Source organism: Athene noctua, chromosome 2 (genome assembly GCF_965140245.1).
Source record: "Athene noctua chromosome 2, bAthNoc1.hap1.1, whole genome shotgun sequence".
Taxonomy (NCBI): domain Eukaryota; kingdom Metazoa; phylum Chordata; class Aves; order Strigiformes; family Strigidae; genus Athene; species Athene noctua.
This window is the reverse complement of record NC_134038.1, coordinates 41,185,974-41,330,152: the sequence shown is the minus strand read 5'-3', so window position 1 is coordinate 41,330,152 and position 144,179 is coordinate 41,185,974. Positions and strand designations below refer to the sequence as shown.

Genomic DNA, 144,179 nt, shown 5'->3' with positions numbered 1-144,179 from the left:
GCTGGAATAAAGTAAATGTTGAGCTGAGAAACCTGTGGTGAGCCAGGTCATTTTCCTTTCACTTTTAAGTACAGAATGTGTGTTTTGTATTTTCCAATCATAGAAAGTATGATATAAAACGATAAAGAATGTAGTAAAAAAATTAGGTTTTTTTTTACTTTTGGAATTAATTTTGTAGAGACTGATTTGATCGTTGTCTCACAAGTATAAGTGAAATTTCACTTCAGTGGAAGGAAGCAATTTTAATAGCTACTCATACACTCCAGTGAGAAAACAAGTAGTACTTAAATGACGTGTAGGCTTTCCCCCATTAATAGTATGACTAATTTTTTTTTTTTTTTTTTTGCTACTGAAATATTAGAAATTCAGCATGAAGAGTAACAGATCTCCCCTAAACCTGTTTACTCAAAGTATGGAGGCATCATTTTTTTTCTTATATTGCTACCCTTTTCTCTTTTAATTTCATTATTATTTAGATGTTCAATTGCACTTCATGATTACATGTATTCTCCATTACTATTAAATATTTCTTCATCAATTTTTTAAAAGTACGGTACATTGTTTCAACCCAGTAATAACAAAATTCACTTTCCCACCAAGAGTTACAACAAATCTGGCAAGCCAACAGACATGAGGCGGCCACAGCTCCATGCCCCCAGGTCTAATGAGCAGCAAGGCTGAGCATGTGTTCCCAGTAGGCACGTGAGCACATATCACACATATATACTACATCTATCCATACCTACACGACTGCCACACAGATCAGCACTGACAGACACACAACGCAGTCACTCAAACACAGACAGCGCCAGTGGCCTCATCCTGTATCCCCCTCTGGCTGAGCGGGATGGACATCTACTAGTGGCAAATATGTGTGTCTGTCTGTGTATGTGTGTACAGACACAGACACACACACACACACACGTATATCATAGCAATCATGCCCTGACCTACATCTGCTCATGCCCTCCAGTCACCGGCACCATGGACACACAGCCTCCCCAGCCCACGGTTCTGACTCTGCTGCCAGCCACACCCACACACACATGCAAACTGAGCAGGGAGTCCCTCACCCAGGAAAATACTTAGACCTGGAGTTTAATGAGAAGACAGGGCAGACAGTGCTGATCAAGTGCAGGGCACTGCCAGGCAAGCATACTGACCAGGAATCTGTTCACACCCAACCAGACCACATTTATCTCCTTATGTCTCTGGTTTCTCATGCTTGTTTCTCCCCAAACCACCTAGATCCCTCCCCTTTGCCTGCCTTTAGTTCCTCCCCTAAACAACCCACAATCTTGTGCAATCCCAAAGTGCTCTTTTCTTGTGTCCCCCAGTGAGTCCCATACGCCCATAGGCAGTGATCCCCTCAGTCAGCAAGGTGCTCCAGAGAGCTATTCCCCTTGACTCACCATGATGGGTGCCATCCCTGGCCCATGGGATGACTGCTCTCCATGACAGTCCTGTTAAATGTTGCCCCCCCCAACAGAGTTGAATTTTCACCTGAGATTATGCAGCAATATTAATCTTTGCCCTTGCAGACATAGTGTTAGGAATAAAAAAACATCATTTCAAAGGCTCTTTGGTAGTTTTAGGAGTAGTCAAAGGTTTGTGTAAGGGACTGTGTCAGCCATTTTGTCTCAACACCGTTGTTACGCCATTACGCCATAAGGCTGTTCAGACGATGTCAGCTGTCTGTTTCAGTACCACGGCATTTCATAGGCCGGGCCTCCATGTCCAGTTGCCATGAGGACAAAATCTGCCCGGAGCTAGAACACCCATCAAGCTGCGCATGTGTGCAGGGCTGGGGGACAAGAGGGACTTGCAGAAGCTGAAGGCATCAATGTCCAGCCACCCCCTAGTACAACCACTGTGGACATTTGGGCATGCGCACATGGGGGAACACGGGGCAGCGAATATGTAAATGAGCTCTGTAGCAACGTGCGAACTGGTGGTAGGAACTGTATAAAAGGACTGCGTGTGCCTCTCTGGGCAGCTTGCTTTCTCCCCATTGCCTGCACCGGGACCAGACCAACGGAACGCTGCTAGAATTGCAGTGGTGACGTTCCCCATTGCCTGCAGGAACGCCCCCCTCCCATCACCTGCGCCCAAACCAGATCAACAGAACAGTGCTAGGCTTTTGGTGGTGGTAATTAGTATTGCTGCATCTCTTTTGTTTGCTTACTTAGGTATTCTGACTTTTTCTTTCCTCTTCCTTCTGTCCTATTGCTATTATCTGTCATTTTGTGAAATAAAGCTTACAAGGTTTGTGTAGCACCTGACCTCGTTTGCGTCTTAATCTCATTTAAGAAGCCTCCCTGATATTGGATCAGGACAGTTTCACCTTACCTCTTCACATTCAGAGCATGACTATAGTCATAAGTGACTGATCCCCAGGTCTGTAAAAGATCAACCCAAACTGGAAATGTCACAGTAAATGAGAAACCCGTCTGAGGGTTTCCTCTGTTCCAGGAATGAAGAGCTCCGATAAACTATTTGATAACCTGTGCCCTTGCTTGCTGTGTCCTGCTTCAGTAGTCTTCCTTTGCCAGCCTACTCCATGTCTTCTCTTTCAGAAGACATGTTACTTCCATTATGAAGATCAGGAAAAGCAGATCTAACTTACTGGCTTAAAGAAAGAAATACTGTCCCCTGAACTGACCATAGCTGTAGCTTCAAGCAGCGTCTCAGTAGTAGTTCAATATCTAGGACAAAGCCATGTGAGTTCAATTTACATATTAACTTTCAGAATTTCCAGCTGTGCCTGTTCCATGATAAGTCTGCATATGGAGCTACATGCAGATGGTCCCGCGCACTCTTGCAGAGACTGAGTTGAATTATTACTTATGGTAGGACCAGGGCTGAGTAAAAGGATGAACAACGGGTGAATAGATCAGGAGGGAGTGAGAGGGATTCAAAAGACTTTGAAAAAGCTCAGGAAATCTGACAAGAAGAGAAAGATATCAGCCATTTTTTTTAACCTACTTTTACATTTTATTTCAATCCATTTTAACTAGGAATTCTATTTCTTGGCAGAACAATTGGACAAAAGTAGGTCTTGTGTAAGTCTCCAGTGGTGTTATAGTGAGTTATTGCACATCTGATTCTAACTTGGATAAAACCCAGTGAAGTGCTAAATAAATCAATGGTTTCTACTTCTTCCTAATAATATTGTCATGGAATCATACGGCTTCAACAGTGCCTGTCAATGATCAAATGGCAATTTCTCTGAGTAATGCAGCCAGCCATCAACGTTTAGTCTAATCCACAGCAATATACAAAGAGGAGCAAGAACATCTTAAGCAAATCTCACCTTGTAAGGTTTTACCATCTGCATGAAGTACCTTTAAGGCTTAGTTTCTGAACTCAGAAAAGGAAAACAAGGATCAGAAAGGTGGAGATTTTGCCAAAAAAAAATTCTGATGAGATTTCCAGGGATGAGATTTGTTAGGTGAAAGATAGTATACTTCTGACATTTACTTTTATCAAACATCACAATGTAGATTGTACATAAACACTTCTTTCCACTACTTCCACCATCACCACATAGTCAAAAACGCACTGAAACTCCTGTGCAATTCTGAAGCCAGAAGGTACCATGTCTGCAATGAGAGAGAAGAGGATAAGGGATGTCTCATTAAGGTGTTTCACAGTTTCACCTTGACTGTCATCTCTAATGTGAAGGCTATGTAACTGCAGGCACATGGTGAGTGAGAATTCACATGAGATACTGAGCTCGAAATTCATAATTAATATCCACAATGACCTTTAGCATTTATCTAAGAATGATCATCCATAACCTCAAATAATCCAATAATTTAGGTAGATCAGACAGCTCCTGAAAAATTCTTTAACACCACTGAGAAGAGTTTTTAAATAAAGTAAAAGCCATACAAGCCATGACATATAAAAAAATCAGGACCATGTAAAGCTTTCTCAAATATTAAATTAACTTAAAATGTAAGTATTCCCACAGGTGGGGGTTTTGGGTTTTTTTTTTCCATTTATAAGAAACTCTGTGGTTAAATGCAGCTACTATACAATTGTTCATGTGCTACAGGAAAATAGCAAGTTTCCTAAAGAGCCACAACTATTTGATATGAGCAAACCAGAAGTTTCATGCATAGAGCATGACTACAGTCTTAACAGAGTGCTAGTAGAGATAAGGAATGCAATTACTATATTTAGTTCAGTTTGCCCTTAGATGAAAAGCCTAAAATAACAAATATCTGCAGGAAGATTGTCAGATCGTACTGAGAAAAACAGAATCAAAATCAGTTTTGTCAGCTGACACTTACTATACTTGAATTGCCTGCTCTTATAAAATATTGTCTTCTTTCCTGTCCTTGGTGTGACTTCTGGATGTTTGCTGTAAGTCTGAGACATCTCTTCAGATCACCAAACCTCTTTTTCACCAGTAAAAAATTAAGATCACTTGGTAAATAAACTAAACATAGGAGTCCTAGCCGTTGCCTTTAAACATAAAAGCCAAATTGTGCCTTGTGATTCTGAAAGACTCCATTGACTGAAGACATACCATAGATTGCAAGGAAAAAGTATAGATACACAGAATTATTCAAAAAAAGAAAGAAAATACACTGGCTATGGTGTGAATTTGAGTATTTGTATGTAGTATAGCAAAGTCCAGATCTAAAGCTTTGATCTTTGCAAAGCTGAAACTATTGAATACAAAATATTCAAGGTGTATTGAAGATGTTCTGGGTGTGAGGGCCAGGCACAGTTCTCATGCACATTCACAGTGCTCCTTTCCTGGTCCAATTTGTCCCTGTTAAACCTTGTCCTGTCATAACTGCATCAGCAGCTCTGCATCCCAGTTCAAAGACAGAATTACAAGAAAATATTTTCATAACCCAGTAAGCAAAATTATTAGGTGCGATATATTTGACTTATATATGGAATACCTTTATAATTAAGGTTGCATTTCTAACCTATTTAGTTGGAACTGTCTTTGGTCAAGAATAATCTTTTTTAAAACTTCCATGTCAAAATTTTGCATGGCAGTATGATAACCAGCCACAACCACCCATTCCTTAAGCACCTGAACAGAAGTCATATTTTCCTGGTGACCAGTCCTTCAGATTTGACTATGACTTCAGTGTTAGTGTACTTGTGCACATTTTTACATATTTTGCTAGATTTGGTTCTTTGGATGTAATCTCATCATCTCTGTGAATTTGGATTTTGACATAAAATGAGATTAAGAGTGATTTTCCATCTCTCAAGAGGCTTGCAAGAATAGTGACTCAACATATTAAAAAGCTAAATAGTATTAATATCAGTTAAAATGGTTAAAATGAAACACTGACATAAGAGAAAATGAAGGTAAAGCTTCCCTTCTGTACTTATCTAATGCTGTTTTGCTGAATATGGAATATATTATTGAAGTTAAAGTAAATAACATCAGAAAGTTGAGAAAGAGACTGCACCATGAATTAAGATTATAAATTTTCCAGTGATATTTTTAGCTTTTCCCCTGTGACCACAAAATACTTATGATTTCTAGTTAAAACACACCTCATACTTTTCTGCTGCTGTCACAAAAATAAAATTATTCTAAGTTCCAGTTCAGATGAGGTTAAAAAGAACAGAATTAGGTAAAGAATTTTTTGTTTTGTGGAACACAAAATAGAAGGCACACCATGTCAATAAAAATGTCCTCGTAGTCTATACAGCTATACAAATTACAATCCTGTCCATTTAAACTCTACTGAATCACTGTTGTCGATTACTTTGCATATATCAATCTTGACAAAACATGGTACACATTAACATTTTATTCCTTAAGTGCTATTTGTATTTTGAGTTTTAATTGTTGCTGCACTAGCTAACATTTCTTCATGTATTTGAGTTAAGGCATAAATATTTCAAATCGTGAAATGACAGGACTCTGTTTCTGTCTTTTATAATTGGTACAATGTTATTCCCAAACAGTGCCTTTTATATGAAGCACTGTTTCATACAAACTGACAACTTGATCACTGTGATGCTACAATATTAACTTATATTTTGGCAGGATGACATTTCTTGTAACATGCATACATTGTATTTATTTTGTTTTTATTCCTAATACACAAAAAGCGCAGTGCTGTTCTCTTACCAGAGGAACAAATAATGCATTTTATTGGTAGTGTTCTTCCTAAAGATGCTATTTGAGAAATAATATGCTAAAATTGCTCATTACCCCAAAGCATAAGCATTGGGCTTAGGAAGATAATTTATAAAATGGCTAGAATTTGCCTTTTAAAACAAATAATTATTACAATAATTAGTTTAATAGCATTATTCAAATGCAAACAAGGTAATATTTACTGCTATCTATAATCACAGAGAATATTGGTTCCTTTAGCTAAAGCTCACTAGAGGTAAGGTGATCATGCTGCTCAATATTGATGCTATTTTCTTTGCTGCAGCTGAATAGGTTTCTTAGCTGTTACTTGTATGAAATTCTGCTATGCTGTTAATTCTGACAATCATATCTGGAGGTCTGATTGTCCTTATTTGTAGATACATCAAAAACTCCACAGCGTAATTATGACTATCACAGTCCACCTTGCCAAAATCAGTGCAGATCATCTCCTTGAGTCCTTCTGTTGAGTACCTTCTGAGTATTATTAACAGAGAACTCTAAAGTATGGCAAAACAACCATAGATTTCAACTTTCCAGAGAAATTTCCTTTTTCTTAAAATGAAGTCTATAATAAAAGTTTCACATGGACCTTACACATAACTACATAGGATGTTGATGTTATGTTGTCTTGAGGGTCTCAGTAGCAATCACAAGATTAGTTTGACCAAGATAGATGTGACTCCATAGTAATTTTGTAGGCTAACAGGCTACAATCCCGACAGCACACAACTTCCATTGGTGCCATCCAAACCAGGACAGACTTGGAAATCAGGCTGCTCAATGGGATGGATAGAACTATATAAGAAAAAGCAGTCTCTGCCCTTTTAGCTTACAATTTAGGTAGTAACATTCACCATTAATCATGAAGCTCTCTTTAACTACTTGGGCTGACTGAAAAAATTGAGCTATACTTCATTCATTCTTTCATTCATATACATTCATTATTCCCAGCTCTTAGCACCAAATCCTTATGAACTGTGGCTCTGAAAATGAGAAAAATCTCCACTTTCTTCTGATGTTTTGACAATTCACGAGTAGAGAACAGGTTTTAATTACTGAGATGAACTCTGAGACTCTCTCAATATTTTCTACTAACTATTTTGTAAATCTTGTATGATTCCACTATCATTATTTTCCCTTGTTTTTAAATGAGTAGAGAAATAATTTGCTGAGATCTTATTTAACTTCAAAAAATCTGTCTGAAACTCGGTGAATGCTTAGTTCCTCCAAACAGTGAGTGGCTTGTCTGTATCTGCTCAGAGAGAAAGCGAGGTCCCCCTTGTGCTACAATTTGCTTCTAGCTACCTACAACTGCAAATTCCTTAAAAAGAGACGCAAACACTCTAGTCCCACCGAGTGTTACACTCCCTAATAGCAGGTGCTGACAAAAGAGGCTCTACTTAAACACTGCAGTGGATAACACCACCCTTCTCTTCATGAAAAACTGTTGGAAAATATGCCTCAGACCCTAATAATTGTTCATTAAGCTGTCAGCTACTCCTTCTATGTAGCTATCAATTTTGTCTCTCTGCAGAAGAATTGAGAATGGAAAAAAGGAGGCAATGTTAAAGGTAACAACAACAGGAAAAAGGGAAGCTGTGTTATTGCTGAGCAAATAATTCACAATGAATTATTTACGTAACCTGCTTAACCTCAAATTCTGTTTGTGCAGTATCTGTAAGCAAACAAGGTTTTTTTCACAATCAGCTACAGTTGTTGCTCAAAATTAACCAACCACATTTTTGACTACATTTTATTTAAGTGCAGATCAAACACGGGAATTCTTCTGCAATTATTCTGTTTAATAACCTCTATTGGGTCAATGTTAGCTAGTCATATCTTATTAAATAAATCACATATGATGGTTTGTTTTTTCATTACACACAACCATATTTGGTGCAAATATTTGCATGCAGAAATTTCATTTTTTTTAAAAAAAATTACATTTGTGTCAGTGTTTTCTCATTATCAAGGGAGGTAATGGAAAAACAGTGCAGATTCAATCATTCAAGCATGAAGAAGCAAATCCCATTTAAAATGTTAAGGAAAACATGTGAAGCAAAGGTAGAAGTCTACTTCCATCTTCTATATTAGCCTGGCTGAATTTTTAAAAATATTACAGCAAAACAGTCAGCAAGTACCTGTAATCTGATGCACAATATATTTTAGACACACAGCAGCAAATGCTAGTCCATACTATGTTCATGAGCCTTACTGAAGAAATTGAAAATAATGAACTTCTGTCATCCATGAAGGGATACCAAGGAAGTTAAGAAATGTGAGTATGATGGGAATAACTCTTGAGAGAGGACTCTCTAATGAACATGATACAACCAGACTCCATTTACACTACAAGAACTCAGCCTTAAGAAACTTTTTCTGGTTTGGAGTACAACGTGTTTTGTGTAGTTCAAACCTGTGAAACCAGTATGCTAAGAGAACTGGACTACAGGCTGGAAGCCATGGCTACATACAGTAAGAGCTAAAGTTCTTCCACCAGTAGCAAGCAGAAACCAGGAATATTTTAAGAGAAATTAGAAGGCATGTGAAATCAAGGCACAACATGGCAACAATGGAAAAGTTTGTAAGACAGACAGATGGAAGAACACCACAAAACCTTGTAAAAATAAGCACTGACAGACAGATGAGCTGGTGGGGTATCACATGCAGGAACAAGGAGAGAGCCTTTTGGCCTCTCACCAGAGAAATGGTGACCCCACATGGATTTCTAATTCTGGTTGCTTTGGAAGAGGAAGATACCTGATTTTGCACATAACATGTACACTCAAAATTATTGCCATCCTGTTAGGGGACTGTCTATGGCATAGTATACATTATTTATTAGGAATGATTTGTCTCTCTTTAGTAATTATTAAAAACCTAACATTTGCTACCAGAGGCTATACATTTGTCATATTTGTATTTATTCATGCTTTACAGGGAAAATGTAATACCTTGCATAGCATTTTAGTCTCTGCTGGCAATGGTTATCACACAATTATTGACATTTTCAAAACATCTAAAAAGGCAAAGTCAAATATTTTACCTGTGTCATCCTTTAAAAAACAAAACCAAACGGAGCTACAAAAAAAATCCCAACTCCACCACAGTTAGAATATATCATAGATGAATTTTTGTGGAGTACCAAAAGCAAAATGTGTATAAGTCTGTCTTACAAGAGACAGAATATTCCTAGAAATCAAACTGTTGGCATGAATACGCCTGTGTGAAGAGGAGCAACTTGTCTTGTTTTTTTGCAGTATTGCACACAGATCTGAGCCATCCGACTTGAAAGGTTTGCAAAATTTATTACCTAAAGATACTCTAATGGTTGGAGATACTTGAGGTGCTGAATCCCAGCGTAAGAAAATACTTTTATGGAAAAATCATTCTGGGTGACACAGAGTGACCTCATCTCACACAGACACTGGATTTTCCATTCGTCTGAGAACTGATCATCAAGCCAGGCTAACTGAAATAGTCAAAATATTAACAGAGCTCAATAGCATACCAGTCCTCCTGATGCGTTCCACACAAAGGCTCCAAACAAAGGCAAGTCATGCAACCACAAGCATTTATTCTAAAGGTTCAGCCAAGCCACATATGATTTTCCATGGAAGATCCTGTGAAATACCCTTTTTTATTTCCTTAGAACTTCATTATGCTTGACACATTCTAGCTGATTGTCTTGCATAGAGCATAAATTGACCTTTCTACAACACAAGAAGAAAAGTCAAGGAAAAGGTAAGTATGTGGAAACGTAGTGTAATTCACCCAGCAAAGCATCTGGAATAGCTGGAAGTTATATTTTGTGCTGAAGAACAGGTATAACGTAGACAGGTTGGATGCTGTCATCCATTCCTTTCACTGAAGTTCTGCTGCCTCTATTTGTCGCCCTCTTCTATGTCTCCCATGCAGGGTTTATGCAATGGTTACTCAGCATTACAACTCAACCTGTCCAATGGTTAGTGGGAATATTCATACTGTGTGAGTGCTGTGAAGCTTAGATTTACAGAGCTTGGTGAGTCAGCTGGCCCTCAGCTGGAGTCGCTGTTGGTTTAACATTATTTAGATGTATGCTTAGCGGCTTCTCCTAATGTTTCTCATAATGTATGTTTTAGCAGTTTCTCATCTGTTTCTCATAATGTGAACTAATGTGTCTGACTAAACTAACAAGGGAATGTGGAGGATGCTGAACACAATCTGCCAGCCCTGCTCTCCTCCCACACATCACCATCCTTCCATTCAGCTTCTTTTTAAGTGGGGAGAAAAAAAGAATTATGAGAATATTAAAAAAGCAATTAAGGAAATAAATAAATAAAAACACTAGAACGAATAAATGTGGTCCTTGTCTGATACCTGGTTATACATACACTTAGACTCACCATCTTATGAAATTGCTACATTTAGTGACATCCATCCAGTACATCTTCCATTTACAGTATGTCTTCTCTGTCTCATATGCTGAAATCAAATGTCTGTGCTCTGTAGGGACCACAGCTGGCACCAGGAGACTGCATGGCTATAGAGATTTTCTCAAACAGCTCTAATCACACAAGTGGTCTGCAGATTGCAAAACTTTTAGTTCGTGTAATTTCTTCCCTGTCTGCCTGTCAAACACCATGCACATCTACTTTCCCACATCAGTAAGTCACTACATGGAAAGAAAAAACTAAACACTGGATTATGATACCTTCCTTTTGATTCTATATTTTCTACTCAGATGTGTACCAGTGATGAAGATTTGTCAATAGCACTTGATTTTTTTTCTGAAAGAGATAAGGTCTGAGAACAACAATTTTTACAACACTGTGCTTAAGCATTCTAGTTTGCTTGTGTTGCCTGTTCTTTCAACTTGTAAGGTGGTCAAATGCTATGTGATAAGGGATTGTTCAGTTGTGCAATTTTACCTAGTCTCCAGAGACTTCTTCCACTGGCTGACCAACAGCAGGAGACTGCCAAACCAACAGATGGGCTGAGCAAGATGGCCTAAGTCCAATGTGGTTGAACACAGTGAGTTTGAAACAACCTCACGCCTTGTAGAGTTCACATTCTACTTAAGACTGAAAAAAACCCCCCCAGAAAGTCAAAATGAGAGAAAAGAAAAAATGGAACAGAAATAACTGGGAATGGGATAAAATAAAATTTGGATGCTTTAAGGAGGAAAAGAATGAAGAAAACTTCTACCAAGAATAACCATAATGAACCTTAATGATACCTGCCCTCAGATAAGCTAAGACTTTTGGTGGGTGACCCATACCTAACACATAAAAGAAACAACCTTTAGCAAAAAAAAAAAGAAAGAAAAAAAAAAGAAAGAAAAAGTGTTAATGTTTTCGTTTTAGAAATTGAATTACCTCAGGGTTACAATTAAAAGGGAAAAAACATTAGTGAACACGCACCGCACAGAAACCTGCCTCAAGCAGCAGCATGACAGAACTGGCTCTGTATACAGAGCTCTTCCAGCAGCAATGCTGGATGTCTCTAGAAAGGCTCCCACTGGCTTCAGAGGACTTTGGATCAAGACCTTCTGAAATTTCCAGAAAGACTAAGTGCTTTTTTTATGCAAACTGTATCAAATGGCCAAGTGTACACACGCTTCACTCTACCTACCGTATGACAGCTAACAGCTTATTTATGTGATTAAGACTCATTTAATGTCACAAAGTAGTGTAGGAGAGCTTTGTCTAGAGGTTGATGCTGTAGCCACAGGAACATCAACATACTGAGTACTTGCTCAGAGCCCCATGGTCTGGGCAAGCGGTGACGTGAATGCATCTCAGTGACATGATATCTGTACCCAGGCTAGTTTAGAGTTACTCAGCCATGGGCAAAAGCTGCAGTCATCTCTCTGGTCAAGGCAAAGCCTCAGGCGACCTGGAAATCAGGGGTATGACTAGGTGGAGGGATGATTAGGGATGAAGTTCCTGACTCTCAAACTGCTGCTCTAAACACCAAGACAGTCTTCCCTGAGTGGGTGAGGGTTTTAGGATTTTCTGTAGTCACATTTTTTGTTCACAGTTGGGTTAATAAAAGACTATGAAGTTTTCTCACATTTATCAGTAAACATAAAATTTCTATCAGATTTTTTTTTTGTGAGTATTACTTGGTCTCTACATTGGTTTTCATCATCTGTGAGCTTTATTACTCTGGATCTACTGATTAATTTCTATCAGATTCACAGGACATATGGTTTGTTTCCTGATGGATTCATAGTAGATGTTTGGATAGTTAAAATTAGTCACTCATGCACTGTTCTGAAATATTTCCTTTGTTCTAAACGGAATAAAAGTGTAGAAATTCAGTGCAAGAGGCTGCATTTGCAGTAATTTCAGTTTGAGACAGAAGTACCTTAAATCTCATCAGAAAACATGCTCTTGTATTATTTTCAGCTCAGTTTTGCAGTCTTGAGGATTGAATAAGCTTTGGATAAGCTTATCTGAATCAAACCAGAACTCTGAACCTTTTGAAGACTGCCCATCCCTAATTCAGGACAGATTTGTTTTTCAATGACCACAACTTCAAGCAATGCCAACAATTATTTGACCAGGCAAAGGTAGTGATATAAACTAGTACTGACTTTTTTTTTTTCCACCTGTCAGAGGAGATGCCAGGGATATGATTGTAAGCATTCATATTAAAGTCACATCTTCCTTGTAGTAGCATGATGATAGTGCAGCAGTCTTACAGGATTACCTCTATATTCCTTGGGCCTTTTGTACATCTTGTATAGAATTTTCCACAGAGGTTTTAAAGACATTTTGGTAAGGAAGAACCCTAATTCTGGTATGTACCTAAAATTGTGCAAAAATGCCTGAACTGTGGTGTAATATGTGATCTGACAAGTTTAAAACCCAGTGGGAACCAATGTTCCCTCTCTAAAGAAAAGTGTTAACACTCAAGATGGTATGCAAGCTAAGGCGCCAGCCAACTGGAATGTCAGTCACAGTCACCACTGCCATCATCATTACCAAATCCAAGTACATTTGAAGTTCCTGAAGTCTGAAAGATGGTGTGTAAAACTAAATTCTGTTCTATTTCTATATCATCAGTACTACCATTAAGAATAGTTTTTGAAATGACCTGCTGGGGAAATGCCATGCATTTGCTGTAAGGTTAAAAATTATTTTCTAGCAGATAAAATATGATACAAGGTTAGAATCTGGCAATACAAATACGAAAATTAGTATCATCCATTGAAGTAAAGAAGTAATAAATATCTATAAAAACTAACAGACTTAATAACATAATGAACACAAACTACAAATACTAGATCAAAATAACAGAAGTCGTAGGAAAAAACAGCTTTTCTCTTCCTGCACTGGTTCACTCCTACCATTAGCAGGAAAGTTGCCTTTATTTCTGGAGCACAGGAAATACACAGCCAATGATGTATGATGGCAAAGGTGAGTAGTACATCTTTGAATGAGTACGCTATAGCCTTCATAGTATCATAGAAGAATTTGTACCTCTATTCCTGCAGAAGTGTCCTTACCTCAGTACTTGTAGGGCAAAACTGGAGCTCACAAAGATTATTGGGTCTGCAAGACAGGAAAAGTACAGAGAAGAAAGTCAATACAATCATTCTTTGGCATGTGTGTGCTAGAAAGATATCTCTCTGGATTACATACAGCCAACAACCGAATTCTTGTTGGGTAGGATAAGAAAAGATGCTAGGGTTTGTGTTGGATTTTTTTCACTTGTAAAGGGTTTGCTTTTTCATTGCAAAAGCACTGAAAATTTTCTCTTGGGAAGGGTAAGAATGACTTCCTCACTTTATATAACATAGATTTTATAGCTAAGTAGTCATCTGATGTTACTCTGTAGTGGTAGTAATATACTGTGGGCCTACAAAATATTATAATATTGTGGCAATATCAAAACAAATTTCTACCTTGTTAAAGGAAACATTTTGACTTTTCAAAACAGAATTTCTGTTTTCAGAATTACTTTCTACTGAGACGTTTTAAATTTCCACAGTCCATCACAATTTGAATTAAAACCTAGTTCTGAAATTATGATCTTCTGGTGAAAGGAAATTCTTCTTTTCTGTGAAAGGGAAAATCCTTAATCACCACAAACCACCAAGCAGCTGCTGTTTCTGTGCTTAGCTTATCTTAGTCCAACAGCTCAAAGAAAAAAGCTGCAGTCCCACTTCTTTCTTACACCAAAGAGTGAGCTGTGAATGATCATCATAATGGTGAATTTCCTGACCTGATACTTATCCTGCCTCTGGCACTGACCCCCATGTGGTACCCGAACACTTCACCTTGCACCTAAAAGGTCTGCAGTCCTACAAGAAGTCTGTCAAGCACTGTAGTAAGTTACAATTTGGTGCATATTTTGTATTAGCTACCCTTGTAGTCAAATAGACCTTGTGTGTGCAATTATGTTTGCAGTCTTGCATAATATAGTTTTCCTTGTAATTGTCAGGTTATTAGCACAGTGTTTTAATTTTGCTTTCTCCCAATTATTTGCATGTTTCTTAATTGGAAGTCATTAGCATATGTAAATACTCCATTTCCATGGCGTTTTGCAGCATGAGCTCATTGTGTTGAATTAATTTGTTAGCTAAATAACCCTAAATGTTAAAACAAAATCAGTGTGTACACAGTGTATAAATATATATCTAAATATACAGGAAAATTGTATACAATATTTTTTGTGCATTGTTTAAAGTTAGTTAAATGAAGCCTGTCTACCTTCAATAGTTTTTAAATATATTTACTTTATTACAGAATTGATTAAAGGACTCCTGTTCACACATTCAAAGAATAATATCAAAATTGATTGCTTTCAACAGAATTAAATTACTTTTATATCGTAACATAAATTATTGTTTGGCAGCTGAAGAAGATACTTAGCAAGTCAACATCTGCCAAAGGTTAACACAGTTATGACAGATGCCTCCCATTCAGAACTGAGTGGAAAGCTATTGTAAAAATATTAATATTTAATGGAAATCTAAGTTTTTAAAGGAAACCACAACTGAGGGGTCTAGCTAATGCCTCTTAGAGCTGATAGGCTAGTTTTATATCCTTTTCAAAGAATGTATGACTCACTTTAATAATTTAAAGTAGAGAAAACCCAGCTATAATAGCCAGTTTTTTTAGTTAGACTTGTTGCTCATCATTAGCACTACATGCAGTAAACTTTTCTGCTTGCAGGGCACTTTACATTGACAAGCTTTTTTTTAGCGGTCCGGAGAAGTTAGGACTCAGAGTGCTCTGCTGATGTGTGACCTTGACACGTGACACCAGAATGCAGCACTGAACTGATTTGCAGAATGGACATGCAAATATTAACTGAGATGCTTGAGAAATTCATTGGTTGATCTTTGCATAAGGAAGTGCTTTGAGATTTGTAGATGAAAAGCGTTCCGTAAATGCAAAGAATTAAGACTGTTACCAGCAAAGCATGGCTCCTGGACTTTTGCATATACAAATACTCCAGCAGATCAAGGGGCATTTGATAGCATTCTTACTGAAGTATAAAAGTTTTTCATGAGATTCAACAACAAGAAAATAAAATCTAATTCATTCTATTATTGTTTATCAAACTGATTTTGTGAAAAATACTGCTGTCTGATGGGGCTTTCCTGTAATCCTACCCTCTGAGATTGCTTAGCTGTTAACAATATCAGTGATCTAGAGGCAGTCTCCCTGTAATTTGTATACTCTGATGAAAGTTAACTGCTCTCGGTTGAAGTTTTCATCCATATAAATTTGTTTAGCTAGAATAGAACCTGACCACATATTTTATTTTTTTTTTCCTTGTAAAACAGTGGTGGTATGCTTGCATTTACAACTCATCCAGCTTTCCACATATTTTTTGAGGAGAGCAAGACAAGATTTGGGTCTTGACACACATGGCTTTAACATGCTGGGGAATGCTACCCAGTGGTTTAATACATGATTATTTTTTTTCATTATATGCTTGCTGTAGGAAGTATTCCTATGCCATAACTGTTTGAAGAGCAATGGTATTTAAAAGGTCTAGCTCATAAAACTTCTGCATATATTTTGTATTAACCTTTAAAGAGTTCCCCTATCCACCTCAGTTATTCATCCTTGCTGTATCTGCCATGCAGCCCAGCTGTGTGTCAGATCTAGTCAGACAAAAGCATGGCACAGTCCTCCTAATAGATTCTAAGAAAAATAATGAAACTCAAAAGGGAAAGAAAAAGATCTTTTTGGATTATTTCCTAACAAAACTACCCAGCATCAGGATGGTGCTAGTATGGGCCAGAAAATTCACACATTTTTTTTTGTAATAAATAGCATAGGAAATTTGCCATACCATGATATTTCAAGGTGCCAGAACCATCTACTCCTTATTTGCCAACTTTCCAGCTATAAGTCATGGGGAAAAATGTTTACTCATTTATTCATTTAAATAGCACAGGTAAATAGCACTCTGTTGTAGTTCTTCTTGAGAAAGGGAATTAATCATTTCCACATTTTGTTCCATTTGCTACTTCACCAGGTTACTTCTTAGTTTTTATGCTTATTAACTTATGAATTTCCATCTCATATATTCAACTATATTAATTTAGAGAAGATCAGGTTTTCAAAGCTTCTTCAAAGCTTTTTAATCTTGATCTTCTCTCCTCTGTAGTGCCCCTTTCTAACATGTTGAGTAACAAGACTTGTCTGCCAGTTCTGTAGACCTCTGTTGATGAATTACTGTTTTATTTCTCTGTGCCAATTCATGTCTCTAGCCATTCACTTGACCCTCTTTGGCTATCTCCCCAGGCTTTCAACCTGAATATCCCAACACTGTCTCAAACAGACCATATTAAAATTAAATTCCTTGCCTTGACTCACCAAAACCTATCCTGCCCTTTCCTTTTTCTCCTATTTTAAATACTTTTATCATCTTGCTGCTCATCCCTCCATAGTTTTAAGTTTAATACTACTTCTTTCGTGCTTAGTGTCAAGGCTCACTTCTATCCAGTATCTCAAAAATCATTCTTCCTCCTTTTTCCTGGATGTAGAGTTGGAACAGTTGTCCAGAATTTCATTAATCAAGACAGGAAACCACTGATGTCTTTTCCTCTGTCTTGTACTCTAAATTTTGCATAAGGCTTCTTAAGGCATCCTCACCACAGGACAGCTTCTCCCTCTTCCCTCTGCTGGAAGTCTGAGCCCTGCAACCACCCCTCTATCTTATCAGCCTTTATCCTTTTCATTTGCCCAGTGAAACCCATTCCATCACTCCTTCACATTAACTTCTTGTCTTTCCATTTTCACGATGTCCTGATGGCATCCATTCCTGCACAAGTTGAGTAGTCTCACTTCTCTCTTTTCACACCTGTTCTAAAAGTTATCCAAAGTAGGGACACACATATTCTTATCTCAGCTTTCAGGATAGGCCTGATTTGTGCTTTTCAGTTTATATTGAAAGTATTTGGGAAAAGTTGATATACTGTATGTCTTTAAAACATTTAAGACATTGCTATTGCTTGACAAGCAATTAATTATTGTTTCTCTTTTGTTTTGGAATCATATAAACAGCATAATATAAACCGAGGTACATAGTATTGCATATACAGTAACAATGTTTTAAAATTAGAAGACAAATAAGGCTCTTCGTTATTATCTAGTCAAACCACAAAACAGTAATCACACTGTGACATAGTTTTCCTATAGGAAAGAAAAATCTTAATTTTTAGTTGTTAGCAACATCAGCTTTCACTTAAACAATGCACTTTCAAATCTATAGAACTACCTTCATTTCTAAGTGGAGTTTTCTCTTTATTCCTGGATATAGTTGCATTTTGAAGATGATTTCTCTTGCATCTGATAGTCGTCTTTCTTTTGATCATTGCAAAAGCGTGACCTTGATCAAAATGTGGAGATTGGGCAATTGTTCCAGGAATGTCTATTTGAACAGTTAATATTATATTCATCCCTGTAAAAAATCCCAAATCTTTCACACAAGTGAGGTTGCCTAAGCCAAGAAATATATATCCTACTACTTTCACTTTTATGATTTTGGAAACCATTAAATAGCAAAAAAAGAAAAAAAAGAAAAAAAAAGAACATTTGAAATGCAGCCAAATAGTCGAGAAAAGAGGACTCTGTGTCTTTAAGCTGGGGAGAAAAATAAAACCCAATCATTCCAAATGTATTGCTTTAGTCATCTGGTTTCATTCTATTAATGACCTTTAACATCTGCAAAAATATTGTGAGAAGCTAATTTTGTTTGTACTGAGGTGGTGCAGAACTGTTTCTGGCTGTCAGTCTAGGATGTGCTATAAAATAAAATTGTCTTTCTGGGACTTTGACAAAAACCTACTGTACAGATTCAGTTTATTTACAACAGCATGAAATGAAAAGAAAACAGAATTTTACAACACACCAACATTCAAAAAATGAATAGCACTTACACATTTATATATATTTTAGTAATAAGTTTTCAAGATAGTCACCGAGATTAAGGGATCTATTTTGTACTTTGTGGTATTCCACAAAAATTTTAACCAGGGCAAAATATTTCTGCAAATATTCTTCTCTAGAATTGTAATAAGCCATTACCCTGATTTTAAACAGACCCCCCCTTAAAAAACAGAGAGTTAGTTCAGGCACAATAGGCTTTTAATTAAACAGAAAGTCTTGCAAATAAAAAAAATGTCTGTCTCTTGTCTTTGTATCACAGTCATAAAAATGTGCAGCCTGGTAGGAGGGGAGTGGTGAGAAGCTATTACGGCAGATGGAGAGAGTTTACCTCCTCTACCTCCTTCCAGTCCAGATAAGACTCAGGGAGGAGGCAGAGGATGGGTTGAAGAAAAATCAAAAATATTTTCATATTGCACTCTACCCAAAGAGGACAAATTGCAACAGGCAGCTCTGCAGACGGAGGGCTGTAGCTTTGTTGGTGCCTATCCCTGCCATAAGCAAGCTGCACTACCCAGTCCGTGATGCTGCCTTGTCCCTCAGGGCAGTGAGGGCTGGGGGCTCCCAGGCACGCTCTGCTCCTGACCCCACAGGGTCTGATGAAAGACAAGTGTGAACACTTTGCTGAGTGCAAAAAACTGCACGTTATCTGGTCTAGAAGTGAAACACAAACTCACTTCAGAGGGAAACTCCTGTCCATTGGAAAAAAGTTAAAACTTGGGCTGTGACTTCAAGGTGAACAGCATTGTATCTCATTAGCAGTCTCTAGGTCTATCTCACATCAAGCATTTTATCTGAGCTAATATGATAAAAACACTATTTCTATTTGTTAGGGGAAGGAAGTTCAGTTCATTTAAAAAAAAAAAAAAAAAAACCAAAAACAAACAAACAAACAAACCACCACATTTAGATGACTGTAGAAATCTTTTTTCTTATAGTTTAAAGGTGACCATAAAGTGACATCTTGATCCATTATTTTCTGTAGGTTTAACTACGGTCCGAGGACATCAATAAATAATATATAGCCCCTTTGTCTGTAAACTGATCCAGTTCTATTCATATTTCCTTAACTTATCCAGAATAATAAATTTTCTTCTGGTTTCAGAGATTGACCAGAATATTAAATACTGATAAATGCAAACAGGCACAGTAAATTGCATTGCTTGGTAAATTGCTATAACTTAGAGTGTGGTACAACTAGAAACAGCACTATGCAATGTCTCTATTTATCATCTGAATTATATTCATCATCTGAATTCCATGCAAAATATGAAGGAAAGAACAAGTTATGTGTTTCTCAGTGCATAATTTGGGGAATCATGCCTAGGACAGTGGAGATGCTTCCTCTAGACATGACTAGTGATACTTATATTGGAATCCTAAGTAGAGTGATCCATAAGTTTTAAAGGACACTAAAAAACTTGGTGAGAAAGCAGAAAATAACTATAAAAATTTTTGATGCCTAGGGAAATTTTCTTGTCATCAATGTTTTAAAAAGTCTGGTTTAAAAAAAATAATAATGTTGCAGTGGCCTAATTATGGCATGTTATGTGTTTTCTGGGGAAGAAAGCTGTAAACATGAACTTCTTAATGCAGAGATAAAGGATTAGCAAGGGCCAACGGCTAAAATTTCCTGACAAAGAAATTCATATTGGAAATTTTGTCAAAACATGCTGTATATAGATGCCTGGAACAAGAGAAATGGTAGCTTCTCTGTTTTTTATGTCATCTACTCATTATCACAGAACTCTGTATTCCTGTAAATAATTTCACCAAAACCATTCATATATGGATTATCTCTTTATGACTATATTCTGAAGCTTCATATAGCCTGCATGTGATATTATTATGGCAGGGGCGTGGAATAAGTATGGCGTCTTGTTTACTCTGTAAGATATAAAGGGCAGCTTCTATGCAGTACTAGTTGAGACATCTTATTTTTGACCTTCCTAGATCAAAATGTCACTACTCTTTGGTCTAGCAAAATACTCTGACACATTAACACTTTGAATAAAAATGGAAGATAAGCCTCTTGTCTACTAATTAGAGAAGCAGATGCTTTCAATATCCTTGTGTTAGCCTGGCATCATTTTTCTAGGATATTGAAAATAGCGGCTCCTCTAATTAGTACACAGAGCTGATTATGTAAATTGCATGCATCCCATCTTGTTCAAAACAAGTTGTATGGACACATATAATCAACAACTTTAGGGAAAATCATGCTGATCCAAAAGGATAGAAGGCTAGCACGTAGAATCTAACAGGTACTTTTGCTATCAAAAGCAACAAAAGCACAAAACACTGTCACATAAAAATGTTTACAGAAATCATCAGAAGTTAAAGACAGAAACATGGAGTTAAACAAAGCAAACAGAAATGTTCCTGATGCAGTCCAAGGACTGTACTGAAATGATATATGGTAAACAAAAAAGCCTAAGATTGGAAATTTATGGACCAAAATTATTATATTAAAAATTAAGCATAATTAGTGGGCAAAGTAAAGACAGAGTAGCATATTCTATTCATTGCCTTTTTTGGGAGTCCTTGATTTGTCAGTAATCCCTGGGGAACAGGTGAAGTAAGAAGTGAAGTCTAACTTCTTTCTCATAGATTTTAAACTCCACTATGACATCTTCAGGCTGCCATTATACTGTTTCACACAGTAAGTCTGTCCATGATGAGCTACAGAAAACAGATCAGATAACATCAGCATCTCACTTTGTATCTTCAGTCCTGAAGAACCTCTACAACTTGTAACTGGGTACTCAGTTTTTTTCTTTTGAGTACTTTAGCACAAGTCTGGTTTAGCCAGCTATTACATGTTGGCAGCATGCATAAATCTGTGAATAAAAGACATGGTATTAACGAAGCCTTTAAAGAGCCTTGCAGTGGTATGGATTTTGCCAGGTATAACAGCAGTTAGCAAGAACCTATGTTATTCTGATTATGTTTTCAGGAGGTAAGACTGAAAAGTTAAACTGTGAACCATAAGTAGATGTTCTCTTTACATTATTGGTTATTTTTTTCTACCCATTTTTCATTAGTTGTTCTCACTTCTCCTTCAGGATTCTAACATCAGTAAAGCAGACAAACCTTGAATGTAATTTTTTTTTTCCATAAACCATCTGAAATCCTGTCAATCAAACAGATTTTCCTTCAAAAATTCTCTATTGTTGAAAGGAATGGGAATAAGGAATGTTATTAAAATAAAAGCCTAAATTACTACGCTGTATTACAAATGCTTTGTCTCTTGTTCCCTCTTTCACCTATTATTTAACTTTGCCTAAAATACTTGTAATGGTAATTGTATGTCACAGGACTAAACAGGTCAAGTCCTCTGTAATTAAAATTTGAACCTTATTTGATTGTTTAGTGTTGCTTCTGCTAACATCTTTGAAGCCTATTTATTCCATCAAAATCAGTACAACAAAACATTGTAAGTACAATACAAAAATCTCTTCTTCTTCCTGTATGTTTCAAAGCTTGGTCTACGCTCTTTCCATCTTGCTTTAGCATGGTAGATGTTCTTTTGTTTATGAAACTTTTATGGCTGCCAAAATTAATTATTTTAAAGAAATTATTTTCTAGTTGAAAAGCATGCTTTTTATTTTATCGCATTCTAGTCCAGCATTGTTTCTTGACTTGCATTATGTTATCTGAGCAATTAGGAAGAAACTGGTCTATAGTTTCTGCCAGTCTGAAAAATATGTACTTGCTTTGCACATTTTCTCAGTGATTATCTCCAGTAGTTTCCTTTCTGAAGATTCCTTCACATACTTCTTGATAGAGCTCCCAGAACTTCAAAAAACATGTTAATGAGTCAGTGTGTAGGCTGAGGAAGACAGTACAACTATCCGTTCTTCATGTAACCATGCTGGTGGTTTTGGCAGCTCAGATCCATCCAGTTTCAGACAATCATATTGAAACACTGTATGACGGGAGAGAACTGGCTACAAAAAATAACCCAGAGACAAAGGTTGGTGGGGTTGTCTTTTTAGTCATTTCCTTTGCTTTGGAAGCAACGCACCAACAGCAGCCTGTTTAATGCACAGATGCTGGTTGCATGCCTACCAAAAAGCAAAGCTGATGACTGCCTTGAACTTTTTTGCTTCTCTAAGCGCTAAATGAAGACCATTCTTTACATAAATTATGCATCACCTGCTTCAGTAATATTAGATATTAGGACAAAGATAAACATATTAAAAAAAGATCAAGAAAATCACTCTAAATAAAAGCAAAAGCCCAGATGGGGACAAATATCCCATCATCTGAATTCTCAAGGAAGAAAATCTTTTGAAAATACAGTTATTCTGTCCTCAAAATAGTGTTCTAAACCCATGTTCATAGCCATTAATGTAACTTCATTGGCTTAGCCAACTATTCATTGCATTTCAAGTATTTCACATGCTAGCATTGAATGTGATCACATTTTTAATAAAGAGGTAGGCTGAATGGGGAAGCTGAATTCTGAACTGCTATTCCTTTGGGACCTGTTATCTCAACCTCTAGGCAGATCTCTAGAGAGGCAGCATGAAATGTATGAACATCAAAAATACTTGCCATATGACCCTTAATGTTCCTGTCCTTAACACTGTCACTTAGTATGAAGCCAAGATTTGTGGCTGTTCAATCAGTCTGCTCTGTAGCTCTGTAGGCAGAGATGATTCTGCCCTAGTACCAGTTGTCTCCACCCATCTCCTCTGGGAAGACTGACAGTGGCAGAGGTCATGGAACTGGTGGTTGCCATCCTGGTTCACTGTGTGATCCCTCCACAGGACTTCCCTCTCTCTTGGGTCTTGGTTGTGGAGAACATGCCCATCCCTCTCACTTTGTCTGAGAAGGTGCTGTCACCATGAACCAGCCCAGAATGCACTCATCCATTATATAGGGACACACACAACATAAAGAGGAAATCCTCCAGAATAGCCAGATCTTCTGTCCCAGATTTCATTTCACTTGCACCGAGGAAACAGGAGAAATTCTCCCTTGCTATCAGCAAAAATGGGGGATAGTTCAAGGGACTGACCAGGAAAAGTAGATCAATTTTTCAAAAATAAATAAATAAATAAGAAAGCTTACTAACTTCTTGTGTGAAAAAGAAAAAATAAGATTTTTCAGAAGGCTGAAAAAAGCAAAAGAACATATATCAGGGCTAAATGAGCTCACCTGAGATCTGCGTTGGCACTTTAGCTCCCTTGTTTAGAGACATCTTTTTATTAAAGGTGCAGTCTGTAGCATGGGTAAAGCCATAGCACCTAGTGTATATGGAAAATGGTAGAACCTTATCCAGCTTTAATGGAGATTAAAAAGAGATTTAGTCATCTTTTGAGTATATATTTTATTAGTCCAGGAATTACAGTTTTATACATGCTCCTGAAAACAAAACAAAGCAAAACAAAACAACACAACTTTTTTTCCACCTTTTGTTGTATAATCTGCTCCATTAGTGGGGTTTATACCCTCCTCAGTGCCACTGGGAGGGGATCCCTGACAGAGACGGAATACAGGATGGAGGGTACTTGTAAACCTATCTAGTCAGGTTTTGCAAAAACTCACTGGAGCAAGTCTCTCACCCTCCCATGGCTAAAGTTGACAGCTTTAAGAAGAGGCAGTAATTTTCCCACAGATTCAGATGGAACCATAGGGTTATCCTTGCTTTCCTCTATAGGGGATGCTCCTAGGATACTTGGGGAAAAATTACTAAAGAAAACTGTCTTTGTGGGGGCACTTAGCCCTTATTCTCTTCTGCTTTCTTCCTGAGAAAGAGTAATAGTTCTACCTTTAGGGTTTAGGTTTCAGTCTTAAAGTTGTTATAGAGTGGTTGAAAAACAGTTTGTAACTGTTCCTATGGATATTTTTTGAGTATGTAGTTACTTATCATTCACATGATACAGAATCTACATCCAACATCTCTCACAATTTCTCTAAAGCTAACAGATCAAACAATCCTGAGTTCTTGAGAAATCACAGAAGTGCTATCGGTGTGGTATAAACCTTTTTTTGGGGAAAAGTAGCACTTTGATGTGGAGTTATGCAGCATATATCAGTAGCAACTTTTTAGATATATTACTGGTTTTATAAGGAAAGATTTTGCTTTCAATCTGGGCCAGAAACTAACAATTTGAGGAAGATCCAGTAAGATGGTTCATTCTTTTTCTTTTTGGACAGTCACACAATTATTCAGGCTAAAAGAAAAGAACTTGCTACACTTACAGGTAAACCTCTCTGGGAAACCTGATGTTTAGATGTCAGTTGCAAAGTGTTTTCCACCTTCCTCCAGAGTAACTTATATAGAATGGAGACATTCAAGATAAGTGAAAAAATGAAATGGACCAACTTCACAATGCCGGTGATTTTTATACTAAAATCCAGGAGTTAAGTGGAAAAAAAACCCTATTAAAACCTGACACAGAACTTGAATTTTATGCCCTTTATCAACTGCCAAAGGGGAGAGATGGGAAAGAGATGAAAATTTTCCTCAACAGTCTGAAAACAGCTGAGCCTGCCTACATGACCTCTGTAGCCATTTGTAACCTTTCACAGATGAGCTCTTTCTTCCAATTCCACCTCCACCCTGTAGAGAATATCACTATAAATCCACTTAGCTCAGTACAAGGCTCATACATTTTCAGCTACAATTCCTTTAAAACTCCAAAGAAGCGCATGGAGAGATTTCACTTGTAGCTATGTGATCTCATGTGACTTGTTGTGATCTTTCATAGGAACAGGATGCTAGAGGTGGTGGACCATGATGCAGGATGATTATTCTGCCCATCTAGGCTAAGAAATTGTGAACATTGTTACACCAAAATAACCCACTGTCATAATTTATTTACTATTGAAAAAGAACTAGAAACTCACAAGGGCAAATTTATAAGAAATGTTGAGATTTATCAAAGAATTCATTGATCCCCTTCACTCAAGTTATCCAAAAGGTATGAAAAAAAATAGCTGGGTCCTGTAATTAGTCAGAGCATCCGTCATGGCAGCTGGAGCAGCACACAAAATGGATGAGTAAAAGCATCCTCCTGCTGAATTGTATTGCAAAAGGCCAAACTAGTGGGTTTTAACAGAAGGAACATGTGAAGAGCAGGGCAGGATGGACAGTGAGATCATTCATGTCCTATTGATAATGTATACCATAGTAAGGATTTGTATGCAGATTAATTTAAATCTATATCTACTTTGCCTATCAATAAGGTTCCAAAAGGTCCAATCCAAAATGTTTATAAATCAGTGGAAGAACTGCCACAGACTTCCTAGATATGAGGTCCAACCTTGAGGGTCATAAAGCAATCCATAGCAACATTCATATGATAAAAAAGAGGAGATGCTTGGGTACACAGGTAATTGCTGGTACTTAGCTGAGAAAGAAAAGTAGAGGCTGATCTGAGCAATACTTTGATCAGTGATTCTAAAGATCAGACTCTTGTGAGGTTAGCCACTGCTGTTTTCCAGGAGCTGAGCTCTCTCCTGTTTGAATAGAGTGTAACATTATGATCATCTTTTCATAAAGCCTCTTCCCAGTCTTCCTACCCATATTTTTAAAAAGAAAGTTTCTTCTATCTTTCCCACACCAAAAGAAAAAAGAAGTTACTTACTGTAATTTTCATTTTATCATGAGTGCATTGTTGTGATAGTTTCTGACTTTTTAATTGCCTATGATGTTATTTTTAATTATAATTTAATTTTAATTTAATTTTAAATCTTTGATGATGAATGTTTATTATATACAAAGTCATGCTGCGTCATTAGGGAGAAGAAAGAAAGAGCCATCTTATAAAAATCTAGTTGTTAAAACACTTTTGCAGAAGCTTCATTCAATTCCCAGTAGCAAATCAGTGAAAGGATGGATTTGAGGGATGTGTATTGGATGTTTCCTCCTTCTGTGTGTTTTAAAAGGTAAAGACACCTTTTCTGTCATCAGCATGATGAACATAGCTCTGAGTGACAGAAATGTAGTGGATTTTATAGCCAGGAATATTGGTGCCTATGGACTTGAGATAGATTCTCAAAGCTTCTGAGGATCTAAGTTTAGACTTACTGGTAGATACGTGTCTAAGCACTTTGATGGATTTAGCCCTTAATCATGGAGATAATGTTTGCCTGGCACAATGCAGCATCATACAGGATGTCCAAATGAACTCCAAGGCAGACTAGGAACCAGAACCAGAACAGCACCCTTAGCATGGCACTCCTGCATGGCTTCCAGGTATGTGTCTACACATAGTAATGCTAGTCTAGTAACTCTAGTAAGCTGTCCAAAGAGATCCTAAATCTACAGCAGTTTCAGCCTTGAAGCTGTGAAATTTGAAGCATATGGAAAAAGCACAAGTGGTTCAGAATCAATTATCTGTGAATCAGAATCAATTCTGTGCCACTGTAGGCAAATGCACCCCTAGGGCATGTATGTGGGAAATGCCCTTTTGTACTATGAAGAAACATTTTTATGTCCATGTAGTTTTATTGTTGTAAATGGCAGCTGTTTATTTGGTGGGTTGCAATGTTAAAAAAAAAAAAAAAAAAAAAGCTGGGCATATAAGTCACTGGGTAGGGAGCAAGGGAGGTACTGAAATAATCATAGCACTGTTTAAATGTCTTAAAAATCCAACTTCACACTAACTGCGGAATAGAGTAGATGTAAATATGTGGCCCTAATTTATTAAAATCTTGTGCCTGTAAAGTGGAAGCTGCTTCCATGTCCAGCAGAGTTCTGGGACTGTACCCAGGGTGGCCTCTAGCAGGACATGGTCTCAGACTTCAAGACAGATTCTAGTACTTCCCAGCACCCCCTTCTTTGCACCATATTGCCTTTCTCAAGGGTTGTTATATCTTGGTTTGGTTATGTTCTTCTTCAGTGTATGTGAGAGTAAAGCCAAGGGTGGTTTTGCATATGCTGAAATCAGTGGATTTCTTCCTTTATTCAGGACTATATATTTCCACAGCCCTAGTTCCATTGTCCAGTATGTCATTCATACGGTCTTTTCAACCACAGAATTTTTCCAGGTAAGTACTAGATGAAGGTGGAGATCCTGTAAATTTTAGTTATGCTACAGTTCTTTCCTATGTTCTCTAATTTTTCATATTCTGAAAAGAGTTTGATAGTTGAGGGCTAAAGAAATTAATAACTTGCACTTCAATTATGCTACCTCTGAGGCTATCTCAGAATCAATTTCAAATCAACACATACAACTTAGAAATAAAATGCTGCTATTCTATGAGTTTGGAAATTCATCAGTGAAAAAGAGGGTAGGCAAGTTTGCTTCAAATTTTGGTGTTACAAATATGCAAAACATACTGTTTAAGTAGTTAATCAAGTTTGTGTACCTCAGAACTCATGGTGAAACTCTTACATAAAAAAGAATCAAGTAACTTGCTGTTGAAGACCTATGTCAGGACATGGAATAAATGCCAGTCCACTCAACTGTTAATTCTGTAGTTTAAATTAGGACACATTTCCCTCAGATACAGACCAGCAGTGGTCACAAATAGACTTGGGTATTTTGATGTTCAGGACTATAGTTAAAACTGTATTTGAGTTTCCAGTAAATGTAACAGGCCAAAACACTTCATATCCAGCACTCCATATGACCTATCTTTGATGGGAGCCAGAAGTGATGGTTATAAAGGGACCTGCATGACAGAAATTCACAGTGCTATTCAAATTTCCCGTGGACAAATATCTTCTTCACAGTTATGACAGGTGGTGTCGGTAGTCTTGACAGATGCATCAAAGATTTAATGATATGGAAGTTACACCATTGTGGTGTTCTGATGTGCTGGCTAGTTAGAAATCTCTGTTGGAGCTTGAAACTAAGTGAGTCTTTAACAGGCAAAGCAACAAACAGAGAGCTTGAAAGTCAGAGTGAAAGAAACACATCTGCTCTCCTTTTTTGCTAATAAAAGCTCTGACTCACTACAAAACTGTTCTAAACTAAAGCACTGCATGGGAGTGTCACATCTAAACAGAAAGCCCTGATAACTGGATCTCCTTAGAGTTAATCTCTTCCCTAGAGTGGTGGGATGGTAAATTTTGGGTAGTCCTTGGATATTTTGTACTGTGGAGAAGCTCACTCCAGATGATTTCAAATGCCCATTTGGATCATCCTAGTGGAACTGCTTTGTTACCTGATGATGTGACTATGAAAATGAAGCCTTCTTCCTATGTGAAAATGGAAAAGGAATATTTGAGGATTCATTATTAGTTCAAATATTAGTTCAAATATTAGTTCTTTTAAAAATAATTTATATTTGTCTTTATAAGCAATTTGGAAGCTTTATGATGGAAGCAAAAATGCTTTATGTTTTACTTTTTTTCTTGAAAAATTAACTCCAGCATAGTATTAAACAAATAAATCATATCAACTAATGATCAAGCTTCTAACAAGCTAAGCATACAATCCTGAATTTCGTGTGTGTGTGTTTATATTGTAAGTATTGTGTTTTGGATAACACCAGAAAAAGAGGTTCCCAGAAACAAAGCTGAAGCACTCTATCCCATATACACAGAAAGATGAACTGGTGACTTAAAATCTTCGGTCTCTGTTCATATCAAGAAGAAACTCTTAAACTTAGGAGGCACAAAGTTATGTCTGACCACAGTTACCCAAATGATTTCTCTAGAACTTACACTTGCACATCAGGTGAAAGTATAAGGGCAAAACACAAGTAGCTGAGGTTTTCTATATAAAATGGCAAAGAGTACTGTTTCAGATTTTTCTATCTATTTGTTACGGGCAAGTGTATTGGGGAACAAAACAATATTCTCAACGTCAGATATACTTTTAATGCTTTCATCTTTTTTCCTTTCCTTTCCTTTCCTTTCCTTTCCTTTCCTTTCCTTTCCTTTCCTTTCCTTTCCTTTCCTTTCCTTTCCTTTCCTTTCCTTTCCTTTCCTTTCCTTTCCTTTCCTTTCCTTTCCTTTCCTTTCCTTTCCTTTCCTTTCCTTTCCTTTCCTTTCCTTTCCTTTCCTTTCCTTTCCTTTCCTTTCCTTTTTTTATGACTTTATGCAAACACGCATAGCATGGGGAATAAACAAGAGCTAGAGATGTCCGTACCCCTTCAGCTTTATGATCTTACTGATATCATGGAGATGTGATGGGATGGCTCCTATGACTGGATTGTTGGAATGGAAAGATACAGGCTCTTTAGGGAGGACAGGCAAGGGAGACGAGGAGGGGGGGTCACCCTCTATCTCTCTGACTGGCTGGAGTGCATGGAGCTCTGCCTGGGGATGGATGAGGAGCCGACCAAGAGTTTATGGGTCAGGATTAAAGAGAAGGCAAGGACAGGATATGTTATAGTGGGGGTCTACTGCAGGCCACAGCCAGGAAGACTGAGTAGTTGAGGCTCTCTATAGACAGATAGAGCAGCTTCATGTTCACAAGTCCTGATCTTCATGGGGGACTTCAGCCACCCCCATTATCTGTTGGAGGGACAACAGAGCAGGGTACAAGCAATCCAGGAAGTTCCTGGAACACATTGATGATAACTTCCTTCTCCAAGTGATAGAGAACACAATGAGGAGAGGTGCTGTGCTGGTCCTTGTTCTCACCAACAAGGAGGGGCTGTTGAGGAGTGTGAAGTCCAAGGGCAGCCTTGGCTGCAGTGACCATGACATGGTGGATTTCAAGATCCTTAAGGTGGCAAGGAGGATGTAAAACAAGCTCACTACCCTGGACTTCAGGAGAACAGATTTTGGCCTCTTCAGGGACCTGCTTGGCAAAGTAGCGTGGGATAAAGCCCTGGAGGGAAGAGGGGCCCAAGAAAGCTGGTTGATATTCAAGGATCACCTCCTCCAAGCTCAGGAGTGATGCATCCTGATAAAGAGGAAGTCAGGTAAGATTGCCAGGAGGTCTGCACGGATGAACGACATCCTGGACAAGCTCAAACATGAAAAGGAATCCTGCAGAGAGTGGAAGCAGGGACAGGTAGCCTAGGAAGAATACAGAGAAACTGTCCAAGCAGCCAGGGATCAGGTTAGGAAGGCCAAAGGCCTGATAGAATTAAATCTGACCAGGACGTCCAGGGCAACTTTTACAGGTATGTCAGTGATAAAAGGAAAATTAGGGAAAATGTGGGCCCTTCTGGAAGGAAAATGGGAGATCTGATTACCTGGGATATGGAGAAGGCTGGGGTGCTCAACAACTTTTTTGCCTCAGCCTCCACCAACAGTGGCTTCAGTCACACCATCCAAGATGCAAGAGGCAAAGTCAGAGACTGGAAGAATGAAGAATCGCCTACTGTAGGAGAAGATCAGGTTCAAGACCATCTAAGGAACCTGAAGGTGCACAAGTCCATGGGACTTGACAAGATGCATCGGTGGGTCCTGAGGGACCTGGTGGATGAATTGGCTAAGTCATATTTGAGAAGTTCTGGAAGTCCAGTGAAGTTTCCACTGACTGGAAACGAGGAAATATAACATCCATTTTTTAAAAAAATTAAAAGGAAGATCCAGGGAACTAGAGCAAATCAGTCTCACCTCTGTGCCCAGCAAGATCACGGAGAGGATCTTCTTGGAAATTATACTAGCTCACGTGGAAAATAATGAGGTGATTGGTGACAGCCAACATGGCTTCACTAAGGGCAAATCATGCCTGACAAATTTGGTGGCCTTCTACAATGAGGTTACAGTGCTGGTGGATAAGGGAAGAACAACTGACATCATCTACCTGGACTTGTGCAAAGCTTTTGACACAGTGCTACGTGACATCCTTGTCTCTAAACTGGAGAGACATGGATCTGAGGGATGAACCACATGGTGAATAAGGAATTGCCTCAATATTCACACTCAAGTAGTTGTGGTCAATGGATCAATGTCCAAGTGGAGAGCATTGATGAGTGGCGATCCTCTGGGGTTGGTGTTGGGGCCAGTTCTTTTTAAAATCTTTATCAGTGACGTGAACAGTGTAATGGAGTGCACCCCCAGCAAGTTTGCCGATGACACCAACCTGAGTGATCAATATGCTGGAGGGAAGGATGCCATCCAGAGAGATGTTGATAGGCTTGAGATATGGGCCCATGTGAATATCATGAAATTCAGCAAGGCCAAATGCAAGGTCCTGCACATGGGTCAAAGCAATGCCAAGCACAAATACAGGCTGAGCAATGAGTGGATTGAGTCCAGTCCTGCAGAGAAGGACTTGGGAGTACTAGTGGATGGAAAACTGACTGTGATCCAGCCATGTGCACTCACAGCCCAGAAAGCCAACCACATCCTGGGCTGCATCAAGACAGTGTGGCCAGCAGGTCGAGGGAGGTGATTCTCCCCCTCTACTCTGCTCTTGTGAGACCCAACCCAGAGGACTGTGTCCAGCTCAAGAAAGCATAAGAAGACATAGACCTGATCAAGCGGGTCCAAAGGAGGCCACAAAGATGATTGGAGTCTGGAGCATCTCTATTATGAGGACAGGGTAGAGAGTTGGAGTTGTTCAGCCTAGAGAAGAGAAGTCTCTGAGGAGACTTTAGAGCAGCCTCCCAGTACTTAAAAGGGGCCCACAGAAAAGATGGAGGGGGAATATTGATCAGGGATTCTAGTGATTGGAGGAGGGGTAATGGCTGTGTTATCAACAATGTTTCCAGCAAAAATCCAAAACATTAGCTACTACGAAGAAAATTAACTATATCCCAGCCAAAACCAGCACAATAGCATTCCCCTGCAATTAAAGGTCCAGAGAATTCAGACACCATGAGTGATACACCAGCTAAAAACAATGCCATAAAATGCCCAAAGGCATGTCACGGTGCTGCTTAAGCTAAAATGGCCCTACACATGAGGAAAGCTTTGGGTTATTGAGAATGGGCTTCCTCATCACTTATTCTTGCACAGTATAAACTCTTAAATTCATATTTTTCCTTATAGCTGCAACGGTGAGGAATCCTTCTGCCGATATGTAGGATTATTAGGAGATAATATTAGCTTATTGAAATGAAACTGCTGTTAATATAAAAGGCTTACATATAAAACCAGTGCAGGGTGATCTAAAGCTAGGATAACTTCATTGTCTTGCCAAAAATCATATTCCAGTAAGGCCTGTCATGTGTTGGCTATGGGCATGAAAAAATAGTAACAATTTGATATCTAGGAAGTGTAGTACCAATGCTGTAAAACACAGTAACACTGCTTTAATAAGAGAGAGATGATAGTCAATCAGGACCCTGTCTCTTCCCCTGAAGAGATCAGCACCCAAGGAGAACCCAAAGGCTGAATAGCCAAAATGTTAAATTATAGATCTCTGAGACGACTGCAACAGAGGTGGACTTGCCAGTATTAAACTAATGTGTCACAGCGCTGTAAGCACTTTGCTACTGTCTAAAGAGAGATTTACCACCTAGTTCAATAACAGAGTGGGTGGCTGGAAAATGGGCTGTGCTCAGTTATATATATATATATCATACAATCACAGAATGGTTTGGGTTGGAAGAGTCCTTAAATATCATCTAGTTCTAACCCCCCTGCCATGGGCAGGGACACCTTCCACTAGACCAGGTTGCTCACAGCCCCATCCAGCCTGGCCTTGAACACTTCCAGGGAGGGAGCAGCCACAACCTCTATGGGTAACCTGTTCCAGTGTCTCAGCACCCAGAGTCCCCATCCCTGGAGGTGTCAACCCTGGAGTTGGGTTGACATAGCGCTGAGGGATATGGTGTAGTTAGGGACTGTCAGTGCTAGGTTAATGGCTGGACTAGTTGATCTTCGAAGTCTTTTCCAACCTAGATGATTCTGTGATTCTGTGACCCATGTGCAGGACCTTGCACTTGACCTTATTGAATTACCTGATGTTCACATGAGCCCATTTCTCAAGCATCCCTCTAGATGATCATTGTCAACCAGGAACTTGGCCATAAGCTCAAATGGCATAGCTCAGATGGTTATGCCTCCTGCCCTACTTTGCCTTTAACATAAATGAGACCAAGTCATATATCCAGGTCACCTTATGTTATCTGACTCAAAAAATAAAAAAGTCAAAGACATCCAAAACTAAAAGCTAATCCTGAATCAAAAAGTAACAAGGAAAAGCAAAAATGAAAGCCAGAGGAAAAGCTAACAGACCTTTGGAGATGTTTTAGTTAATAATGTTAGCATAATTTAAAAATAAAGATTTATTTTAAAAGAATTGAGGAAAAAAAAATACAAAATTCTGGCAGGAGCAGAAGCCACAAAGAACATTTTACACCTGCTAGTTAAAACTAGCCATGATTTTAGACTAGGGTTAATATAAAAAAAACAAAGTAGGGTAAAATTTAGAAATAAGTGGCACAGAGGTTGATTGACAAATCAAGTTCATATGGCATGCATCTTTGTATTATAGTTGCTTTACACTAAGAATTAGATGATGAAAGAAGAGTTCTGCACTGAAGATATATTTGCCAAACATTGAACTCTGTATCTTCAGGTATACCAGGACTTCTTTGCAACTTTGCATCTGAGGCTTAGGTAAGAGTTATCCCTAGCAGGTTAATGTAAAATTAACTTGTTTTCTATATTATTATTATTTTTCTGATCATTTTACTTGAATATGGTGTTGCCATTCATTTCAATAATAATAAAACCACAAGATTTCCCCTCTCTCCCACAAACAGTGTCTTATAGTCTTTCTCCCACAGGCCCACCTGTGTCTTGACCCCAAGTTTCACCTTTGTCCAGGAAACTGCATATCTTTATTCTGGCTGGAGTTAACAGAATGTTTTCAACACGATGACTCAACAGAAACTGCCTTATTCATACATATTTTATGCTCTGGATAGGGGGATAACACAACAAAGCAGCTCAGCTTCTATAAAAAGAATTTGAGGACCTAATTTCCCTGTTTGTTAGTCCAGTTTTATGCCAATAGAATTTAAGTAGCGTACAACATGAATAACACCATGGTGAATCAGTGTCTGAGATTATACCCCCTGTGTGGTGATACATTAGCTAAGAGCTCTTCTATTTTCAAATCTTTTTATAATCAGGTTGCCTAAGACTCTAAGACACAACATTTTTAATATTTTCAATAGCCTACACACACACAAATAGAGAGAAAATAAAGCTATAAAGCACCGATATCACTGATGCACTGCCTTAACCATTTCAGTATGTGTTTTGCTTAGTGGTTATGTTTTCCACGGGGTCTTAAACTATATAAAACAAATAAGCACAGAGTAAAATCAGAGAACTAGATCTTCAATTAATGGGAATTATCTGTAAGAGGGAAAGAAGATTTTTTTTCTTCATTTTTCAACATAAGAATATCTTAAGTATTTAGGGAAAAACTTATTAGACTATCTTTCATCCCAATCCTGATTGTAATGGGGCAGAAGAGGGTAGATAACGTGCTTAGTTTTGTAAGCAGATGTAACAGTCCCCTTTCTTTTAAGATATTAATTCCACTCTTCCATTTACAATATTTTGTGGTAAAAATACTTACCATTAAGCAAGCATTAGGAGTATTAAACATACACTACAATAAAAAATTAATTAGTAACAGAGGCATCTCTGCCTACAGGCAATCACTGATAGGAATCAGTGGCTGGCTCCTACCTGTACGTTTCAACTGCCGCCGATATGGTAAGAGCTAGCCTAAATGATAAATGTTTGTCTCTTGCTTCTGTTTTCCTTCATTCAACTGGCTTGTTTTCTTTACTGCATGGAAGTCAATGTGTATGGAAGTGTGATTTGTTTGTTTGTTTATTTAAATTTGCAACATTTTCACTTTTTGAGTGTCTCACAAGCAAAATAACTTACAGAGCAAAGATTGAGGAACAGTGAACTAGAGAAGACTAAGAAGCTAAAGGGAATGAGGTTTAGTTCTCTTTTGGAATGCATAAGGATTGCTGAAATTCTGATATCTCATTTTTGTTTATTGCGGTAGTCACCAGAAATGGTATGTATATGGTAGAGCAATCAAGTGAAGCCAGAAAGTGACAACCTTCTTCCCTGGAGTGAATCAAGGATAACAACTAGAAATTATAACAAGTTTTTGATGCCAGTTGTGGAATTTCCAGGCATCACCTGGAAAGAAAATCTGACACAGAAAAGCAGGCAGGAGGACAGAAGGAAGGCAAGCATAGCCTAAGCTCTTGTTAAACTGAACTGGCTTGTAGAGTCTTGCAGTCTATCCATCAGCCAAACACTCAATCGTGCATCTGAATGAGGCAAAATTCTGTAGCCAAACATTCCACTGAAATGCCAAAACCAGCACTTAGCTGAAATGTATATGCAGAGGGTTTTGTTTTTCTAGTTGCATTCCAGAGTTGCAGTCCAGCTGTTCTTAAGTATACTGGGTGTATTGCCACAGAGAAGTGGTTATAAGGTAATAATTTTGAGGCAATCAGAAGAATGGTACCTCTATGAAATTTCAAATGTGAAATTTAAGATATAGCAATTTTTAGCTGGCCTGAAAATGACAAGAAATGGAAATACTTTCATCAATCAAGCTTAAATGCATGTAAAAATTATTTATTATATGCTTACCAAGAGATAAATTATCCTGTGGTGAAACGCAGAATTTGTTTAATAGGTAAACCTTGCTTTAGCATCAGAGTGGAAATGTATTTTGGATTAATCTGGTCCTTGAATTGACTCAATCATGGGAAAAAAAATAACTGGTTTTGGAAAAGCAATCAATTATCTGTTCTGTGACAGAAAAAAATATTGCCACAATATTTAACATGGTCTTGCATTAAGAAGCCTTTAATTGTAACACAGTGAAATAATTGCCATTAAACACAGGAGTTTATGTCACTATCTAAGCAATTCTGCCATAACTTGTAAAAACGTGCATTTGGGAAACACAGGGTCAAAAAACACTCTCTGCCTGAATTGTCATTACAGCCCATTGCTCCCCCTTACTGCTATTAGCCTTTCATAATGTAAAACATTTCTTCATTTCCAACAGATAATACTTTCAGTCGAAAGGTAATTTTTGAAGTCTATTACTTGCATTCTTAGTGAAAAGTACAACGTAGCATTTTGTTCTAATATGCCATTGAAATTGTTTGAGTAGACACACTATGGAATCAAATACAAAATGTCAAAATGGTTTCCATTAACTATGCACATTTGCACTGCTCCAGTTAATGGGCATGTTTTTGTTCTTCTCCTTCATCTTTGCATCTGTAAGATGGAATGATTCAGTTAATGTAACTGAAAAGTACATTGAAAAGGTAGAACGAATTACAAAAGCATCAAACCACAATTCCACCCACGTACTTTATTTTATAATGAAGTTTAATAATGACTAAAATTGTCTTCAGATTTAAACATCAGTCATTTCTGCAATTGTTGTTAATGTGAAAAATCTCACCCACGGTAATGTTTTAGGAAAACATGGTAGAAATTGTACATTATATTTTATACTGAGATGTCATAATGAAATCTTAACTAGATATCATTGAAATATATAGTATGTTAAAAGTAATTTGCCACTACGGCAGAACTGAAACAGGGACTATGTCCCCATCAGTATGATAACAGGTAAGGAAAGTTCTTGTTATATTGTAAAACCTCTATTGTGCTTCACTACCATTATGGTGAGAGAGTCTTTTGATATTAGGTATCATCTAAAATACTGTTATAATATCTAAATTACTTGTTTTCTACTGATAGTGTCATAAAATAGAGAGTGTTTTATGAGAGTGAAAATCAATGAGCATATTATTTTCTTGGAAGGACACAAAATGGGTTCATCTTAGTTTTGAACACAAAAGTCTCTTAGAGCAGTAAGATATTTTTGAATTGCTATCTTTCCTGCCCTTGCTTTGTGAGGCTGTGATATGCCCCTGAGTGGGCCCTGTTTAGCAGAAGGATCCCCAGGAAAGTCACCAGACTGCCCACTGCACCCGGGCAAGTGTTTCAGCAGCACCAACTGGCATCATGATTATATATGTTCCTGCTGCAAAGAGCAAAACAGGGGAGGAGAAATGTTCTCACACAGCTCTGTGCCTGATTCAAAGAGAGCTAAACATTGTCCTTCTCTGGCTGAATGAATTTTTAGACATTGAAATTTAATTTGGGTCAAAGTTGGATTAACTGCCATGGAAACTGTATTTAAGCCACTCTTAAAAGAAAAAAAAAAAAACAAAAAAAAACAAAAAAAAAACCCAACTATGTTCTCCATATCCAAGTTCTCGTAGTGCCTGAATGAATGAGCTCTCCCGATAATTAAATTTAAAGCCAGCCCTGCGCAGCTCCTCTCTCTAAGGACGAGGAGAGGCAGCCGCGGCACAGGGCTGGGAGGGAGAGATGGCTGCTGGCAGTGCCCCCGCCCCGGCTTTCTCGCCCATTCCTCGCCCATTTACAAGTTAATTCCTACATTTTTTAGGTTGTTTTCTCTGGTCAAGATTAAATTTTCTGGCAGTGGTCACCAGATGGCAGTATTATATCATCTACCCCTTTCCCCCATGGACCCCTTAAATCACTGAGCAAAATAGTGGGTTCAAATGGCCCATGGTTTGTGCCACTGAGCAGTGGTTCAGGCAAATCACAGTGTGTGTGGCTTGCTAGGACCGGGCTTGGAAAAAGCATCATGTGTCCTGTCCTCCTAAGGCAAAAACAAAAGTCTTAAAAGAGATGCTATGTGGCCTAGCCTGCAATTCTTAAACTCAGGACTTTCCACTGAAGATGCTTCTTACATACAGTAAAGGCTATTTCTTCAGGGAAGGGGGGAAAAAAAAAATAAAAAGCCGTGTGTTTGTGGTGTTATATATATAAATTCAGATAGTTAGTCTCATAGCTGAGCTAGAGAAAAGTCAAGTTTTTCCAAGACTGAGCAATTGCCATTTCCACTAAATTTGATGGGCAATGTGCTGCTAAATATCAGAAAGAGACAAATAATTTATTCTAGCTTGATTTATTTACAGTATATATTACTTCTACAGAACATAACTTTCTATAGACCCTTGTACACCTGAATGGCAGATGACCTAAAGAACCAAACACTTGATTATCTTGCCAGCTGTCTACTCAGACTCAGTCCTGAAGCTCGTCATGTCCAAGTTTCTTATAATGGACTTTTTTCTTTTCCAGTAGGCTCTATGATTAACTTCCTCAATAAATTAAGATGTACATGGTTTAGATGTTCATAAACAGTGGGTGAGTCACACACAGCGACTGGAATGATGCTGCAGTATCCTCTGGGGCCACATTGCAACACAAAATACATGCTGTCCATTGTTAGACACCTGGCCACAACCGGCAGTTAGTTTCTAAACCCCCACTTCTGCCTCTGCTTCAGTGCAGTTGCAAGAGTCTCTGAGCAGAAATAACACCAAGGTGTTATATGTGTTGTATATTCTGTATGTGACAAATACATATCCAATTTGAAATCCTCTGTTCATTCACTCGAACGACAGTTTTAATGGAAATGTCTAGGACTGCAAAAGCAAAATAAAAAGTCAAGCAGTCAGATGGCCTGCAAGCCTCCTTATGTGATTCCTGCAACACCATCTCTATGCAGATATAAGAGGATCATCTGCTGGCAGCCATACTGGACCATAGCATGATATCATCAATATTGACATTGATGCTTCTTTTTTGCAGGTTTGTGTCTTCAGACAATGATCAAAAAATGACAAGACCATCATTCCCCACACATCATGCATCATATACTTCCTAAACCCTGTGGGCATAAACTGCAGAGATGGCTAGATATTACCTAAATTATCTGCAATACTTTGGCACGTGAATCCCATTCTCACAGGTAATCCCTTAAAATACCATTTTTCCCTCTGCACAGAGGAATGTGACATAACAGAAAGCTCCACGCTCTCTAATTATCTGGATTAATTCTCCAAGCTATAGACCACTTCTCTTAAGTCACACCCACAAGGTTTTATGTGTGCCCACAGGCACAGCAAATAAGACACTGCTAGTTACTCAGTTTTCACCGTATCCTGGAAAAAATTCCTTGCCACTGCAATCTATGGGTCACAGCTATTGTACTCAGGTCACTGATTTTGTATTCTGCTGTAATAACTAACGATACTCTATTCAGGGTTCAGCACCACATGATGAAAACTGGCCAGGGTTGCTATCAGCTCCTCCTGCTCCCTCCAGGGAGTTTGTGTCAGATAGAAAGGTGTTATTCCACAAAATAAAGGGAAGTAATTTGTTTTTCTAATAAGTTCAAAGATCAGGAAAGACATTTCAAATGCAAAACCTCTGATCACCATCTCACTAGATGCAAACAACTGATAGGTGCAGGTGAGGGAAGAAATAATGATGATTGAATGTAACACCCTATGGTACATCAGGTACCAGTTACTGAACTACATGGCAGACCACGATTCAGATATGCCATACCCTCTGCACAAGAAAACTAGATCTTCTTTTTCACAGATATGTTTTGAGCAAAGTCTAATCTATCAGACATTACTAATAAGAGACTCTGACATTTGCCTGTATCTAGCTATCACAACATAGCTGATATCACGGCATTAAAATTGGGGTAGCATTGATTGCCATTAGTGCTCCTGAGTCAAATCATTTATTATTTACTTAATGAGCACATCTATTCAGAACAAGAAACTTGTCTTTGTCCAAAGGACCTTGGTATGTGTTCCATAGGAGAAGCAAGTAGTAGATCTAGATACTATTAAAACCTATTCCCTGCTGCAACATGAAACAATTAAGAGCTGGATTCAAGCCAAAGGTACTGTGGGCTTACTCTTTTAACGAAGTGATGCTTAGGAACCTTTGTGAAGTTTTTTCTGGTATACTTATTGGAGCTTTACCTTCTTGTCTTCAAAGCAGAATAAGAAAGACACAGAAAAGAGAGACGAGTGTAGTGGGATTTCTCTCTTTGATGCTGACCAACAGCTGAAGCTGAGAGAGAGTTGTGACAGTGCACCTTTCCATTGGAACTGTCTGATTTGTTTTAATGGATGAATGACAGTTCCGCTAGATAGTGCAGGAGATGAGTATCTCGGGAGGGACATGAGCAGAGAAAAGGCAGCATTTTCATGCATAAGGCTAAGAAGGAACCCTTTATTAGTGATCAGCATGAAAAAAATGTGCATAGGGGAGAATAAAAATGTGAAGATGGAGACTGAGAGAAGCAGAGAAACTAGTGTCACAGAGGCACATGACTGCAGCAGTGGAAAAAACATCTACACTTTCTGCAATGAATGTGAGCCAGTGGGAAGACTTGAAGACGTGAGTGACTTCATGATGGAGGATGGATGAATCACAAAATTTTGCCTTCTTGCCTTTTATTACATCTATTTGTCTAAGTAAGGCTTTTGTGCCTTTAGTTGTGTTGTCAGGTAGTCTGTGGAAACTCTGTCCCCCATATGCCTACAGAAGATCCACAGAGCTTTTTTATGTTTTTGGAAACTAATTGCCAAGATAAATTTTAACAGTGGTTTGTAAATGTAGATCAGCATAAGGAGCAAGGATCCTTCTGTATCTAAAGGTAGTTTGTTGCAAAGGTGAGTGGGAAGTTCTCATCTAACACACCACACATGCAGGCACGATCCTTCTTTTGGAGCCCAGACAGACTTTACACTCATGGGTGCTTCTTAGACTTCAAAGATTGTGCATGGAAATCAGTTACAGTGCAGAAAGGGATCTATTTTAAACATATGTCAATCAATCCCATTTGCTGTTTGGAGTCTGTACATGGATTTTCATGTTATTTCTTGGCTGTTAAAATTGGTGCCAGAGTGAAGGCATTTGTTTTTCTAACACAGTGTTCTATATGCGTGAAAGAGGACTTCAAAAGTGGAACAAAGCTCCTGTTGTCAGAACTAAATCGTAACTTTGCTGAGGACATAGCTGAGGATGATAGACATCAGTTGCTATAAGGTACCATTGTTACTCCTCTATATCAAATCAAAACCAAATTTGGAGAGTTGAAAGCCTTCAAGCCACACCATTAAGCTATTTTAAAATTGAAATTAGGTGATATCCGCAAACGTAAGTGGTTTTTTTTCTGGGTTTTTTCTGAAAAAAAAAACCGCACACACACACACACAGAGAAAAAAACCCCAACCAACAAAAAATACCACCCAAAAAAAAAAATCCCCACAGTGTGGAAAGTGACTCTTCATTTTCGCTTAGATGGTTAGGTGACATAGCCAACTCCTGGTGACATCCAACACAATGAGCAAATATTTTATTTCTGGGTCGTGGTGCTGGTGATTGTCAAAATAATATTTTAATAGCGAAAATATGACAGGATGTGTAATGTGCCAAATGAATGTTAAAGAAAGATTAATATGCCAGGAAATAGTACTCTAGTCTTTTTTAATGCAACCTAATTACATTGCCATAATATTCCATATGACATTTAGATCTGTAAATCTAGAGGATGATGATACTTTGTTTTTCTTTCTCCTTTTTTGCTTTTCCTGAACTCCTTAAAACACGTATATTGTTCTCTACAATTTGCCTTTGCTTCTCATGTCTCTGGAGTAGACTCCTGTCAGACTAGTTTTCCTCATGTTTGGCAAGAAAATTTTTTTTTCTCCAGTAACTTTAAAGTGCTGCTAATGATATATTAGAGAAAGATTCTTTCCAAGTAAGAAATATGACTGGAGATCATAAGATATGTCATAGTCAAATGGCTACAGCTGCATTCATAACCACTCCTGGGCAGACTTGGTAGGTGTTTAATGAAGAATATCTACTAAGAGTACCCCTACATCAAATTCTAAAGACCATGAAAAAAAAGAATATAGAGCAGTACAGGTGACTCAGAGTTTGCAAGCCTGACTGGTTAAAGGGAATATTTTTAATTTTTTTTTTTTCTATAAATGACTATTGAAATAGTTGTTACGTTCCTTGTTGCACTACTGTTAACCAGCCAATCCATGAATCGGGCTGAAGATGATCATAAAATAGAGAGAAAGCCTTGAAATAATGGGGGAGGGAGGAGGGACAAAATACAAATTACGCTAGTGTAATGCAGTCAGAAAGAAACACAAATGGGCATCCTTCTTGCAATACAGATTATGTGAAATGGTGGAAATACTTCTATCATTTATGATTTCCTGAAGAATGGACACCTATTTATAAATGAATGGCTCTGTAATAACTCAGTGACACCTTCATAAATCTCACCACTGTAGAGCAGCGTGTGACATATCTGATGAGAAATGTGTTTACTCGTTTTGGATTAAAAATAGAAAAATACAATAGAACAAGTTCATTGGCAGGTTCAGGTGGCCACTTAGTGTATAATAGAATCAGGAAATGAAAGTGCCCTGTGGCACGGAGAGAAACACCACTAGCACCCCTTTACAGAGGACATGAGAAAGAGTGTTCCTGTGGCTTGGGGTTTTTTATTTTCAGCATTTAAATATCAGCAACTGTACCTTTTTACAATCAACTAAATATTTATTCACTTCTTCTGCTTGTTATTTCTTCATTAACAAGATTTTCCCTGCTGCGCAACAGAATATGTGAGTAACTTTGTAAATGTCAGAAGCACTCAATTTGGATCAACTGGAGGAAGTGATAACAAGACTCATAATCAAGTGGAAGTACAATAGTGGCACATTTCAAGCTGCGAAATAATAGATCGATTCAGAAGACTCTTTCTCATGGGATAATACCTCCATTTGTTCTTATTTTGAGAACTGTTTTTATTCATCATCTCAGTGGAATGATGTATTTTTCTTTTAGCGTACCGTTTGGAGGCAGTAATTTAAATTATATTAGACAACTAATTGTTGTTTTATAAAGAAAATGTTATATTTTTAATAAAGATAAACTCAAGCTAATATAAGGAGGGTTTTAAAAGCTTTGGATTAAGTTCTAAGGGTCTCACACTTCTTACATATCTGTGTTCCAGTGTCAGGGAGTTTTAACAGCATAGTTAAAAGTATTGAGCATCCTGTTTGACAAGAGCTCTGCTGAAATGTATTCTGCCAGCAAACAAGGATCACACAACCAAGCTAAACAGGGCTTTTATGAAAATTAGGCTTTTAAATTTGAAATGACACAATTTTTACCTTACATTATAATCTATAAAAGTGTTGCAACTGCATAATTTAGTGAGAAAATCTAGAATATTTTCCTTCTGTCTCCTGAATCTCCAGATTTTTAGTCCGTGGCAAGAATAAAATGTCATTAGATTAATTTCATTGATACTACTTACTGTTCTCTCCAGATCCATTTGCAGTGCAATGACAGGTTAATATTAAAGTCTGGTTCCATTATTTTTCAAAGAGATTAACTGTAGAATATTGTCTCAAAATTACAATTCGGAGGCCTTTCTCCATTTCCTGTTTATTAATCAGTCTGTGGCTTCTGAGTCATTCTTTCATTTCAAAACTGAAATGAATTAGAGGTGTTCTATTGTTCTTTCTCAATAGGAAAATATATATATCAAAATTATTAAACATGATGGTCATTATGCAGTAGGCCATTTTGCAAGATTCTATAGGTTTCAGTCTGATTATTCATGTGATTAGAGGCTATAAGATTGGGTCTCTCTTTGCCTGGTGTATATTTTTATCCTCTTTGACCAAGCAGATGCTCTAACATAATTTCCTGTTAAAAACATTTATCCCCATTTTTATGGGATAAATCAACCCTCTCAGCTTTAGGTACCTGCTGTATTGTACACAGTTGACCAGATTGTCTCCTTTGGGCTGCAGTTTGGCACAGCAAGGTCAGGTTCAGATTCAGAGTCACCCTTTAAGAGGAAGACTTTCCTTTCAGTTTGGTAGCTGACTTAAGCACCCGAGTGACAGGGAAAAACCTCCCTCCATTCCAATATATCGCTAGATGTTGAATCCTCAGCTAATTTAAATTGACGTTGTTTTCTTGAAGATATTGATGCCATGTTGATTTAAAACAGTGAAGAGCTGGCCTTTCAAAGTTTTACTGTGCACCTGCACCTCCATGTATGTGAGGGTTTCCAACCTTCACTTCCCTTTTAGGGTAAAAGGTATTCCTGGATGACCTGACATACAGGGTTATCAGGTTGAAAGAAAATCAGCTTACATGTCTGGAATTGGGTCATGTAGGGCAAAATATCTGTCTGTAGACATCTCAACAGATATATCTTAAATATTTAGCTATATCTAGATCTCTTCCCCTGTGCCTCCCTGGAACAGGAACGTTACCAAACCAGATGGGGAGAGGAGTGGACCATTTAACACACTCTTGTCTGAGTGGCCTGGTCCCTCAGATCATTCTTTCACAGTCAGGGATCCACATCCTAATCTACACTGAGCTTTCCCTGGCTCTTCTCATGCCAGGAAAATCACGGAGACCAGTGATTTAGTAGGATTTGAAAAGGATCATACATTTATACTGGCAGAAATTGTGCTTTAAATTTAGTTAAACAGAATCTGTTTTAAGTTAGAAAGGGATATAAACCTTACTGCTTCTGAGATCAGCAAATCTGTAGCTGCTGGATATAGAAAGGGTTGTTTTCCTCTGGACAGGGACAGTGAACCACTGCTGTGTGGGGAGGTCTGTGCCTTCCTTCTGGTGCTGGTATCTGCTGAAGACATACCAGCATCTCGGTGAAGGGACCTGGTTCAAACTACAGTTATATGGGAAAGTGCACATCACATCAGATTTGGGCAGTAATCAGTGTGATTCAGAAGAGCCAAGAACCCTGGAACCAAAACTCTGTGCCCATCCTGCACAGATGAAGTGCTTCACCATACAAAAATTTCAAGGTAAATTGCTCATCGGTTCCTGACCTGAAAGTAGTTCCTTCTGATTGTTACCATGAGTCTACCTACAGATTATTTTCTTAACATTAACCTGGATGTATGATCTGTGGCATGGATAGGGGATGAAGGTAATATTTCTTGTTCTGAACATTTATCTTCCAGATGCTTGTGATACAAAATAGCTAGCAACCACATAAAAGATGGCTAGAGGAAGAAAGGATAAATTGCAGTTCTTAATTTAAGAAAAAAACCTTACACACAATACATAAAAATTCATGTTCACTTCCCCTCCATCAAGTTCATTAACAATCTCCCACAGGGATAAGCCAATTTCCTCCAGGACTGCCATCTGAAGGACAGAAGAATATGGACATTATTTTTTTTTCTATGCTGTCTGAGAAACTGGAAGTGTTAAGATCTCAGGTTCCTTCAGATCAACATGACATGAAAGCAGTAAAGGCAGCAGATGACCACTATTCTCATCGCATCTTGGAGCTGAAGAATATTTTTTAATCTTTCTGTCCTAATTTATTCTTCTTGGAATTTTGGACTAGAGTCTTCTAGGACATTATAGAAGGAAGCCAATTTCTTGTGGATAACAGTTTTGTGGTTTCTGCTCTGGGCTATTGTGATTGTTTTCGTACGTGTTATTATTTTTTTTAAAAATACAAATAATATTATTCAGACTCTATCTGTTTAAAAGAGTATATACTCTTGCTGCTCAAGAGACTGGAAATGGAAGTATAGTCTACATATATTTAAAATCCCTAGACAACATTATTCTCACGACTTTGGAATAATGGAAAGTAAATTATTTTTAAGGTAAGTAGCCTGGATGTAGAGCCTTGCTTTTATCCTTTTTTTCTGTACGGTTTGATGAAAGGTCACACTCTACTAAATATAGACTTTATATGAGGGAAAAACCAATCTTTCTGTTTTCACTGATTTGCAATAGCCCATCCACCACTGAACTCTCCATTTCCTTTGAATGGGACGACACTGTTATGCAGAAATCTAGCACTACTCTGGACTGGCTAAACCATAAAATGTGAATGTTTCTAAAATTGTCTTAGAATATGTTTATTCCCAATTTATATAAAATGTTACAGTAAAAGTGTGGGATGGATATATATATATAAAATTTCTAACAATCAATACTGATGTAAACCTCATGGTTTATAGTACAAATACAAATCTTACATTCAAAAAGCAAACTTTCAAAGCAAACCCTCAATAGTTAGGAAATGTCAGAATTAAGGTTGACATTGTAAGGTTATGAGCACAATTTTCTGGTATTGTTTTTAATTATACAACTAAAAAATAATTCCTCACACACCACCCACCTCATTCAGCATGCAAAACGGTCTTGAGAAGACATATCCCTTTCACAACTGGGTGACACATAAAAATTAAATAATTTATTTTCACAACATCTTTGTGAGCTGAAGAGTGGCATGAAAATTAGTTTATAGCTGGTGTGCCTGAACACATCTGTGAAAACAAATATTTCCACCGATTAGCAGGCAGAATTTGAGACACAGGAAGATCAGACTCCTCAGAGCACTTAACATCATATAGCAGCTTACATAATCCTATTGACTTCAGCTGACATTGCAAGTTCCTACCGCTTTTCTAAGTCAGATTCCCTGGTACTGCAGTAAAAAATAGTGCTGAGCTGTGAAAACTCCAATTTTATGTGACTTCCTGCCATTTATGGCTATATGTCCTCTTGGTTGGGAGCCTAAAGTAGTCCAAAAGTTCTGGATTTAAGTCCCTCTCTAAGAAAGGAGTCTAAGCCCACAAATGGGGAGCAGGGTATGAAAACCATGCTGCCATCTAACAAACACAGGCTGGCTGCAATTGCGCTGCTGATGCTATGCAGTTCAAAGGCAGGAGGAGGTTTGTATATATCTGCCTGCCTGGAGCATGAAGACACAAGCCAAGGAACTGTAGGAAAGTGTTCTCCAGGGTGTACTAAAGAGACTTTGGCCTTGTTTGATTCAGTATTTTCTTGCAGTTCCCTGTGTCAGTCACCAGACAACTTCAGCTGGTAAAAAGTTCTACAAGAGTTGCTTTTGTACACAGCATTGCTCCATTCCCAAACCGTTCTGGACTTGGAAGAATAGACTACTGAGAATGGGAGGGCACTACGGGAGATAAAAGGGCAAAATCGTGTGTAAAAGGTGTCACGAGACTTATTCAAAAAGGAGTTTTTAATCAAAGTTGCACAGGTAACCTTAAACTTCCAGTTACCTCACTTCTTAATGATGGATGTTGCCATAAGAGGTGTCATCGAAAGTGAGCCTAGGCCCATGTCTTCACTGGGCACTGTGCATAGAGAGCGAACCAATCTCCAGTAAGGGCTGACTGACTTCTTGTTCTAGAGGTTACAGCTCGTCATGTGTAATAACCAATAGTGGATCTAGCCTGCATGAATTTCTCTGACCCTCTTCTAAACTCATTTGGAAAAGTATATCTTCTGTGCAAGAAAAGTATACTCTTTGTGTCTTTCAAAGTCTACTCTGACAATTTAATTTGGCGGCATTTTTTGCACTGTGAGAAGAGTTGTTTTGGATCTTCTCCATTCTACAAATCTCTCTCTTTTTTTCGCCTTTTCCAAATTCAGATTTTTGTTTATTTGCTCTATAGCTGTATGAAAGGCAATCTAAATCTCTTTATTTTTGTTGTCTTTGTCTGGATCCTTGGTAATTATATTATACCTTTTTCCTTTGCTATGGCATGCCCAGGACCACATGCTTAATTTCTTAAAATTAGAATAATGAAATCTTGAAATATTAATACATAATTAATATACACTTGGACATGATTATGCATTCTGTTAGGCTCCTAATTATTCTTCAAATTCTAGTTACATTTATAAACACTGCTGAACTCTATGCTGTTGTTCTGAAGAACAGTTTGCAGTAGCTTCAAGATCTCTTTTCTAAATGGTGGTAACTAAACTGATGGCCATCATATATTAATACCTGTAGCTTATTTCTTTTCCTAAGCTTTATATTCCACTTACTAACATTTAATGTCATCTACCTGTTTATCATCTACTTATGAAGTTTGAGTTCCTTGACAATTTTCACAATCAGATTTAGATTATCCCAAATAATTCTGTATTATTTTCATATTTTCTCTCCTTATCATTCAAGTGATATTCGTTTATGATCTATTGAATGGCACATTTTTCATATACAGAATATGTTTGAGCTCCCCTCTTTCTGAAAACCAACTACCCACTCCCACCATCTGTTTCTTATACTTTAACCAATTGCTAATCCACCACAGGTCATTCTCTTTCATCCCATGACAGCTTAGTGTCTTTCAGAGATTTTGCAATGAGACCTTCTCAAAAGTTTTTTTTAAAAAGCCTGTATGTTACATCACCTGAACCATATGTTCAGTGGCTCCTCTAAAGATGTCTGACTGATACGTGAGTCATGACTTCTCTATGTGAAGGCTCATTGGCTTTTCCCTAGTATATCATATATTTTCTATTTTTTACTCAGTCTGTTCTTACAGAATGGAATCTTCCTACAAATTTGCTCTTATACAAATACAATTTGTCAATTCAGAATTGCCTGAGTTAATCTAGAAAATCTTATAAAATATTGGTGTCATGTTTGCCAGTTGCCATTCTTCAGGTAACACAACTCATTTAAATGACAGATTATTACTCACAGTTAATAGTTGGACAGTTGCTTATTTCAGGTGCTTAAGAATTCCTGAGGGAAACAATCCTGTGGGCTTATCCTCTGCAAAAGAATAGCTCTGGAGTAGGAATCTCTCTGGCCTCTTCTGGGATAAATGTTGACACAACGAATTAATTTTGAGATTTTTTTTTTTCTCCAATAACATCACCTTAATGAATGCTCCTTTTAAAACTTAATCAACTATTGGACCCACATATTTTCTTGAGGCTTTTTGTTCCAATTTTAGGAGGAAAAAATGTTTTAATTTTGTTATTTATTAGCATTCCTCCTGTGTGTTTTCATGTGTGACCTATTGAGCTTTTTTAAAAGAAGAAATTTTAGGAAATTCTGTCCTGTGGCAACAAATGATGGAGCTGGAGAAGAACTTTGGAGATTTTAACAAAGAGCAGATAGTAGTAACATAATTCTTGCAGGTCAGTTAATGGAGACCTGAGATAACAGTTTGCCATTGCATTGTCATTTTTACCAGCAACAGAACAATAGTGAGACTCAGGACACTTGTGTTCACCCAGCAGTGTGTATATTGGGCAAAGACTCTATCCCATTCTTCCCTTCTTTGACCCCTTCTTTGACCTTTATCTTTGATCCTTATGTCATCTGATTTGAATTATTTTGGTTTGCTTTTTCTAAGAGTTGCAACCTGAAGTCAACATTCTATGTGTAAAATAACAGCCCAGACAAGCTGGAAAATTTAGAAGTCACTGAAAACATATCTTTATAACTAAAAGTATGAAACTGGCATAATAAGAGACAACACTACCAGTTCTGACTAAAATTGCTACTGTTAAAAAATCAAATTTCTAGCAATGTGCTTTCAGGAGCATTAATAAGGGGGAAACACAGGATGTCAATGGTGTTATGGGGTTACAGTTTCCAAGCTGTAACTGAACCAAATATAAATTATTTCATCCAAGCAAAAAATATGTCAAAATTCAATATCTTTGTACCATCACTTCACAAACACTTTCTGAAAAAGTTGTGCTGTTACAAAAGTCTCATACAGCTTCCTTTCTAACACTTTCTCTTTTTCTCTTAAACTGAACTTTACAGGAGCTTCACACTGGAAGTTGCTCCCCAACTACTTATTCATACAAATGCTATGCTGCATGCTACAAACCCTTGCCAGAGATCTCTGGGAAAGGATTGGTGCTTTCAGAGTCCTAACTTTCAGGGAGGTCTTCTGCAAAACCGTGAAACTAATCTGAACCTTACATGTAGTTCAGGTTTCATTCTCTGACCTTGCACTGCAGATCCTATGAATAGAACATTGTCCTCTCCATGCAGTCTCAATAACTGGACATTTTCTGGGTCTGTGGATTTGTACAATGAGATATCTACTCCAATCTGTGTACATAATGCTCCAATGCCTGCCAGGAATGGCTGCAATATTGACACCTTTCAATGTAGATCACATCATTCACAGAGCAGAGTTCAATAAAATGATACTGTAGTTAACAAGTTTTATAACACAAAGTTACTTTAAAACATGGAACTAATCAGGAGGAAGCCTGTTTATGCATGTCACAGTTACATTGAATTGTCGATAAATAAACAAAGATTTGCTTCACCTGTTGTCATGTATATAAAGTAAGTCATTAATCTAAACTAATGAAGCTTAAGATATATGACAAGCACTTTTTATGGAGCTCTTCCTTAATGATATGTTTGCTTTTCATTATAACACCAAAATAGCCCATTATCTAGGAAGCAGAACATTTTTCGCCAAAAAGCCTTGAATCCACTGTTTCTCTCTTTGTTCCTGGCTGACAATAAGTAGCACTTACAGTTACATTTTCATAGAGCTCTCCTGAATGAATAACATTACTCAGAAATGAATAAAAATTTCAGATAGGAATCACAACAGGAAAATAATGTGTCCATTGCTTGATCTTTAGTCAGTTATTTTGTTAGATAGATATTTAAGGATTTTTGATCTGGCTTGGAAGACAAAAATGAAGGCTAGATTCAAACAGTTTCATATGCATGACCATTTTAAATTTATGAGAGTATTGATTCTACAAAGCTTTAAGTGATTGCTTGCTGTTGACATGAACCTGCCTTTGTTATGAGGCAGCACAGAATAAACCCATTAAAAATGTTCCAGAGAAAGCAAACAAACTCATACGTTTTCCTGCAAATTTCCAAGAATAAGATTACTGTCTTCTCTCTATGGATTTACCAGGTTGCTATTACAGACAGAAAGATGAAATGGCAATTTGTTTTTTCATTTTCTTCTGAAAATGGTCAGAATCAATACAGGAAGACCAGCTACTAACAGATCAGCTTTGTTTCCAATTGTACAAGGTGCTCAGACATAAGCATCTAGTACCAGTTTGGATGCCCCAGGGTATGAGACACACACCCAGGACAAGCAGCTGTGACACCACTGTGAAGAGAGACCTATACTTGCACAGCACCTGGAGACCAGATCAAATCTAGAGCACCTCCGATGGTGTTAGACACTCCTGGTTTGGCTCCTGAACCAAGTACAGAATGCCTTCCACATTCCTATGTTTGAGTGAGGGTGTTTCCAGAGGTAGATTATTGATTGGAAGGGAACAAAGTCTTCCTTCAAAATCCATATTTCGCTTGGTAATCTGTGTCAGAAATTAATTATGTCCTAAATTGAAAATAATTGTCCTGTTTCAAATTTCACTTTAACTCTTTTAACTCCTAGTCATTATATTTTATAGTGCATTGCTAAAGTAAAGACCCTGATTGTCTTTCTGTTCCCCTGAAAGTACTGAAATGCTTGAGTATTTAGCACTCACATCACTCTGGGACCACTGAATGTCATTTCATACAAAAGAAAATTTTGCCAAGTGTTGGAGAAGTTCTTCTTTTCACATGAAACATAAGTTCGAATTGATGTTATAAATTCCATTGATCCAGGTTGCACAAAGGTGGTGTGACCATTTGGGGAGTACGTACGTGTCAGTGTATATATCCCATTTTATGCTGTGAGGTTTTTTCTAGTTGTAACCATTAATTCAACTTTGAGTCTTCATTTTATTGCAAGAACATGACACTTTCTGGAGTCACTGTTTCTGGTGAGCTCTGAAGCAACTATATGCAGCTGATGGTTGCTGGCTTTGAAGAGATCTGTACTCAGATGATAACAGAAAAATTAATTATGAAATTCCTTGGTGGAATTTCATCAGAGCATTAAAACAAGCAAACAAAAACCCAAAACAAAACCAAACCAAACCCCCAAAAGTACAACGCAAAACTCTCAAATGCAAACTTTCCAAGTCAGTGGAAACCAATAAACTGACACGTACAAGCTGGTCAGGCTGAAAACACTGAGAGCTGAAATGGCCGATGTAACTCAGATCAAAACCAAGACTTTTGTGTGTGTCAGAGTTCTGCACTGATGACTATGTTCAGGATTTTGATGCCTTTCTATGTCTGTAACTTTCCTGTTCTTTTTCTACTGCATAGTTTGTATGTGTGCACATACATACAACTTATTTAGCTGAGCTTAGCTCCCTACTTTGTTGACACAATGAAGATTACCAGAAAAATTGGTTCCTACAGCCAATGGGGGAAGTAAAGGCAGGAGAGAGGCTAAGCAGCTGGTCTAACAGCTAGGACAATTCTTTCAATATCTGACAGCTGGACTACGGTCTTCTAAAAATGCCTCCAAATAGTATCAGGCATGGCATTTACATCTGAAAGATACAGAATTTTAAAAAGTCATTACATAGACCAAGGCAACTTCGATGGTCACACACTCAGTGTTTTGAATTCATCATAGGAGACACGTCACCATGGAGGCCAGGAGGGAACAGGCTAGACTAAACAAAAGGAGAGAAACAGTAAGTGAAAAAATTAAAATTAGGTGTTTGACTCCTAGCTTTTAAAAGAGGAATACCTAATGATTTTGTGTGGTTTTGGAACTTCCAAGAGAGAACAACCAACAAGAAATGAATTGTTTAGAGCCTGCTTCTTTTGTGTCTATAAAATCATATCTCCAAACAGTTGCTGATAGTACCAAACTATTCCCCTGACATCAATGGCAATCTGATTTATGATGTTAATGCATGGTTTCTTAGGAGGTCAAAGCCTGGAAGGAAGTATCTTGCATATTACCTGAAGTAAAGTTTCAAACAGACCTGTACAAATTTTTTCCACCAGAACAATTTTCTGATGGAACATGCAGTTTTTGTAAATTAATATGTTCCATGGGGATATTTCAACTAGATTTTATGTCTTCCAATTCCACTGAGAATTGTTTCACATTGCTTTGCCCAGATTTAAATATTTCATTGAATGGAGGAATCTAAAACATTTCACTTGAAAAACTTCTTAAGCTTCACTGGACTTTTTTGGGACATTGAAACCTTCTTGTTCCTAAGGAATGGCCTCAGCAGAACTGTTTTTTCCATAAGACAATGTGACAAAGCTGGCAATGGTGAGCAATATTTCAGTGACATAATGCTGAGTGCAGCATGCAAAATCTAGTACCTCTGCAAAACTAGAGACTTTCTGGCCAGCTTGAAATTTTGACCATCGAAGTCTTATACGGACACAGGCCACTGTCTGACAAAGAGTGAAGTGTGCCATTAACATCAAGTGTGGATGCATCCCATTACATTCTGTTACATATGCGTTACACAGTGGCAGCAGAATGGATATGTATGTTGGGATGTTAAGGCTTTGGTGCCTTGAGTAATAGTACTCTTTTAGCAACCTCTTTAGGTCTAATGTAAATATGATGGCAGTCAAGCACTGAGAATATAGATTTTCAGGCCTGAGGCAAGAATTCAAAAGAAGCTATCCTATACACTGAAAATATATTATATGAATTATCCAAGTATCATTGTTCAGTACTTATTTTTCAAGAAATATCACTTTCCAGATGCCAAGACTGCACAGGCATTTACCATTGTTAGAAAACCTCCCGTTATGAAACCTCCCTGTCCCTTCAAACTATCCTCTGAAATACCTTGTTTTCTTTTCCTGTTTTGGACCATAGAGAATCCTTTGCACTGGATCCTTAGCTCCCATGAACAGAAATAAAATGTTATTTATCAGGTCTCTCACTAAGGAAAGAATCTAGTCTTCAGAACTTCTGTAGGGACTAATTCAGAGTAACTGAGATTTTCATTTAGTACAAGCCATCTGAACACACCATCCCAGCATAAAATGGTTCTGTGAATCACCATAGCCAATCTGCCTGAGGTTTGTTCTTATTCGTAAATACTTTGCCACTGATGTAATGCAAGTCATTGTCATATTCCCTTATGTATAAAGTATAAATATTGATAGTTGTTCAGTATGAATGGGTATCTAATAGATATTAGAGAAAGCAAGCTCTGGAAAGAAAGTGGGTTTTTTCAAAGCTCTGCTATAACTTTGCAATAAGAGGGTCTTTTTACTTTTTTCCTTTATTTGCTGGAATTAAAAAAGAATCTGTTCTGTTTACTACATAGCCATTTACATTCTGGCTTTGGATTTTCAAGAAGACGAAAAGTCTGTTTCCATTAGCACTAAAACCAAAGAGAGGCTTTCACCCTAGAAATGTCAGGCATCATTACTTTCTGTAGAGTTTGAAAGTACTGCATCTGTTGATGTCAGAAATGGGCAATATGTCTATCTATAGAAGAGCAATGAGGCCTGTGAAAAGAATTTGTAAAAACCAGGCAAAATTGTTTTCATGGATGGCAAGTATATCAGCACTGGTAAGAAAAATACCAAATTTCCCTTCCTTAAGGAGGAAATACATGACTAAAAGAAGCCTCTTGAACCTAGTTATATATCTGGGGGGAAGGAAGAGTAAATGCTTTGTATGGTTGCATTGATGTGATTTCCAAAGTTTGTAACACACTTCAGATGCAATCGATGAACAAAATATTGGCATGTGATATTCCACTTTAAGGATCACTTCAGATAACTAGTGTTAGCTGATTTTTTTGGTGTTTTATACTTCAAAATGTATTTTGTCAAAAAGATATTATGTTTAATAGACAGAAGTTAAACTTAAATATTTATGAGAAAGTACCAAATTAATAAAATACCAAAACTGTTAACATGTGGACTTAACCATACAATTTTTTTACTAAACAATTCACATAACAGACTTGCCATAACTTAGATAGTGGTATTAATGTATCTAAGGCTTTGCAAAAGCGTTCTACATGCATTTTCAACCTGTATTCAAACAAAAATCTATGCATGCATCCTTGTGTTCCCTTTCATCTGACCTCAACACTCAGCAGTAGCTGTTATGTACTTCAGTTTTTCACTGAGAACATATTCTTCTCAATAGTCAGATGCCTTACATGCATCAGTTTTTATAGATTCTGTGTCTGAAAATAGGCCAACGTGGACTAATCAGGTCAAAAATTATGTGGTCCAGCAATATATACCCTCAGATCTGCCCTGTTATTTGAATATGCTTTAAAATGTAGTCTATATCAGCATAATGGTATTTTCATGTATTTGGGTTAAAAACATTAAAACCCACAGATGTACACAGAAAGGCTGGTATTTTTCACAGCTATTAATTACAATGATGAATTTCTTTTATTCAGCAAACTAAACTGACAGTGATTTTAGGAATATACCCATATCTGTTGCAATCACATCTGATGACTGTAATTGCCATCATGGCCATGAGTCATACCAAGAAGGGATTTTTTTCAAAGCTGTGAAATTCTGTCTCTTCAACTGAATTATAGATACTTCATTTAAATATAGGTTTTGCTTGGAAAATTCTTGTAACTCAGCCCTGATCACCCACTCAATAGTTTTTATTAGTTTTGAGCATAAAATAAACAGTGAAATGAAATTCAAGAATTAGTAAAATGAAAGGGTAATGCTGAAAGACAAGACACCCCTGACATTTCAAATAAAGACCTAACCTAATCTTTTTTTGTAGTCATTAGAGATGGTATGATATAGGACACAAGACCACAGCCTTGGTAATCAGATTCTTGAGACAAAGAACTAAAATACCACTATAAAGCATGCGAAGGACTCTCTGGATTCCGCCAGGAACATTCCTCAATTGTCCCATAAGTTTTAGCATCTCTCTTTATAGTCTATAAGGGAAAGAGAAACAGAATATAGAACCATAGAATCATTTAGGTTGCAAAGGACCTTTAAGATCATCGAGTCCAACTTTACAGTTGGGTTTACACCTAGCACTGCCAAGCCCACCACTAAACCACATCCCTAAGTGTCACATCTACCTGTCTTCTAAATACCTCCAGGTATGGTGATTCAGCCACTTCCCTGGGCAGCCTGTTCTGATGCTTGACAACACTTGTGGTGAAAAAACTTTTCCTAATATGCAACTCAAACCTCCCTTGAGGACATATACTCTTGTCCTATTGCTTGTTACTTGGGAAAAGATATCAACACCCACCTTGCTACAACCTTGATGATTCTGTGATTCTGTTACCTCCTTTCAGGTAGTTGTAGAGAGCAATAAGGTCTCCCCTGAGACTCCTTTTCTCCAGGCTAAACCACCCCACTTCCCTTAGCCGCTCCTCATAAGACTTGTATTCTACACCCTTCACCAGCTTTGTTGCTCTTATTTGGACATGCTCCAAAACCTCAGTGTCTTTCTTGTAGTGAGGGGCCCAAAACTGAACACAGTATTTGAGGTGTGACCTCACCAGTGCCGAGCACAGGGGATTGATCACTTCCCTAGTCCTGCTGGCCACATTATTTCTGATACAAGCCAGAATGCTATTGGCCTTCTTGGCCACCTGGGCACACTGCTGGCTCATATTTTGCTGGCTGTTGACTGACACCCTTAGGTCCTCTTCTACCAAGCAGCTTTCCAGCCACTCGTCCCCAGGCTTGTAGCATTGCATGGGGTTGTTGTGACACAAGTGCAGGCCCTGGCACTTAGTCTTGTTGAATGTCATACAGTTGGCCTTGGGCCACCGATCCAGCGTGTCAAGATCCCTCTTTAGAGCCTTCCTACCATCAAGTAGATCAACACTCCTTGTTCCATCTGCAAACTTACTGAAGGTGTACTTGATTCCCGATACAGAGAAATGATTACTTGTTTTAAGATTTATTTAATTATTTACTTATAGAAAACTCTTTAGCAACTTATTTACTTATTTGTAGTGGTTTTTTAGTATTGCTAAGAATCCTGCTTGCCGAGACTGTTCTGTGGAATTTTACCAAGGACTACAGTGTTCATCAAAACAAAGCAGTTCTCTGTGAAAATCTACCAAGGACTACAATGTTCAGCAAAATATTATTCTTTATCGTTGAAGAACAGGTGGCTGGCTCTAACTAGTTGGAATTTTGCTAATGAGTAGAGATAGCTATATACAAATGGTAGAAGTTCTATTGGTTCTCTTAGATAAGATAGAAAAATAAACCAGCTGAAAAACACTTTTGTTGTTCAAGAAATTGGCCAAGAGAATCTGCGCATGCTCCGTGAGAAAGACAGGGTGAGAAAGACTACGAGCCTTCCTCCCAAAGACCCCTGAAGACCAGCAACAGGAGGCAATGCGCAGGTGCAAAGATAACATAAACTGCTGACACCATTCTTTCTAACTAACCCAGCCTTACTCATGCATATGTATGTTTGTGTTATGTAACCCAATGAATATGGATATCCACACTCTATAAATTTTGGTAAAATGTGTGGTGGGTGTGCAAGCTTTGTCGAGAAATCCCCTTGCCCTCCGGCCAGAGTAAACATACCTGCTTTATAACTCTATTTGTGTTATAGAGTCTTTTTTTCCGTGAATCATCCCCTTGTCCAGATCATTCATAAAGATATTAAGCAGAACTGCCCCCAGTACTGAGCTCCAGGGAACACCACTTGTGACTGGTGACCAACTGAATTTTAACTCCACCATCACTCTTTGGGCCCAGCCATCTAGTCAGTTTTTTACCCAGCAAACATTATGCCAGTCCAAGCCATGGGCAGCCAGTTTCTCCGGGAGAATGCTGTGGGAAGCAGTGTCAAAGGCCTTACTGAAGTCTGGATAGACAACATCCACAGCCTTTTCCTCATCCACTAAGTGGGTCACCTTGCCACACAGGTTAGTCAAACAGGACATGCCTGCCATGAACCTATGCTGACTGGGTCTGAACAGGTTGTTGTCCTGTACATATGTGAGAGACTGAAATGTCATATGACTGTCTCAAAGCTCGCTTTGTGTGCAAACCTCCAAGACAAGCTGCTGCGGCCTGTGAATTTGTCTGGGGGATGTCGCCCAGAGAAGTGGGAGTGTATTGAAGGATGCACCCCCACATTTCTTTGGTTGCATTGTCAGACTCCTCAGACAAGCCTCAAAGGGGCAGATGTGTACTGAGCTGGCCCCATGCTGCAGTCATTTGTGGCTCTATTGTGTAGGCCAGACCCCATGCATGCATTGCTAATGAACTGACAAGAGGCAAACGCTCCTGCCCTGAAGCCGGATGCAACAAAACCTGTGGGACCAGAGAAAAAAAACCCTAAAGGTGGGCAGATATGATAACTAGGAGATACAATAAACTTAAAAAGGCAACAGAAACTTTGCTCAGGGTGCATCTACCATCGAAGCCAGATCCGTGTGCACCCACCACCGAAGAACTGAAAACTGAGGACCAATGGGATGCTACTAGATCCATGGTGGCGACTATTCTTGCAGCCCTATCCCACATCCTTTCTTTATTTCTGTCTTTTCCTTCCATTCTGTTCTATCGCTACACCCCTTCATTTTTTTAATAATAAAAACCTGGTTTGGGTATATGGCATTTGACCTTGTTTTTGTCTTAATCTCACTCTTGGGATCGTATTGAAACCTCCCTCAACATTGGATTGGGACAACATACTATGTGATGGTGCTCAAGATGATCTACTGCATAACCTTTCCAGCTCTGAGGTCAGACTGTCAGATCTGTAGTTCCCTGGATCTTTCTTTGGCCCTTCTTGTAGATGGGTATCACATTTGTTAACCTCTAGTCAACTGGGACCTCCCTGGTTAACCTGAATTGCTGATAAATGATGGAAAATGGTTTGGTGAGCACTTCTGCAAGCTCCCTCAATAGCCTTGGATGGATCCCATCCAGCCCCATAGACTTGTGTGTGTCTAAGTGGTGTAACAGGCCACTAATTTCCCCTTGGACTATGGGGACTTCATTCTGCTCCCCATCCCTGTCTTCCATCTTAGGGGTCTGGGTGGCCAGAAAACAACTGGTTTTACTGTTAAAAGACTGAGGCAAAGAAGGCATTAAGTACCCCAGCCTTTCGCTCAGCCTTTGTCACTATGTTTCTGCCTGCATCTAATAAAGGATGGAAATTCTTCTTAGCCCTCCTTTTGCTGCTAATGTATTTATAGAAACATTTTCATTGTCTTTTATGTCAGTAGACAGATTAAGATCTAACTGGGCTTGAGCCCTTCTAATTTTCTCCCTGCATAATGTCACGACATCCTTGTAGTCCTCCTGAGTTGCCTGCCTCTCTTCATAAACTCTTTTTTTCCTGAGTTCCAGCCAGGTCATAAACTCCTTTTTTTTCCTGAGTTCCAGCCAAAGCAATCTGTTCAGTTAGACCAGTCTTCTTCTCCACTAGCTCGTCTTTTGACACATGGGGATGGTCTGCTCCTGTGCCTTTAAGATTTCTTTCTTGAAGAATGTCCAGCCTTCTTGGACTCCTTTGCCCTTCAGGTCTGTCTCCCAAGGGACTCTGTCAACCAGGCTCCTAAACAGGCCAAAGTCTGCCCTCTGGAAGTCCAAGGTGGTAGTTCTGCTGACCCCCCTCTTTACTTCTGCAAGAATTGAGAACTATAATTTCATGATCACTATGCCCAAGACAACCTCCAACCATCACATCAATCACAACTCCTCTGTTCATGAAGAACAGGTCCAGTGGGGCCTTCCCTAGTTGGCTCACTCACCAACTGTGTCAGGAAATTATCTTCCACACCCTCCAGGAACCTTCTGGACTGTTTTGTCTCCACTGTATTGTCTTTTGGGCAGATGTCTTTTAAATTGAATATGTAGATATTGGACATACTACCTATATAACAAAAGTTGAATTTAGTTCACAGGCCCTTGATATCACTCACTGTGTCTAAAATCACTAGTAAAAGCTGTTCAGGACCTTAGGTAAACATTGTGTAAAATTAGGGAACCTCTCAGTAGGGTCATTTAAAAAAACATGTCACAAATTCACAAGTGCACTCTGTGTTGAATGAATTATGGTAATTGAACTGTCATCACAGTGTTTTCAGTGTGCATCTGTGTCTAATTGAAAATACATTTTATTGCAGTTTTAGCCATAAACAACATGTGAAAAGCCTTTCTTGGAGGACTGGGGGATGAGTTCTGCAGCTTTTGGAACTTTTTTTGGGTCTGGTGTGAGCTGTAACCAGGAACACCAGAAATGAGAAAGCAGAAGAATTAAATGAATAAAATTAGCCATATACTTATGAATTCCAAGAAACTTGGGGTTTAGCTGAATCTTAAATTGACTTTCCTGTCACTAATACTAGCATTGATCTGAGCAGGAAAAATTTATTAACAATTTTCCATTGTAGATCATTTTAGAAGAGTTACGTATTTTAGGCCTGAATACCACATGCAATAATTCATAGCAGAGCAATCCATATGCTACACATCTCTGTTAATCTGTCAAGTGAAAATGCTAAACCAGGAGCAGATGAGAAGAATAGATTTATTGTGACAACATATTTTGGATTCCTTCTTTGCTTTTCTCACGTAAAAACTTCTACATGCTAGATATTCTTCAGTAAATACTTATTCATGAATTTATGTCTTTTCCTGGTGAGAACTCGTCTGCTTTCACCAAAATTCTCAGCAGAGACTGCCCAAATCACCAGTTCAATCTTCACTACAGGTCATCCTATAAGTAATTCAATTCTTATTGCTACCTATAAAGAAACAGAAATTAATTGAGTAAACGGTAAATATAAACATAAGTCTTCAGGGAAATAGATCAGACAGTATTGTGAGTACTGGTTTAAACTCTTGTTACAAATTAAAGCTACAGAAAGCTGACATACTAGCATAAGAAATTTTTGGCTTGCTCATACAGCCAAAATTACTTTTGAAATCTGAATAAAATGATAAGTATTGATGGATTCACATCAGTGGCTGTATCTGGCAGAAGTCAGAAGGGCATGCATGCAGGTGGGTCTCAGCCTTCTAGCTTGGGGACCTAACGAGAGAATGAGTTGTTTGCAATCCATGTGCCCTTGTCTCCATCTTTGCTGACTTATCCAAATTTAAGACACAGCCCAGATTCACTCACTTGTCCATGAGCCTGCAAACAATCCTGATTTCCCCTGATAAGTCACAAACCATGTGAATGTCAACCCCCCAGTCATCATCACAAGACAGTCAGTGTGGTCAAAATTTCTGTCTTATGGAACCCGTTTTTGGTAGTAATAAAAAAAAAAAAAAAACCAAACAAAAAACAAACAAAAAAAACAAAACCAAAAAACACACACAAAAAAAAAAAAACCACAAAACCAACACCCCACACTATTATTTTGTCATCAGGCAGCTTCCTGTTTTCATGTAAAGTTAATCTTGCTATATCTGATGTGAAACAAAAAGCATGCAGGACCCTTCTTGCAGCAGTTAGCGGAGAATTCTCTTCCCTATCAGAAACCCATGCAATCCTGTACTTCTTTCTCTCATGTTACCAATGCTTGGCTTATTTGTTTCTGTTTTAAAAATAGAGTTTTGCTTGTTTTCAGATTAGTCTCTGGTTAAGGAGATAGGAACATCATCACCGAAGAGATGGACAGGGTCTTCAATGCCAGTCTTTCTCAATTGCACATAATTTAGAAGTGAAATGCACAAGGCATGTATTGACCATTCTCATTCATCACTCAGCATTTCATTAAGCCACTCACTTCTCATATACTGATATGCCTGATTAGAAACAACTGCAGTAGCTGCAATGACTTTTAGACATACCTTCACTGTTCCATCCATCCAGAGAGTAAAACTATACTTCCGCGATCACCACTTAGTTCCTTATCAGTCAGTCATGACTGTGGGCTTTATTAATGCAAAATAATTCTCTCATCCCCTTGTCTCCTGACATCACTTTCTCCTCCAGTTTAATGGTGAAAAGCAATGAAGAAGTACTATAGATGCAGCATGTGTCAGATAATCATGGTAGCTACCAGGCAGCCAGATCATCAGACCTTTCACAGAGGAAATAGAATTACTGATATGAGAAGGCTGATATCAGATGAAGATGCTTTGTCTAGAAGAATCAAAATGAGCTTTTATAGGTTAAGAAGAAAGATAGCTGATGAAAATATACACTAGAGAACATCCATAAGCCTGCTGAGGAGTATAAATAAACAACAAACAAATAATGAAACCAAATGTCAAGATTTATACATAAATTGTTAGCAGCGCTATGAAGCCTACATATGTGGTGATATTGGAATATTGCTGTATTTCTATCACACCATCTATTTCCTTGACATTTTTTTCAGATAAAATGCTTTTCCTAACTCTTAGCACCAAAGGCATAAGTAAATATTGGCTGTTACTAGAGAGAGAGATTTCTGGATAAAAATAAGACAACAGAATATTAAATTCCATACTTAAGCACTCAGAAATTAGAAAAATCTGAAATGAAGACTACTACTTAGGTAGTGGTCCCAAGTCCATTAATTACAATTATTCACTTAAGTACATAATATTGAGTGTAAAACCATTGTATTTAATGTGCATAATGTACACACATTATAACCAAAACATCTGTCCTGCTACCCAACCAAATTTTAAGTATCTGAATAAAGAACAACCATATTTTTATAAATATTACAACTTTAATATTTTCATGGGTATTTCAGCACTGCTTTATTCATCCCTTATTTTTATTACATGCACCTTTAAGTACTATAATAGTATAAAGTACATGGTGCAAGATGGTGCCAAATGATTTTAGTGTAGCCAAGAGTTTTACTTAGCATAGAAGATGTAATAGACTCTGCCAGGCAGATTTTTCTCCAAAAAGTCTTTGGAAATGTATTACTGAAAAGACTAACAAATGATCTAATAGTTACTGAAGGCTCTTAAGAAAAGGTTGGTGTCTCTGTGCCGAAAATAGTATAAACAAGAACTACAGAGTTAATACAGGTAAACTGCATGCACAGTTAAGTTTTTCTTATGGTAAAGACTCAGGATTTAGTAATATAGTGTATTCCAAAAAGTCAGAGCTATCCTTGTTTCAACTCTATACAGCATTTGCTACAAAAATGTAATGGAGGAGTTGTTCTGGATGAGGGATTTGTGGAGGTACTGCTGCTCCGGTGCTTCAGCTATTGGCATATATACTCCAACAGGCCTTCAAAGCAGTAGCAGAATATCACTGAATAGCTCAGGATGAACTAGTGAGTGTTTCTGGAAGAACCTATAGCTAAGCAAGGACAGTATCATTGACTGGTGATTACTGATTATGCAGAAAGCTAAACTGATATCTGCGTTAAACTGCACAGAGAATAGATAGTGAAAGATTTCAGACTATCTAATTCAGTGCAGAAAGAATGCTGAAAACATGAGAGTGAAACAAAAAATTAAAGATGAAAAGAACACAATGCTAATTGATATTTAACTTCTCAACTCAATGTGCAGCAGCAGTTAAAAAGGTGACAAGGTTACTCCCATGTACTGAGAGTATGTGGCAAGGTTTTGGTAGCAGGGGGGCTGCAGGGGTGGCTTCTGTGAGAAGACATTAGGAGCTACCCCCATGTCAGACAGAGTCAGTTCCAGCCAGCCTCAACATGGACCCACCACTACGCAAACCTGAGCCTGTCAGAGATGCTGGGACCCGCTCTGTGATAACATATTTAAGAAAGGGTAAAAAACACTGTATGGCAGGTGTGAGAAAGGAGTGAGAAAATGTGAGAGAAACAACTCAGCAGACACCAGGAGGAGGTATGACAGAGAGGGAGGAGGTAGTCCAGGTACCAGAGCAGAGATTCCCCTGTAGCCCTTGGTGAAGAACACGATGAGGCAGGTTGTCCCACTGCAGCCCATGGAGATCCATGCTGGAGAAAATATCTACCCCTGCAGCCTATGGTGAAGGCCATGGTGATGCCCTTGGAGAACTCCACAATAGAGCAACTAACTACATGTGCCCTAAAGGAATCTGCAGCCCAAGGAGAGTCCATGCCAGAGCAGGCTCCTGGCAGAACTGTGGCCTGTAAAAAAGAGCCCACACAGGAGCAGGTTTTCTGGCAGGACCTGTGACTCTGTGGGGGACCCACACTGGAGCAGTCCTTTCCTGAAAGACCATACCTTGTGGAAAGGACTCAAGCTGGAGCAGTTCTTAAGGACAGCAGCCAGTGGGATAAACCCACATCGGAGCAATTGGTGAAAGACTGGTGGTGGGAGGGACCCCACGCTGGAGAAGGGGAAGAGCATGAGGAGGAAGGAACAGCAGAGAAGAAGAGTTATGAACTGACTGCAACCCCCATTCTCCATATTTCTGTGCCACACAGGCCAGGCGGGGTGGGGAGTGAGGGGGTGGGGTGGGTGGCAGGGGATTTGTGGCGGGTGGAAGAGGTAGAAGATTTGGGAATGAAGTTGAGCCCGAGAAGATGGTGGAGCAGGGGGGCATGGATGGAAGGTGGGTTTAGTTTTGGTTTTATTTCTCACTATCATACTCTGTTATTAATTGACAATAAATCAGATTATTTCCCTAAATCAAGTATGTTTTGCCCAAGACAGTAAATGGGGAGTGATCTCTCTGTCCTTATCTAAGCCTATGGGCTTTTTCACTGTATTTTCTCCCTTTGTCCTACTGAGGAGGGGGAAGCTTGTTTGGCACCTGGTGGCCAGCCAAGGTCAACCCACAGGTATATGCAAAGTATTAATTAACTCTCATTCTGAGAAGACATTATTGTTCTACTCCAGACAAATACGAATTGAGAGTAAGGGGATTCTAAAAAAAAATAGCTCAGCTTCTATGCATGAGTAGAATGACAGGACTCTTCAGAGGAAAATGTGAGGTAGTGTTAGTGAAGTATCTATTCCACTAAATGTTACTATGAAATAAAACTTGATGAGCTGCTTGTGATTGCTCAATAAACCAAACTAGGAGACTACTATTTAAGTGAAAAGGGAACACATAAGAAGAATGTATAAACTTATTGTATAAACTTACAGGTCTGATGAATAAAAAAACTAACAGTTGTGATACCAGTTAGGTATTGTTAATGTAATTAAGACAAAACTGGAAATGTATTTTGGAATCCATTCACTTAAAGGGAATCATTAATTAGTTTGTGCTTAGGAATGGTTTGCTTTGTTGGGAAGAAATCTTAATCAAACTTTACTATTTATTTTTTGCAAAAAACTTTTCTGTCAACAAATGAGTCAAGGAAACCTACAAGTCTCTATTCTCTTTTTCACACTAGCTATCACATATGTAAGAATATAACAAATAAGTAAAGAACTGGTCAGGTTATACACCTGAGCGCAAATAGGCAACTCTGATAGAATGACAAATTTACCACCTACATTCAGATTGGATCTATTCTTCCTTATGAGGGAATAAACATCCATTGCTTTCAGAACCTGAGGGAAACCATTTCCTCTAATGAAGAAGCAGAACTCTCCTCACACATGTGTACAAGCAGACATCCACATGTTTCAGTAAACCAAAGTTATAAGAAGTCTTGGTTATTCGTGATCTCACAGAAGTCACTCAGTCTCCTGCACCCAAGCTCCACAGATACTGTGGACAATGCAGACAATGATACTTGTCCTCACATCTCACTACTATGAGGGCAGATGCATAAGTAACTATGAGACTTCTAGTTACTACGGTGAATCAGACCAAAAATAGCAGGCTATTATGTCCAACTCCTGGGTTTTGGCTTTATTTTTCACTTGACAGATAACAAAATACCAAATCCCAGCCTGCACAGAGACACTAGGTGTGTTGGGTGCCCTGGGTTCATCTCCTGCAGGGTATACCTGCAGGTGCTCTATCTGCCAAGGGTGACAAGCTGTACTGCACAAGTGCCATCAGCACCACATGCCCCAACACTGTGCAAACATGTGCCAGCTCCTCAGAGAGCCACAGACCCAGAGATCAGTAGATTGCTGCCCAAAATGAAAGGCCAATAGATTGTCCCATAGATCTAACTAACCCTGATACCCTCCTTCTAGTTTGGTGTTTCAGTAACAGATTTCCTTTACCTTTTTTTCCTGATGATATCACTCATAAAAAAACGCATTTATTTTTGTACACTCGAAATTATGAGATCACCTGAAGAAATCATCTCCAGTGCCAGCTTGGAGGAATCAGCTGAAGAGATCTGTGTTGGCTCACAGTGTCTTGGGCTACAACATTAGACAAATAATAGCAGGCTAGGCAAACCACTTAGGAAAGGTTTACATACAGGTGATCCTGTTGAGGAGGTGGGTAGATGAACTGTGGAGGTTATTTTCAGCTGCATTTTTTTAAGATTTTGGGAAGTGTAGTGATAATATATTCTCTATAACAATGGATATGTGGGCTTCAGAAGGGTGGTAAACATCCTAAGAGTGAAGATATTATCACTGGTAAATTATATGCCTACTGAAAATCCAATCTGTAGCCAGCCTGTAAGTCTCTAACTCTTCTTAGTGAACATTTTTATTTAGTTTTAGCTACCTTTTATTTTTAAAACTCAATTCACTCACAGTGAAGTAGCTCACATTCTAGGTTTGTAAATAGCTCATCTGGTAAATGCAGGAGAGATGCTGGCAGCAAGCACCCACCTTTAATGTTTTGATTAGTTCTGCTTGGCTTGTATCATCAGTTGACTGAATGTACGATTGTGCGCATTAGATAGAGTAATGTCTTTATAGTGACTTGGCAATTATTTAACCACTACATTGTATCCCAAACTCCATCCTTCCTACATTAAAAAACCCCAAATCCATCATTATCCATACAAAGTAAGAGAGAATTCTTATCTCACACACATAATTCATAGAAAGACATAATAACATACCTTTAATATGCTTCAAGTTGAACTTGAAAATGCACATCCTGCTGTGGAAAGAACTCCACACAGATATTTTATGACAGTATTCAGAAAGTATTGTTGTTCAAAAGTATTCAAAGTCTGTTGGCTCTGTAGATATTCTGAGTCTCTAAATCAGACCCCACTTACTGGTATATCAGTAAAGGAAAGGAAAGGATGGATTCTCTAAGTTGCTCTGCTCAGGGTGCAGAGCTATTCAGTTATCTGTAAAATGTTGGGGGTTTCAAGTGGTGGATAGACTAGTTCCTCAAGATTGTGGGGCAGAGAGAGACAGACCACAACTTGCGGCATGTCACAGCAATCAGAACGTGACTTTTAGTGTTCCTCAGTACTGAAATAATGTATAAAAAAGAAAACATGGGTGAAATATTTTTATAGCATCTACCAATCCATGGCAGGGAGGGGTTGAACTAGATGATCTTTAAAGGTCCCTTCCAACCCTTTTGTCCCTTAAATGTCCCTTCCAACCAGTCCTGTGATTCCATGATTTCTGAAGTATCTTCACAATTTTTCTGAACTCCTTTGCAGATAAACCCTCAGCTTGAGCCTTGTAGGTGTGCTGGTTCTAGGAAACCAGACACACAGGGATAGTGACTGTGTCACTGAAGCACCCAATTTGTACCTGAGCTGCAGCACTCATCTCTGAGCTCTCTGGTCACTAAATGAAGAGAGGGAGGAAGCCTCTCCAAAACCAGGAGATTAATTTGGTATCTGAGGAGATGGACATCTTAAATTTGATGAATAATTAAGGTAGTGTGTTTGGTATGGTCTCTCTCTCTTGCTTTCCTTCATGTTTGCTTGCATTCTCAGACCATAATTAAAGCAGTGGTTGAAATAACTTGGAGTTTCATCGACTTCTGTTCCAAATGCAGAAACTATTTTCCATGAGCTGTGTTGACTGTTCATTCAAAAGAACTGAGTGCTGAAAGGACTATTCATTCTCTACATCAGGTTAAATTTATCTGGCCCATCTTTCATCTGCCTACTGAGCTTATTAAGATTTAATAATAACTGAAAAATGAGTTTATTAAATTAATTTGATTAGAATTGGCAACAGAAGCGTTTAAAACTTTCTTACTCTTCCTTTTGAACCATTCTGTCAAAATAAAAATGATCGGTACTACAAAAATGTATCTGTAATTGTTTAATAACCTCTTAAAAGATACTGTTCTTCAAAAAGCCTTTGAAGTAGCTGTATCAGCTACTGTTACCCAGTTACTTTGTTGAAGTGGGCTCCCAGGCTGTGCACAGACTTGTTGAAGACAAGGAGATGGTACCTGGGCTGTGCAATTCTCCTCGTGTCTATTTGCCTGCAGGATTGGCACTGTGTCTCATGAATCTGAGAAATGCAACTGTTTGGGGGGGAGGGGGGAAGTATATTTCCAGTTTATCACTGTTGCTTTAAAACTTTGGAATCTGGCAGCAACATGAAAAAAAAATATTTCACTCTTTGTCAGTGTTCGTTTTAATGCTGTTTTGGAGATGTGGCAGCAATTTGCAGTCAGACAGCTTAGTGCAGTTGGAAATATTTAATTTCCAGAAAGTGGAAGTGCTGGGCTCCTGTGGATTCCTAAAGCCTGAAGCTAATATATAGGCCCTAACCTTGCTTTCATTTAAGTCATTGGCAAAATTCCCATTGATTTCAAGTGAAGCAGGATTGGCCCAGTTTCAAAAAAGGAGTATTATTAAGTCTAACATTTTAAACCCACAAACATGAGGACCTGACTTAACATTATCATGATTGAGCATTTTATTTTCAAATGTATTCGACAGTATATTCAAAGAAATGTGGCTTATCTTTTAAACTTTTGAATTGTTAGGTTGAGCAAAATGGGAGCTGCTTTCAATTAAATAATGCAATGAAAAGTATCAGGACAGAATTGCATTTGGCAGAAGAAAATACTGCATTTATCTCATTGTAATCCATTCATTGGTTTATGGCTCCAGAGTCCTCAAGCAAATACAATAAATCCAGATGACAACCTTGCATGTTCTAGCAGATTTTGCATTTGGGTCTCAGAGTTAGCTGAAAGTTGTGTTAAAAGTCATGTAACCAGGTAGCTTCATGTCAGCAAACCATGTGAGAAGCCTCAGAAGTTCTAGTGATTACAGTGAGGTTTTGGATGAAGCTATGCAATAGAAATTGGTTCCAGATATGTCCACTATACAGGAGCAGACCACGTGAAGTACAACTGAAATCTCCCACAACAAGCTAACCAAAAACATTTTGGAGGTTTCTGACATCAGTTGTGAGAGAAATTCAGGTTTAGGGCCATGTATGTAAACCACAGATCTAAGAGTGTTGTCAGGATGAAAGGTTGCTCTAACCAGCTGTCTGGCACCATTTACTGGAGTAGAGTTTCACAGGCATCATCCTACCTATTGTATCCTGTGGAGGGTCGCCTACACTTCAGTTGCACAAGTGACAATACCTCGTTGTTGATAATGTGCTAATAATGAAAGGGCAAATGAGACGTGTGCCAGATGCTCCTGAGGATGGTGAATTGTATTCTGTTTTGGGTGTAGGTACAGTTCAGCAGGAGAGAGGAGGGGGCTGCAGGCTTCTGAGCCCTGCTTGAAGGCTCCTCTGGAGGCTGTGATTCCTTGAGGCTCACGTGGAGACTCAAGAGGTGTAGGACTGTTCGGCCAGGTCCATGCTGCAACTTCATCACAAGGAATGTCTGGACTAGACCAGATGTGCCTGGGTCTTCAGTCTTTTCATAAAGAGGAATCTCAGAAGCAATCTCTTCACCAAGCTGCCCTGTGGAGCCTCTTGTGTCTGCTTACCCAGTATTTCTGGTTGTAACAGACTTGCCTGGGGTATGGCTGGGCAACAGAAGGTCCTGTATGCAGAAGATACTTTCCCCCCTCCACATCAGCGTGCTGGCATCTGTACGTGAATGGACTTCTGAGAGGACAGATACGCTCAGGCTCTCACAAAAAAATACTAATATTTGAACTTTGGTCTTCCTCTGTGCCTTCGATATTGATTGGGTTGTGCTTGCTCAGTTGTATATACATATATATAAGAGTTCTATGATGTGTTTAATTTTCTTTTGTATTACTCAAATAAAGGAAACAGAGAAAATGCAGAGGCAGTCTAGAGTAGGGATGATATATCTCAACTTAGAGCTAAGAGATTTCCAAAGAAGTATCATGAGAAGCTTCCAATGCAGGCTTGTGAACTACACAGGCTGAAATGTGTGCAGGGATTTGTGTCACCAAGGGCTTAAAATTCCCTCTTTACCTGCTCTCACAGAGACAGGGGTTGGAGAGTGACTTTCCACTTTCAGAGGAAGAGATCAAGGCACCTAATGTGTTACAGAACTGCCAGGGGCTCCAACAGTCATGGACAGATACTTAACACTGGCCATGAGAAGAAAAGAGTAGGAAAAAATACTCAGGATTTGCTTGTTTGACATTAGATAGAAGTGACAGAAATACTCATTTTATAATTGAGTATTATAAAATACTCAATTTATAATTTTCTGCAACATTCAAGCTTCCTATCACTTGCATACTGAGTTCAAATTGACAGGATTAATGGCTACTATAGTACCAATAACTGAAAAAGTGTACGACTGCTTAAAAAATGAACCCCGGTACACTGACAGCTGAAAGAACCTAATTGTATTTACAATATGGAGGATGAATCTGTTCATCCTCTGCTTCCTACTACAACAATTTCAGATGTTGTGAGAACTGAAGGAAAATTTTTCTGCTAATTTTTATACTTAGAAGTCCATTCAAATAGACAATAACTGCAGTTTTCCATATATCCGTAATAACTCTTCAGACTTCAGCATCGTCCAGTGAGTCTTTCCTTAATCCATCTGATTTCATGGTTGTTTATCATAATACAGAGAGGACACCTACTGAGTAAAAAGGTTATTTTAGAAAGTTAATAACTTCTGAATTATTAGATAAGACTTTGTGCCTAAACAAACAGAGACAGAAATTAGTTAACTAGTCAGACAGTTCTAGGAAGGGATCACAACCACATAACTCAGTTTATCTATGGAGGAAAAAGTCCTGTAAAGAGCTGTTTTCATTTCAGTGTTAGATGAAAATTAAGTTAAAAAATATTTTTAAAGGCTTGATCGTGTTCCACTGAATGGGGTTGTTTGCCACTGAACCAGACACTGAATGGTCAGTCAGACCATTAATGAAGCCTGAAAACAATGCAGAATGTGTATTCCTGAATGTTTTGCTACCTTATACACTTTCAGAATGTACATTTTGAAGTATACCTGTGGCTTCCTAGAAATCTTCAGTGCCAATAAGAAGGGGAAATAAATGCTGGGAGGAGATTAATTAGTTATTTCAGTTACAACTGGATACTTTTTTATTGATACAAGATGTAACTGCTAAGTAATCTTTGAGATTTCTCTTTCAGAAGACTACAGATATTTCTCTAAAACACCAGTTTTAAATGCTGTCTTGTTATCTACAGTTGATGCTCTTACCATTCCTTTTTATAGCAACCATTTTTCTAATGGCTTTTGAGTAAGCACCTCAGTCTAGTAGCCACTGTCTCTTTGAACACTCTTTATTCTGCCTGGTGCCTAAATTGCTGACTACCCCAGATCTATAAGATGAATTACTGCAATGAAAAATATTCAACCATCAAAATGGCTGCTGTCTTTTCAAGAAACTGCATTAAAGACTACAAGTAGCCTAGATACTCTCCCTATTAGTGATGTATTAAAGAAATCAGAAATGCATTTACCATTTAATATGTTAATGATTCAAGAGCAGGTGGGATAAATGCATCAGAAAACACAGTGTGTAACTTCCTTGCATCTTTCTATGTATTCTCTTTTTCATGAACTGTTGTTTACACTGAAATTTCCTGTGTCTATACAGAAGTTATGCTACCTCTGCTGGTAAATCTGTCTATTTTAATCTGTTTATGTGTTGATCCAACAAAAATGTGCTTGCTACATCCTCTGGTGGCAACACTTGGAAACATCAGTTGGGTGTGCAAAGAACCGACTCTCTAGTTTCTTTCTCTGTGTATTAAACCCTGCTTAGGTAGAGGACACCTGGTGGGAAAAAGCATCGAGAAGGAGCCGTTGGGGGGCAGAAGTCCACCTCCATCACAGGATGGGCTGCCCCAGGATGGGCTGCTAACCATGGGGCTGTCCACAGCACGAGTTCAGAGGGCTGATGGCACGATCACATCACAGCTGTCCATTTGCACCCCTCCATGCCCTCCTGCCACCTCAAACTATTACATTTTTATGGAACAGAAGCAAAGTTGTGTAAGTCTTGGTTGTGGTTCATTTTCCCCAGAGTGCCCCTCATGTCCGAGGAAACTGCAGCAGCCCTTTTGAAATGCTGGCACCCAGGGCAGGCACAGGTGGCAAAACACCATGCCAGGGAAGGAGGTAGTATACATGAGAACATACTCCTGGCTCTCTGTATTGAATGCAGACAGGAGAAAGAAAGGATTACTGAAGCAGTTTTCCACTAGGATGGACAAGCCTGACTGAGCAGGTGACAGCCTGGCTGATGAGAACCAGCACCGTGAGGTTCCCTCACCTCTCCTTGCTCCTTCTTCCCAGGCAGCCCAGGCACTGCTCCTCCTCACTGCTGGAAGCCAGCAAGCAGGACTGTGTCACTTACAGATTAATAACATGCACAAGGAACAAAGAAAAAGCTACAAAATACGCGTGAAATTGTATTAATTTAAAATTGGCTAGCACATGATCGTCTGAGGAACATGTGTAAATAGCTCCTTTTCTGATAAAGAAGTTTTCTGTTCTGTTTATAGTTGTTTGCTTTTCTTCTTTTTTAGCCTTTTAACTTCAGGAGATAGGCAACACACAAAATGTTTTACTCTACTTTTCACTGTAACAATGAAGGGGGATTAATTACTACTTTATCAGCTTCTTTCTTCTCAGTGTTGATAAGGGCCATGAAATTAAGCCATGCAGGTTTCTCAGTCCTGCAGAGCAGACTGTGCCGAGGGCAAATTTTTGCCCTCTGGAGTGATCTCTGTGAGGGAAGCAGAAGGATAGGAGAGTGGGGCATCAGGAATCCCCAGGAAGTGGTGCCAGTTGGGATCCATAGTATCTGGTCATCACTTGCACCTGATTTCTCAGGTGTGATGGTGGCTTCTCTGTACCATGAGATTACAGACTAAAACAAAATGAAGAAAAGTGCCTGGTGCAGAAAATAGCGGAGGTGGGCACCAGGCTTTCTTCAGAGGAGAGGACTGTTGGCAGATGAGATCACATCCTTGAGGTGAGCAAGGTTAGGAACAGGACAGATTTCTGCGTTGCTGTCTGAGGGTCCTGCCAGGCCTGTCCCTGTCCCCAGGGAGGTGCCTGATGCGAGGAGAGGGGCTGCCATGGTGCCCCTGGCTGCTCCTGGCTGAGGTGATGGGAGAGGATGGGCTGCCAGGCCCTGCCCTGCCATCCCGGGGAGCCCCAGTTCTCATGGTGCCCAGCTGCACCATACCCTGAAGGATCCAAGAGGGATGGGACAAGGCAGGGGGGCATGGACACTGAAGCTGAGTGATTAGCCCAAAGCAAAAGCTTTCTAAGGACACAGGGAAGGCTTACATGGGAAGCTCTCTAAAGCAAGTTATAAAAATACCTATCTGTCACCCTTGCCTCAGTGCTGGGATAGGACTAGAGAGTGCAGCTTAACATCCCTGTGTTTTTATGGCAGCAACAAGCTCCTCTGGGAGAAAATGCTCCTATCGAGCCTGTTTGAAGGTGCCCCATCAGACTTCATGCAAATAGGGCCCATAGGAGGGAGGCCAAAACATTGTTTTGGGTACCCTTTTACAGCCCTCCTTCAGTGACCCAGGAAGGATCAAGTACTTTCATTAAGTCCTTCCAGCTCAAGACCTGAACACCTGGATCCAGCAGTGAAACTTCAAAAGGCCTGCCAGGACCACTGGGGTGGCTTTGCCTTTCTCTTCCAAAGCAAAAGTGATCTGATTGCAGGTACCATTGAACCCATTCATTTCCAGCCACACCATCAACTCCTTTTTCAAGAGACTGTCTACATGGCTAGGCAGAGCCCATGACATTTTGTAGTAATTTGCTGTGATCAATCAGTTAGTGCCTGCAACTCCAATATTTAATCATTTATTTAGAGCACTTATGCATTTGAACAAATATTTATTCAAATTGCATTATTAGACGGGCAAACTATTAGATACTCTGGATACTGGAATGTCTTACTACAGCTCTCTTGAAAGGAAAACATGTGTGAGTATATAACAAACAGGGCAAGCAAACAATAAATAGCTTCTGAGCCATCTCCTACTGCTCAGACATGATTTGCCTATGTAAGAGACAGGTCCTGAACAGAACTTTGAAGAAGTGAAGCATTTGGACCATCCCTACTGATTCTCCAGCACCTGGAAAACAGAAAATAAAGAGTATTTCTTGTTTAAAAACACATAACCTGGAGATCTGTGAGTCAGAAAAAGAGAACAGACTCATTCATCCTGCAGCCAGAGCTGAAGGACTAACAGGAATGAGAAAGAATGGAATATTTCTGTCAGGTGGTGCCTGAATGTGCACAGACATAGACCATTTAGTGGATTATAAAAGTGACTTGGTCACTTCTGGAGAAAAGTGTTTCACTTCGGCCAAATCCAGTTACACTTTGGCCACCTCCCACTGTATCAAGGGGTCTTATGCAATGAAGTGGGTAGAAAAGGATAAACATTTTTCCCAGATGCATAAACTCTTTCGTATGTCATTAATCCCCAATTTTATAATTTTACTTAAAACTTTTAAAAGTAAAAAGATCTTTGTCACTCCTGGTGCATCCAAAAAGAGAATCCTGTGTCCCTGTCAGAAGCTGTCATGAGGGACCCTTTTCTGACTCTTCACTTGAGACACATCACCTGATTGCAGTGACGGGAAAGATTCTGAATTTGTTTTGATTGACTTATGTCTCATCTTCTCACTCAACTGCCTCCCTAATTGTATACCTTATCTGCAGGTATGTAAATGAGCAGAGACAACTTTTATCTCATAAAGTTCAGAGTTCAGCATCAGTTCTGTTTTTTCCCTTGGAGTGCTGGAGGAGCTTTTCCTTAGGTTGCTGCTCTCTTTTGCAGTCTCCAGGGCCCATGGACTTTCTTAGACTGCATCTCCATCTTGTATCTGCTGAGGCACAAGCCCTGGATGTGACAAGCCTGCTAACCCCTTGCAGGAGTGGTCTGCCTCCAATGGCCAAATGCAGATCTCAGCTGGCAAGCAGCAGTCAATGAAGCTACCTGGTGTGTGGCAACCACCAGCCACAGCTGTCTCTTATCCATGACTGGTACCTTACCTGAAGCTACAGACACTGGCCAGATGTGGGAAGCAGCACTGGCAGCCCCCGTCTCCCATCCAGGCTGGCACTGCCAACCACACCACTTGGCCTGTAGCACAGCAATGGCAGAAGAGCACTCTCACAGACAGGTTGAGTGCGGGCAGCTGCTGATGCCTGCTTCTCCCTGATAAGACCACTGCTTGCCTAAGCTCCTCTTTCTATTCTGCTGGTGGCTATTTGGCTGCCAGCATCAGGGCAGCAGAGGGCTGTGGATCTGCGCCAAACAGCACACTCGTTCTCTGCCCCATCTCTGCTGGCAGAAGGGAGCAGGCAGTACTGTCTCCTGGTGAGATCCAAATGAGCGACTCCTCCTCAGTCCATAGAAGACTGCCCACACCCCTGTCCCCTAGAAAGCAGTTTCCCAGAAGGGAAAGAGCAGCAGAGCCCTCTCATACCATGCCCCAGGGGTGACTTGCAAGTAGCAACTCAAAGACATCTGGGAGCAACATCCTAGGGCAAGTGTGTCTCACCAGCCTTTCCCGACAGCCCAGTATGGATCAGAGTGTGAGGCTAAATATCCTCTGAAAGGAGGGGCTCAGGGAGTGCCAGGACTCATGTTGAGGATAGCTGTTTTTAAACTAAGAGATTTGCCAAGGTTCAGAGTGAAAGAGTGACTCGAGGTACAAACCCCCAACCCATGCTACCTAAATGTGTTGACTGTATTGGCCACACAACTTTGTATTACTGGATGCTTCATGTGTTTTCTATCATGAGGACTTGATATTAAAGAATGATGGGAGGTTATTGAACACAACATGGATTAATGAAGGAAATTCTACTGTCTGGGTCATTCAGGGATCAGGTGAAATTACCCGAAGAATTCTTTCTGGTCTTCAATTCAGGAAGTTTATTACTTTGCTGACATTGGTGTTATTATAGCTGTAGTTAGACAAAATGGTAAACCTGTTTAAAGATGCTTATTACAAGATCAAAAACCCTGTGGCCATATGACACAAAACACTAAAACAACTTCAGTCTGTCAGTTCAAATTTGTTCCAAATATTTTGAATTCTTAGTACAACTTCAATCTGTCTTGACAGATCATTTTTTAGCTCATCCTGCCCACTCTAATTTTATGCTGAATACACATCATCTGTTTACCCGTAGTTGGGATAAAGCCTGGCATATATCCATCCCCTGTACTCTGGCTAATTCATCAGAAATATGCCCGTGCCTCACTCAGATCAGATTTGTACCATGGGATGATCCAGGAGCACACAGATATTATGCTGTGGAAGCACAGCCTGCATGCACTGTGTTGACAGAAATGGTATGTGACAGAAAGAATCTAGGAAGAAAGTAAAAAGTATAAAAGCTGGAGGAAAGCTGATGAGCAAAAAAGAATGAGATCTGACTTAAAAAGAAAAAAAAAAAAAGGCACAAAAAAAGCACATGAAACAAGAGATGTGAAAACCATGCATAAAACTGCATGTAATGAAAATATGGTTACACATAGTACTAGATGTAAAGCATTGAGAATATGGATTAAAGGTAATTCAAGACTAGGCAGAAGGTCAATGCAAGCTTCTCAACTTGATGAAGGAATTACTGGGTGAAAATCTGTGGTCTATTTTATGAAGACCGGGCCAAATAGAGTGAACCTTTCCACTTTAATGTTGGTTGATCATAAGTAATTGCAAGTCACTTTGGTGAAGCACTCTGGATTGCACATATGGACTTGAATATATTTTTACTACAGCTCTGAACGTAAGGCTGTACAGCTGGAAACAAGCAGGAAGAATGCATCGATAAAATAGGAGGACTCTATCTGGTGAAGATGACGAAAATCTCATTAAAATCTAATGAAAGACAATCTAAGAGACTAAGGAGATAAAAAATATGACATGATCTCATTAAATTAGTAATTGAAAAACTTTTGAGAGTAAATTTAGACTTGACAGATTTCTAACCCCTTTCCTTCCTCTTTACAGGTACAACTGCTTTGTTTTGGGTGACAACAGCTCTACCCCTGCATGTAGATGTCCATTACAACTAAAATGTCAGCTGGAATTTGTTTCTTGGAAGAAGACCATGGTTTGATTTTTTTTTCTCCTTCTTCTGGCTGCTAGGGAAAGGGACAGGCATAAAGAAGGTGAGGGATACAGGGGTATCTCATCAGCTGGTCTCTCACTGTCTAATAAGCTTGCCAAAATTGAAGATATTTGGAGTTCTTCCTTCTTAGGAATTGGTGGGAAAGCAGAATTATTAAAAAACTGTTAAAGTAATCTCATCTATGCATAGTCAGATGTCTTTCTATATGAAAAGATTAACAAAGTAATACAAGATTGCACTTTTCTAACTGGCTAATTAGCAAGAGGTGTGTGTGTGTATTTGAGATCACAAAGTGTCTCCTATTTAGAGATAGTAACATAACCACACAGTACTACTCTCTTTATTTACAGGACAACTGTCAGATACTTTCTCAAGAAACATTCCTTTTTTCTCTCTCTCACTTTGAGAAACAAAAAGAATTACTTAACAAAACAAAGGTAGAATGCAGGTTGGTCTAGAAAGGACCTGGAGGCTAAATGAAAAGAGAAATTCAGATGATACAACAAAAGCCATATAGAGGGTGACTAAAACTTGTTGAAATTTGAAATCAGTAATTTAGGGTGTTCTGTCATAATTAAAATTTCATTCTGGTTCAGAAAAATACTAGAAATGTCAAAAAGAGTGTTTTCTTTCCTTGCAGGTGAAACAAAGACTCATTTTCCAAGGACTTCACTGCCCCCTTACTTTTGAGACCCCAAGATTATGTACACTGTGGGTTCCTCTCTCAAGACAAATAATCCACCCAAAATAATTTCCGGGGTTTTGTGAACTAAAAAAAAAAAAAAAAAAGATGTTACTGTGCAGAAATGTGATGAAGGACACAGTTTAGCATTCACATAAATAGCAACAGGTTTCTGCTCTAATTCAAAAAGAAGTGGCAATGGCAACCTATCGGTCACACCTCCACTTCTTAAAAACAGAAAAATGTCCTCATCACTCTGTCCTTCAGCTTCACAAATTTGACACTCACTGTTATGGATAGTGAAAGAAAGTTTTTGCAGTTCATAACTGCAAGACACCAATCAATCTTCCTTCTCTGCATTTACCAAATGAAAAGAGTCTGAAATGAGCTTGTTAGCCTTTTAGTGATTAAAAACAAAGTTAATTGTGATGGAACACTAACCACAATTATGGTAATCAACTATAAAATGAGAATGAATCCTTAATATTAGATTTAATTTTGTTAATCAGAAACTGGATTTAAGAACTGTTACTTGATTAACTAACCAAGAGATGTAAAGAAGCACGGAAAGCCTGAACATGATACACCACTCAAATCCTTTTGGGAAACGGTAAATACTAGAATGTCAAGTAGCACACAAAAAACAGCTGTGCTCTGCAGCCACCCACTACTAAATGCATTTGGAAAAGAACACACACCAGCAAGGGAAGGCATCCAATCAGGAGAAGAAATAGGAGGTTGTACCTTGGAGCAAGCAAACAAAAGCAACATGATACAGGTGTCAAGAGGCCTTGGAGAGAGGAGGCAGAGTTCAGATTTAAGGGTTACAGGACACAGTTAATCTGCCTCTATAGTGGTGCTCAATTGAGGTACTGCAGTTACTGCCTTGCATAAACCAGTAATTTTCAGAAAACTTCACAAACTTCACTTATTCCCAGACTGTGAACACACATAACAGGGACCTCTGAAGATGTGTATCTAAACTCAAGCAATACTTGCTTTCCAGGCAGTGGCAAAGGCCCAGAAAGCATGGGATTTTTTTTCCTCATCCTGTTCTTGGCGTGTCAGCACAGTGAGCACCTAGGAAGGTCTACTGATCATCATGCCTAGGGGAAATCCTGTGAGAAAAATGTTTATGTTTATAGGTATGTAACCATCTGCTCATACAGCACACACTTAGGCTGGGCTGTCCAACAATTTCCTATTGTTCAGGAAAGATGCGTGCATTGCTTTAACATAATAAATTATTACCTCATCTTTATTATTACAAAGGAAGCCCTTGGGGACTGTATCTGGCCCCACAGTGCTCACAGCTCTCAGCTTCGCATTCCCTAACAGCACCAATTGCATTAATATCAAACAGATGAGCTCCATCTTGCAAGTAAGAAGCAGCAAAAAACAGTGGGACCCCTGAAGAGTTGGAGGCAAACAAGCACCAGGACTCACAGTGTTCCTCAAAGCCACTGGTGGCTCTGATGCTGCCGTCCTCACCACCGTGGAGATCTCTGATGCAACTTCAGGTATGCTGGGAATGCATCAGGGATGCTGAGCACCCACTGGGGCCACAGGACTGACTTGTAGCCACCTTTACTCCCGGGGACATTGCCACCACAGACTGACTTGCTACTGTCGTTGTTGCGGGTCACTGCTGATTCGTGGTGCCACGTGATGGTGACTTAATTGGAATTCGTCATGACTTAGGTAGTGGCAATTTGTGAATTCTATCAGAGTAGATGTGATCCCAACAAATGGATTAATCTACAGTTTGCTTTCCATTTTCAATAGAAACTAGCCTTAATTTTCATACATGTAATTTTACTTGCAGAGCATCTCTTTGCTCACAGACCCTTCTTCGACCAAGACACATAGGTCAGAAAAAACAGATGCTAAATTATGATACAAACATTTGTAGATGCAGATATGAATTTTCTTTGTTTGCCTTTTATGCTGGGGAATAAACCCTGACTGAAGCTCTATAGTATGCAGACATCTAGTGGCTGGATAATATAGCGCAATTAAGCATCTTTATAGGACACCTCTAAAAATTTTGTGCAGTCAGGTCACCATCTGGAGGCCAGATACCTTGGGTCCTGTTGAAAACAGTTTCTTTGGTTCTGCAAGTCCTTTTTCCATTCATTAGGGCCCTAGTCACGGGTATTTTGAGATGCTCTGGCCTCGTGTGTTTCTAAGATTTAATTTTAAATTGTGTGGAACTGGGGTGGTCAAAACATAAAATGCCAAGAAAACAGGAAGGTTCAAAATGCTGCAGCACATCTGCTAAATCACAGTCTATAATTTCACACTGAGACTCATGCACTTGGTAATCATTACTGGCTTCCCTGCCAAGAGCACACAGCTCTCAGGGTCTTTTGTGTTTGTTTTTTATTTGTCTCTTGAGTAAACATCTCCTTATCTATGTGAATTACTACATGTTTCTAAGCCATGAATAAATCTTTCCACTACCTTTGGTTTGCATCTTTTTTTCTTTTTGCTCAGCCACACATATGATTATCCAACTAAAGCGACCAAGCCTTTTTCCGATTCTGATTCAAGATAATGAAATTCACTTCCAAATGACCTATAGTGCATCAAAAAAAAAAAAAAAAAAATCTGGTATCTTCACCACATGAGGTTAAACACACATTTTCCAGAACTGCCTTATACCTGCTATTTAAAATAATGCTGACATGGTGTATCATATGCAGTTGTATGTGTTTCACTGACTTATCATAGCTTTCATCTGTTTCATGCTCACCACTGTCAGATGTTTACATGGGAGGCACTTCAGAAAGCACTGTTTGTAGTGTATATTTATATTAAAGCCTAAGGGAGGCAAAGAGTTTATGTCTATGTAAGATCGAGATGTTTTTGTCTCCATCTCAGACACAAACATCACCTTAAATAATAAGCACAAGAGTTGCTTAAGTGCTTGAAGCTCCAGCCTGCTCAAGTGCTTTTACTTTTTAAAAGAATGAAGTTTGTGTTCTGACCTTATTTCTTTACTCTCTTCCAGTGGGTGGGCGCGGGGGGGGGAGGTAACCCAACCCAGGGAACATGGTGAACAGTCATCATTTGGGATAAGGACTGGTGCCCAAGGATGAGCAGCTAATTCCTTGGCATTGGTGTGAGAGGGACAGAAGAACAGCAGCCTCGGGGAACAAGGCTTGCTAGACATGGTTTCTAATCACTGATTTGGGAGCTGGCGGTTAGTGAGAGGGTTTTACCCAACCCAGAATGGACCACTTCCAACACAAGCAAGTTGAGATGGAAACAGAAAAGGAATATTTCCAACCATGTTCCTGATACAAAAAATGACACTTACAGAAGTTTCTTTATGCTGTTTTTACTTTGTGCTATCTTTATGCTTTCTTTTTTTCATTGGTATTGGAGGCTTGAATAGCTCATTGTGTACTTTATAGGGCAAGTTCTTTTCAAGTTGATATTTCCCTTCTTATACCTCCCCATCGTCAGTTGTTTGCCCAATATTTGGGGAGGACAAGGGCCTCTTTGGATCAAGATGGGGTCAGGCTCTGGGGAAGTCCAAGCAGAAATAAAGAGCTGCCACTGCCTCTGTACACAGCATGGTAAGAACATTGGTGAGAAGGGTTTGAAGATGCTAGACAGAAGGGCCACAAAAAATTACCCAGCACTGAAAAGCAAACCTTGGAATAGAAGTCATCATCTCATCAAATTTTTCAGGGAGAAGACAAAAGAGGTGACGTGACTACTGAGTCAATGCTTGTTTTTTAACTTTGCAGATACGGTTCTCCTGGACAAGGACCACGTGCTGCTACTGCAGGTCAGTATGAAGATTCTCACTCTTACATGGCAGACTGCTGAGACTTTTTCTTATGCCTGGCATCATACAGGTAGCCACTCTGATCAGAGACAAATCCTCACATGATACAGGGGGAAAGGCATTTGCAAAGTGTGTGTAAAGATAAGTTCATAATACATCTGAAGCATTCAAACGGCTACTGTAAAAGAGAAAGCCCCATGAGAAAATGAATAATTATGTCTTCAGAGCAAGTCTTAAACAGCATTCAGTATACAGGACCTGGGACTGAATAATGGATAGTGAGGGAAAAGAAGGGAATGGGACTTTAACCATGTACATTAAGCAAAGGGAAAAATACCCAATCAAATACCAACAGTATATGCTGATGACCTGTTGTTAGGCACACAGTCTTCATACTAGAATTTATTAATTTTATTTAGAAATTCTAAAATTAATTTTGAATTGTCCTCATTTTAAAAAGTTTTTCTATGTATAGCATTCTAAAGATACAAATACACACAGATGTGTGCTTACAATGACACTTACAGTTTCATAAATAAATGTGCACACAAACACTTCCAAACACATCCTGCATGGTCCAGCCTCAGGACATGTGGTGGATGGTTCTCCAGATGCTCGACATTTCAGCAGGCAGCACTGGTGTATAGAGGAAGAACACATTTCAAAGCTAAAACTCCATGGCTGATCCCACCGTGAAACCAGCTAAGGAGGAAAAGGCAGGCCAAAATTTGTCCTCTTTTCAGAGTGTTCTAACAGGCGGGAGCCCCGGATCACAGCCTGGGGTGCAAAGTGCATCGCACCACAGTCTGAAGTCAATCTGAGAGCTTAAAGCCTCAAAGTTTTCCTGGCAACCTCAGAAAACTAGAGAGCAGCCCAAAGAACACATCACCTGCAGAGAGAAGATCATCAACAGCAGAGGTTCTGCCCCAGCACACCTGCCTTCTCCCAAGAGCTGAGTTTCTTCCTTTTCCCCATACCTTCCTAAAGTTTACCAGAAGGTAAGCAGAGCCAGCCTTTGCCTCATGAGGCACATAGCTGCTTCTAAGTATTATGTCATTAATTTCTTGATCAAGTGTGTAACTGCTCAACACCTCTTGGAAACTTGTAATTCACATTTCTAATAAATCTTTAAAATTATGTGGAGCATCACACACATTAATACTTACCTTTAAAAATACTTCCAGTGCAGATAGCAATCTGATTCAGAAGAATTTTAGTGGCTGTAGGCATGAAGAGGAAATTATTCATTTAGGGCCTTACACTATCCTCAGAACACCTTTATCAGTTTTTATGATTTCTTAAAAATGTTAATACAAAGGCAGGCATGTGGAACTCTAATCAGAGAGTAGCAGAGCCTCACCACACTCCATAAAACCTCTCATCGGTGCAGTGTAACTGAAGTAATACACAGAGAGCCTTTCCTGCAAATTCCTCCCTGAAGATTCCTACCAAAACCAGAAAGACTAATTTAGCTTTTCCCAACACACCATGAACGTGGGCTGACCAATCTGTAATTAGAATGAGTGTGTTTTGTGAATGAATTTGTTGTTACAATTAAATTTAGTTCTAAAGACAAAAAACAGCTGTATTTTTACCAGTGGGGTTTTTTTCTCTTTCAAAGCCAGGCCTAAAAAAAAAGTCTGACAAATTTGAGACAAATTTACTAATCTCAATTTCTCAGTAGTAGTATTTATATGACTAGAAGTTCATTGCACAAGGCAATGCAGGAAAGAACAGCAAACACAGGAAGGCAGCACAGGAAAGGGAAATAATGGACTCTTTGGTGGAGACATTACATCATTGGCTTTGCAATGTATCTGTATTTCACAGTCAGAATAATATCAGCCAGCTCCAAGATAAGGAACACATTTATTTTCAGAATAAATCTTGTTCAGATTTCATCATAATGTCAATATTTGCCATATTAATACTACAGTTCCTCTCAGTTAATACTTAGTAGTTAATAATATGTTGTGTGCAAAGGGAAAAGATCTTCCGAATGAGCTGTGCAGATAACCTGGGAATTGCCAGGTTCAGAATGTGGGTCACTCCGCATTTGGAGGGTTCCTTCATTGCTGGGTGCAAGGAGATAGGAATAGGTCTTTAACTGGCAGAAAACAGCTGACTTTCACCCAGCAGGGCTTTGTTTTGGGCGTTTTTTTCAAGATTTTAATATCAAACCTGACATCTAGGACAAACTATCAGGCTCCTGTCAAAAACTGTGGACAGTCTAGCCTAGGCATAGCAGGCCATTGCAGCAGACTTTACGCAGAAACTCCTCCCTGCCCTATGGCAAGATGTGGACCAGTGGGAGGCCAGGCTCTGGTGACCAGCGTGTTGGGGTTGGGCTCTGGCTGCGGCTGCCTGGGGAGTCACTGATGAAAGAAGAGGGGCAGCAGCCAGTGAAGCTGCTACATGGACATTATGGAAGTGCTGAGGACATTGCAGATGGAAAACTTGGTTTTGGCCAGCACTGAAATCTTGAACCCCTTGACTAGATAGTGGACTTACATTTCATTAAATTTGGGTGGAAGGTGCAGAAGGACTTCCTTAAACATAACCCTAAGAAATGCAATTTTCTATAGGCCCAAAGAGCAAGATGCCAATTGCTACTCTGCTAAGCCCAAAATAAACAGATGACTTCATGGTGCACTGCTTGCTGTGAATTTTCTATACATTTATGGCAATGCACACTGTCAAGGGCAGCTGTGTGTCTCTCCAAAGGAAGCACATTTCTGCAGTACACAGAGTTATGAACACATGGAGCAGTCAGCAGTATCCACTCCCCTCACCCAGCTCACATGTGGTGTGTAGGTTTGTCCTATTGTTGTTGCTGTCCCTAATATACATGTAAGTGACTTGGAGAATTTGCAGCTCATTGTTCAGCAGCAGCTCTCCCGTAACCCTTGACGAGGTGGATGAAGCATGCCTTCTGACACGGCATTTACCATTGCCTGCTGATGACTCAGGGATCTGCTCCAAGGGAGTAACCTCCCCTTTGTGAACCTCGGTTTGCATCTCTATTGTGCCCCAGCCTGGATCTTGACATCTGTGCCTCCAGTGTTCTTCCACTCACATAGGTCTCTGTATAAACCTGCCCTCCTCATGCTACTAAAGTGGACCTCACTGATAGCTATGGTGATCAAAGCTACTGCCCACCACCATACCAACTCTGTCCTTCAGATCCTGTTGTCTTGCAGGAATCAGAAGATAGGAGCTTGACTAGCTGGCTTAGACTACCATTCCCTTATCTGTTCTGTCAGATGTGTCATGTGTGGCCCAGTGTGGCAACCCCCACGCTGTGCAGTGAGCTCAGGACATGCAGAGCAGGTCCCCAGACCACCATCCTCAGCAATGTACAGAACAAACAGAACTGTCATAATTCACAGGAGAACAAAGGCTGATCATTTTCTGCCTGAACTGAACATTTCTTTGCAAAGATCCATGACTCACAGAGTAGAAAATAATCCAGATGATTCTGTTTATTGTTATACCAGTTAATTTTCCTTATTTCAAAATTGTCCTTTATTTCAGTAAAATTCCTAGTAATGCAAATGTCATTCAGCCTTATTTAGATAAACCATCTTAAGTGCCTAGGTTTGCAGAGAAGTGCTCTTTCTGCCCCAAAATTAACTCTGAATTTGTATAATACTCTGTGAACAATGTTTTTATTAGCTTTATAGAATGCTCTTCCCCTCTACAGAAAAGACGGTTACTGAACGTACAAGAGATGATATGGAATAAAATTAAATCTAACATTCAAAACAATAATGAGTATTTCTACATATCAACATTCATACCAAGCTTAAAATTAGTACTATTTGGATCACAGACCACTACTGAATGCTATGGCAAAGAAACTATATAAGCAATGATATTACCATTTAAAAATAGTTAACGGTGTGATTTGGAAGATTTAATGTGTTTTCTTCTTTTAATGTACAGCCCCATTCCCAGAATTTCACTGGACCACGCGGACAGACCAACTGGCACAGCTGTCTATCAAGGCTGAATTAGATGAAGACAAACAATACAGGCTTTGTGGTTCAGCTGAAGCAGCAGCCTCAAAAGTTTCCATTTCTCATCTGAGGCACTGTGGGAGCATTGTCTTCCCCCTCTCTGAAAAGAGAATGGAACAATTATGTTACTGAAATTCCTCTGCAGTGGGTCTGAAAGACTGTTTATGTCCAGCCAGGGAGACAGGGAAAACTAAAAGCTGGGATTTCATGACAGCAGGTGGGGGCAGTTTCAGGGTATATACTTCAGTGACATAATGGTCCTGATTCTTCTCTTTTAGGGTAAAGCCAGTGATGGAGGATTTACTAGCAATGGAGGAAATGGCAATAAAAATACAAAGTTAAATGCAGTGCTGAACATATTAACTTGAAACAAAGCTTTGCAATTGGCTTTCTGAATCAATCAGGTAATTGATTCTAAATGTGGAGAGCATGGCGATAAACTAGAAAGGAAAATATACTAGTCACAGGAAATTTTTTACTGTTTACAGTTTTATGGGCCCTACCAAGTTAAGTGCTGAGTACACAGCTCTCAGGAGAGTCAGGTGGTCTTAGGAGATAGAAAGCAATCACCCAATTTGCTCCTCCTAATAGCAGTAATATTCTTATTCATTAGCAGCAGAAATAAATCTATACTTGGTTTCATGCAAACACATATTCATGTGCGTCAGCATAACCTCAGGAAATCAGCTGCTCAGGTTGCCCCAATGCTCTCGGTTCAGAAGTGGTAGGTATGAGAGTGCCAAACTATTTCATTCTGGTTTACTAATAATCTCATTTTTTCCTGAGGTTTTTTTAGTGCTAACTATAGCTCAATATGTACACACAAAAAATATGTAAGTGATTGGGTGCAAATGGTCACCTGGGGCTACCACTGGTTGCAGGAAGAGTCAGCACATCTCTGTAGAGTTTCCTCTCATTTTTTTAGGGAGGAAGGGAGTGTAGAGGCTCTCAGTCACCGGCAGTGTTGTTAAGAATTCGGAATCTGTGCCACGATTTCCATGTGCTCCCTGGTTACCATCCAATACCCCCAAAAGTCATGGTGTCTGGCAGCAGGACCATTTGATGGTCAACTTGAAGAACTTTCTACCAGCTGCCTCCTAAGAGAGGCTGTAAGCCCTTCACAGAACAGCTGGTTTTAGCCACAGTTACACTCTATGTAATAGCACAAAGGATTCCCAGTTCTTTCTGGAGTTTGCTGTAAAGGTCTAACATTTAAAAAAAATCTAATAATAACAAGTTATTCTCCATCTCTGGAAAAACTCTTGGCATGTTTCTCAATGAGCTGCTGACAGGAGGATGCAGGGACCAATCCCTCCTTCAAGTGAACAGAAGGTTCCTCTTGTGTGGACAGAAGCAATCAGGGAATTAGACTGAAAAATCTGAGTGAGGAAGCTCGAAAGCAGCCAAAAACTTTGTGTTCTTAAGGTTCCATGCAGGCAAATTAATGCTGTGACACAGTGACACTTTCTCAATCTCAATTAGTGCTAAACTAATTAAGAAAACTGTTTTATACACTGCAGTGAGTAGTATCTCTCTTCTTTCTTGGATAATCCCTAGTGTGATGTAAGGGTGATTGAGTATCTAATTGCTCCTTAATTGAATGCACATCTTGTACATTTTTCACTAGTTCAAGCTTAATGCTTTTAGTCCAAAAATCAAAGTCAGTGAAATTACACTGAATTGGGATTTGGGCAGCTATTGTATTACTGGATTACATTTGGAAAGGAGCCTAATTATGAGCCAGTCTGAAGATTTCAGTTGAGTTTGTTACAGAAATACTTAACATATTGTCTGACAAAAGACTGATTGTATATATTGGTAGTGTTGTTACTCATGTTTACCTTTTACTCTTGTTTAATTGTAATTTTTCTGCCATGCTAAATTAATAGTACTGGTCTATAATACATGTGGTCAAGTAACACACTAGGCTAAAGGTTTATGTAGGCATGAAGATACCCGCTTTTCTTCTGAAAAGTTTCTGGAAATGTTATATTTGAACTACAGTTATACAAATGGGCATGTGTATTATAATCAGAAAACTGCCTAGATGCCCTGCTTGTTTATAGATTATATTTCTGCCTCTGAAATTTCTTTTGCTTAGGTTGAGTCCTACATATAGTAGAGTCCCACTGCTTCTGGTGGAGTCATCTACAGATCAGACAACCATTCCCAAAGAGATGCTTTCAGGATCAGTGCCATACAGTGTAAATATCTGCAAAATCTGAGATCTATTATCACAATACCCATGGTTAATAAAAAATATATTAACAAGGTCAATCAAAACATTTTTTCTAATTCTTTCATAGAATAATTTCCTCTCAGAGAATAAATTTTCTTGTACAAAACTGGGATAAATGCAAGACTGTAACTTTATCTCAGAAACAAGGAGCAGCAGCAGGAGCAAAGACAGGGCCAAACTGGTGTATTCTTAAGAACCAAAGGTCTCAATGTTCCCATAGTAATAGACAGAACACATTTAAAAGAGAAGATATAAGAAAACTTCAGTGAAAAGGATTATTTTTCAAAGTCTTCCAGAAGTCTTGAGAAAGTGCAAATAAACGGACTATGGAGAAATGAAATAGGATGGCCACGATAATATGCCTTTCCATCTGATAGGGAGGAAATAAGATGCCCCACTGCAGCAGCCTTAGGTCAAGATCACTACACAAGATCAAAAACTTTCTTCTGCTACTTAAAAGTAGTCAGTCTGCTTTATGGAGAGCTTTTCCACCTCTTTTGTCTTACCATATTCCTTGCCATTATTGTCTCACACAGTCTCTGTTTTTTTTCCCTATAGACGTATCTTGCCTTCTCCTCCTTTTAAGAGTTTAAAAAAAAATCAACAGCAAAACCCACTTTAACACTGACTACACAGTATCATTGTCCTATACCTTCCTAAAAACAGCACCTGAAAGTATGGTCAGGCACGGATTCAGAGTGCCTCAGAAAGAGAACTGACTACCTTATGAATCCTTATCTTTCCTGAAATACTTTGCATTCCCTCCATGAAAAGGTCACAATTTATTGAGTCTACATCCAGTTCTGTGGGCATTTAACATCTAGCTAACTAGAGTGTACCTTTGTTTCTCTTGAGCTCTGGGGATGCATCAAAATCTTTTAAAAATTACATTAAGTTTTGCTTTGTAGCACTGGTCTGTCATAACACCACATCTATGGCGTTAGTCATAAAACACTGCTAACCACAGCCACTGCTGGTATTCCAAAAACATTTTCAGTAACCCAAATAACTTAGTCTTGTTTGCTATTTATTTTTAAAACACTGCTGTGTGCTTAGCAAGAGTTTGTTTGCATGTTTTCATTGCATTGTTTTCATCCATATGAAATCATTAGAATTACAAATTCTAGTAAGAGTGAGGAGCTGTGACTACCTTGATCTTCAGTTTCAATGGAGTAATAATGTTCTGCTTAAAACTTCCTGTGTGATTTCATCTAGGTAAAAGAGTGCACTCCCACTGCCTAACATATATAACATTGCTGAAGGAGGAATGCATATTGCAGGCTTTCTTCTCTGTCTGTGTACCTGTATGTCTTTCTAATATCCTTGACATTTGAGAGCTGTTACATTACTATATTTCACACATACTAACCTGGTGTCTGTATTTTAAAAAACAGGTGTAGTTTTATCAAAGGTGACGTAAGCTTCCTACTGTTTTGCCTCACCACTAATTTGCAGCATTTTCCCCATAAGTGAAATTAACATGACAGCGTTTCAGTGGGTGTTCACACTCTTAATTTTTGTTTTGAAATTGCCAACTGTGATGGTGCAATTCCTCCCTCCCTCCCACTTCTCCTTGTTGGGCCGCTAGGTGCTTGGTGTGATTCTAACCCCCTCCTGGGCCACATACCAACCTGGGGAGTTAAGGACTGGTAATAGAAGTAAACAAGAGCATTAGGGCACCCCTTTGACCAGCCCGGCTCCTGTTCTCCCCATCAACTGAGAACAACAGCAGAATTGCACACTCATCAAGTTCTTGTGCAACTGGTGGAAGACACCAGCATACCTCATTGTTCGAGTTGGGCCAGAGTGAAAATTATCTTGGACCCTATAAACAGCGACCCCAAGTGAGACCCTCTGAGCTTTCCCAGACCGGAGCGGGCCTGTGACCAGCACCTCCTCTGAGTTCGGACACCTCTCAGGTACCAAAACCCTTGAGATACCATCCGCTGTTGGAGCTGATGGGAGGCCAGGGCAAAGTCGACCCACTCAAGTCTCAGTTATTGCCCGTTGAGCAATACCAACGCATTGTGATTATTTACTCTAAACTCGAGAAGAGGAAAATTTTAACTTTGAGCTAGATCTTCTTTCACCCACTCTGAAAATATATACATGTATATATGTATTGTTTTAAGGTACCGTATAGTAAGTTAGTGTGAATTTAGTCATCTTCGCATGTGTAGTTAAGTCGCTATTTTAATCGTGTCATATTTTACTGAATTATTTTGTAAATCTTTAAATTGGTTAATGATTAAGTGCTGCTAGTCATTAATAAATCTTGATTTACTGCTAAATCATTACTGTGTTAATATTTTCATCTGCGACACCAATAAATGTACTGTGAGGGTGTTTTTTATGACAGGCATTCCCAGCTACATTATCACTTCCCAAGTAGCTGTGTACAAAACATACATGGTTAATGGTAAGCAGCAGGAAATTACATTCTCAAAATGCTTTTCATAAAAAAGCTGATGATAACAGTGCATTGTGGATAGCAAAGAATATGTGATTCTGATAGAGAGTCACAGGTCATGAAATTTGGGAGCCGTTGTCAGCATGAAGTATCTTATTTGAAGCATAAGTAGGGGTTTGATTCCTAGGCTACCTTGTGATTTTTTTAGCTTTGAAAAGGAAGCAGAGTATCTTGTTTCTTTTTTCCTTCTTCCTTACAGGCTAAGGGATTTTGACTGTTTTTCATTCCTCCACCAATATTTGTGGATTTCTATGAAGAGCTCAGTAAAGGATTGAACAAGGATAATTCCAATATGGTACTAATTCTGTAAATGGCTGAATCTCAAAATGGTTTTCTTCCTCATTTAGGGCTTGATCAGTCCCTATACTGATGCTCTGGCCTGGACACAGCATAAATTCCTCCTATGTCAGTGACTCCTGGGCTGCCTGTGGCTACCAAATCCCTAAACTGTGGCCCCTATGTCAGAGGTATGTCACACAAGCAAAAAAGTGGTTTGCTACTCACAACTTGAATCCTCAGCAGGAAAAAATGTTAGGCTGACGTTACAGGGATCACTTATAATCTCAGTGCACACCCCCATTCCCTGCCATTACAACAAAGTAGTGGGAAGTCATCTGAAAAGGCACTACCTTTCAGATATTCCTGAGGCTTCTGGTCCCCTGAACGCTCCAAAAGTTTTGGTATATTTCCAGTAGGTCTCCGATTACGGTGTGTGGCTCACAAGCCAGAGCTGTTTGGCCCCCTGTCCTGTAGTCACACACTCAAACGTAAGCACATTCTCAAGTACTCTGAAGTGGCAGCAGAGTGTTAGGCACTATATATAAGCTCTTAAAAATGGGATAACAATAGTTGTTTTTGTTGATAACATGAAGCTGAGTTTCTTTTAAAGACTGAAAATTAACAATTAAACCAACCGCCTTTTAAGCACAAACCCTAAACTCATGGAGACAAACAATGACAGATGAAAAATCACTTGCCGAGAAGCAGCATAAATACTCATATTTCATCAAATCTAGGAAATTGGTGTTTGTATTTCTAAAGAACTCATGTTGATAATCTTTGTGCTTGGTTTTTTTTTCTTAAAGCAGGAAAAAGAGAAGAATGGTCACAGTAGCCTAATGATGCATGGCTGCTGAAAGCTCACTCCAGCTCTGGATCTACACAACAGGAAAGGATAAAATGCCCAAGTGCTGGAACTTTCACAGAGCAACTTGTTTGTGACCTTCAGCAACTACAAAGGCTACTAATAAACTGAGAGTAAAGACACATATTGATCAGTAAGGTAAACCTCCACTCAAATGCAAAGCTCATGAAGATCTGCTTAAGCAAAGAAATACAGACCATATCATCATGCCACTCATCTCCTTTTCTCAAAGGCAAGGCACAGCTCCATAGCTCACTTTGTATTTGAATATCCCTTCATATTCTATAACCTAGTTCCCACACGATGTGCAGTGTCACAAAGAGGGCAGTGTACCATTACCTGTTCAGTATTAGCTCATTCTCACTGGCAACACTGATCAGTGTCCTGTGGAAAGGGCAGCACAGTTTTGCTGCCACAGGAGCAGCTCAGCAGCTTCAAAAGCAAGTAATAAGTACTATCCACTCACTAAACACACCAGATAGTCACCACATTGCCCTCTCTCTTTACAGTGGAGCTGTACCAATTTCTGCTTGTCTGCTCAGACCTCGCACTATCATGCAGGCAGTCCCTGCAGTATCAGGCATGCAGTCTCTGTTCCTCCCACCCTAAATTACTCCTTCCTGTTCCTCTGGCCTAGCACAACCTTGATATTTTAATGATTTTTTTTTTCTCTAATCTTGAATGTACAACTAGGAAAATGATAATTATATTAAGAATTGGCTTTAATCCAAATTAATTTCTGCTATCATAATTTACAGGACATTGGATAAACTTGCAGCTACTTACAGTCTGAGGTATACCAAAGATGTATGTGTATGTATGAATGTGTACATGCATTTGTGTATATAAAAAATTGATGCTTTTTCAGTAGTTTCTGAACCAGTCACAAAAAAAATACTCAGGAGAACTGGAGTAATGCATATAGGTAGATGGAGTAGGTATAAGCCATCATCACACTTGGTGGACAATTCTTGATGCATACAAAATAGTGTCTGGGATGTGCACTTTTGGGACAGCACACTGGAGATCAAATACTTTAGTTTATTAATTATGTTCAGTGGAAAGTAAATTAAAGTTTACCACTTTAAAAAAAAATGCTCTTTCAATATTATTTTAGCTAGTTATTTTTTAGAACTAGCTCTTACCACCTTTTATTAAAAGAATCTCATTGATTTTATTGACTTCTGTACGAGACACTTATTTGACCTCCTCTTAGTAAATGGGAGCAATGCCTTTTAACTATTCTATGCATGGAACCATGCTTAGACACCCAGATTTATAAAGGGAAGAAGACATTTAGGCATGTTGTACTGAATTCAGCAGCATTATCAATTCTAATTGATAATCGAGTGTTTGAAATCAGACATCTTGCTCATTCACAGATAAAGCTGTTCCACTGACATAATAAAGGAGAAAGGCATGTCTATCAAATCAGTTACATGTGAAGCAATAAGGATTAATGAGAGGTTAATAAATCCATTGGAAACTACAAATGATGCTGTCTTCAGTAAAGAATACACTACTGAAAAAGTACTTACCCATTAGGTAAAGTGGCAAGCCCCAAAATAAAATAGCCTGTTGGAATACTCACGATTCACATGTTTAAAATTAGTAAGTCAGGATTCAAACTGCCAAAAAAATAGCCTTTAATAAAATGGAAGATTTAAATTTTTTCTTATTTGATTTCTAGGAGTGATAGCTTTTGTTGTCCCCATTGTTAAGCTTTGCTGTATAACAATAATAATTACAAATCTTTTTTCAAGATCACCTGAGATTATCAAGAAATAGTCTGATTCTCATAGCAAGGGCTCTGAGTCAAGTGTGAAGTTATCAAAAAACCTAGTGGTAACAGTGAGAAAGTCACAATGTTATCATTTCTCTCTCCTTTCAGAAAAGGATCTGGGAGTCCTGATAAACAAGTTGAACATGAGTCAGTAATGCACCCATGCAACAAAGAAAGCTAACAGTCTTCTGGGCTGCACTAGGAAGCACATTGACAGCAGGTGAAGGGAAATGATCCTTCACTTCTACTCAGCACTGATGAAACATTTAGACTAGTGGGTCCAGTTCTGGGTTCCCCAATTCAAAAGAAACATGGACATACCAGAGTGAGACCAGGAACGGGTCACAAAGATGATTAAGGGATAGCAGCACCTGTCATAGTAGGATACGATGAGAGAGCTGGGGCTGTTTAGCCTCAAGAAGAGATGTTTCAAGAGGGATCTTATCAATGTGTATAATACTATAAGAACAAGTATAGAAGATGGCACCAGACGCCTCAGTGGTATCCAGTGAAAGGAGAAGAGGTAACGTATACAAATTGAAATACAGGAAATTTCATTTAAAATTTTAAAAAAACTTTTTCCCTTCAAGGGTGATCAAACATAGGTACAGGTTGCTCAAAGAATTTGTGGAGTCTTCATCCTTATGATATTCCAAACCCAGCCAGACACGGCCCTTAGCAACCTGCTGCTTTGAGCAGAGAATTGGACCTTTAGATCTTCAGAGGCACTTCCAACCACAGTTATTCTGTGATTCTATTGTTCTTCACTGTCTAAAATTGACTCAATTTCTTCACCTTCCATGGCTGAAAGCAAATCTGTACTGAGCTTTCCCTCCAAATTCCTTAACAATTGACTGTTCTATCACTACTGGATATGATTTAAAGAAGGGAGAAATAAGAAAAAAAAAGGCTTTTTCAAAAGAAACATATGTGAAAACTTCGGCAACTGCAGGAGAGAAAGGATGTAAAGGCTGTTATATAAGGGATGTATTTCACAAACACCCACACAGAGTCCAAAGACTCATTAACCCCAGGCTATAGGAGAGGGATGCATTTTAAGCAGAAAAGCAGAGCCAAAAGAGGCCAACTAGATAGCAAGAAACCTATTCTAAAGCCCACTGGGTTAAAGGGAGCACTGAAGCTACAAAGATCTACCTGTTTTGTCCTCCTGAAGGCTCCCTTCAGAGCCTGGCCAAATTTTGTTCTAGAACAGGAGGAGGGTATTTTGAGATCTGGGCTTTCTCACAATAGAGATACTTTTTTTTTTTTTTTAAATAGTTCTTTATCAGTTTTTTACCTGAGGTTACACACCATGATATACCATGTTTGTGTTAACTCTGCCTTTGATTTGACAAACTAGCACAAATTGCATCAAAGATCAACATAGGCCATCTGATCATAAGCCCCAAAGGTTTCAGTCCTGTCAAGGTTTAAATCAAGGCTGAAGAGCAGATATTCTGAAGATCTGTGAACATGGCATGCATTCTGATTTAGTCAAAACTAATTAGACCTTCCAAGCAACCTCTTTCTTCTCCTATGTATAGAACACTTATGGAAATACTCGTCTCCTTCCTTCCCTGAGTGATGAGGTCATGGAAAACTAATGTTCCTCAAGGTTCTGCAAGTGGCTGTACCACACTGGCTTGGAATAAAAGAAAATACTGGAAACTTTACTGACAGGAGTTCCAGCAGCCCTGGTAGAGGGGCATCATGTCAGAAAAAAAAAGCCCACCAGTGTGTTTGTAATTGTAATATTCAAGACATACCAAAGCTTTAAAATAAAAGGTAATCTCCTCTTTGAAAGGAAGAAATGCTCCCTCTTGGATCACTCCGTAGATGCCACCCTACAAAGTATTACCTCCCCATCTGCTACTGAGTCTTCATGGTAATATTCAGCTGATGTCAGCAGTCCCAGCTTAAGGACCATTTTCCATTCCTAGGAACAAGGGAAGGTGTCTTTTCTGAGGTCTGTGTGAGGAGCTGCTGTTCCTCAACACCCTCCTGGAAAGACCTGTGTGAGGAAATCACTAAAAGCAGGCAGGATTTTTTTCTTCCTTTTCTCCCACTTTGCATAGAAGAAAGGTGATCAAAGCCACACAATTTATTTTTACACTTTATTTTTCCAGCTGCCCAGAGACAAACCCTATAGCAAGGATATATTGTGAACCCTTGATTGGTTCAGTGCAATTTGCACCAATGCATCCAAAATAAAAAGAAAACCTGGCCAAATGAATTTCTGATAAATAATGCAATCAGGTGTAGAGAGCCAAGTGCCATTTCTTCTGTGGGCTACAAAATGCCTGAAGTCAAAGTTCTTTTTCAGTATTTGAGAGTCCGTAATTAGCATAGCCCTACAGTGAGGACTATCATTTTACATTAAAAATTTGATCATTTGGGAATTAAAACTGCAGATTATTTTGTGAAGCTTAGCCAAGATAAATCTTATTATTTAAAACAAATCTTTGTAAGTATTGACAAATGCAATAAAATTTCAAACATGAAAGCAAAGGGGAAATTTTTACATTTCAATTCCAGCATTGTAAAGGAAACTCTTTCATGCTTAAAATTCAAACTCAGCGTGTCAAGTAATTTCACTGTTACAGGCTTGAATTACCTCCACTGGCCTGAGGGCATTATTCACTCCCTGAGAAAAACTGTACTTTAATATCGCTATGATTTTCCCAAGTAATTTTTATGCAGAAACTGAGATGAATTTGAAACATCCATTTCAAGATTAAAGTGATGACATTTGGTGACTGCAGAGAACCATGTAATTGAGAATTGAGCTTAGGGATGTGCCCAAAATTAAATATGGGAATAAGAAAACAGTATTAATAAAAGTACCAATGTTTTGCTTTCTTTGCTTAACTTCTGGGATGCAGATATTAAATAGGCTTATAAAATACAAATAACCCTTACTTCAGAAATTTTTAGATGCATATACTATATTGAATGCTTATGCTATATGGAAGGATCATGAAATGGTTGGACACTGTCCCAGCCCATTTAATAATTTCTGACACATGCAGGAGGAAAAATAATCTTCCCACTCAGTTTTAATGGATCCATTTTTGGAAGCACTGAATTATCAATCTCCTTTAGGGGTTATCTGCTGCCGGATCATTTGTTAACTTCATATGAAGTTGTGGGCTGGACCCAGAACATGGTCTGAAGAGGCTTAACTCCACAAGAGCCTGATGTGAATTAAGGAGTTCCATCATTGACCTAGATAGGGCAAGAATTTAATGTAGAAATAAATGTCCTTACCCAAAAGTGTTTATTAAAAACCTTTCAGCAGTATGCTTCCAGGTGAAACTCTGGATGAAGTGGTTCTCTTGCAAGAATATGGCTTTGAAGATGATCAGGGGGCTGCAGCACCTCCCCTATGAGGACAGGATGAGAGAGTTGGGGTTGTTCAGCCTGGAGAAGAGAAGGCTCTGGGGAGACCTTATAGCGGCCTCCCAGTACTTAAAGGGGGATATAGGAAAGATGGGGAGGGACTCTTGATCAGGGAGTGTAGTGATAGGATGAAGGGTAATGGTTTTAAACTGGAAGAGGGTAGATTTAGATTAAATATAAGGAAGAAATTCTTACTGTGAGGGTGGTGACACACTGGAAGAGGTTGCCCAAAGAATTTGTGGATGCCCCCTCCCTGGTAGTGTTGAAGGCCAGGTTGGATGGAGTAACTGGGTCTAGTGGAAGGTGTCCTTTAATTGGAACTAGATGATCTTTAAGGTTCCTTCCAACCCAAACCATTCTATCATTCTAAATGTGCAGATAGAAAACCTGATGCTTTTACATAAATAGGGTAATGGGTAGTACCCCATCGTTTTTATTATTTAAATAAGTTTTATTGTAGGATAGTGGATAAAAACTTTACTATGTTAAATAGTAGTAGGAAATATTAAAGAAAACAAGTGAACAGATTCATTCTTTTCTTGAAGACTTCCAAGATTAGCTGTCTTGCTATTTGTAGCAAAGTTATTTAAAAAAACAACCACAAATTTTGGTGTCTTGACTCAATACTTTCAAGGTAACTAGTTGTCTTGATAGCAAATTTTCTTTAGTTCTCTAAGAATCCCATTACCAGGTTTTTCATTATTCTAAAACATTGATTAACTAAGTATAATGAGGTTTAGGAATAACTGTTGAACATTGAGGGAATTGTAACTGTGAGAGGCTAGGGGAACATGACACAGCAGGTTTTAATAACTGAAGTGGGGATAATGCAGGTTCACACGTATACTAGCTCTTACACATTGAATCCAACATCATCCTTCAGTTCTTGCTCTGTGAGCCAATGAAGGCTGAAAACACTGCTGAGGACAAGTAGCAACAACTACTTTGATGACTGAAAAATGAAAAATTATCCATGACAAAAGGTAATTAGTTTCCTCTTGTATCTGCATTAGCTTTGCCCAAGATTCAGTCTTGTTGGTAAAGAACAATGTTCTAAAGCAAGAAGAAGATATCAAAAAAATAGGCAGCCTCCTTTGAGATTTAAAGGCCTTCTTCCAGAACTACTAGCTGGTTTTTAACAGATAAAACTAGGAAGATTCACCAATGATTGGTCTTCTAAAAACATGGTAAGAAATCAATCAGTGAAACTCAGTAACTGGGGAAATCTACCACATAACCTAGCATACTGTGCTGTTGCTCACTGCAGTAGGGGAAATTTGAAGCTACAAGAAGTAACTGTGATCTAACTGTGCGCGATCCACTGCCTACTGAAGTCAATACAAATATTTCCATTCACTAAATAGCATATTAGATTCCAGCCACTAAAGAACCAATAGTAACCAAATTATTATACCACAGGACAAAATAAAACAGTACAGTGTCAAAATTTACAATTGTGACAATATATCATAACATTAGCTGAAAAGAATTCAGTCCATTTTCTGCTTTAGCTAAATCTCCCCTGTGAAAATTATTTCAATGTTTTTTCTGCTAAGCTTTTACTTACCTAAATAAAGATTTATTTTTGCTGTTCTTCTGCTACTGAAATGCAGCCCTGATGACTCTATCGCTAAGTGGCTGAGTTGGTCTGAAGTTATCTCCTAGGATTCCATCACAGCCCTCTAAAAGTTCAGCACCTTTAACATGTGTCCTCAGTCTACGAAATTCCTCTATCTGAAAGGCAGAAAAACAGACATGAAGAAAATGAGACACATTCTTCACTATGGGACTAATGATCAAAATCAGCCTTGTCCAGCCACTTCTGCAGCTTTGAAACTTGGACTGTTCAGGTACCATATACTAAGGTGAATATATATCATTAATAACATCTTAAAATAGTTGTCATCACTGTCAAAACATTTAACATACAGAGAAAAAATAAGAACTTCTATGCACACGGTTTGGCAAACTTATCCTTTGCTATTTCGTAACTTCTTTTGGGATCTGTAACGTTCCTAGCCATTGTAGACTACATTCTACGAATCAGTCTCACAGTTGTGACATGAGAGTAATCATTCTGGTTTTCTTCAAAGAAGTGCATTTCAGGAATAACTTGGTTGACTATAAATTATATTGAATTTTTTCCAGTGATTTTTTTATTTATAGCCTGAAATTGTTGCTTCATTTAAATAAAAATTATTTTCTAAACCAGGAGAATTCTGAACAGACTCTCAGCTCTAGAAGTCTGTTGACATTTTATATGGAAAATTACAGTTTTTCCAATTAAAAAAAAAAGTACTGCTCTAAAAGTTCTGCAGATGTAGGTGCTAAGGGTACTTAGAAAATAAAATACAGTCAAAAATCAATATAAAGCATTTCAATTGGTCCAAAACAAGTATGTTTCCACTTTGTAGATTCTTTTTAGATTTTTCTATATCTAATCTGGTGTGGGGAAGAATGTGAGCAGCTTCATCTCCATCTGTGGTATCAGCATCAAGCTCTGTGTGATAAAAACCTAAGAAAATCTATGCATATCTCAGCAGTATTACACCTTATTGCTCAACAGTGCTGGCTTTAAGAGTCTGGTATTTTAAATAAGTAGTTACAACTACTAGAAAATTGTGTTTTCTTTTGCTTTGGCATATTGACAAGCTATCTTAGCTGGATACAGCAAACCTACTTGAAGGCTGACTTCCCTAGCAGGAGCCTTTGTGCTTACACTGACCCTGTAATGCCTCACTATCCAGCTCAGCTATAACTTGAAACTGAAGCTACACAGAAAGAAAAACGGAGCCTGAAGTATTTAATCTTTTTACCATCTAAGAGATTATAGAGAATTAATTTCTCCATGAAAACCACCCTATGAAGGATTGCAGGGAGAATGCAAGTATGATTCCAGAATTAAAAGGAATGAGGTACTAAACAGCAGGTAATGTCACTTGATTCTTATACTGCCTGCAGAGAATACTTTCTTACTACAGCCTGGAAGACAACTGCCTTGCTTGTTTTCCACTCTACAGCAGAACTGATAAAACTTATTTACTCGATTTAGAGGCTAGCTCTGCCTTGCTTTATTTTCCTCAAAAAACAATGTGCTTAGAAATCAACACTAAAATTCTTGCAGCTGAGATATAAGGCAACAACAGCTTAGACTCAAAAAGCAGAACGAACTGTAAAGCTCCTTGAAGGTGCTTTTAGAGGCAGAACCCTATTTTGGAAGATTATTTTGTTTGTTTATTTAAAACAAGCTGAAAACAAACACACTAGAGGCTTGGAACTGAAAAAGTCTTCAGGTGTGAAGTGCTAGTAAATCGCTGAATGGGTTTTGTAAAGGTAGCCTCTTTCACCATCTGAATCAACTCTGGAAAGTCTGAAATAATTATAGTTTAGGAAGTAGCATTTTACAAGAACATGGCTTTTGTTTGATCTTTTGAGAATGAGAGACTTCAAACAAACACAGATGAAGGAGAGGGAAGAGCAGACTCTGCAAAGCTGGCATTTGTGAGCTGTCTCCTACCATAACTACAAATGCTCTGCCACAATCCCCACAGTGAAATCCTTCTCCGAGAGGTACTCCTCACAAAGCAGCTTCCAGTTTCTTCAGTCAGGAAAGTAGAATTGACCCTGTGCCTGTTCTTTAGTCTTCAGGGAAGTCAAGAAGGTATCCCTGCTTCAAGGGGGAATTGCTCCTGAGATCACCAGCCTCCTTGTTTAGTCCCTCATATCATGGTTCAGACCCCTGAAACAGAGTCCCTCTATACACATGGTGGTCTGCTTCACTCTTGAGAAGCAGTTCTGTCAGAAAAGGACTCTGGCTGTGCTGGCTTTACTTTCCCTATTAAATTTCCATGTGATAAAGCAATACGTGTGCCCCACTTACCCTGCTTCATCTCATATAGAAGCTCTTACTATCTCCACCCAATCCCTCACAAGTCAACCCTGTAAGACTGTGTGGTGGTTTGACCTTGTCTAAATGCCAGGTACCCACCAAGCCTATCACTTCCACCCCCTTCCCCCTTTTTTCTCAACAGGGCAAAGAGGGGAAAGAAAATAAGGTAGGAAAAAACAAAACAAAAAAAACCCCAACCAAACCTTGTGGGTAAAACAAAAGACCCAGCACAGACTGCAAGGAAATAAGTATTTTAGAGGCACACAGCCAAGCATCCTTGGATATTCATACAGTTTCAACAGGAACAGACGTTTATAAGTTTTCTCATGACCAGAAGACACTAAGGATGACCTGGGCCTGTTCACACTGAAATTCAGGATCAAATTCTAACCAGTGAAGGGGTAAAGACACAATGTTAACAGTCACATTTCTACTGAGTAAAAGCACTTAGTCAGTATTTTGTAGAATTTTGCAAGAATGTTTTTACCACTTCAGATCCCGATCACTGCTTTCTTATCACTGAAATATTTGCTGAAGAACAGAACACAAAACAAAGATTTTTCATGTTTTCTCTACAAATGTTTCTTCTAGATGAGGAATAGAAGAAAAATCCTTCTGCTTGAAAATTTCACATGCCTCTGTGACACCTTCCAAGAACACAGAGCTGCTTCCCAGTAAAGAGAATACCACAAACCTCTCAGAGTGTTTTACTTCACCGACAACATAAATTTTGCACAATTCCCACTCCAGCTCCATATGCTAGTTACTATTTCTGTCCTTTAGGAGGTCTTGATTTTGAATGAGGTAGACAAAAGGACTAGAGACATCACCATTCAATACAAAACCAGTTAACTCTGACAATGAGTACAGGAGAACGACAGCTCCTTGCTGCGTCATTGTTTAAAATCCTTACTCTGAGTGGCTTAGACAATGTACTTGTTCTGGGTTCAGTGAACCACAAAGCACATTATTCACAAATGTCCAATTTTTTTTAAATATAGTGGAGAGAAGCACAAGCAAGTCTTTTTCAATTATTTCCTGCTCTTTACTGGTCTAATAGGAGGGAGTTTCGATTTTCTCCTATTGCATTTCAGCAGTGTACATGCATGGATGAGGTGTCTCACAAACACAGTTGACACAGTTCTTTCCAGGCTGTGTATTTCAACATAAGACAAGTGAGGATGATAAAAACCACAAAAGGAGGGTAGGAATATACAAAAAGAGCACTGCAGGGTGCAGTTTTCCAGGCATGCTCCTTTCCACTGAGGTCATTAAAAAAACTCCAAGAACCACATTTTGTAAAGCCCTTATTCTCCAGGGGAGAAGAGTTACCTGCACATTTTTTCCAGACCTCACAGAGAGGCCCGTAAAGGAAACAGTTCTCTGATGGAAGTGAAGCCTCATGTCAAAAAAAAAAAGAATTCCTGTGAGGAAACAGCACTGGACTCCAGGAAAGCACATCCTGATGCTGCAGTCCTGGCTTGCCCTTTTGCTACTCCTATAACCCACACACTCAGATTCCAGCTGCTGCAGTGAGGTGCATATGGAGATGAATATTCTTTCACTTAACATTGACTTAGATCAGTAGCAAATCAACTCATCAGTTGAACTTTACTATCTATAAATGCCTTCGGGAGAAACAGAAAAAGGTTCTCTACTTTGCAATTATCAGCCTATTAATGCCTATGCCAAAACAGATATTTCTCCATTGTTTCAAAATAAGCAAATGTGAAAATATATAGACATGACCATGAACTAGAATTGCAGTTTTATTTATTTTTTCCCGTTATGACCCACAGTTTGTTAAGCTAATCAATACTGCTATGTTAATTACAGAAAATCAGAATGTGAATGAGTATCTTGTCTCCAATATATTAACTCCAATATATTCATCAGAGGAAGGTAATAAAACCTATTCCATATCAGACTGTGTCATTCTTTCTTGTCACTTGTTACTGACACTCAGAAGTTGATTATTTTATGGCATGAAAAATGAAAACAGAAAGACTTAAATTTGTATCTTACCAGCTATAACCACAGATGCTACTAGTCTTTATGACTTGAAGTTTCATAAGCTGTGTTCATTAGTACTCCACAGAAGAAAGTTCCACAAGTTAATGACACATGTAAAAATAATGTATTTAAATCCATTAGAAATGTATTTGCACTGAAATCTGTTTTAATACCACAAGCAGGATTAATAAAATTAAATGCCTTTACCGGCCTTCCATGAATGATTCAGAATGGTACATGGTATACTACATCCTCTTATTTCCCACAGACAAAAGCCCATGCATTTCCAATCTCTCCTTAAATGGAAACTCTCATAGGCACTCATGGCCACAAACATAAAAGAGGACATATACTTGCAGCCAAAATCATAGAATCATGCCACAGAATCATAGAACAGTTTGGGTTCGAAGGGACCTTAAAGATCATCTAGTTCCAATCCCCCTGCCATGGGCAGGGACATCTTCCACTAGATCAGGTTGCTCAAATCCCCATCCAGCCTGGCTTTGAACACTTCCAGGGAGGGGGCATCTGCAGCTTCTTTGGGCAACTTGTTCCAGTGTCTCACCACCCTCACAGTAAAGAATTTCGTCCTTATATCTAAACTAAATCTACTCTCAGTTTACAACCGTTACCCCTCATCCTATCACAACACTCCCTGATCAAGAGTCCCTCTCCATCTTTCCCGTGAGCCCCCTGTAAGTACTGAAAGGCCGTTATAAGGTCTCCCCAGAGCCTTCTCTTCTCCAGGCTGAACAACCCCAACTCTCTCAGCCTGTCCTCACAGGAAAGGTGCTCCAGCCCCCTCATCATCGTCATGGCCTCCTCTGGACCCACTGGAGCAGGTCCATGTCCTTCTTATGCTGGGGACCCCAGAGCTGGACACAGCACTCCAGGTGGGGTCTCACAAGAGCAGAGCAGAGGGGGAGAATCACCTCCCTCAACCTGCTGGCCACACTGCTCTTGATGCAGCTGGGGTTATGGTTGGCTTTCTGGGCTGCGAGTGCACATGGCTGGCTCACAGTTTTCCATCAACCAATACTCCCAAGTCCTTCTCCACAGGGCTGCTCTCAATCCACTCATCACCCAGCCTGTATTTGTGCTTGGGATTGCCTCAACCAACGTGCAGGACCTTGCACTTTGCCTTGTTGAACTTCATGAGGTTTGCACAGACCCACCTCTCAAGCCTGTCCAGGTCCCTCTGGATGGAACATCCCTTCCCTCCAGCATGTGAGCCGCACCACACAGCTTGGTACCATCTGTGAACTTGCTGAGGGTGCACTCAATCCCACTGTCCATATCGCCAACAAAGATGTTAAACAGCTCTTGTCCCAATACTGACCCCTGAGGAACATCACTTGTCACTTGGACATTGAGCTGTTGACCACAACTCTTTTGAGTGGACCATCCAGCCAGTTCCTTAACCACCGAGTGGCCCATCCACCAAATCCATGTCTCTCCATTTGAAAGACAAGGATGTCAGGACAGTGTTAAAAGCCTTGCACAATTCCAAGTAGCTGATGTCAGTTACTCTTCCCTTACCCACCAATGCTGTAACCCCATCGTAGAAGGCCACCAAATTCATCAGGCACAGTTTGCCCTTAGTGAAGCCATGTTGGCTGTCACCAATCACCTCCTCATTTTCCATGTGCCCTAGTATAGTTTCCAGGAGGATCCACTCCGTGATCTTGCTGGGCACAGAGGTGAGACTGAATGGCCTATAGTACTCTGGGTCCTCTTTATTTTCTTTTTTAAAAATGGGGGTTATGTTTCCCCTTTTCCAGTGAGCAGGAAATTTGCTGGACTGCCACAACTTCTTAAACATGATGATTAGTGGCTTAGTCACTTCATCTGCCAGTTCTTTCAGGACCTGCAGATGCATCTCATCAGGTCCCATGGACTTGTGCACCTCAGGTCTCTAACCTGATCTTTTCCTACAGTGGGTGGTTCTGCCTTCTCCCAGTCCCCACCTTTACCTTCTGCATCTGGGACAGTGTGGCTGGAGCCCTGACCAGCAAAGACTGAGGCAAAAAAGTCTCAAAAAAAAAAAAAAAAAAAGTCTTAGCAAGAAATGCTAGTTGCAAGTTACAATCTTGGATGTCTAGGCTATAGCAAAATATTCTGGCACCTCCAAGATCTTATTTTGGGCATCCTGGAGAATTCTCAGTTGATTTTGACTTTAGAAACCCAGAATCACTGTTTCTTACTTGCTTGTCCCCATATTTGACTGACATCTGAAAGCAGTATCTGATGTAAGTAAAATTTTTATCCCACTTGGCAAAAGTCCTTCATGTCTTTTCTATACAACCTTGATTTTAATGCTGCTACATTCATAGCTAGCAGTGAGGATTTTTTTTCTAGATGATGCTGATCTACAAGTGCAAAGTATGATGGATCAAAGAAGTCCTCTCCAATCTCTCATTGCTCCAGTGCCACATCTCATCTGCATACTGTGTCAGTGGCAGTGAAAAAATCCTCCATGACTTGCGCACCCTCTATCACTGCAATGTTCTTGCTGGATTGTGTTTATAGCAATCAAAGTAATGCAGCAACACAAACCAGCCACCCCTCACCTAAAGGCGGCCATGGTTATTAGTCACACTCTTTTCCTCAGGCACTATGGGTCATTCTTTTCCCCAGGCACAGATAAACCTTCTGGAGGTTTATCCCCTCCATACCATTTTCAATCATCTTGTTTTCTTGTGGTAAATGAGTACATAGTAATATTAACTAAAATTGCATGTCCCTGCTTAATTCCTCTTTCATTCACCCTCTCATCATCTTCGACCACATGTGGATGGCTTGAACTGTGTTCTTCTCTATTCACTGCCTGGATTAAAAGGGAATAGAGACTACAAAATCTGCAACTAGCATGAAATAAAATATCATACAATGTCTCACTGTAATAGCTACAGTCTTTATAGTTCTGATTAAGTCTTCTTATTTATCTATATCATAGCTGGACAACTAGCTGCCAAGTTAGGAAATGCACTCTGTCTTTAAAAGTTATTCTGAATCCAATAATGCCAACAGAGTTCTGTTTCCATTTATTCAGTAGTAGGCAGCCATAAGACTTATCCTTTCATAAGCAAGTAAATATCAGATTCATGATGGGATACATTGAAGTTGCAGCTACCATATAAATAAGCTTATTGGGAGCTATTGCTTTTATTCTATGACTAGAACTAGAATACAGTTTTCATATGAAAAGAACACTGCCAATTTCAAATAGTTAAAATTGTTTTAAAATTGTGCTGGGATTACTAGCAAAATTTTAGATTATTAAAGCTGAAAAAAATTAAATCTGAATTTATCACCTTTTATACTTTTTCCCCTTCTGTTTGCACATGCTTCAGAGCAGGCAATGAAAATTAATGCATTCAGCTTCAGGAATTCTAGATAGTTTCACTTAAATTAAACCCACATTCCTCCAGCTGGGACTCACAAACTGTGGGAGAATATTCATCAGGAGTTTTCAATGTTTTTACTGGGATTATCTGTAGACAGATTTGAAATGTTTTCTATAGAAAGGCTCACGTGACTGTTAGATATATTAAAAAAAAAAAAACAAAACCCAACTTTCAAATACAAACATGTGAAATTAAATTTAAATAGGTACTTTCCATTAGACATTTATTACAAAACAGAATTTAAAAAGAGCAAGATAAGTTAAATATAGTTCAATGCAATATAGCTAGCCTGTACTACGTTAACATTTTTCATTCTCCAGGACATAGTGTCTCCCTGTGCTTTTTTGTTCCTTTAACATCAAAAAGCAGTGATATTTGAAAGCTTACAATTACAAAGAATTGAACTTCTTTTGCCCATTGACTTCTTTCTTTTTCTTTCACTTAAATAAAGAATTATTTTAAATGCAGATGATAAATGATAACAAGCTTTTTCATCTCTGACCTTTGCATTGCTTTCAGTGACTCAAAAGGCTTAACCTTTACTTGAAAAGCCATGTACTGATCTAATGGGATCTTCAAGGAGAACAGATATAATGTCCTGATATATATATTTGCACGCTATAACCTTTAGCTCATAACCATATTCCAAGGTCACTTTAAGCACAGCTGTTACCTGCACTTGGGACACAGTCAAAGGATAGCGAAATAATATCCAGGTGACACCTTCACTGCAGGGTGGAATGGTTAGAGAGCCCTCATACACCCAGTAGTCACGCAGAAGAGGATCTGAAATTAAAAGAAATGTGGAATTTTAATGACATTAAGGAATATAACTGTGTCTTTCAATTATGACAGCTTATGATAGCCATGGGCTTGCTCATGTGATGAAGTTAGTATGCAGTAAGCTAAGATGTGAATTTATAACCTGCTAAGCACTGTCCACTACTTTCACTTGTGAATGTACATGAACTTGTGGTCATTATATTACAGCAACTTCCCCCTGCAGATAAGTAGTTTAAAGATGGAAATGCTACTTTATAGATGTGAAAACTAACATGTGCACAACTCCTTAAACTAGCAGCAAATAAATAATATGATGGGAAAGAACTTCTGTTAGTGTCAAAAGCTACAAAAGACATCCCATTTTGAAGGCAGAAGGGCTGTGGTGATCAAATTTTACCTGATTTCTACATTTAGGATATGTCTCAAGGATTAATTTATTTCATTTTTAGAAAAATTCAGTGAAAACAGCTCAAGCCAAAGTTTTCAGTTACAATTCTGGTGACATATTTTTTGAGACACACTGGTGCCTCCTAGCTTTGGAAAAGTGAGTTGAACTTCACAGGGGAAAAAAAACCAAGGTTTATTTAAGAAAAAAAATATTTTACTAAGTTTATAAACTTAGTAATAGCTTTATAAATAACCATTAGAATAAACGACTGTGTCTCAAGAAAATGTATAATGGATTGTCCAAGCAGAGTTTTAACTCTAAAACACGCTTGATTTGAATTATTTTAATTCCTCAAAGCTTCCAGTCACGCTGTACTTTGTAAGTACACAGTGCTTTCCTTTGCTGCTATAGGCCATACTCACAAATGACTCCCTGACACAGCTTAAGTATGGAGAGGAAACTGTCTGGCTGTAAAAGAGGTGACAAAAAACAAACCTAGAGAGGAACTGGAGACAAAGGGTGGTTAATTATGGCATGGAGAGCTAGGGGGAAGGTTGTGACTAGCTTGACAAGGACAGAATGGGAGACTGGAAACAAATAAACTTGCTTGGCTGACCTAACCTGTTGCTGCCATTTCACTACTAGCTCAGAGGAGTATCAGTAGAATTAAATCTTGCTAATGAAGCCTGTGATTGTCAGTGAATGGATTTTGCTCTGATGGTGTAATTTTCTTTCTCACTTAGGGAATTACATAGCAAATCCACTGAAAGTAATTTGCATTATCAGACACTCAAAAATTAAGAACTGCAAGAATTAATTCAGCCCATCCTGTGCATGCATTGTGCCACCATCTTGTTACATGATCACATATGTCTCTTCTAGAGAATCTTTCATCATTTACTTGCAAAGATGGATGATTTTTTTTTGAATTTGGATTTCTTAGTTCAATATGTGGTCCTTGGTCTTCTTTTTCCCATGCTATTCAAATCCTTCTTGTTAGAAGGACCACATTTTTTCATTTTTCATATTTCTAATGCACTCATTTCTTCAGTGTCTGAGTGCTTCACAAACATGAATTTATCCTTCCAACACCCTGGTGGGGAAGGACAGATTGCCCCCACACTTTAAAGCTGGGGAACTGAGGCACAGAGAAGTGAAGGTCAAATGCATCTATCTGAGATGTTCAATATGAGATGCTTAGAACCTGATTTCTCAGAGTAGTTAACTTTCTATAGCACTTAATGCAGTCAGAGCACTGCTCCCATTGACTTCAGTTGGAGGTGTAAGCACTCAGCACTTCTGCAAATCAGACCCCATGATCTCAAGACGGGCACCTAGAAAATGAGGAACACATAGTTAGAGATGACTTATGAATATTTTGGTTTATGTGACTTGATTAGCATCAAACAGGAACTATGAGGCAGGGGGTCCTGTAAAAAATAACTTACGGTCACGCAATTAAAAGATGTTTTATAACACATATGCATGAAGGGGCACAGGCAGCCTTAATTCCTGCAATTCCTAATTGCTGAGCACTTGACTTTGCAACCTAAACAATATTCTTTTGACATAAGTAACATAGATTAATGTAGACCTGGATTACTCTGCAAAATTAAAGATCCTGCCTCTATGATATGCAGTTTAGCTCAGAAAGATTCCTTGCAGACACTGTCATCTTGTAGAAATGCATTTTTTTAAAAAGTCACTTTGTTTTTCAAGACAATGTAGAGGAAGTGGTTGTTTCTTACTGTTACTCTTTAACTTTTAGCTATATGAATTTGAATTTGCCTCCCTCCCATTGTCACTACTCCTGTCCCTACTGTCATTGCATTACGGCATTGTCTTTTGATGCTGCCAAAAAGCTGCCTTGGTAAGTGGGTAACCTTCCTATTTCAGGACAAAATTGAGAAACGAGTACACACAGCTCCCCCTCTAGGTGGGATGATAAATCATCAAGAAAGCTAGCCACAGTGCTGCCAGCAGTGCGTGGACTACAGTACTGCATCCCATTCACACCACGAAGGTGCAGATTTATCCTAAATTCCAAAGGGACCTCATCCCTATCTCTGTACACACCACTAGGCGCAAAATGCATTACCACTTTATGGGACGTGCTCTCAGGCTTGTAATTAGGCTATGCTTTGGATCAAGACTGTCTCAGCCTCTGCGGTTAGCTAGTAATACACACACACAAAAATAAGCAAAGGCACCTACCTGGCAATAAAGAGTTGGGATTAAAACAGGGTATTGTTTTGGACTTTCCCTGAAAAAATGAATACAAATCAATCTCATCTCTAGTTTCTTATTAAAATTATGATGAATGGAGAGGTAAAACACACTGTGTGTTCCTATACCATTAAGCCTTGAATTCCTGTGCAAAGCAACCTCATTAACAGTCTGCATCTAATCATCATTGCATTTGTCCTTGCAGCTTCACACACACTTTTTTAAATTCTATTTTATATTTTACTTCTGAGGTTATCTCAGCAATTTGTTAACTTTCTGACTTTAGTACCTGGACTCCAAGTCCCAGCCTTGAAATTTGCTACATGAAATTCTGGGGTTCCAAACAAAATGAGTTTAAAAAACAAAGACCAAAGTGAGCTTTTCCTTGACCAACATGGATAACACTTAATAAAATAGAGCTTGTTCCACATATTTAATGCAAGCAAGCAAATTTTATGTATGCCGAAAGTATGTTTGATGCTGACCCTCTGGAAGTCATTAGTATAACATGCTCACAATGATGAGGCCTTTCATGACCTTCCTCTACTTGGCTGTCCTTTCAGTAATGCAACTACAAAGTTCCATAAACTACTCTTTTCTCTGACACCTTCATAAACAATGAGCTTGTAATATTAAACATCATGACTGAAGTTTACCATCTATTATTTGATGAAAAGAGGATTTTCAATTCCCTTCTAATAAGAGCTTCTAATTTCTCTGCCTCAGCATCTACTGAAGTGAATGGCTAATCTCTCCAGACCAATACAGAACATCTCATTAACACATCTCAAAATCCTTTAAAATCAAAGGTAAGTATGATTATTTCTATGTTACTGACAAAGACTATGAAACAGAAAAATGGAAGTAACTTGCTCAAGGCTATTTAAGACAGCACCAACATTCTGGAGAGCACTCATATGTCCTCAGTCCTGCTAGGATTATTATCTGTCCTTCAGGATACCCACACATAATCCACCTGACAAGACAGCATTGTGGTTTTGCTGATTTCCCACTGCAAGTTAATATGGGTGCTCCATCTATTCTTTTCCTGTACAAATTATAACCTGTTAAATGTAGAGATACTGCTGCTTGTGTTCACTAAGCATATTGTAGTGCCTGAATTCACACTGACTCCATGATAAATCACTTAAAAAGCAGTATTTGCAATCAGTTACTGGTATAGGAGATCAAACTTTCTGGCCATCAGAAAAGGAAGTAATTACAAAGACTGTACATTATCTGAATACTGTAAAATGCTGAGGTTCTATACAGGCCATCAAATGATGGCTTCCACACATGGTTTTACTACAGACACATCTGAAATCCTTCTCTTGGCTTCATATAGACCATTCTCTCACTTACTGTCTCTCTGGTCAGTGAAGGAAGCATTTCTTCAGACAATGCCTTACCTTATACTGGATGTCCTGGAGAATTTCAGTTACAGCCTTTAGGCCTACATGCTCTTTTCCTATCTGAAATACAGCAAGCAAAGATGAATTTCAGTGTTTTGCTATTCCAGAAACTGTGAGGCAAGACAGAAGTCAACCAGAACAGTAAATTCTGTAGTTGTTTTTAGTTAAGCTACACAACCTTGAGTTAACCACATATACCGACACATGGCAATTCCAAAAAATTAAATCCCTATAAAGCCACCAGTCAGAAGTAAACGAGGTGTAAATAACTTTAAAGCAGAGGCAGAAACTCACAGAACAAGAGAAAGAGTCACAGGTAAGTTTGGCAAGTTTTGACTAATCCTGCCTTGCAGTATATCCTGCATGTGGAGTCAAAATCACACTGCATTATGGCATATAAATGCGAAGGATACAGTTTGACCTTACCACTTCTTGTCAGAAAAGTACACAGAAAGGAACAGAGTGAACGATCACGACAAACACTTTTTGAACGTGTTCCCACAGTGCTGTAAATCTGGCCCAAGGTACCTCTGAAGCTTGGGGGATTTCTTTCCTGTCTTCAGAGCGCAGAATGGCAGATCCCCTCCCTCACAGCATCTCTGGGATCCTGCTGGCAAAAGCCAGGCTCCCAGCAGCCTGCAGCACTGACTTTACCAAATGTCTTTAAAGCACAGAAGATGGGGCTTTCAAAAGGAACCCCTTGCTGAAATAAGAGATTCTTATGTTCTATGAACGTTGTTCGTTGTTCGTTCTGCACGCCAGTTTCAGCTGCTTCTGATCTAAATCACCCATTCTAGGACCATAGCTTTTCCCTTCAGAACAATATTGTGAAAACAGGAAGACAGAATGGCCTTCCACTTGATTTCTTTGCCAACATGTACACATACAAGGTGAGGAGTGAAGCGAGCATGAGTGAGAGAACGAGAGAGCTAGACCCTGAAAAATTTGTTTGTTTTTTGTTTCTCTTGCAATAGAACGGCACAGTACTCTCTGGAAGGAAACTAACGAATGTCAACAAAAGGTACTTTGTTATTTCTAGGAATTTAAGATGATTTTCTTTTGTTTCAGAATGGGATTTCAATTTAAAACCTTCAAGTGCATAAAAGATATCAAAATCCCTTCAAAGGCACTGTTTCTAAATTAGTAAGCACGAAGGACTGTCAAATCAGTGAAAAGATTCTCACTGACCTTAAAGAGATGTGTTTGAGAACTGTGGTGCAAAATTATTATATTTCTGAGCCTTCAACAGGAAAAAAATGGTCACCAAATTTCATCTCCTTGTTTCTTTATTAAACAGCATAAATACTATTTTTCCTTGGCCAATTGTAATTATATGATGCCTTTCTTGGCTAATGAAAAAGCCCTGTGGAATGCTTAAGAACTCTGATGAAGGTGAGAGACCAGAAATGGAGAATGTATCATTGAAGTTTCAGATTTATTTAAGAACTTATAACTTTCTAACTAACTCAAAGGTTACCTCTGCTGGAATTAGAAGGTGACTTACATAAGCAATTATCACACAGCCCTCTAGGATACAAAACTGAAGACTTTCTAACTTCCATTTTTAGCAGTTCTCTCTGAGTATTGGAGCTGTAACCAATGTACCTTTAAATTCAAACAGAGGTAAAGCTCAAAGGCACTCATAAACTCATTATGAAATACAACAAATTAATATCACTGTGAAAGAAAATCCAATTGATCTAAGCACAAACTCTAACCCTCTTCCTCCAAACCCATTTAAATAAGAAGTTGCCATTTCTCATGAGGAGGATGAGAATCTGGTGTTGGAGGACTAAAACTGAAAATCTTCTTTATAGGGTGCAGCCCTTGAAAAACATTCAACAGCAATTGGATTATGGGGTTAACTTCCCAGCTTGCATTACACCTTCCTGATAGGAAGCTTTAAGCCTCTTCATTGCAGGCTTTTCTGAGGGTCTGTGGCAAGACTTGTTCCACTCTGTCTGGCATCTCTGAAGAAGTAATATGACCCCACCTCACATTTGTCCTGTGTGAAGTAACACACTCGTCCATCCCTGTGTTCAGAAAAGCACAACCCTACTACCAGTGTTCAGCTGTGCCAATGAATTAGTAGGATTTTTCCCTCTTTTCTCCTCTCCTCTGTGTATTTCCTCAACCTCAACAGCAAGCCTGGCCAGGAATGGAGAAAAACACATTACAGAGACAGTGAAACACTTGTACCTCCTGATAGCCCTCATTCTGCCCTCAGAGGAATGGGGATTGGATGTCTGCTCATAGATGGAGTCACAGAGAGATGGCCAACTATGGATTATCTCCTCTTTAACTAGCATAATTCCAATATCCTGTTTAAAAAATAATTACTTAGCACATACACAGAAGACATGACTGAGAAGTATCTTCTGAATGGAATACCAGCAGTCATACATTGTTTTATTTTATGAAATCATTAAAAACGAAAGAAAATTGAAAGGAACTCATTTTCCTCAGACAAATGATAGCGCATGGTAATAAGTGCAACACAGGAAACTTACCTGCACAAACAAAGCAATAATAGCTATGCCGTGCTTCTTCCCTACTGCCTCATCAATGCTGCTGTACAGTGTGGAGTTCCAGTGCATTAGATGAAGCTAAAACAAAGCAGTGAAAATAGACCAATAGAGAAATATGTTTTGTAATAAAAAACCACCAACAGTTAAGGTCAATTAACAAAATCTCAGCACGTGTGTATGCACGTGTGAATATACATATGTGTATGCCTATGGCTGTGCATGTATATATAAGTGGATTCTTATTATAAACATCAGGAATCCCAAGAAAAAAAAAGGTCAGCTGCAGAGAAAGTGATGTATAGCCAGTTACCAAATATCTACAACAAAGGTGTGAATAACTGTGCTAATAATGCTAATGATGATTTACCAACTCCCTCACTTTGAATACTGAAATAACGTCAGCTCATTAAACCCACCAATGTTGCCTCTCAGCCAGACAGCTCTCTTCCAAGGCAGAAGTATTATTATGGACATAGGCTGTCCAAACACATGTTTGACTGGCTGACTGTACTATCTTAATGTCACTTGCCTCACATACCACCCCTCAAGATGAGTCACTCAAATGTCAGGAGTAAGAGTAGGTGAAGTGATTTCAGGAAAGGTTAAACATAAAATGACTGGAGGACCACCTTAGGGACAGCAGTGAAAGGGATGCTAAAGAGTAAAATATGAGCCCTCAGCTGCCTTATTCCATAAGGTAGCAAGGCCTGTAGGAGTTAATGCATGAATACATGTCAGGAAGCAGTCACTGGATGGTGAACATGAAGTCTGTTCTGGTGAGGTGTCACAGCACAACTTGGGAAGTGGTGTTTGAGAAAAGTGCTGGAAGACAGACTAGCAGGTGGCTGAAAAGGGAGGGAGGAAGGGGAGGGAGGGAGAGGAAAGAGGAGGGTGGGAAGGAAGATAGGGGTAAGAGGGGAAAGAGAAAAGTGCTGGAAAACAGACTGACCATTGGAAAGAGAGAAAGGAGAGAGAGGGAAAGGGAGGGAGGGAAGAGGGAAGGAAGAGCAGAAAGGCAGAAGGAAGGCAGGAAGGCAGGAAGGAAGGGAGGGACAGCACTATCTACTGAGAGGTAATATGCATTTCAAACACGAGTGTTTCCAGCACTAATGCTAAAATGTAATCTCTGTGGCTGGGTCTGATAACATTGCAGAGCTTCAACATCCTAAGCACATCTGCTTTGAAGTTTATCTGCTAACAACTTTTGCACATTTCACATAGATAAAACAGCTAAAATAATATAAACTCTTAGATTTAATTCCCATTGTAAAATCGTGATCAGTGTTTTGCTCAGTCATGTGTCTAAGAAGTTAAAATGTCACCCTGTTCTCTAACATTGTTTCTATCTTCAGCAAAATTAGCTTTTAAAACATAGTGTGTCTTCTTATTTTGTGTTTTATTTCTGCATAGTAAGAGCCTCTGTGAAATGCTTATTGTCCCTTAGACAACAGAAGTTCACACGGGCATCTCAGCATTTCAGAAGACCAGTTCCTCAAGCAATCACTCTCCCTTTACTTCATCTCCCATGAGAATTCTGGGCATTACTCTTGATATTCGTCATTTCAAAAGTCAATATAAAATTTTAAGTGAACATATTCTAAATCAAATTAAATTCCAAATTATCATACAAATAATTCTATTCATGATGATCAAAGGCATCTGCTATGCTAAAACATGAAACCTTTTTCTTAAAAAAATACAATAATTCATTTCACATGATAACACTAATACAAATGTACTTGCCCACAGCTACAAAACTTCTAGACATCCAAATGTTCCCTGTTAGAACTAAACTATCTATTGTCCATGGATTTACTTTGTGTCACGTATTTTATCATCTACAAAAATCTGTTACACATTTGATTTGCTTTTAAAGGAACAAAACCACAGGATCAAATAATGAGATTTCAGTCTCCAAAGTTCATGTTGGCAGACACAGAACTGTCCCCACTCAAGATAAAAGTCAAAGCTCGCCAAGGCGAGCCTGGCGTTTGCAGCAGCTACCCACTAGAGGGGGCCCACGGAGTCCCACGAGCCTCACCAAAATCTTGACGTTAAGAAGGAAATGCGAAAGAAAAAGGTTGGGGTGACTGCAGTCGAGATAGCAATGTCCTTGGTGCGGCAGGAACAGGGCTGCATGGCACCACGACTCGGTTGGTTGGAAATGTCAAAGCAAGCTTGTCCTTTGCTGGCTGGAACAATAGCGCTGAGGGTGATCGCCAAATGTAAAGAGACCATGACTTTGACTGTGTCAACAGGCGGATCTTGGCTAAAGCTGCCATGGCATTCAGCAGTGTGTTATGCTCCTTTGGAGGTGAAGTCTAATCTGACATTCGTCTCCATTCTGACAACAGAGGGTTTTTTCTGAAGATTTGAAAGGAATATGCTGAGCCTCGGCGAGAGGAAAATGAGCAAGCGCTTCAGACTGTACCAGCAATGACCCCAGTTCATGCAGAATCTGTTGTCCCATCCTGGGCAGCAGGCTCATCCAGGCAGAGACATTCCTATGATAAGTCTATATATAAGCTAGAAAAATTACACCAAAACTTCTGTTTAATACTAAAAAACACTGAAGTCTAGAATTAGTCTGTGCAGCAGCATAAGCAACCTGACAGGAAGACATGCTGCAAATACACTTAGCTGCTGCATGAATGGAGGACCACAGTACACAGCGCCCTGCAGCTGGAACTGTTTTACAAGGAAAATACCTACTGGCCAGCACCTCTTCCCATATCTCCAGGGATCATGGGGAGAGTAAGTTAAGTATTAGCTACACATTTTAAGAGTATCTTTAGGTCTCTGCACCCCCTCTGGGCCTCATTCCTTTACAGCAGCTCAATAGCAGTCAGGATGGTCTACTAAAAAAAAATCCCAAACATAACACAAAGACAAAAAAGGGATGTACTTAAGGCTAATGTAGACACCCCTAAACTAAGTTCAGGTTTAGTAATCGATGTTACTAAAGGTACTGAAGTAGGCAGTTAGCACTTTCTGGTCCAAAGGTTTCTGTAACTTTGAGGTTTTGCTCAAAGATGTTTAAAATACATAGTAGGCTCCTTGGAGCAAGAATCATCATTTTGTACTAGATTGCTAAAGCCCAAGGTAGAATGGATTTCTGGCCTGTGTTTAAGGTGCTACTGTGTTACTTCCTTAGAGGTGGCCAAAATTACAGTGGATTAGAGATCCATTTTTAACACAGAAGGTTGTAAACTTGGTGTCATAACACTGTGGTGTCAAATAGTATCAGCAGGTTCATAAATGGATTAGACAAATTATGAGCAAGTCCAAAAACAGACACTAAGGAGAACAGGTGGAGATGCCACCTCTAGCACTCCTAGTCCTACAATGGTAGATGACTGGGGTGTACAACAAAAGGTGATCAGGCTCATGTGCTCTCCCTACATAGCAGCCCTTGCTGACACTGCTAAAGAAGCACACTGGATAGACCAATGTCCTGAGCCAGCAGTGTATTTATTATGTTCCCATGTTCTGAATCAAGGTGATATTTGGAATAGCTATTCACAGAAAAGGTTCTGTCATTATGGATTTGCAAACTGAAATTAGACAGGCAACCTAATGGAAAATAATAATTAATACCATAATATTTCTTAACAACAGGCCAATAGGCCTCACACTTTTTGCTCTAACTCTGATAAACACATGCATGCACACTGAAATAAATAAATGGGTGTCGACATGCACTTGAATAAATGGAAGTCAAATCAAATTAATTCTTCTATAGAGCAGGGAAAATGTAGCTCAGATGGGGTCTGGGTAAATACATGAAAAAGTGATTCAGAAAGGGAAATATTAGCAAGGCCTGAGTGTTTTTAGCAAAGTGTTGCTTTCAAATCACCGTTCATCCCATGTATTTGGGTGGGTTTCTGGAGCTGCTCTGCCCTTTGATTGCTCTTTTTTTATTTGTAGTATGACATCAGATGAAAACATCAGATAATCATTTAGAAAAAAAGATGGCAAAAGACTAAAAAAATGACAAAATTTGAACTCTAGAGAATACAGTCCACAAACAACATGGCCTGTAACTCTTGTTAATATTTATGGGAATCAGATGTACACATAAGAAAGACCCCAGGGCTTTTACAAATCTTGAAACTGCCAAGGTAACGCCCATGCACAGTGACAACTTCATACCCATGCATCTGTATCTTACAAGTAGCAGTAGCTTATTAATGTTCCGTATTCTGGTAACCTTCAGTTTTATATTGATTTGAGACAGCTATATAAAAAGTGCATACTCACAAGGGGTGCCAGTCTCCAATATGAACATAGCCGTTTGTTTTTTTCTTCAATAATCAGCTGCAGCATATTGGCAGCTTACCATTGTGTGGTTTTCAGAGTACAAACAAGCTACATGTGTCAGTATGGCAGGAGAGGCTCTGCTCAACTTGTTAGCTAATGTTTTGATACTCAGTAGTTATGATGGTTCCATACAACCAAAAATGAGTCAGCTATGTAGCTACTGATTATTGGTGGATGACCTCGCATGCCAGACAGTATATTTTTAGAAAATAATCAGAAAGCTGTAAGAAACTCCTTAGCACTCACAAAAATACATTTTTTTCTTGGATAAAAAAAATAATTTGGAGCCTTTTAAAATTCCAGATGTAAATGAAAGAATTGTATCTTAAAATCTGATAAACTGAAAACTCATGAAGGCAAATGATAATAAAGTGCTGATAAAGTTGATTTGTTCTGTAAAGAGCTGGAGAGACTCTCCTTCACAGGAAAGTTTAAGAAATTATTCCAGGTAGCAGAGCAAACCCCACAGAAAGGATTATTCCGTATGGAACACATGCTAAGAATCTTCCCCATTTGCACCCAGTCCCTATTCCACCAAAACCCTACTGATCCCAGCCCTACTGTTCTTGCTTAGGAAAAGCTGACACTGACATTAACAAGGGGACTGTCTCAAATCAAGACTTTCTCAAAATTCAGTAAGGACCTGAGATTCTGGCTTTAAAATCAATAAAGAAATTAAAACCCTCCACTTAAATCCTTTCCTTTCTCTACCACAGAAACACCTTTTTTATCAATACAAAAAGAAAAGGCCTGGGACGGTAGATTTTTTTACACAGATTCCCTGGGATGGCAGATTCTGGCAAGAATCAGGGTCACTGTATATGACCTAGCACATTTATCAGTTCTGCAAGCCAGTTTCAATAAAAAACAGTCACAAAAACATGTACATTTTCCCTTGTCTGGGGCACTGTCTGCTCTGTGGAAATCTGCAGGTTCCTAAGCTCACTGAGAACAAAACCAATCTTTTAAGCTCTGTTGCTGACCTTACTTTATACCCAGCTCACACATAAAAACATATAATGACAGGGTAATTTGTGTTGGAAATGGCCTCTGAAGTTCAACCTCCTCCTTCCCCCATTCACAGCAGCACCAACTTCAAAGTTAGCTACTAATTCAAAGTCAGATCAGGTTGCTTAGAGCCTTGTTGGACTAAGTTTTGCATATCTCCAGTGATAGAGATCCCACAACCTCTGTGGGTAACTTGTTCTGTGTTTGACCTCCTCCATAGTGAAGAATTTTTTCTCCTTGTACCTACCAAATCTCTCTTGTTGCAGCCTGTGTCCCTTGCCTCTCACCCTTACACACTCCCCAGGTGTCTCTGCTCAGGAGCCCAGGCACGAATTGTCCATGACTGCCAGAGTGATGCCTCTTGACTGACTCCTGAATGACGCCTCTTTCTCAGATCCTCTCAGTCATCCACCTATGTGAATGACCTCACCAAAGCTTACTCTCACCTAAGCTTACCCGACTCTTGCAATGTCAAGAAAGCTGCTACTAGCTCTGTCCCTTGCTGAGACATGCTGGTGTGCCTCTGTCACTCAAGTGCCAGATCAAATATGAGACAGGTTCATTCCTCATAGAAAATACACTATGAAATAAATTACAGCTCATCTTTTGTTACGACGTATCTGATTAATGGTAAGGGGAGAAGAAGGACTCTGCACCAACATTTTTGCACTCTCGTATAACCTTAATGTTACAAATTTTCTATAAACCTGCACAATATGGAGTAACTTGCTACCATAAAAAGGAATCCACATACTATAACTGCTTTCTTTATGACTACGTATTGCTAAACCACTGAAACCCTCATTTATTACTGGAAACCCTTTAAAACACTGTTCAATGTGCAGTGTTTCCACTGGCTAAGCCAGGCAGTTTGGAACAAGGCACCAAGTCCACACCCCACTGGAGTCAAGGGGACACATGACGACAGCAGACCTCCTGACCTCCCTGAACCAGGTCCTACAGGGGACTTATGCCTGATAAAACCACTCAGTGCTGAGGCAGCAGCAGGGAACATGAAGCACCTGCCTAGCGTAGGTGTAGGTCCTGCTTCAACCTAATTGGCAACCACAGCACATGTTGCAAGAGGTTGTGACATGGAGGATCCTCCTGCTCTACGCACAGTAGAAGAACATCATTTTTAAATAATTCCTCTTCAGATCTGCATGTTAAACTATGAGAACATTAGACTGTGATGCTATTGTCACTAGGCTTGCTTGAACCTATGCTGCTTTGCAGTTGCTCACTGTACTGTTTTCACTCTCTACCCTCTTACTCTTTACTAAGAAGCTAATTATTACAAAAGCTTCTTTCTTCAGTACATGCTGCATCATGTGTAAATTAATCTTCTGGAAAGCTTTGTTTCTTGGTCAGAACTAGGTTATACAGCTATCTCTTGTTAGCTGTGCAACTAGCAATTACAAGGTCCAGAAAAGTCTATTTAGTCTTGTAGTATTACAGAGCAAGAGGCATCTAAGGATGACAGATGTTACTGCTCTCACATCTTCCCAACTTTTATTTCAATTCATACAGGCTGTAACTCAAAAGAGTAACAGGTGAATACTGCATCATCACATCTTAATCAGAGTTGCATTTAAAACATGTTAGTCTGGAAATCTTGAGCATATTGCTTCTCATCATATTTCTGTCACTGCTGAGAAGGAGAGTTGAGCTGAAACTCTTGTTTTGATTCCACGTAAATGCCATCTCAGGGATGAATCTATAACCTTAAGGTAAATTAAAGCAGCTTTAGAGCTGCTCTGTTAAAGATTGTAGAGTTAAGAACTGTTCTCCTGGACTCACCCAAGTTTGTTAGAGATCACTATATTCCAATATGCTATTCACAACATGCCATAAAAGCTGAGGGAACAGTACAACTAGGAAACTCTGGCTACCTAACTAGGGTCAGCAAAAAGCCTTTTTCCTGGTTTGAGAGGGATGAAATGGAGCTGAGGATTTCAGTAATAATGGAAGGCAACACAGCCTAGTCATACAACAATGATGTGCAATTTCAAGAATGCAAATATTGCATAAACTTCACAGGAAGACAAAATGTGAAAAAATTGTGTCTTGCTTTTATACACCTGAACAAGAATTTATGAGTTGATACTTGACTTGGCACTGAATTGTTTCAGGAAGCAATTGAGTAAGCTGCTGGCAGTGACCATAACATACAGTAATTAAGTTCCAAATCCTCAAAAGGGGACCAAACCAAGGATATGACCAGGGCATACAGCTTCAAGAAAAGTGATTAAAAAAATAGAAAGTTAGTTATTAACAGCCTGAAGGAGAGGTTTAGGAAGTTAAAGTTAATGGAATTAATACAGAGGCTGTTTCAAATTGTCTTAGGAGAAGCAGGAGTACATGTACCTACTCCATGCCATGAAAAAAGAAACAAAAACCCCTAAAGTAACAAAGCCAGCATGGTTAAACATTAAAGTTCAGTCAAGGTAAATATGCTTCCTTTGAAAATGCCAATGCAAACAAAAGCAAATTACTAGATCATGAACTCTGGGCAAAATCAAGAAGAAGAGGAGGATGAGGAAGTTGCCAAGGGAGTTAGATTATTAATCAGTGTACTTGGTTTATGCTTGTAGACTTGAATTTTTCAATGCTTCTGTTGTGCATAGGTGCCAAAATGCCACTGAATTTTAGTAGAAATTGAATATTCTTTAAAATTTCATACATAGATCATTCTCATAAAATAATGACATAAAGAGAACTGCCTATCTTTGAAAGCAACATTAATTTCAGCACTAAGAGAGACAAGCTGAAAGCAGCGCCAAGAAATACAGATGACAACACTGTTAGCGTTAAAAACCTCCTGATTAATGTAACACAGGAGAAGGGAAAGCACAGCTTCTGCTGAACTTCTGCTTGTTACAATTTACTGAAATCGTTAAAGATATAGCAGGTCTAGTGTGTGAGTTAACCATCAGGCTCCAAGTATGTACAGAACAAGATGACATTCCCTGAACAAAGAAGTCTGTAATCTAGTATCAGAGAAATTAGGCGCAGACAAATCAAGTTGGAGCAGAGTACAAGGTATCCTGGACATACTGCTTAAACAAACAACTTTGCAGTCACAGTGTGAGATACTATATGTCTCAGGTCAAAAGGTAAATTCACAGCTAAAACATGCAGAACAAATGCTTGATTGGGACATCAGCGTAGTCCAGAACCCTTGCTGAGTGGTGCTCTCCTCTCAATGATGGAACAGTAACATGGCTGTAAATAAAATTATTTTAGTTGGATCATAAAAGGAAGGGTTGCAAAGACATCTTCTGAAATCTATTCTCTTTCCAAAGCCAGCCAAGCAACGGCAAAAGTAGCCTAGGCAATTGTGTGGCATACCCTTAGGTATGCCACTGAATATGTAAGGAATAGTGGGACTACTGAAATACACTTGTGCTAAAGAAGTACCTACACTGGTAAGCCATACTAAAAAAGAGTAATAAAAACATGACAACATCTAATATTAAACAGGAATCTGTGTTCCCTTTGAACAGTCTAATCACACGCAGTAGCCTCATGTCATATAAGACAAGAAACTACTGGTCTATTGAAGAAATGAAATTAACAGCAGGAAGTACTGATGAAAGGCTCAAAAGACTACAGCTATGAACAGTAAGCTAAAAAGAAAAGTAATGGGAACCATAACAAATCCAACTGAGTGATCTTCTTTCTGTTCTGGCAAAAGAAGCCAAAAGGTTTTAAAAAAAAAAAAAAAAAAAAAAAAAAAAAAAGACTATTAATTTTAAAATAATTTAAAAAAGGAAAAACAGATCAAATCTTGTGTCCCTCTTCTAACCAGAGATGGACTAATGCTTCAGCAAGAGTCCACTGTATACAAGGTCAGGGAACAGGAAGGGGACACAAGGAAGATGACACGAAGCCAAACACCACAGCAGTTCTCTCAGCCCTCACAAGTGGGCAAGACACAGGTATAAACTACCTTTATGGTTAATGCAACTAAAACACCAATGTCTACCTATTTTAAGTTTCTGTGAGGGACACCAATCTGCAGAAAGCTTTGCAAACCCCACCTAGACCCCTTCTGTTCATGCCTTGAAGATCAAGACACCTCCTCATTTGCCTACAGAAGCTGCTGACACATAACATGAGCTTTGCCTGTTTCTTAGGAAAATCAACTGGCAAAACATTGCAAGGGTATAGGGGAAACTGAGGATGCTGCAATTTATAATTTGTGTGTATTTACTATTTCTTCCCATTTGAAAGCACAAACATTGCTTATTTCTACTGGCATGGACAGAAGATGAAAAGAGAACAGGAATTAATCAAAAATTAACATTTTTCCAACTGTAATAAAAGTATACAGGCTAAGAAAAGGAAGGAAGGAAAAAGACAAAATACCCTTGTTTCTAGATTGCTGACTTGCGGTATCAACCTAACCAGTAAGAAAATGAAAACCTACACAGTTATTACTGTCAGATTCATAGGTCAGGCTCTTCACTGTGCCAAGTTTCTGCTCAGTGTGTGAAGCAAGGAGCACTACAGAACACGTTATTGTTCCCTGATACTAGGTCCGGCCCTGGCAAACATGTAGGCTGAGGTGCCCTGGGTCTGCCCTTACCTATGCTATCAGGAATGGGCCTTTCTTTTTCCTTCCCTTCAAATATGAAGGCCAGGAAGGAAAAAGCAAGGATTTCAGTAGAGGACTCTCCAGCCTGCTTTTACTCTGGATTCTTGCCAACCTGAGTGGGTGTATGTGTATGTCTGCATGTGCTTTTATAGCTCCACTGTTAGAAAGAGTGAAGCTTGGAAAACTGGCTCTTGATGAATAGTTGATGATATTACAGACTAGCAATGCCATCAAGAAGACAGAAAACACAAAATGCTATGGGTTAAGTATTTAATACTGGAAGTGTTATTTATATGACTAAGCATTTAATATAAGCATGTCCAATTCCACAGAGTGTTGGCTACAATCTGTTGTCTTGGATTTAAAAACAGACTGCTCATATGTAGAAGGATTTAAATCACTGATTTAATTTTCAACAATCGATTCTCTAATGAGGACAGAATAAAAAAAACTCCTTCCCTGCTAATTTACTAAGTTTTATTAAGAACTGATCTGAATCCCACAGTTCTGTGTTTCAAAGCTAAGGGTCTCTCTAAAGAGATGAGAATCTGCAGCTTGTATATTATCTTCTTAAGACATAATCCTGACAGTTCTCCAGTGAGCAGTTGCTCTTCCACACTACACTCCTCTAGGATTCAGTCAGGTTTTTTCCTGTAATGTTGGCTAAGCTTCCACTGAAATAATAAAGATGCCTTGTTACGCATCTCCAACAGTTTTCTGTTGAATTGCAAGTTTGCAGATTGCATAATGGTGTTAATACTTTTCTCCTCTCCCATAGCTCCATAAATTCCCCAAATTTTGTTAAACTTTTAACTGTTTCCCAGTCCAGTTCATTACGTGGCTTAATGCTGGCACAGCAAGAAGGCAGGAATGATCGGTGAGGCTATCTAATTGATAACTGTCCTATCTATGAATTAGGGCATCAGATAGACCTGTGGTTAAACTGCTGAACTGAGATTTACAACCTAAGTTAGATATTTTGGTACTACAGTGTCTAAAAGTCTTACTAGAATTCAAGCATCTAGGATCAGTTCTCTGTTGATTCTGAAAAAGACATCATGTGTGACCACAGCCAATTTCATCCCTTTGAACTTGTCTTCTACTGGTTCGTTGGCAATAGCAGAACTTTTCTCCCTCTCACTGACATTTTAAAGATTACACTATTTGTGCTTGTGAAGCACTCAGGCATGACAGCAAATACTTGTGGAAGCCCTCAACAGCTTTCAGCTCTCAGATGATCTGCAAGTTTCATCCTTTACCTCTTAAGAGTCATGTGTGCACCATTAGCACAAACACCACAAAGGTTTGGGTTTAGCATCAGAAAGCTATTCTCTCTCTCTTGGAGTTTTCACTCATGCACTGGGGCCAACCTAGGAACTGGACCTGACTCAAGCATGCAGCAAGGAAAACAACAAAATCAAGAATCTCCTTTCCCAGCTTCTTCCATAAGTGACAGGTCTTAGAAAAACATTTAGGCCTAGTGGTTAGGGCAAAGTGCCAAGGAAAACCAAACAGGAGAACTAAGGCACCAGGAAGCTGAAGCAAGATGCGAGCAGAGTGCCAGCAATGATCATGGCAGAAATTAGAAAATTATGTACAACTGAAGCAAACCATGTCAAGAACACACAGCCAAGAAAAATGGCAAGGAAAAGACCCGAGCAGACATCTCATTGCACTCAAACCTGGGTTTATATCCTCTTTGAAAGTCCCATCTTCTAAGTGACTACACAAGCTCTTCTCCCATAGCAGAGAGAAAACATAAGTAGCCACCTTGATAGAGTTGGGAACGGGGTTTGCAATAAGGGATGTCATGACAGCAGCCTCTATATCCATGAATACAAGCACTGTCAGCAAGACATTTGTGTAAGTAAAGTAAGTAGAAGGCAAAGATGTCATTCTGCTCAAGGAGTGGAAAAGATTCACATCTTTTTAAAGGTATAAGAGGCTATATTGTTTCCACTGCAGAGAGAGATTTCTACTAGCCATTTATTTAAGGTTACTTGCTTGCCTCCACAAGGATGCAGTGCCATCAAACCTGTTACTACAGGCTGCAACTCAACATTGCATCTTATCCCAACACAACTGCAAGAAAATTTGGTGCAAAATGTCTATTACAGACAAAGCACAAAGACTGTCTGCAACTTCTGGCAGTACTAAATCAATAAGGTCAGGTAAAACAGAACTTACCCAAGAGGGCTCCCCTCTTGAGTCACTCTTTTTCTTCTCATTCTCATTTCCTTCACCCAACTTCTCTCCACCTGCAACATTTCTCCTTAGAAGAGTTCTTCCTATTCTGGTAGGTCATTTGCAGTTTGGACCATTTATTTCTTAAAAGAATACTGACTTTCTCCATCCTGGTAGAAGTTATAAATCACAGGCTATTGCAACTGCCACCTAAAAGAATTTTAGGTGTATATGAGCCACAAAGCTTCTCCACACACAACTGGCTGTAAATAAGATAACTCTTAAAAGAGAGACAAAAATATAAAGAAGCTTCAGTATAGACTGTTAATGCCACTCGTCTTTGACCTGGTGTCTGGAAGCTTGTACATCTTCCATAATCTAATAAATAAATTGCAGATTTTGCAGAGAAGGTAAATCACATTTGCTACCTCTGAAGATGTGCATTGTTCTTCCACAGAGATTAACTGAGCATTTCTCAGGCAATAGTCAAGCTACAAGCGTGTTTGTGCTAGCACGTCAGCCCATTTTTGCACCTGCTTTCACAAATCTGTAATACAAAGCACATAAATGCATTTCCTAAGAAATTCAAACTATATGTGACTGAGCAAAACAAGGGCCAATCGGAGCTCATATTGACAAATAACCTAGAAACAAAGAGTACTTCAGAGACTACATGTGCCTATTTAGGTCAAATTAACCCTCAACCACAATAAAAATATAATACTGAAAGACCTTAGCAACTAGCAATCTCAAGAGTCATAAGCTGCTCACGTGTGCTTTTACAATGACTGTAATTTTGTTTTTATCTTGTTGCTGTATTTCTGTTTTCCAGTATACTGGGAAGGGACGAAGACCTCCCAGCTTTGTACCACTACAAACAAACCAAACAGAAGTCACATCAATTAGGGGACCACAGAGTGTACGGTACATAGGAAAATGCAGAAAAATACTTAAACACCTGCACATATGGGGCTAGGACCCCACATAATACAATTCACCAACAACCCTGGAATTGCTGCTAGGACCAATTTTGCCCATGAAGCGCTGTGTAAAGCTAAGTATTATTGTTATGTTCATAGATGGCATCTACATCATGTGTAAAAAATTGTTTATGCGTAAATCATTGTCAATTTGGAAAACAAAACTGAAAACATCTGCTTAGATATTAACTTGATTTTCCTGTGTTTTTCTACAATTCTGTCCTCAAAAATTAGATAATGTCCAATGGACATATCTATTTAAACTATTATTAATCTGTTATACATAACCTGCCAAGGATACAGGGATTACATGAATGTCATCATTTTCATATAAGACACACTGTTTTAATCATGGCTCACAGTATTCATCTGCAATGACCCAAAAATTTAGAAAATCATCCAAGCCTTTTAGTAACAAGTTAATTTTCTACCAGAAAATCTGGATAATTCCTGAGCAGAGTTCCAGACCTCAGCATGAAGCTATGTAAACCCTTTGGGAATCTGTTCTTTTTGCCTCCTCTTAAATTCACGACTGCCTAAGCAAGATATTTGTCATTGATAGGTCTTATGCTGCCAAAGCGAGCAGAATGTATTAATTTTTTTTACACAAGCAGGTAATCAATGCAGTCAGATAAGGAAACAGGATTTACTCCTTGGTTTTAAATTTTTTATTCTAGGGTTTATGACTGGGATCATAGTCCCATTAAAGCTACTGGCAAAAATCCACAGATATCAGAAATAAGCTCACATATTAGAAACTACTGTCATTACGGATTAAATCCTGTTTGCCATTCACACCTACTCAGTCTCTCTGCAGTTCTTAAGTCTCTGCGTAAAGAAGGAGAAACACGCTTGCATGCACACTATCTCCCAGGCCTTCTATTACAATTACAAATACTCTTTTATTTTTGTAACCCAATAAGCTAATAAGAAACTGATTAAAACAGGCAGCAAGATTAAATAACGTTGGTAAAGATTATTAAAAAGTTGGCAAAGAATAAATTTCCATGTTGAAAGCATGACACCTCCTCTCAAGAAAAGCCAGAAAGCGGATGCACAGTGTGCAGGTATCTGATTTCAGAGCTGGGCACAGAGAAATCCCCACACCAAAGACTGTAAAGACTTGAGTAGGTAAGTGTAATGTTGACAGCCTAACCTGAAGCCCTAAAGCTGTAAGCCTGTTTAATGAGGTCCTTAGGCAGGTACCATTTCACATGAACAAAGGAAAACTTAATGGTTTAAATAGATCAAGGGTAGGATGTTTTTTGCATTAACTTCACTGCAGTAGGTATTTCAGTAAGTCTGAAATAGTCTACAGAATGAATTAGTCTGCTCTATTACTACACAACAGAAAGGAACATCTTTTTTTCCCTGTACAGAACTGATTCTGGTCCCTCAGGCAACTGGATTTTCTTCTGTTCCACTCAAAAACTGTAGGACAGACAATAATACAGCTTTTAATCTTCCTGCACACCTTGGCAACACTTCTTAAATTATTTTCTGCCAATCCTCTTCTACTGAGAACTTTCACATGGTTCATGGCTAATATAATCCTACATTTTAAAGAGGATGGATTACAGAGAATTATCCTCCTGTATATTAAAAGCGGTGAAAGGAACCTTTTTATTTTCTCAGATACAGTTTCAGAGCAGCGGCCTGGAAACAACTGTCCCCTTATAGTCAGATTGTTCCTTTGGTCACACCACCGCTTGAGTAACTAGCACTTAGGGATAAGGTGTAGTTGAGAACTGTCAGTGTTAGGTTAATGGTTGGACTAGATGATCTTCAAGGTCTTTTCTAACCTTGATGATTCTGTCATTCTGTAACTAAGAGACACATTGAAGGCATAATTTTCCCTGTTTTCCTTCTTTTCAGAAGCAGTGAAAACTTTTTTTTTTTTCCATAAAACAGCATTCATACCATCATATGGTTCACTTTCTACTGCTGTCTTTCCTGTCTTTTTTGACTGTAAATTGATTCAGCCTGGCACTACAGTATGCTGTGTTTATATAGATATTGGGTACGATAGACTCCATTTCTAGCTGCCCCTATCTTAACTTTGTTAACAACAAAAATAAATAGCAATAATTTGCTATTCCTGTTCCCTTCTACCTCCCTGTTAAACATCAATGATAAGGGAGAAAATCAGAGTTTCACTAGATCTTCATTTGTTCTTCTTCCTTCTCCAACCCATACTCTTGTCATGAATGAGAGGAATAAAGATGTCAAATAGTTCCTCTCTTTCTCACACCTAAATCAGGCTCAGGTAAGTCACATATATAGGTGTGGATTTTACTGCTCTGTGGAAATGTGTACTGTAAAGCGCAAACTAATCTTTGGTACCCTGTTCCATTTGCTGGCAAGAAACAGCCTCTCAGTGTTCAGAACATGACTACATACTTAGCACAAGTGGTGGCCAAAGTTACTTTGGCCAAAAGACAAAGCAACACCGTTTACGTGCAGTAGCAGTACTTGGTGAGAAAGATTTCTGGAGAAAGCTGCACAAATGTCTCTTTCCAATTTCTGGCCAAAAGACAAGAACAGCCTTCATGCTCTTGTTTTAATGGAACAGAGAGCAGAGTATTGTACTGATATGCACAGCCATCTGGTTTTCCTTTGTTTAAAAAGACATGTTACAGTATTCACCTTTGACAACTATTTATTGTTTTGTCCTGCCTTCCTGACTGATTGCAAACACAGATGTTTTGGTGAAAATGGTAACACTGGCGTATTACTGTCAATATTCTTGTTTCTTCAGTCAAGGAAGGATCGAAAAAACACCTTTGCTGAACTTCACATAATAATAAAAATAACAACGAACTCAGCCTCCAAGCCACATGAACAAAGCTTTTCAATAGTGTGAATTATTTCAAGAAGCTGCTCCAGCTGTTCCATAAGCTTAGTAGTCTAACTCATTCACCATGAACCTATATATCCTAACCACATGCAAAGGCCCCAGCTGTCTAGTAAGAAATAATAGATTTTTGCACTAAGAGACATGGGATATTACCCAGCCAATTCAGGATATTGCCCAATATCCTGTATTAAAGGTATCAAAGGTGAAGAGACTAAGGAAGTAACTGAAGAGTGCTCTTCCAAACTTTGAAAAATAACACTCTTTTTTTAGAGTCATCCTTTACGATGATCATTACACTGATCATCTGAAGCTGTTCCACAACTATTTGGTCCAATGTAATAAAACAAAGCCTTACAGTCTTCACTCCTAAAAAATTAGACTGCTGCTCCAGTCAAAAAACAGTCTTAAATAGTTATCTCAGATAGATCTCTTCAACCTCGAAGTTTGTTTCTGTAGAACTGCTCAGGTTTTGTAACAGTGCAATGGAATATATAATCTGGGCCTAGTTTGTTGTGTTGTTAATGTACCCCCTTAAACCAAGCACTTATGTTTCCACACTACCGCTCGTCCCTTTGACCTGTCTTCCTCCCACAAAGAGAGGAGAATTTAAAATCCTTACCATTTGCTTTGTAAATCATTTCTAGTTTCTTAGGAAAATATCCTACTAGATTTGCTCCACTGGCAGAAGATCAAAACTTATACACTTGGTGCTCAACACATTTCTAGGCATGCATTTGTGCAGAAACAACTGCCAGCTTGTTTTGTATTAGTACAGGATGAAAGCATAAACTACACCAGACTGCTTGTATATAACCAAAATAGGCACCCATTGCCATTTTTGTTCAGTAACTAACAAACCCAGTGAAAATCAAGCCCAGTATGCATTCAGAATATGGTGATTTCCAACAACTGGGTAAACCAATGCTAATGTTAAAAGGTAAGAAAATAGTATTTCCTGGTCTCTTGATAAAAAAAGAAAAATAATTCGATGGGGCCATCCCTGGACTGGAAATAGAAAATCTTCCACTGTGGAGTCTCAGGTGTACTAATTCATAAACATTTATAGTCATCACAAGCACCTGTTCTATTATTGCTCAAGTATAATATTTGATTTAGACAATTTGAGATGGAGTTAATATAACAGCTCTTTGTGCATATAGCAGAAGGAAATACAGCTCATCTGTCAAACAAACTGCCCTGCACTTTCTTGCAACATGGGGCAGAAGATGATGAACTGGCTCAGCCAATACACCTGTGTGCAACTGACCTTGGATACCACAAGCTATGCTGTCATTTTCTGCCAGAATAATTAATCTGCATCAGGATCTGTTTGCAAAATCAAACATTCACACTGTATTTAAAGTGTATTATGAGTTATTTTTTGTCTGCTATAGAATTTTTGTATCAGTAATTATTTCTTGGAGATCAGGGTCTTCCTGAAAGCTGCTCAGATGCAAGAGACAGCATAACGCCAGCTTGCTCACCTCCAGGTGATGTTCTTCAACTGTGCCAGAATTCTGTTTGTGCAGCTGCTGTGCTGCTTTTCAAGTAGGTGAAGAATGAAATCCCTTCATCACTAAGTTTGTTGTTTTGTATCTCTGGGTAAAGTATATTTTTCTCTGGACTGATTTGGAATTGAGAATTCTGGGGTTTCTGAAGATTGACTGTTGCCACATACCACCAAGGCTGTTTGCAAAGTGATCCTAATTAAAGGAGATCCTGATAGATTCCCCAGTGCAGTTCTTGACATAATTCACGTCAATATTTCTTGATCACCACATGCTGGATCAGCCCTAAGGAAAAACACTAAGCAGAGCTGTTTGATAAGGAACAAGCTACTTCCTTCCTCAGAGGAACACTGCAGTAACCTGAAGGTCTTACTGCCCATATAAATCATGTTATATTATGCCAGGTAACCAGGATGCAGAGGTGATTCCTCTGCATTCCCTTTGCTTGATGAGTCTTCCCAATTCAAGTAATTCTCCTGCCAGGCACTGCCTGAAATCAACCTCCAAAGAGGATCTAATGTAGCTAGCTATGGCACTTAGGGACATGGCTCAGTGGTGGACTTGGTAGTGTTATGTTTACAGTTGGGCTCGATGACCTTAAAGGTCTTTTCTGAACTAAACGATTCTATGATTTTATGATCTGCCTCAACTCAACTTTCAAAGCCCTTATGTGTGACTTTATATATTTTTTTTGTATATGTTTTTTGATGAATCAGTGCAAATAGCAAACAGCAGAGACCAAAATCTGACCCACAACTCTTAAAGAAATTACCTGAACAACCCTAAGAATTAGACTGATGGTGTAAGTCCACCAGGTTTTTACACTTAGCTCTGCAGTAGTTGCTCTAATGCATTTTATATCCTTTTCCATAAAGCAGTTCTGTTCCAGTAGTCTGGCACTCATGAATGTAATGCTACAATAACAAATTTGCTATCACTGAACAACAGGGAGAAAAAGGAAACAGAGTTTCAGGCTCATAAGGGATTATGGTAGATAAGTAAAGCAAAAATAACTCAACTCTGAAAAAGTCTTGAATTTTTTTAACTAAAATAGTGCACAACAGATGAAATAAGAGATGGAAAGCTGAAGTCACCGAACATCGGGGTTGGTATCTGTTAAAACTAGTCTTGCAGTCCAGAGTTTAAAGGAATACTCCAAGCCACTCCTTGACAAAGTGTAAGCACTGGGACAGTGGGAAGTGAAATAATATGATGAATGGCTGCTGGAGGGCAGGAGAAATATGTCCCATTTTGGGTTGCCTAGGAGCCAAAACTGACACCCCATGAATAGCTGACTGATTTTTTTCAATCTGTGTTATCACTTTCCTTGCGTTTCATCATTTTGCAATTCACTGAGATATTACAGAACATGCCCAAGAATATCACATAGTCTTCAATTTTCAGGTATCTAAAGCTATTTCATGAGCAAATTGCTCTACACTTACTCCAAATTTACCTGTTGTTCACCACTGAAATATTTCCAGTGGCTAGTTCTCCCCATCTATAGCTGTTAATCAAGGTGACATAGAAAGTGTCGAAACGACAGATCCTGTTAGAACACTAACATTATTAAGGCAGAAGTTAATAGTTCTGCAAGTTAACTTTATGACCAATTAATCACACAATGTGATGAGTGCTGGAGGCATTCTATTCTAGATGCATATCCTAATTTACCTGCAGTAAAGCACACCTCAACAACATAACTTTGTGGTTGAAATATAAAGCAATAAAATGCTGAGTTAAAAGAAACTCTCCTTGAATTACGAGGAATTCAGGCTATGAAATCAAATCTTTTGCATTCAGCAGGTGTTATGCAATGCAGTGTCACTCTTACCTCCATGGGAAAGGCCTTAAAATTAACTGTGTGTTCAGAACCACGCTGGTTTTCTCTCCCCCAGTGAAATCGAACATCATGTAGTTCAAACTCGTGTCCTCGAGGTAATGGCCCCCCTATTAACACTGGGAAAGGAGACAAATGGTAAAGAACCTGGCTTTCAAAGCAGACAAGCCACTGAATATATCCTCCAAACAGAGTAAGGAGATTGTTGCAAGCTTCTTTATTATCAGTGGTACTAGAGAGGAGAAGAGTAAAGTTGATGAACTTGACATCTTTACTTTTGAAGTACCACTCAGGTACAGAATGTGAAGTCAGGCAGTTACAAACAACAATGAAACTGCTGTCATGCTGCACTCTTTGTTTTATGAGGCAGAACAGCCGGTCATAACACAAAATAAAAGCATTGTACCCTTACCAGTCGGAAGAGTGAATATATTTATTGCTCTTATCAAGACAGTAGCTATGTGCTCTAAACAGATGGTGAGGGTTCTGAATTGAACTGGTGACTACCTCCAACTTGTCCGAATGCTTAATCTCCATCACCTATATTTGCTATGAGTCACAGAAACTGATAGAAAACTTTTGATTGCCAATATTTCACCAGGTAAAGGTGTTCGATCATACACCACCTGTCAGGCTTCTGAGATACAGAATGCCTCCATATCCAAATATAATCAAACCTACACACAGGAGAAACAACATACCTCATTTACTTAAAAACAGCTTGTAGGCAGCCATGGCTTGGTTTTTCACTGCCGTTTTTTCAACATCCAGAATTTCTTAAAAGCATCTGTCCACAATTGCAACACGCACACACACACAAATTTACATAGTAGCCTGATGCTTTTGCATTAATAGAGACTTACACCATAAGTAGTAAAAGCAAGCAATTGTACCTTCTGAGTCCAAATCTACTTTGAAATTAATCAGTGGAAACATTTTGCTCAGGGATTTCTGAGTCTGCTTCAGATCAAATATTACTCCAAAGCTGTAGGTAACTTCCCACTGAAAACATTGAACACTGGCTTCTAGGCAGGGCTGGATTTCACTTAAGAGCATTCAGTCTTCCCAAGAATCCATTAAATTCTCACTTACTTTTCATAGATTTGAATGAATCTTTTACAATCTCTGAAGTTCCATAATATAAAGTTATTTTGACAGACAAACTAAATGTCCTTAGTTTGGAACACAGGACATAGTGTAATACTAAAATGATTTAGCAACTTAATCATATTGTAACTGTACAAACACAAAAACAAAAGTACAGAACTATAAAAAACCTGAAAGAAAACTAATCAGTTATGGTTTTCATAAGTAGTTACATTGCAGAAAAAGGCAAAATATTCAAATTAATCCTCCTTTAATATTTATTCATATCTAAGCTAGCCCTAACTAGGGTTTCTAAAATGAAATGTCCTAAATTTAGTTATAGATTCAGGTTTTCTTCTTAAACTTGCCTTATCTATATTCTATCTACACCTGTACCCCACAGGGAAAATCTACAAATCTGGTGGACACTGGGGGAAACAACCAATTGAAGTGTTTAGGGAAATCTACTCAAATAAACCCATGATACTCAATTAGTACTATTTCTTAGGAAAATGAAGCATTTTATCTCTTTTAAAATATTGTGCCTGGAGAAAGTGGAACTAGAACAAATGTTCTCTACATGATGTAGTTCTGGGTCTCCAGGAGCTTCAAAGAGTTTATTTCTGAGGCTTAAATTATAACACTGATCCCATGATAAAAGTATTTCAATGCAAGAAGCACGTTTATCTTTCCTTTGCCTTTTATCAAATCTTGATCCTTGTCAATGCATGAAACATGTTTAACTTTGCTTTGCCTTTCAGCAACTTTTGATCCTCATTAGAATATTATTCTGAAACCACCATCCACTGTGCAATCCACTGCTGGCTTAAGAGAAGTCTCTCTGTTAGCAGGATATCCTTTAAAGCATTTTTCAATATACAATTCCATTACACAGTTGGTCATGCTTCTTCCACCTAACACATAACACATGTACAATGATCAAACTGGAAGCAGCCTGTGAAAATGTTTGCAATTAAATAATGAGAAGGATTTAGGAATTCCAGATGGACTGCATGTCCTGAATTAAAGGATAAAATCAATCACCAGTAATGACAAATTGATTTTTAATATGTCTCTTAATCAGTTTACTTTTTTTCACAAAGAAGTTTTTCTTTGACTGTTAATATTACAGCAGACGAGGATCTCTTCCACATTAATTGAACAGCTTCAAAAGCATTTAGTGCTCAACAGTTCCCATTAAAATAATCTGGCTAAATGGATTTGTCATCAGAGATCCCCTGTGAGGAAAAGAAGCTGCAGGAGTTTCCGCAATCCCTGAAAACTGGCCAGAACACTAGGTCATACTCAGCTTGTTAACTCTTTTCTCCTCTTGGTGGGGATAACAGATGTTTTCTTCCCCCTCCCAAATATGGAAAAATTATCCCATTTATAAATTAAGAATGGGAAATGATGTCACATGAAATCTAAGGGAAAGCTGAAACTAAAGTTAAGATTTCCTAGATCATAATTCCAGGCCTCAGGCATAAACTTGTTCTATTTCACATTTGCTTATATTTCAAGACTCGTCAGTCTGGCATCACACTGCCTTCAAGTTTTAAAAGAAGCCTTTCCTTCTCTTAAGTCTGCAATGGTTTTTTGCACATGCATTTAGGTGTGTTGGTTCCATCTTAATTATTGCTACGAAGTAACAAAGTGCCCTTGGGAAAGGTAGGGTTGAAGGACTTGCATTCTGGCCTGCAAGCGATGATATCGGTCCAGTCACACTCACATCCTCCACAGGAGAATTCAAGAACCTTCCTCATCCTGCAGAGAGAACTTTACTCCTTGGGAAATGAGCTCTGCTTCTAATGCAGGCAGTAAAACTGGCTGGAAGTACAAAATTTCTATTCTATTGCAAATCTGAAAAATTCTGTGGAAAGAAAGGTTCTGTGTTGCAATAATACAGGGAATTTATCATGGAAAGGAAATTATAAAGGAAAGCATCATTATTAAAATAACAAACCTTTCCTTCTTAAAAATTTCAGTGTCAAACTGAACTGACTCCCTCACTCTCAGCACAGCTGTAGCTACTAGGACTACTGGGATCTCAGAAGGAAACAAAAGTTGGAATGCCTCATGGTTTGACAATGTTCAGCTGTTTAAATGCCCCCAAAAGCTGTTACTAGCTAAGATTGGTTAGAACAACATGAATGCTCTTCCAAACACATGGGAAGAACTACCACAGTGCTGGAAAGCACGGTGGACTTTTCTTTCCCTATTTTCTTGACAGTTGTCTCCTTCATTCAAAATAGTTTACCCAGATGAAAGGTCTGCATGAGATACTGCAATTTCACTTAAGTTGGAATTGTTTCTTTTATTATTTGCTGGGGGGGCTGATTCTTGTTTGACAAATGACACGAAAAAATTATTTCAAGAAATGAGGACTGCTTTGCTACGTGCTCTTCATCACTATTGTAAGCATGTGTAACTGGAGTTTCTCTCTTAAACTGCCCAATTCTGTAGTTAGTATTCAGAACCCACCTCAAAATAAGGAAAAAAGCTCTTTTAACTTACATGGTCTTTGGATCAAGGATATATTTTGCCAGCTGTACAAAATAGTTTGGCATCACACTGTCTAAGCAATAGGCTGGACTGCTCCTGAACGCAGACAGCAGTCAGTGCCGGTGAACTGGATGACACCACCACAAGAGGAAACTGTGGACCTGCTGTGAAGCAATCTGATTGACCACCCACTTTGGCGTTGACACTTGCAGCTCCCATTGCAAAGTTTGCTCCTTATTCCCACCGGAGTCAACAGCAACACTCTCACCGGCGGCAGTCGCTGCCGAGCGAGCACAACCGCTCGCTGCCGGGAGCAGCTGCTGTGCCTACGCTCCGGGATACGCGTGCAGCGAGTCCCAGGGCAACGCAAGCTTTAGGGGGGAAAGCAAGGGCCGTGTTTCAGCATACCTGATTTGGACTTCAGGGCAATCTGAATTGAATGCCCGTCGTTGATCACTTCACAGTCACGACACACTACGTAGTTTGGCGACAAACGCACTTCCAGGAGAGACGGGTCGTATTTAGCTTCTCTCGAGTTCAAGTTAATAGGCGACTGGTACTCGCCGTTAGCATCGGGGAAAATCAGCCCCCACTCCACTCCTGAGACACAGGGGAGAGCCGTCAGGGGGACACCCCGCACCCGGCGCTGGGCCGCGGCTTCCCGGGCCACCCAGACCCTCCCCCGGCGCTCACCGGCCGCCCGGCCGCCGCCCCCGGCCGCGGAAGCGGGGGGCTGCAGCTCCGCGGCGCCTCGGCCCGCCGGCCCCGGCCACCGCTGCCGGGCAGCCCCGCGACGGCCGCCACCGACCGGCCACCCGCTGCGGGCCGGCGCCTCCCGGCTCCCCGCGGCTCGGGGCGGCCGGGGGGCGATTTTCCCTCCGCTCCGCCACTGAAATCCTCCCACCGCCACCCCCTCCTCCTCCTCCTCCTCGGGCCGCGGCGAAAGTTTCCCCCCGCCGGAGCCGCCGCCCGCTCCTCACCTTCCTCGTAGCCCCACTCCGGAGCCTCCTCCCGGCGCGGGAAGGGCTCGGCGCCCTCGATCAGGCTCCTGTCAGCCATGGGCGGGCGCCCGGCGAGCGGCCCCGGCTCCCCTCGGCCGGGCGGGCGGCGGGAGCGGGTGTGTGAGTGTGAGGGGATGAGTGAGCGGCTGCAAGTGCGTGTGAGCGGGCGTGTGAGTGTGAGGGTGCGTGTGAGCGGGTGTGTGAGGGTGCGAGTGAGCGGGTGTGTGAGGGTGCGTGTGAGCGGGTGTGTGAGGGTGCGAGTGAGCGGGTGTGTGAGGGTGTGAGTGAGCGGGTGTGAGGGGGCGAGGCGGGCTAGCGCCGCTCCCCGCCGTGTCTCGGCCCTCCCTCCGCCCTCCCGCCCCCGCCGGCGGGTGTCGTCCTGTGGCGGGGCAGGGGCCCCGGGCGCGGCACGGCCGCCGGGCGGGCCCGGGAGCCGGTGGCTGTCCCGGCGAGGGGGAGCGGGGCGGGCGGCTGAGCGGGGAGGCGGCAGCCGGCGGCCCAGCCTGGTGTCCCCCGCGTCCTCCCTCGCGCCGTCCGCGCCTTCCCCCGCAGGCCGCTCCCTCGCCTGGGCGCGCGGGTGTCCCCGCAGCTCCCTCTGCCCCCCGAGCCGGGCACGGGCGGTCTCTGCGCCCGGGGACACCGCGGAGAGCAGCTTCCACAAGGGCAAGGGCAAAGCCCTGCCCCTGCGGAGGAACACCCCAGGCACCGCTCCGGCCTGGGGCCGCCGGGACGGGAAGCAGCTTGGCCGAGAATGGGGCCCAGGTGGGCACCCGGCTGGACATGAGCCAGCCATGTGCTGCGAGGAAAGTGAATGGTGCTTTGGGCTCCTCTAGGCAAAGCAATGCCAGCAAGCTGAGGGAGGTGATCCTGCCCCTCAGGGCTGGTGAGGCCACGCCAGGGGTGCTGGGTCCCGCTCTGGGCTCCCCAGTACACGAGAGGCATGGACATACGGGAGAGAGGCCAACGAAGGGTCACAAAGATCTTTAAGAGGCTGGAGCATCTCTCCTCTGAGGAAAGGCTGAGAGGTGGGACTGTGCAGCCTGAGAAGAGCAGGCTCAGGGGGATCTCATCAGTGTGTACAAATAACTGAAGGGAAGATGCAGAGAAGACAGCCAGGCTCTCCTCTGTGGTGCCCAGTGCCAGGACCAGAATCAATGGGCACAAACTGAAACACGAGAGGTTCCCTCTGAACATTGGGAAACACTTTTTACTGTAAAAGTGACTAAGCCCTGGCACAGGTTGCCCAGGGAGGTTGTGGAGTCTTCATTCCTGGAGATACTCATCTGAACATGGTCTTGGGGAACTTGTTGTGGGTGGCCCTGCTTGAGCAGGGGATTTGGACAAGGTCACCACCAGAAGTCCCTTCCAATCTCAGCCATTCTGTGGTTCTTCCACACCCTACAGCACTGTGCCCCTCCTATGAGGGATGGAGGCCCTCAGTAAGGATAAGGGAGCCACTGAATAAGCAAGGGAGCCCAGCTCTGTCCCTTCCATTCTTAAGGAGGGCTGAGGCCTCCTTACTCTTTCCAGTGACCCCTTCATTTAGGCCACATCCAGGAGTGTGGCTTCAATTCCTCCTGCAAAATATACAGAATGTAGGGTTTGAGGAAAGTCTAAAGTCTCTCCACCATACAAAGATGTCTCAATTCAAGGGTACAAAAAGACTCCTCCTTCTGTCAAGAGCCATGTATGGACCTGGAGGGCATTCATTCTGTTGATAGAAAAAAGGACAGAAGGAACCTCTCTATTAGAGATCTCCCCTAGGCAGTGGCCCCAACACTTGCATCAGTGATAGCAAGGGGAATGGGAACCCAGCACTGAGTCTGCAATCTTTGACACCAACCAGCAAAGATAACAGAGGCGGTCAAATAGAGTTGCTGTCATGATCAGTGGAAGTGCCCTCTGCTTACCATCCTTGGCCAATTAAAGACAGTGACCAGACCTCCCTGCATTCTGGTGTTTCAACAGGATAACAGCCTGATCCTGTGCTATTGATCCACAAGGTTTGATCTAGGTGTGGATCGCACGGTGCTTCAAGTGTTCCCCAACTCAGCAGTAGTACCTGTGGTTCCTGTGCAGGGCTGACATGGGTGCAGGAATTATCATCAGTGTGAAAGGGAGGTGAAAGGAGGAGGACTGAGCTGGAACTTCATTAATGAAACAAGAGAGTACTGGTTTGTGAACTCCGTGCAAGGTGAATAGAAAATAGGACAAAAGAACTAGAATGTACTGGGTTGGGATTTTTTCAGGATCAGAACAGAAACACAGGGGTTTTTTTCTGCAGGATTATTAGTTACTATCTTCACTATTGACGGTTGAAAAGAATATATACTACCCAAACAAACTACAACTGTCTTTCAGCTTACTGAGTCAAAAAAAGCAAATAGACATTTTTCCTCATATAGTAAGCACCTGACATCAGGACAAAAAATACCTCAGATTTTTTAACATGAATTTTAGTCACATGAGATATCATGTTTTATATGCATACCTGTCTCCCATACCAAACTGCCTTTATTACTTTTTAAGTTTTATCCCCTAATCACTTCTTAAGCACACACTAGTTGTTTCTATTAATGTCAGTCCCTTTGAATCATTGCTCAACCAGGTGGGAAAAAAAACAAACATTCCCCTAAGACATCACTGATTCTGCTCCATCTGACTGGAAATTCATTTTCCTCTTCAGAGTCCCACATTTTGAAATCAAGGAGTCTTAGGAGGCTGGGTTCATTCCCTTGCTTCTTGAAGCACAGTACTTCATTCATGCCCTCTATTAAGTCCTTTCCTGCAGTAGCTTTCCTGTGGGACGTCTGTTCCAGAATTTCACACTTGTGAGGGGCAACATCATCAGACCTGCAAGTTCCTGTTTTGCAATAAATACTTTTCATGGCTTTCCATAGTTTTAATGGCTTCCATTCATAACTGAATTTAAGAACCAAGCTACTTATATTTGTTGACCTTCCTTTTAACATTTCCATTCTTTCCATATCTCTCTGAAAAATCAGGCATAGCAGGTAAAGCCTTACTGAATAGTTGGCATTTCTTTATTCCCATATGTATGCTGAGTTGTTTTCTATGCAGATATCCTACTTCTTCCATAGGCATAGCATGATCTAATCAGCAGACTAAATTCAATTAAAGATTTCTATTTCTTTAATGGTGACGTGTGTAAGTAACAAAGTATTTCAAGGGTATGTCTCCACAATGAGATGGAGCATGGGACAGAGCCCTCACATTTAACTCCAACCACAAATGTGTATATTGACCTGACCAATCTCTGCACAAACTTATTCATTTATGGATCCAAGTACAAGGATTGAGACAGTCAGATGGCAATAATGTCATGATCTGAGCCTTCTTCAAGATCAGTGGGATGTGGTCTCCTTTAGTGATGTGGGCACACTTGAAAGCGTTGTGCTCTGTTAGTCCAGTTTTGTCTCTGTATAGAGTATACTGACGGTGCCCTATGCACTGCCCTTTGCCACATATTTATGTACTGTGCAGTCACCGAGAAACACTCACACTTGTAGCATTGTCATCTGATGTAGTTGTCCCAAGGCGTCCACTTCCACTTTACAGTTCTTTCCTCTTTAATTAAGTGTACTCTTTGTGGGGATCACGTGGCTTAGGTCAGCCACCTGTGTTCCAACTGTGTCTTAAACTGACTTTACAACAATCTTCAGAAACTTTATTATTACTAGACATCTGAAGTTAAAATTTGTGTGGAAGCTCCCAATAGTTGACTTTACTATGAAAAGATGTTAAATATGTAACTATAATACACATAATACACTCTTCATTCTGTAAAAATGCATTGCTTGAGGTGTTTGCTACATCGGCTCAGCATACTGAAAAATCTATAGGGAGGCATAGTTACAGCCCTCAATCTAGTATCAAATTGATGGGTGAAAAATAGGAGAAGCCCAGCCAATGAGACCTTCGTAAGTGACATGACACCTCACCAGCAGAAAAGCAGAAGCAGGGCACCTCTCTCCTGAATCCGAGGTTCAGCCTTTGATTCTATGGAACATGCTGGCTTCTTGTTTAACTGGGATTAGCGATCACACCCTTTGATGATACCAAGAAAAAAAGCTCAGGCACAGATCCAAGGGTTAACAGTTCCTCTTTGAACTCAGAGGACAGTAGTTCAGAAGCACAGGAGTTTCTGACATTGCCTTTCGTCAAATGAGAAGCAATATTTTGAAACGTGTTTGCTATAATACTTAATCCTGGTGAGATTGCGAACAACTATTGTTGCATTTCCTATATCTAGATATCATTTGTTATACAGTTACTGATTTTTTTTCAAAGGACAATATACCTTCCCTAAACACCTTAAAGTGTATACAATGGGAAAAACAAGCCTGAACCAAAATTCTGCATCCAAACACTGAGAGATTTTTATGGATTCATTGTCAGTAATGACTAGCAACACTTTTTTTAAGAGGTTACATTTCAACAACCGTACTTATTGCTTTCACTGATCTGAAAGGGAGCGGTCAGTGCAGGGAATTGTACAGGTTACTAAGAGATCTGTAGGAAAAATAAAAGCAGAATCAAATACAAGTTATTTTAAAATATATATACATACTTGCAGGATTCTTTACAGGCCACAAAACTGATAGTTATTTCTCTGATTCAAGGGATGAGAAATTTAGACTGTGAGGTGATCATATTTCCTTTATCATTCACATTTTTCTTGATTACCTTGCTGCCAGCATACAGTAGCTGAAGGCACGCAAGACTTAATATTATGATAAGGAGTGAAATGTACTGTGGGATATTAGGGTATTCTGTTTGGGGCAATTCAGAGTACATTTATGCTTCTCTAAGCCAAATCTCAGTTCTTACGAAGGTGTCCTGAAAGAAAAGGCAATGTCCATACAACAACATAGGCATCTGAAGGGATCAGGAGCATCTAACTTTTTCAGTGAATAGGGCTTCCTGTTTTTCTTTCTGTGTTGGACTATGAGGTTGTCCAGCAATCATGTCTCATGTGGTCTTGTTTCTATCTTTATTTCTTGCTAGGTTACTCTCTCAAATAAGTTTGATTCTCTTCCAAATTCAGAAGTGTAAGCAGAAAGTTTCTGCATTTGACCATTAAAGCACAAGCTTATATATATAGCAAAATTGAAAATGTCTTCACATTTTAAAAGGAACTAGTTCATTACAAGGAATAATATTCCAGTATTCCTGGAATAATATTATTTGTCTGTCATTTTTTTCTGCGGCTGAAGTAATATGTTACGAAAAGGAAAAGGATGGTCGGGTAGTATAAATAGTCCAAGATGAAAGGTAAAGAGAGACCATTTTCAATAAAGGGACCATTTATAGCAAAGAGAAACCTTTTACAGTGAAAGACTCTGTATATTTGCAACTCAGGTTTACATTGGCAAATGCCATCCTGCAAATATTGCAGAATATGTCAGCCAGATCCTGATTTCCCCTCACATCCACACCAAAGGATGGTTTCAGTGGCCTTGCACATTTTATGGTCTATACATGTAAATTTGTGCTTCTTGGCTTTGCCAGCTAATAGGATAGCAGGCTGGTCCTGCGCACACTTCACACGTTTCACTTTACAATATACATGCTTTTGGGGGAATTAAAAGATCAACACATTAATCTGAAAGTTCATATACAAGTTTTTCTACAGTACAGGTATAAAACTCTTACATGCAAAATTGCATCTGTAAGAGGGCACAAGAGATGAAGGAAAAATGGACACAGGCTAATATTTCTAAACTGATGGGCATAATTGGTAGGTATTCTTCCAGTGTTCAAATGTGTAAAACAAGAATATTATGGCTGCCCATGAGAATTCACACATACAGCTAGAGGACACTAAAATTATGACAGGATAGTTTCAAGTTCTTTAAAGAAAACCTGAGGAACAGAAAGCCATTTCTAAGGACCAAAAATACCACAGTTCAAAATGGAACTGAAGAAATAATAAAAAATACAGTGTAATTAAGGGCACACCAAAAAAATTAGAGAATAACCCAGTGCAGTCTCCTGAAGCTTTTCTTTTCCCTAACAGGGTCTAGCCCTAGAAAAAATCTGTAAAGAATTATAAAAAGTGGCAAAGACAACAGAATTTGCTGATGAAGTAAAATAAGTACAGAAGTGAAATCCTGCAGACAATAGAGGAGTAGAAGGGAAGTGAGAATTTTTTCCCTTAGTAGGCTAAAAGGAAAAGAGAGATAAAGGATGAAATAGGATGTCTCTGAAACACAGAACACAAACAATAATCAAGGGCCCTGACATGGCAAAACTCCTATGTAAATAGTTCTTTATTTCTTTAGGAAGGAAACAGAACTAAAGGTACACCCAGACCCAAATTCAAAGAAGATGGGAAGCTCAGAGGAAAAATCTGCAATAAGGAGATGACAAATATTTATTTACTTAACTGTAATAATTTCAAATCTTTACCATTACATGAGATTCCTGAAGGATGATGAGTTTCATCTAATACCTACTGATATGGAGTGGCTCTTTGTCAGTGGAACTGATAGGCGTTAATCCACTACTTGCAAATTAAATGTTTAAAAGAGAAGCGCTGAATCAGGAAAAGACATAATATCTTCTACTTTTTAAATTAAAAGGAGAGAATAAGTTAAGTAATGATCCTGAGCATTTTTTCACTGGAAGAGCACAAGCAGATGTTGGCTTAAAGGCGTTGGCTTTTCATCTGGGAAGCTCATGGAACAGGAGAAGCACTGATCAGGATCAAGTGACAAGGGAATAACAACCTATTTGAGTCTGTAAAATGATGGTGAGAGTCTGGTTCTTTGCTCATTCTACCAAGTTTTGCTTATCAATGTCTAAACATCCATA

General features: G+C 39.3%; 1 protein-coding gene across 2 annotated transcripts; it reads right to left on the bottom strand.

Moving 5' to 3' along the window:
- Positions 1 to 60,674: 60,674 nt before the first annotated feature.
- Positions 60,675 to 137,972, bottom strand: CA8 (carbonic anhydrase 8). 2 transcript variants are annotated; one of them, XM_074897708.1, is made up of 9 exons: positions 137,322 to 137,972; positions 136,750 to 136,941; positions 132,748 to 132,872; positions 113,439 to 113,534; positions 110,926 to 110,988; positions 109,505 to 109,553; positions 106,793 to 106,905; positions 98,378 to 98,544; positions 60,675 to 60,739 (listed from the first exon to the last, which is right to left on the bottom strand). In XM_074897708.1, exons 1-8 carry the CDS (start codon positions 137,398 to 137,400, stop codon positions 98,410 to 98,412), a joined length of 852 nt encoding a protein of 283 aa, XP_074753809.1. In that variant the 5' UTR covers positions 137,401 to 137,972; the 3' UTR covers positions 60,675 to 60,739; positions 98,378 to 98,409. The 2 variants fall into 2 exon arrangements, with proteins under 2 accessions (XP_074753809.1, XP_074753808.1); XM_074897707.1 differs by lacking the exon at positions 60,675 to 60,739 and adding an exon at positions 85,040 to 85,875 and having other exon boundaries at positions 137,322 to 137,969.
- Between the last annotated feature and the right edge of the window lie 6,207 nt (positions 137,973 to 144,179).

Excerpts from the sequence above, each read along its gene's own strand:
- CA8 (XM_074897708.1), bottom strand. The coding sequence starts at position 137,400 with ATGGCTGACAGGAGCCTGATCGAGGGCGCCGAGCCCTTCCCGCGCCGG. Across the intron at positions 132,873-136,749 it reads TGCCCTGAAGTCCAAATCAG|TGTTAATAGGGGGGCCATTA; the intron begins GTATGCTGAAAC and ends CTCCTTTCCCAG. Across the intron at positions 113,535-132,747 it reads TTAAGGCCTTTCCCATGGAG|CTTCATCTAATGCACTGGAA; the intron begins GTAAGAGTGACA and ends GCTTTGTTTTAG.